Source organism: Lampris incognitus, chromosome 19 (genome assembly GCF_029633865.1).
Source record: "Lampris incognitus isolate fLamInc1 chromosome 19, fLamInc1.hap2, whole genome shotgun sequence".
NCBI classification, from domain to species: domain Eukaryota; kingdom Metazoa; phylum Chordata; class Actinopteri; order Lampriformes; family Lampridae; genus Lampris; species Lampris incognitus.
The window spans coordinates 22,865,571-22,987,223 of NC_079229.1; the positions used below are offsets into that span (position 1 = coordinate 22,865,571).

At 42.5% G+C, this 121,653-nt stretch overlaps 4 protein-coding genes across 8 annotated transcripts; 3 read left to right on the top strand and 1 right to left on the bottom strand.

Annotated features, from left to right (window-relative positions):
- Positions 1 to 16,239: 16,239 nt before the first annotated feature.
- LOC130129539 (NEDD4-like E3 ubiquitin-protein ligase WWP1) lies at positions 16,240 to 73,956 on the top strand. Its single transcript, XM_056299106.1, has 25 exons — positions 16,240 to 16,342; positions 38,705 to 38,761; positions 39,868 to 39,958; positions 42,606 to 42,744; positions 49,291 to 49,415; positions 49,886 to 50,038; positions 50,222 to 50,297; positions 53,688 to 53,857; positions 55,000 to 55,423; positions 56,012 to 56,107; positions 56,899 to 57,073; positions 58,353 to 58,407; positions 58,710 to 58,794; positions 59,640 to 59,768; positions 62,326 to 62,398; positions 62,483 to 62,554; positions 62,830 to 62,918; positions 63,215 to 63,374; positions 63,728 to 63,861; positions 64,945 to 65,085; positions 69,572 to 69,692; positions 70,151 to 70,255; positions 70,520 to 70,616; positions 70,755 to 70,827; positions 73,758 to 73,956. Exons 3-25 carry the CDS (start codon positions 39,889 to 39,891, stop codon positions 73,855 to 73,857), a joined length of 2,862 nt encoding a protein of 953 aa, XP_056155081.1. The 5' UTR covers positions 16,240 to 16,342; positions 38,705 to 38,761; positions 39,868 to 39,888; the 3' UTR covers positions 73,858 to 73,956.
- LOC130129537 (copine-3-like) lies at positions 73,907 to 97,925 on the top strand. 3 transcript variants are annotated; one of them, XM_056299103.1, is made up of 17 exons: positions 73,907 to 73,964; positions 85,468 to 85,675; positions 87,846 to 88,025; positions 88,177 to 88,251; positions 88,735 to 88,806; positions 88,912 to 88,989; positions 89,934 to 90,023; positions 90,613 to 90,711; positions 91,857 to 91,943; positions 92,231 to 92,290; positions 92,485 to 92,618; positions 93,019 to 93,073; positions 93,383 to 93,434; positions 93,528 to 93,661; positions 95,574 to 95,807; positions 96,851 to 96,971; positions 97,361 to 97,925. In XM_056299103.1, exons 2-16 carry the CDS (start codon positions 85,511 to 85,513, stop codon positions 96,965 to 96,967), a joined length of 1,632 nt encoding a protein of 543 aa, XP_056155078.1. In that variant the 5' UTR covers positions 73,907 to 73,964; positions 85,468 to 85,510; the 3' UTR covers positions 96,968 to 96,971; positions 97,361 to 97,925. The 3 variants fall into 3 exon arrangements, with proteins under 3 accessions (XP_056155078.1, XP_056155077.1, XP_056155079.1); XM_056299102.1 differs by lacking the exon at positions 73,907 to 73,964 and adding an exon at positions 84,868 to 85,158; XM_056299104.1 differs by lacking the exons at positions 73,907 to 73,964; positions 96,851 to 96,971; positions 97,361 to 97,925 and adding exons at positions 84,868 to 85,158; positions 94,295 to 94,383 and having other exon boundaries at positions 95,574 to 95,706.
- Positions 76,414 to 84,597, bottom strand: rmdn1 (regulator of microtubule dynamics 1). Its single transcript, XM_056299105.1, has 10 exons — positions 84,381 to 84,597; positions 83,616 to 83,718; positions 82,635 to 82,719; positions 81,747 to 81,906; positions 81,036 to 81,125; positions 80,896 to 80,951; positions 80,523 to 80,610; positions 80,323 to 80,353; positions 79,678 to 79,811; positions 76,414 to 79,320 (listed from the first exon to the last, which is right to left on the bottom strand). The coding sequence occupies exons 1-10, from the start codon at positions 84,504 to 84,506 to the stop codon at positions 79,279 to 79,281; spliced, it is 915 nt and encodes a 304-aa protein (XP_056155080.1). The 5' UTR covers positions 84,507 to 84,597; the 3' UTR covers positions 76,414 to 79,278.
- On the top strand, positions 97,919 to 118,376 carry LOC130129536 (copine-3-like). 3 transcript variants are annotated; one of them, XM_056299101.1, is made up of 17 exons: positions 97,919 to 98,199; positions 98,747 to 98,921; positions 99,140 to 99,319; positions 101,355 to 101,429; positions 104,462 to 104,533; positions 104,629 to 104,709; positions 105,300 to 105,389; positions 107,050 to 107,148; positions 108,102 to 108,188; positions 108,626 to 108,685; positions 108,866 to 108,999; positions 111,408 to 111,462; positions 111,628 to 111,679; positions 111,879 to 112,012; positions 112,305 to 112,541; positions 114,768 to 114,882; positions 116,227 to 116,349. In XM_056299101.1, exons 2-16 carry the CDS (start codon positions 98,754 to 98,756, stop codon positions 114,876 to 114,878), a joined length of 1,635 nt encoding a protein of 544 aa, XP_056155076.1. In that variant the 5' UTR covers positions 97,919 to 98,199; positions 98,747 to 98,753; the 3' UTR covers positions 114,879 to 114,882; positions 116,227 to 116,349. The 3 variants fall into 3 exon arrangements, with proteins under 3 accessions (XP_056155076.1, XP_056155075.1, XP_056155074.1); XM_056299100.1 differs by lacking the exon at positions 114,768 to 114,882 and having other exon boundaries at positions 98,660 to 98,921; positions 116,227 to 118,376; XM_056299099.1 differs by lacking the exon at positions 114,768 to 114,882 and having other exon boundaries at positions 116,227 to 118,376.
- The last annotated feature ends 3,277 nt before the right edge of the window (positions 118,377 to 121,653 follow it).

The following is a 121,653-nucleotide window of genomic DNA, read 5'->3' on the forward strand; positions in this document are numbered from 1 at the left end:
ACTAATGAGAAATAAAAGATGCTGTTCTCCTCCGCTGTGTTGTCCTTTTCTTTCCCCGGCAGTCTAGATAACGCATCCGTATTTGCATTGTCCGCTGACGTTCTGTACTCTATACTGTAGTCATAAGCCATAAGCCTCAGTGCCCATCTCTGCATACGCAAAGTGGCTAGTGTAGGGATTTCTGACTTGGGTCCTAAGATGGCAAGGAGGGGTTTGTGGTCAGTTATTAAACTGAATTTGCGGCCATAGAGATATTTATGAAATTTGGTCACGCCAAATATTATGGCCAATGCCTCCTTCTCTATCTGACTATATTTACTCTCTGCCTCTGTCAACGTACGTGACGCAAAGGCGATTGGTTTCTCGTCCCCATTTTCCATTATGTGCGACATTACCGCACCTATCCCATAAGGGGATGCGTCACAAGCTAATCTCAGTGGTTTCTGCGTGTCATAGTGTACTACTACTGAGCTTTTCACTAACTGTTCTTTGGCAGCCTTGAATGCTGCTGCACTCTCTGGTGTCCATTTCCATTCGACTTCCTTCTTCAGGAGTTGGTGTAGTGGCTGCAATACGGTCGACAGATCTTTCATGAAACGGCCATAATAGTTTAACAGTCCTAGGAATGATCGTAGCTCTGTGACGTTTGTGGGCTGGGGTGCATTTACGATGGCGGCAACCTTTGTCTCAGTGGGGTGAAGTCCCTCTTTATCTATCAGATGCCCCAGGTACTTTCTCCTGCATGAAGTCACATTTTGCTCTTTTCACTCTTACCCCGTAGCTCTCCAGTCGGCTCAAAACCTCATCTAGGTTCCTCAGGTGCTCCTCTCTTGTTCTGCCTGTGACTAGTATGTCATCGAGGAAGCAGGTCACATGCTCTAAGCCTTGTAGTATCTGGTCCATCACATTCTGGAACATAGAAGGTGCACTCGACACTCCATATGAAAGTCTGTGATAAACATACAGTCCTTTGTGGGTATTTATTGTTAAATACTTCTCTGAGTCCTTCTCTAACTCAAGCTGTTGGTAGGCATGTGAGAGATCTAATTTGCTAAAGAGAGTGCCCCCGGCCAGTGTGGCGAAGAGATCCTCGGCGTTCGGTAGTGAATAGGTCTCCTCTTCCACACTCTGATTAACCGTGACTTTATAGTCTCCACAGATACGAATTGACTTGTCTGATTTGGGTACAACTACTATCGGGGCAGCCCACTGACTATGGTCTATCTTTGAGATAATACCAGCTTTTTCCAGCCTATCTAGCTCTTTTTCAACTGCGTCTTTTAGTGCGTATGGCACTGGTCTTGCCTTTCTGAAGACAGGTTTTGTATCTGGCTTCACTTTGATGTTTGCCTTAAATTCGCGAATAGTGCCAGGCTCCTCAGCAAATACTGCTTTGTGTCTCTGTAACACTGCCTCTACATCTGTGTTATCACTGCCCCTTGCTGGTGTAACTGAGAATATGCTTGCCCAGTCTAGTTTAAAATTGGCCAGCCTGTTACGGCCAAGGAGGGCTGGTCTGTCACCTTTCACAATCACAAGAGGTAAATCTCCACTCTGGTTGTCATATATCGCATTGACAGTCACTTGGCCCATCAAGGGAATGTTCTCACCGGAAAAGGTTGACAGACGCACTTTACTTTCTTTCAGTGGCAGGTGTGAGAGATGTTCCTTGTACACTATCTCAGATACCAGGGTTACGGCAGCTCCTGTGTCAAGCTGCATGTCTACAGGGTTTCCTTCTAACTTAGTATTGACCTTAATGTCCTTTTTTCCATTACCAACTGTATTCGTGGAGTACACTGTATTCATCAGATACGCACCAAACAGTTCATCCTCATTTCCATCTCCTCTCTCACTTGGACTGTGGTCTTCAGCCACATACTGTGTATGTCCCTGTCTATTTTTAGTTTTACACATTCTTGCTATGTGCCCTACCTTGGAACACTTGTGGCATGTCTCGGTTTTATACCTACATACTTGAGCTGCATGGTTGTTACCTCCACATCGGTAACAGGGTTGGTGCGTTTCTGTTCTCTGGTCTAGAGTTATCACTGGTAGGTTGCTTGCTTTTCCACTCGCTGGTGGACGACTTGCTTCTCCACGCACCCTTGCTTGTTCTCTTCTTGTCTATCTTATTCACAGTTGCAGCTCCGCTTGGTTTGCTGGCAAACTCCAGCGTATTCTTTGACGCCATTTCCATAGATAAGGTGAGCTCACATGCTTTTGCAAAAGTCAGATTGTGTTCTGCGAGCAACTTTCTCTGAATAGCCTCCACCTTTAAACCACTAACAAATCGGTCTCGCAGTGCTTCATTTAAATGCTGACTGAATTCACAATGTCTGGACAGGTGCTTTAAAGCAACCACATAATCAGACACTGACTCATTTTCTAGTTGGTTTCTTTTCTGAAATCTAAAACGTTCAGCTATGATTAGTGGCTTGGGTTTATAATGGGATGCTAGTTTCCCGCTCAGTACTGCATACGTAAGGCTACTCGGTTTTTCTGGTATGCAGAGGTTCTTTAGTAGGCCATAGGCTTCTGCGCCTATCACAGACAGGAAAACATTGGTCTTTTTACCGTCCTCCACTTCATTAACGATCATCCATTGCTCCAATCTTTCAAGGTACGACTCGAAGTCCTCTTTATCTTCCTTGTATTCAGCAATATTGCCGATGAAATGCGCCATGCTTGTGCTTGGCTTGGCTAGCTAGTCTTTTCTTGCTAGCTGGCTGTAAGCTAGCTTGTAGCGTCACGTTGCTTCGTCCGCTTTTATTAACTACTGGGATTACCTTCTCACATTAAAGGTATCCCATCCTCGTCGCCACTGTAATATATTATCTATATTATCTGGATGTATCTTATACTGCTAATATATCCATAACAGTGATTGAGCCGGAGACCAATTCCCAACGTCTGGTCCTCTTTATTGTAACTCTCCGACTGGCGCAGCAGTCAACATCCGGGGTATATGAGAGCGTAGCTTAACCACCACTAGGTAGCGCTGTTGGTCTACTAATGATTATCATTCCGCTAAGCATTTAGTATCAGTATACTACAGTAAATAACTTTTTATCTTTAATATTACTGTAGTAGTAGTAGTAGTAGTAGTAGTAGTAGTAGATCTTTAATGTCCCTGGGGGCAATTAGTAAGGCAATAATTGCCTTACTTTAGTACTTTTATCTTCTATTAATGACTTTTTAGGGGTCCAAGTAACGAAGCTGATTGAACCCTATTGTATCTGTTAAGATTATTATTATTATTATTATTATTATTATTATTATTATTCTGCCTTAAAAATATCTGCATCTCAGACACCGTAACAGCTACAGTTCCCAAACTTGGCAGATAGGTTGGAAATCTCACCCACTATTCAAGACAAAAATATATATACTGATTTGCCAGATGGTGGCGCTAGAACAAGAAACTTTACGTTTTGGCTGATCCATTCTGTTTTTTTTTCTTCTCTGGGTGCGGTGGGTCCAGACGAATCCAAAGATTCAAACCATGCCCTTTTGAGCCTGAAAGATTTTCTGCCTTTTTTAATTTTGTCAAAATCTTTTTTTTCTTCCACTACTCCTCCTACAACTTTTGAGGAATAGTCACCAAATTTGGTACAGAGCATCTCTGGACCAAGCCGGGAAAAGTTAATTTTTCAAATGTTTGATATTCCATATGGTTTCGATTATGCAAGCCAATCAATTTGTATCAAAATGGCTAATTTTCAAAAATTTGCAATAACTCATGAACACATTGAGATATCAACCTGAAATTTGAGGCACATCTTCAGGAGTTTTCGCCGAGTTACCAGAAGTGCTCGGACCCTGCACATTGCTTATGGCTATATTTATTCATGTTATTAATAATTTATGCATAAGTCGCTGACCTTACCCCACGTCACAAGCGTTTCATTGTTCAGAATGACAATGTTATTTTGCACACTTGACACATAAAGACTTTGAAGTGAATGGGAACTGACTTGGAAAAAAAACAAAACAGAATATGTTGTTCAAACATAACGCTATAAAAACAACATGAATTCATTGGATTTGTTCTATGAAATGGGAATAATTTTTAGTACAGTAAATCAGAATTTCCACGTTCTCTTCATCAGGGTTCATTTTTTAACTTGAATACAGGTTGCAAACTTGTAAGTGCACTCTGTTGATTACTTGTACACAGGAGTTTTATGAATTTATTTGTTTGTTTTTTTATCTAGGTCTTCATTCATTTATAATATTTAGCAAACAAAGTCTGTTGCGAGAGGCTTTCAGGGATGCTCCTTTTTCTTGCAGACATATAAATGGATGCTGCTGTTCCCAAGTGTGAAGTGACCGCTATTATGGTAGAAAAACGGAAACTATGGCGACCTCTACTGGTTTGAACATGTCTCTGTCTCGTGATCTATCTCTCGCGCTCTCTATCACACGCACGCACAAACACACGCATTTTCAAGAACAGGCCATATTTCGCATATGTGGTCAGTTTTGCAATCACTGTGAATATAAAGACTTCAAGGATATAATAACAAGGATACACCTTGAAGCATTACTGTCATGGAGTCCAAGTAGGTAGGAACTTGCAAGTAAGGTGAATATCAGTAGGCACAGGCTGTGTGTCCGCCAGAGACTTGTAAAAAAGAGGCACCTGTATTGTTGTCTTGTTTTGCTATTGAATGGTTGTACTTTGAGCACTCTTCACCCAAGAGTTTACACTATGGGTACTCCCCCTTTCATCCAAAGATGTAATAATTTCAACTTTTACCAATGTGCACGGCACAGCAAAAAGGTCACTTCTTGTTTCGTTAACCAATGAGGATGAAGGAGAGGAATCAAAGTGGAATCATCTGGCATAAGTATTTTGAGTAATTTTTTTTTTTTTTGGAGCAAGGTTGAAATCTCTTTGGATCAACCAATATGACCTGGCCAGACCCCCATCAGGACCAGACTCAGGGCTACCCAAACCTATGCTATGGCAAGTGAATACCAGGTTATTCACTGTATAATGCCAGTGCTTATGATGTCATTATGTAACAAAACCATTTTATGCATAACATCGCATTTTACGAATGCGCTTGGCTTATTTTCGTTAATATTTCTGGTAGCATGCTGACAAGCTTGTCAATCATGCCACAAGTTGCTTCCTGCGTTTGACTTTGTTGAATTACAGAATCACCAATATCCCTCAGTTCAATCACGTATTTTTGTTGTGGATGGGGTGTTGACGTTAACAGCGCAGCAATTGTGTAATTTGGAATGGATCACTGGGACCTGGTCGACAATGAAAACAACTGCATTGACACAGTGGTGCTGATTTAGTTCTGGTAAAATCTCTGCCAGCTTGTTCACTTTCGCTATCCATACTGTTCATATGATTTTTGTCAAATGGCGATGCTGTCTCAGAAAAAGAAGTTTCAATGTACCAATAGCATGACAGCTAAACATTGCTGTGCGCCTTTGTGCCAAGCCTCCAGTAAGAACAACAAAGTACTTAGTTTTCATACGTTTCCCTCCGATGCGGAAACCAGGCGACAATGGATTGTTGCTATTCAGAGGGACAACTTCACCATTAGCCACCATACCCATGTTTGTAGCTGGCATTTTAAAAAAGAGGATGTTTGTGAGCCAGGGTCTGAGACAGGTCGATGAGTGTTAAAGAAGGGAGCGGTTCCGGCGTTGTTTGAGTGGAACGATTTCTCCATCCCACTTCCAAGACAGGGGGTTTTGGAGAGGAGAGAGCGACTGGTGGTGGAAGATGACACACTGGACGAGGAGGCTGAAACAATCCCCGGGGACCACAACTACGCTTTGGCTCCGGGTCCTGCAGTTGTTGATTAGCTCTCGATGAAAACATGTTTCTCAGAGGAGATCCGCCAGCTGAGGACACAAATCGAGAACCTTACAATGAAGCAGTGGTTTGGCATTTGGCAAGATGCCACCACCTCCATCCCCAAAAAAGTCTAGCAGAGGATGTGTATTGTCTTGAGGACAAAATGTCAATCCTGTAAATAGCAATTATCTGTATATTTACATAAAATCTGTTTTATATTTTTAAAGTTGTTTGATATTGGTTTATTGAAATCATTTCACTTTGTGCAATGATGATGAAATTAGTTGTTTACTATCTTGAGGATGAAAACCCAGCCACTGAGGATGCACAAGCCAGTGCATCCTTAGTGCCGGTCCCAAGTCCGGACAAATGGGGAGGGTTGTGTCAGGAAGGGCATCCGGCGTAAAATCTTTGCCAAATCAAATATGCGGATCATAAATAAGACTTACATACCGGATCAGTCGAGGCCCGGGTTACCAACGACCGCCACCGGTACTGTTAACCAGCAGGGTGTCGGTGGAAACTATGCTACTGTTGGGCGAAGGAGAAGGAGAGGGGGAAAGCATGTCCAGAGGCAGCTAGAGAGGAGGAAGGGTAGGCATGTGGAGGTGAGAGTTGGAACTTTGAATGTTGGCACTATGACTGGTAAAGGGAGAGAGCTGGCTGACATGATGGAAAGAAGAAAGGTAGGCATACTGTGTGTGCAAGAGACTAGGTGGAAGGGGAGTAAGGCCAGGAGTATCGGAGGTGGGTTCAAACTCTTCTACCATGGTGTTAATGGGAGGAGTAATGGGGTAGGGATAATTCTGAAGGAAGAGTATGTCAAGAGCGTGCTGAGGTGAAGAGAGTGTCAGACAGAGTGATGAGTATGAAGCTGGAAATTGAAGGTTTATTGCTGAATGTTATCAGCGCATATGCCCCGCAAGTTGGGTGTGAGATGGATGAAAAAGAAGAATTCTGGAGTGAGTTGGACGACATGGTGGAGAGGGTACCCAAGGAGGAGAGAGTGGTGATTGGAGCGGACTTCAATGGACATGTTGGTGAAGGGAACAGAGGTGATGAGGAGGTGATGGGAAGGTAGGGAGTCAAGAAGAGAAATGTAGAAGGACAGATGGTGGTCGATTTTGCAAAAAGGATGGAAATGGCTGTGGTGAATACATATTTCAAGAAGAGGGAGGAACACAGGGTGACGTACAAGAGTGGAGGAAAGTGCACACAGGTGGACTATATCTTATGTAGAAGGCGCCATCTAAAAGGGATTGGAGACGGCAAGGTGGTGACAGGGGAGAACATAGCTAGGCAGCATCGGATGGTGGTCTGTAGGATGACTTTGGAGACCAAGAAGAGGAAGCGAGTGAAGACACAGCCGAAGATCAAATGGTGGAAGTTGAAGAAGGAAGACTGTTGTGTGGAGTTCAGGCAGGAGTTAAGACAGGCACTGGTTGGTAGTGAAGAGTTGCCAGATGGCTGGACAACCACTGCAGAAATAGTGAGGGAGACAGCTAGGAAAGTACTTGGTGTGTCATCAGGACAGAGGAAGGAAGACAAGGAGACTTGGTGGTGGAATGAGGAAGTACAGCAAATTATACAGAGGAAAAGGTTGGCAAAGAAGAATTGGGATAGTAAGAGAGATGAAGAAAGTAGACAGGAGTGCAAGGAGATGCAGCGTAAAGCAAAGAGAGAGGTGGCAAAGGCAAAGGAAAAGGTGTATGGTGAGTTGTATGACAGGTTAGACACTAAGGAAGGGGAAAAGGACTTGTACCGACTGGCTTGACAGAGGGACCAAGCTGCAAAGGATGTGCAGCAAGTTAGGGTGATCAAGGATAGAGATGGAAATGTGCTGACAAGCGAGGAGAGTGTGCTAAGAAGGTGGAAGGAATACTTTGAGGGGCTGATGAATGAAGAAAATGAGAGAGAGAGAAGGTTGGATGATGTAGGGATAGTGAATCAGGAAGTTCAGTGGATTAACAAGGAGGAAGTGAGGGCAGCTATGAAGAGGATGAAGAGTGGAAAGGCAGTTGGTCCTGATGACATACCTGTGGAGGCATGGAGATGTTTAGGAGAGATGGCAGTGGAGTTTTTAACTAGATTGTTTAACACAATCCTGGAAAGTGAGAGGATGCGTGAGGAGTGGAGAAGAAGCATACTGGTACCGATTTTCAAGAACAAGGGCGATGTGCAGAACTGTAACAACTACAGAGTTATAAAGTTGATCAGCCACAGCATGAAGATTTGGGAAAGAGTAATAGAAGCTAGGTTAAGAGGAGAGGTGATGATCAGCGAGCAGCAGTATGGTTTCATGCCACGAAAGAGCACCACAGATGCGATGTTTGCTTTGAGAATGTTGATTGAGAAGTATAGAGAAGGCCAGAAAGAGTTGCATTGTGTCTTTGTAGATTTAGAGAAAGCTTATGACAGAGTGCCGAGAGAGGAGGTGTGGTATTGTATGAGGAAGTCAGGAGTTGCAGAGAAGTATGTAGGAGTGGTGCAGGATACGTATGAGGGAAGTGTGACAATGGTGAGGTGTGCGGTTGGAATGGCAGATGGGTTCAAGGTGGAGGTGGGATTGCATCAAGGATCGACTCTGAACCCTTTCTTGTTTGCAATGGTGATGGACTGGTTGACGGACAAGATCAGGCAGGAGTCTCCATGGACGATGATGTTCGCGGATGACATTGTGATCTGTAGCGAGAGTAGGGTGCAGGTAGAGGAGAGCCTTGAGAGGTGGAGGTATGCACTGGAGAGAAGAGGAATGAAAGTCAGTAGGAGCAAGACAGAATACCTATGCGTGATTGAGAGGACAGTGGAATGGTCAGGATGCAAGGAGTAGAGGTGACAAAGGCATTTGAGTTTAAATACTTGGGGTCAACTGTCCAAAGTAACGGGGAGTGCAGTAGAGAGGTGAAAAAGAGAGTGCAGGCAGGGTGGAGTGGGTGGAGAAGTGTGTCAGGAGTGATTTGCGACAGAAGGGTACCAGCAAGAGTTAAAGGGAAAGTTTACAAGATGGTTGTGAGACCAGCTATGTTATATGGTTAGGAGACAGTGGCACTTACGAAAAGACAGGAGGCGGAGCTGGAGGTGGCAGAGTTGAAGATGCTCAGATTTTCACTCGGAGTAACGAAGAAGGACAGGATTAGGAACGATTATATTAGAGGGACCGCTCAGGTTGGACGGTTTGGAGACAAAGCAAGAGAGGCTAGATTGAGATGGCTTGAACATGTGTGGAGGAGAGATGCTGAGTATATTGGGAGAAGGATGCTGAATATGGAGCTGCCAGGGAAGAGGAGAAGAGGAGGGCCAAAGAGGATGTTTATGGATGTGGTGAGGGAAGACATGCAGGTGGCTGGTGTGACAGAGGAAGACGCAGAAGACAGGAAGAAATGGAAACGGATGATCCGCTGTGGCGACCCCTAACGGGAGCAGCCGAAAGTAGTAGTAGACTATTTTGAGGATGAAATGTGAATCTTGTAAATAGCAATTATTTGTATATACACTACATGAAATCTGTTATATATTGTTCAAGTTATTGAATATTGGTTTACTGAAATACATTCACTTTGTTCAATTTAACTGGTACTCAGATTTTTTTGGTCATCCACCAGTCAGTTCTGCTCATTTACCTTTCTATAACAAGTGCTGTCGTCAATACAAGACATAAAATTCCAATGCTAATCATTTATCTTTATTACACTGAGTTAAAGCACTCCAAATAACAACAGCCACTGTCAAAACACTCAATACAGAGAGAAAAACGAGACATCCACAGAGTGAAACAGATGAAGGGGCAGAGGGAGTTAACAGATCATTAGAATAGTTAGGATTACAATTAAAATAAGTTCTCTTTCTAATCAAACATCTGAAAATATGATAAAAATATTGTTCTTGCAACTACATTTATAACTTTTTTTTGTTTTAACTCAGACTTAATATAAACATGTTATGTGATCTGCCACTTCAGTACACTTGAGCAACAAATATTAGTGCACTACAGAAAATTACAGATTAACATTTAAACACACAATATTACATTATATACACTACCACTGACTAACCCTGTAACAAACTGAGCTGAGTAAGGTAGCATGCAGAGCAGTTCTCCATTACAAGGAAGCACAGAGGTCAAAATAATAAAATAGTAAATAGTACATTTTTTCTTTGATCATGGCTGTAATTTTTTTGTTTGTCTCAGGGAATCCTCTGAATGAATATGTCTTCCTGTCTGTAGACAACAAAGACACCATTCAAGACCAGGAATTAACAGCTGACCCTGGATCTGCCAAAAGTACGGATGGGATTTCCTTAGTGAGCCCTCACTGATCTTAATGTATGGGCAGTCCACATAACTCGAAACATTTGGGCATTTAATTTCAACAAGTTTTCAATAAACATAAACAAATATCCATAAATAAAATAAAAGTACCATGTTAAGAAAGTTAGTTACCATGGTTCTTGGTTTATGCCACTTCTGTTGAGTTTCTGTGCAGCTGTGTGTTGGGGGAACAGAGGTGAGTGATCTTCAGCTGGGAATAATGTGCAGTCTGGTAAAGAAGTGCTGCCACATGGTTGCATAAAGCTGTACATGCTACACAGATACACTGGCAGCTTTGTAGCTGCACAGGATGGGAATCCCTAAATACAATCTGTGAAAATACACAGATCTGTCACAATACATACTGTACTTGCTGCAAGTGCAGTTAATCATTAAAACAATCCTTTGATAAACAATAGTGAACTTTAGTTATAAAGGAGAATACATGAGTACAGTGAGAAAAATATGAAGGATGTATGAATTGATTATATGAGAAAAAAATGAACCAAAAAACCACAGTTGATATGCACTAATGTGTAAATCAAAACTTTTAGCCAAATCATAACTAATCTCACTTTACTCATTTAAAATAATAGGGAACACAGAACGTGTGTAAAAGAAGTGACAGAACTCAGAACACCATATAGTTTCTGAATCCTGTGAATCCCATTACTTTTACACATTTTTATACACTAGGGTTATGTATGGGGTATCATACCAAATATATATTTAATGTAGCCTTTAACATTATTAGATTCATAGCAGTGATATGATTTACAGAAACTTTATTGATTTGATGAACAGGAACCTGTCTCATGAACCAGTCTACACTGAACCTGCAGGATAACTCTCCCTTATGCTCAAACTGTGAGGCTTTTGGCTTTTCCTCATTGATCTATAGCACGCAGCGCTAATGGATAGTTCTCCTGTTGAATCCTTGTTTGAAACTGAGATTGACAATGGCATTGGGAAAATTGTAGCAGTGATTGACACATGGAAACATAATGTTAGCAGTAACTTATCACTACACTAGCACTGGCTAGTACAAAAACATGCTATAGGTGCTAACATTACACGTCCAGATCTTACCTTCGTAATTGTGGATGTAGCCTGAAACACAAAGTTTAAAGCCCTTCTCCCTTTTGGTAACTGATGTATGGCATGCTTCTTGGATAAAGCAACTAACGTTGTTAACCGTGAGTTTGGGTAGATCTTGAAGAGACCAGGTGAAAAATGTCATTGCTTCACTGTTGCTGTCAGTTGTCTGTATCACCTCCGGTGCTGCCCGGAAATGATCGAGCTGGCCGAGCCGGAATACGGAAGAGAGTGTGCATATAGCCCATTGCCAGTATTGTCATAGACATCAGTAAGGAAACAAAAAACCAAAATCTTCTTCTTATAGCTTTAAGAACAATAAATACAACAAAATGGATGATTGTAGGAACCAAATGAAGGGATTTAGCTTCAAAAAAATGCACATGAATGCCTGTTTTCTTGATGAAATGAAATGACTTTAAAAGAAGGAGTCGGTCATAAATATGTTGTTTAGTGAATCACCCTGAGTCACAGGTCTTAGAGATCATAGCTGTAATCATAAATGCCTTTCAAATTGTATTATACAGTAAGCAACAGTGAAATTTCACTTCAAAAGTCACTCATACATTCTGCAAGTGTTTAAACAATTTCACAGAACCACAGAAAATCATTGTGGTAAGGTCTCCGGTTTATGTTTTGGCAGGGAATTCACTCACAGACTTTATAGTCATCCCCCCCCTTTCCTTTAATTTGAAGAGATGGAAGATGGAAAATAACCCATATTCAAACACCACTATTGGTCTGAGTGGTTTCATTGGTTTTAGTGTAAAAAGGTTGATTAGTCAGATTATCAACATGTATACACCTCATAATGCTCAAATGTTTCTTTGCCAGATGGATTGAAACAAAATGGTATAGGAAAATAGTATTTAGCAAGAAATAAAATGGAATAATGTGTGAATATGCACAAGGTAAGAGTTGCAAAAAGGTTTCTGCGTGTTCACCAAGGCAACATACATTTTTTTGTGGTCACTGAAGGGGCCTTTCCTCGCACTTTTGGCTTTTACAGTAACCTTCCCGATTTAAAAGCCTTCTCAATAGAGAATAATGCCAAGTCAAGCCAAGTTTAATGAGGTAATAAGCTTGTCAAAATTCACAAGGTTAGGTAGAATGAATCAATTTGAGGGATTTAACTTTTCATTTTCTCATTTAAAGCTAGGGATTGAAACTACTCTGTAGTTTTAATGCTATGATAACATATGTTTTGAAACAGCTATTCCTACCCATTTGTTTGATGGACTCTGACATAACTTCAACGCTTATGCAATTGTAGATGGCCTTGTAGCTCCCATGCAGATGCCTGTGCAGCCTATTTGTTGTTGTGGTATTAGTAACAGAAATATATTAACAGTTTACTCATTATTGTGATTATATTTGTGCATTTTTAGAATAGTTCTTGTTCAAAGACAAGGGTTGAAAAAACAACAACATGTGTAATTTGGCATGTGATTGGGTGGACAGTCTGGGATTGGAATAAACCCAAGTTTCATGAGCTTCTTTTGGCCGTTGACAGTTTTTTCATAGCCTGCTGTGGTTGACTTTCACACATCTGTCCTGTCACAACAAAGGGCAATGGAAGGACACAAGCAAACAATTCCAAACATGTGAAAATAGAAAGAACAGAAGCCGAGGAGAGAAAGGGAAAGAAGAGAGAGATACAAAGAGAGCTCTGCTTTTCTTTTCTGAAAGGAAGATGAAAAGGAAGACATTAAATACTTGATGCTGACTGCATTAGAGGAAAGCTCTCCCTTGAATTCAATGTGAAACAGCTGATGAATTGGATTGGCTTTTAATAGAATTTTTTCTGGAGTAGCCCTGAGGGGTATGCAAAGTAGTCAAAGGAAGACAGACAGTTTGGCCAACACACACACACACACACACACACACACACACACACATTGCATTTATTAGTCCCAGTTAAATCCCACTGATATTGACATTACTACTACTTTCAGATGCTGCCGTTAGGGGTCGCCACAGGAGTTCATCTGTTTCCATCTCTTTCTGTTCTCTGCCTCTTCCTCTGTCATGCCAGCCACGTGCTTGTCCTCCGTCACCACATCCAAACCTCCTGTTTCACCTTACTCTTTTCCTCTTGCCTGGCAGCTCCATATTCAGCATCCTTCTCCCAATATACCCAGCATCTCTCCTCCAGACATGTCCAGACCATCTCAATCTTGCCTCTCTTGCTTTGTCTCCAAACGGTCCAACCTGAGCTCTCCCTCTAATATACTTATTCCTAATCCTGTCCTCTGTCACTCCCAGTGAAAATCTTAGCATCTTCAACTCTGTCACCTCCAGCTCTGCGTCCTGTCTTTTCGTCAGTGCCACCGTCTCCAAACCATATAACATAGTTGGTCTCACAACCATCTTGAAAACCTTCCCTTTAACTCTTGCTGGTACCCTTATGTCGCAAATCACTCTTGACACTCTTTCCCGCCCATTCCCCCCTACCTGCACTCTCTTCTTCCTCTCTCCTGCACTCCCCGTTACTTTGGACAGTTGACCCCAAGTATTTAAACTCATACGCCTTCGTCACCTCTACTCCATACATCCTCACCATTCCACTGCCCTCCCTCTCATTCACGGATACGTATTCCATCTTGCTCCTTCTGACTTTCATTCCTCTTCTCTCCAGCGCATACCTCCACATCTCCAGGCTGTCTTCAACCTGCTCCGTACTCTCACTACAAATCACAATGTCAGCCACGAACATCGTAGTCCACGGAGACTCCTGTCTGATCTCGTTCATCAACCTGTCCATCTCCATTACAAACAAAAAAGGGTGCAGCGCTGATCCTTGATGTAATCCCACCTCCGCCACGAACCCATCTGTCATTCCTACCGCACACCTCACTACTGTCACACTTCCCTCATATATATCCTGCACATACTTCCTTACTCCCGCCACCAACCACTCCCCAGAGACCAGGAGGTCCAATACAGGGGAACGCCTGCTGCCCGCTGCCACCGACGTCCCCCTAGCGACCGGGAGGGAGGCTGCGCATAGAACACCAGCCAAGCTGCCCAAGTACAACGGGATGACACAGCTAAAGCTGTACCTCTCACAAGTCCAATTAACGGCATGGCACAGCAGCCGGAGCAACAAAGAAGCTGCCATCCACCTGGCTCTGGTGTTGGAGGGAAAGGCTTTGCAGGTGCTCCTCGGCCTAGCCCCAGCAGAGCAGCGGGACCTCCAGGCCCTGACCATGATGCTGGAGAGGCAATTCAGGCAATGACCCTTCACTGACCAGTGCAGAGAACAGCTAGCCAGCCGCTGCCGCCAAGAGGGAGAGAGCCTGAGCACCTTCGCCACAGATGTGCAGCTCCACACCCGATATGGTTATCTGCGGTTCGGCGCAGCTGCCCGAAATGATCTGGCCCTCCACCCTTTCTTGCAGGAGTTCATACCGGAGTGGTTGCGCTAGCATGTCCGCCATCCAGGGGCGGGGCCAGGGGGGCACTGGCCCCAGCTGAAGTCTGATTGGCCCCTGAAATGCCCCTGTCCTGTCACTTGACTCTTTACAGATGAGTAAACGTCACAATCTGGCACCTCAAACATTTCACGTAAGTATAGTGTGGGAGAGAAGGTAATAATGGGAAAGAGTCACATATTTAGGACTTGGATGGCGCTTGGACGTTAATGAGAATTGTATTTGTAAGTGGGAGCTGGTGATTCCGATGTGACATGAACACGGCAGAGGCGGAAAACTGATAATTCCGATGTGACTTGAACGCGGCATGAAACTACACGGAGAGCTGATACGAACATTGGCGCGCAGCTTCACGTCCACCACAGAAACTTCATGGGAAGTTACTATTCCCCACATTAGTTCGTGTTAACGTGTGGAAGAGCGTTTACTTGCTTCAGTCACTGAACTTAGGTTTGTCCAACATTAGGTAGCTACTCTATTGCTGGAATGCCCTGTAGCTTGCTGGCTAACGTTAGCTCGTTCTCGCTAGCTAACTTTGGTTTCTCTGTTAACCTAATTTACAACCACGAGCTCACCATCTGAAATACACTTCTTATTTGTGAAATAATGTTTTAGTCATGCCACAGTCTTTGCTAAATAAATGAAACGAATGCTGCATCCCAGACTCTTTCAGAAATAGGGAAATATCTGATCTCCCACTTGAAAAAGTATGATGGAAGTGAGTCCCGGCTTGAATTCAGCGTTCAGGCCGGGACTCGTGTGAGCGAAGCTTTTCAGCCCCAAGCCTTATTAAAAACCACCTGAGAACAACAATGGGCGATGACCATTTGAGTCCCCTCGGTGTCTTGAGCATCGAGTCCAGACGGGCAAAGTCATCGGATATGAATGAATTTGTGAGGCGTTTCATCTCCAGTCCCAAAAACCGCAGAATTGTTCTATTTTGAGATGAGCAATATGTACATTGTGTCTGGATTTTGCTTCAGGTAGAAGATGTTTATATTAGCTCTGCAACGATTAGTCGATGAATCGATTATTTGTCAACTGTAAAATTAATTGCAAACTATTTTATGTCTGATAAGTGGAGTATTTTGATTCTGATATACTGTTCTATACATTACCTGTTTTTTTATTTTATGTACCTATTACATATTTGGAAAAAAGGTGTTTCATGTATTGTTTTCTATGCACCCTTGTTTAAAACGAAATATGAAAATTAAGAATGTTTGTTTATTTTCTATGCTTTTTTGAAGTACACGGTGTGCTTGAACAAGGCACAGTTTGCAAAATATATTCAATGGTGTGCCTCTTTGCTCAAAGCTATAAAGCCAACAGCAAACAAGGAACGACCGGTGAAATGTATATACACCTTACTGAATAAGGAATTGTGCATGGACGTTGGACATATTCTTGGCCCCTCTGTGCAAAATGTCGCCCCTTTATGGCCCCTGCTTTCGAAAAATCCTAGATCCGCCCCTGCGCCCGCGTCGCCTGTATGCAGCCTGCCTCCGCCGCGGTGTGAACCGCCGCCTGCCTCTGCCTGTCTGCGGAAGGGAGATGGCAATCGAACCGTAGCAGAACGTCCAGCCTGAGATGCAAAGCGACCGGGCATTTTATACAAACAACCTGAAGGAACCGCAGAGGCGTCGGGAGTCAAAAAATAGTGGAGCAACGGGCACGGTAAAGCACAGCTGGCTCGGCTCCGTAGCCGTCAACGACTCGCAATTGTTGACAAAAAGATATATTTCCCGTCTGTTTTCTACATTCATCCAACTGGCTGGCTAGCTCAGTGATGGCGGACATCTCACTGAGATGCTAGCTAGCTGGCCCGGCTGGTGGCAGTTTGCCAATAGTTAGCAAAGCAAGTTTGCGGATTATTTTAGTTTACCTTGGTATCTTTACCCCACTCAAAGTTTTCAGTTTTACGCACGTGTCTTAATGATGATGGGTAGCTGTACAGACGCCCATGGCTTGGAAATGTTTACGTTACGTAATGTGTTTAGTTAGCTCAGAAGGTGATGTGTGAAGTTAGTTGGATAGCTAACCTAGCCTAGCTGAGCTTCCTTGCATAGATACTAAACTCATCAGCGTTGGTTTCCAATGACCGGCTGGCTAGCTCGCTGCTACCTAGCTTACGTTAGCATACGTTGTAGACGAAACTGCCTATACTTAGCTGACTGCTAACTTTTCCTTATTAGCTAGTGTTAGCTTGCCCCTATTGCTCAATGTGTGTGTGTGTGTGTGTGTGTGTTTTGCTTTGATGCAAGTACAAGTTTAATAAGCATCAATACGATTTTAGGAGCCAGCTCTTGCAGTCATTATCAAATGCACGCAATGTCATTAGATAAAATAAAATGACATTTGCATTATCATCAAATTAAATAGTTGGTGAGCATGAGTCAACCATGGCAGTTTGTGTGTATGCTGATATATCTATTTAACGATAGCAAGGTGTTGCCATCTAATGGCATCTGAGGCGTTCGGTTAAGAATGAGAGGATTGCCTAATGCTTACCTAGCGACCTGATTAGCGCTGTTGTTCATGGATGGCCATTTATCTATATTACTTGAGTGGAAGAAGCCTTTTAATTGACTTTTGACTTGTTTGGTAGTGGGCTGTACGTGAAGTAACTTTTGGATTAATATAGGCCTGATATGGGAACATAGCTATTTGACATGTGGCTCCAACAATTCAGCAATGTCCACTTAAATCAACATGGTTTTAAAAAAATGTGAATAAATAAATGAATAAATGATTATGCTGTATCACTGGACCCAAGTCAGTGAGAGGAATTCGGATTACGTCGTGGTAAAATACAATGAATAGCCCTGTTACTGATTGTGAGGTGCAGTTTTCTTTTAGTCCTAGATTTCCAGAGAAGCCTGACATGACAATTCAAGGTCCATATTCAACTTTATTAATTTCACTTGCTGATTAAGCTCTTCCATACAAATTGGGCTGTTGTGTTTTGAAGACCCTGAGAGCAAGTGACCATTTTGCCTTCTCACTCGGCCTTTAACAGTCTGGTTCCAGCTGTCACACCATGGATGTATTTGTGCCACACTGGGAGGGAATTACTTACAGGAAGCTGTCACTTGAGTAGAAGCTTTGGCTGGCTGGCCCTCAAATATACTTGTGTGTGCTTTCTCTCTCTCACATTGACCTTTGAAAGCAAGAGTTGTAGCCTACTTTTAATGTGCGAAGCAAGTGGCTCATATCAAAATGAAGGAATGCTGTTTGTGTAAAAGAAAAGCCCATGTTGTTTTGTCAGTAAAGGTGTGAAACGGGTTAACATTAATCATTTGGGGCAATGGCATCAAACCGTATACCACTGACAGCCATGTTTTTGCTGTGTTCATTCTAATCAAAGGCTGCGCAAACTGATTACACAACAGAATTGCCTTCTCTTTTTGAAAGTGTGCTAATCAGTGAAAACAGCTGTTGTAATAATTGGCAGGAGTGAAAACCAGCACATACGGTAAATCTGATAGCGCATAGAGTTGGACACCATTTTCATTACATAGCCTCAAACTGAGGCCTTACACTGGCATACACTAAAATGTGATGTCTTGTGGCGTAAATCCACTGTAATGGTCCTTTAAAATGTCACCTTTCTTGTCAAGGTTTTAGAGCCACATCAGGTATGCACTTGACATACATACAATAACTGCTGCTGGTTATGAAAAAATATGCCAGACGGGAGAAAGGAGTAAACCATGATATTAGTCAGTATGCATTGTACTGTTAGCTTAGGAGAGGTGGCCTATAAGGGTAAAGATATCAGTCAACATGAGTTTTATCAGAAACTTATAAATAGGCTCATAGTTGAATTATAAGTCTTAATCTAGTTCTGCTGCATTTTCTAATAGTAAAAATGCTTGCTATGGGCTTGATGCTGCAACCTCGGAATGTAATTTCAAGTTTTTCATATGCCTTCAAATTTGAGCTCATTTTCCATCTATAGACTGGATACAAAAGACAGAAATGCATCACATTTAATGAGCAAAACCTGTTTTTATAAATGATGTGTACGTCAACTTAGAAAAATGTCCATAAATGCAAAACAACAAAGTCAGAGCGTTTCTTAAATTAAGCCCTTGGAAACATGGGGTGGCTGCTGCAATGCAGCCTAAACTGTCTAGACAGATTGATCACCTGATGGATACATTTAAAGGTCTTTTCTCCTATACTTGTTAGTGAGTCGCATTCAGTTTGGAATTAGTATGTATGCTGTAATGCGGGTCATAATAACAAGAATCAGGGAGACAACAGAGGAACAGGGCTGCTCGTCAAAGCAAGAATGTGTTCTGGCTCGTTGATGTTTTTCTTGATTGTGGTTATGGCTAATTTCTTTTTGTTTTATTTGTTTTGGTTTTGTGGAACAGGTGTGGGCTTTGAAAAAAACTTCAACCCTTATGTAAGGGAACGTAGTACTGAGATCATGATCTCCCCTGATGTTTGTGTTGAGTGCATTTGTCACACTGTGTATACATACATAAATGCTTAAATTGTGGTGCATGAAATAAGTGCCTTGCACTCCTCTTATAAGCCCAGTTGCTTGGGTCTGTCAGCAATCATTTCTTGCAAATAAGTTTTTATATCACATCGACATGCATGGCATTGAGGAGAGTTGTTTTGTAAGCAAATCCACCCACATACACTGTTGGGTTTTTGTTTTTATAAGCTTTGTATCAGAGACAGCATGAGACAGCCTGTCCAAAATGTTCTCCCAGTATATATATTCGTCTTCAGCTGTTTGTGCACCCAATCATCCAGGATTGTACGTCATAAAGCAAATCTTACATGAAAGGTTGAAGTCTTTTTAGTGCCAGATATGTATGACCAATGTGGATTTTTTTTCTTTTAAACGCTTATGTTTGTTTCAGCTGTTTGAGCTTGCTGCCATCCTCCAAGCAGAAAAAATGAAACGGAGATGTGTTTGTGATAATGATCATCATAGCTGGGGGTTGAAGAGATCAATAGTATTCTTGAAGGTTAAGTTGGCATATAATCACCAAGAGGCTCTTTCAACCTCCAGCACCAGTGATGAAAGTTGTGACCAGTGATCAAATGTAAATTCAGTTACTCTTGAATTACATACTCTGTACGATGGCATGCCAGTATGTCTCTGCCTATTAGATTTTTTTTAAATTTTTACTTTTTTCTGAAATAGGGTTCTGGTGAATTTGGAAGACATTCTCCAACTGCAAGGCCTGTATCAATTTGAAATCTATTTATCTTAACTATGAAATTCCTATTTCAGCACGTGTATAGGAACTAAGCATACTAGTGAGTCGATTAATGCTTGCTCAACAGCGGTAGACTCTCTGGTGTTGCTGTTATGATGATTTTTGAAAAGGCTTTACAATGGTAATTGAGTGAGGTCATCCGTAGTTTGCAGAAGTAAACACATTGTTTGTGTGATGAGTTCCCTGTCTTTTTTGTTGTAATTTGTCCTATGAGTCATGACTAATATGCTGATAGTGGTTGAGTGTCTAGAAGTCTTGCATACATTGATTTGTCACATCCTGCACTGCTCTTCTTTCTGAAGAGTGAAAGAAACTTGGGATTTGCTTCTTGTAGTCATCTGCCATTCATCGTCAGAAGCAGGTGTTGAAAATGGATTGAACAAGAGGCAAGCCATGCAGGCGAGTCAAATAATTTTGAAACACACATTCAAGTACTCAGAGTACTCAGTCTGTTGACCTTACGTTTCTTCAGGCCTCTGTACAGGTTAGTTTTTATTCTGATCCCTTTCATGATCCTATAATACATTTTAAGGATGTGGCTTTGTGCTGTCCAGTCTACTGTTGGATGGACTGTGCACTGACAATGAAACTGGCTGTGAATAGTCATTCAGAGACTCTTTATGATTATTGCGCTTGCTTTTTGGAAAGTTGTTTTACTATCTAAAGGCTTTTCTGCTACAGGTAGTTTTTTCAATGGCTCATTACTTTTACCTTAATATTAAAGAAATATTCTTGTGGTTAAGTGAAGGCAATAAGTTTCATTACGAAAAAATTGTATTCTGCCTGTATTGCACCACAAGGTACATACTATAGCAGATACATGCACCCTATACCCATGTACGTATTTTAGTCTAGAATCCTCTCCCACCATCACTGCTCACATACAAGAATTATGAGGTTATTTTGTTGAGCTTCAGGGCATTCACTTCTTGGTTTGCTGGAGTGGAAAGACAATTATTAGTGTGCACTGTAGAGGAGGGGTAGCTGCATCAATTGGTAAAGGGAGGAGGTGGCACTGCAGTCTATGCTGTTTTCAGTGTACCCCACCCCCGTACACACATCCATATCAACTTATTCCCTCATATGCATTGACATGCAATATTTGATAATTGTAGAGAAGGAATGGAGAGCTAAGCTATTTAACCTACAGCAGACATGGCAGCCAGAACACCACCATGTCTAAATAGTATTCTGGCTTGCAGTAGGATGCCTAGGATGTCAGCCGCAGGCTGTGGTTGAAAATATACAGCACATATACACCTAGTAGGGCGGCACAACAGCACAGTGGTTAGCACTGTCGCCTCACAGCAAGAAGGTCCTGGGTTCAAACCCCCAAGAGCTCATCCCAGGCCGTCCTCTGTGTGGAGTTTGCATGTTCACCCCGTGTCTGCGTGGGTTTCCTCCGGTTTCCTCCCACAGTCCAAAGACATGTAGGTCAGGTGAATCGGCCATACTAAATTGTCCCTAAGTGTGAATGTGTCGGCCCTGTTGTGGACTGGCGGCCTGTCCAGGGTGTCTTCCTGCCTGCTGCCCAATGACTGCTGCTGAGATAGGCTCCAGCATCCCCGTGACCCGACTTTGGATATGTAGCTTGGATAATGGATGGATGGAATGGAGAGTGAGGGATGGAAGTGGCTTGGCTAATGGATGGATGAAATGGCACGTGAGGGATGGAGGAGTAATAGAGCGAAGGAGTAAGAGTGGTGGTTACCAGTCTACAGAGTATGCATTGACTTCATTCTTATTGAAAGAAATACATAAAGAAGTTTTGACACTGAATATTTAAACTGGAAATTTGTTAAACTGGATGGCTTAATCATTTATGCAACAGCTTAAATATCTGTCAAAACTTCTATGTAAATATTTAAAGACCTTGGCACATCCTTAAACCTGGATGTCATACCATGTCAGAAGCCAGACCTCACCTCTTGCCCCCATTGTCAGTCAACCCATATCTGCAGTTCCAACAGGATTAGGGGGTCTATTGCCTGGCTAATATCCCTTTTCATTAGTCATTAGTCAGGACCTTGGAGAGTGGTGGCAGAAGAGAGCTGGATCCTGTCCCAGTCTTGCATAATTTGTCATCCTGCTCAGTAGCTGTAGCCCTACCTGCTGTGTAGGGAGAGTAGCAAAGAGGAGGGAGGCTTTTTCCCATTTTAAAAACGGTCTATGGGTCAGGAGGGTTTTGTTTTGTTTTGCTCTGTGATTGATTCATTGTTTGTTTGCAAGCCTCTGGTTCGTCGCCCCCCCCCCCCCCCCGCTATTCTGAGGATGTAAGTAATTGAACTTTCAAGGTGGTCCCTTTTTGTCCCAATGACTCATTGAAATCTGTGTCAGTTACTGATTACCACCCATCAGTTCTTTTGTTGGTCTTTCCATCCATTCATCATTTGAGACATTTTGTTCTATTGTTTTTTTTTGTTTTTTTTTACGATAATGCTGTTTGGCCTAAGGGGAGCATCAAATCCCCCCCCCCCCCATGTACCTGGTGTGTATGCCCACACAGCCTGCACCCAACATTGGATTGACAGCTGCTGTGCGCTATTTCTTGGTCAGGTGCAGTGAAATGTGGGCATTCTCTGGATTGTTATGTGACCACAGAAAAACAAAACAAAAACAAATGTACTCCTTAGTAGCTACTATTTGTTAATATTCTGTCTCTGTTTTCATGAAGACTTTAAGATGTAAAATATCGGATGATTTGAAACCTGCAACACTAGGCTGGTGTTCCATTTTTGTTTCCTGCTTGGACCATGGAGCACTGCACTGTTTTAGCTACTTTGTGTATGTAATACGGGAGATTATTTCGGAGGCACGCCAATGCACATGACCTGGGCTGTGCTTTCTCTGGCTGTTAGGTTTTAGGCAAGTAGTTTGTTGTCTTCATGACAACCAGGTTGGTTGTTTAACAGGTGACTCAGCCCTGCTTGAGAAACTTCATAAGTCACTTCATAATCACTGAGTTCATTTTTCTCATTCACAAAAACCTCTTCTGAATGCACCAGTCCTCCATACTCTGTCCAGTCATGAAACCATGGAGAGGAGGTCCCTGTGCACATAGAGGCGTGGATAATATTGCTAAAAGTGGAATGGGTTATTGTGCCAGTGGGTCATTAAAACTGGAATAGACACTCTATCTTTCCTATTCTCAGTGGTCATTCTAGTCCCACTCCGAACATTTTGTAGTTCATGTTTTGCTCCCTTGCCTTGGCTATATGTCCCATGGTTGCTACATGGTACAGTAACAGCTGTCACGGTGCAGCCCGCAAGCATTTGTTCTCACTAGAGCAGTTGTTTTGCCTTGAAGAGGCGCAATTGACATTTAAAGAAAAAGATTATTCTGGAGGCTATGTAACATGACAGATGAAATACTGTAGCCTGCCCATGTATGCATGTTTTGTGAGACACACCATCAAACTGCCATGCAGCAGCATCATGTACATACATGAACAGTAACAGCCTCCCTATGGTGATATGAATGCAGTATAGATGTTCAACATTTCCAATCATATGTTTGCTGTCACCTGCTGGAACTGTTTTATGTGTACAATAACTGCTTATAAGACAGGGGACCTGTGTCATACCTTTCTGACTTCTTTCATTTTCCAGTAGTTATACTTCACAAATGAGTGCTCTCCACTGGAACAAGAAGGGCATGTTCTTGTGTTCAGTGGTGTCCTACTCCCATCTTGTAGGATAATGTTAGCTATAACATGTTTGCACGGTGGCCCAGTGGTTAGCACTGTTGCCTCACAGCAAAAAGGTCCGGAGTTCGAACCCCAGGCCGTCCCAGGTCCTTTCTGTGTGGAGTTTGCATGTTCTCCCCGTGTCTGCGTGGGTTTCCTCCGGGTGCTCCGGTTTCCTCCCACCTTCAAAAAGACATGCATGTCAGGGTTAATACTCCTGTCTGTGACCCTGAGCAATGCAATGGAAAAAAGAACAGGAGTTGGTCCGCGGGTGCTGCAGCTGCCCACTGCTCCTATACACTAGGATGGGTTAAATGCAGAGAACAAATTCGTTGCAATACAATGACAAAACAAAGTGGCTTTCTTATAAGTTCGCTAAACTTGCTTCAAATACTGTAATAGGCTTTTGTTGTCTTTTTGCTCATCCTTGCCCCTCTCTGTTTTTCTCATTCCTGTGTCCTTGTTATTTTACAAGGTGGGAACTGGACATTGGTGAATATAAGTAAATGCACAGAAAACATATAATGGGTTTCTTGTTCCGGTGGACAGCACTCCCATCTGAGCTATAACTAATGAAAAGATTTCCAAAACTTAGACAAGAATAAGAGAGAAGAAGGTGGCTTGAGTAACTAATGACAAATTGACAATGGAAATGCTAATCAATAACTTTGTGTTATTGCCATTGTTGTTGACATTTTACAAAGCTGAGGTTAAGAGTCATCTGTAAAGTATAAACCATGTTTACTTTGGAGCAACATTTTCAGTAAAGACAATTATATGTTGAGAATGATCATTTTAATGATCACCTCCCCACCCAGAAAGACAGAAAAATCAAATCATTCCTAATTTCCAAGGGATTTCCTGAACCTCTTATAGACCTCTGGGTATCCCCCAATCCTCTGGGTGTCCCCCAATCCTTCTCCTAGAGACACTGAGACCAAGTGTACTGAAGCAGCAGTCCCATTTAGTGAGTTTTTATTTTAGTGTAGGATTCCCTAACTTTGATATTGAGAGTAGTGGCTTTTATCCTGGCGGGGGGGGGGGTCTCTTCAGTCGTGTTTTTACAGATGAAGTATGTTGTTGGAGGAGGGAGAGAGAGAATCAGAGAGGAAGGGGCAGAGAAAGGAGACAATGGCATCATTCTTCTGGAGAATAACTCTCCAGCCTCAGTCAGCTGGTGGCCCTTAGGCTGTGCTATGCTCACTGACACAAGCTCGAGACATTGGAGAGTCGTGTGTGTGTGTGTGTGTGTGTGTGGGCGGGCGGGCGGGCGGGCGGGCGTGTGTGTGTGTGTGTGTGTGTGTGTGTGTGTGTGTGTGTGTGTGTGTGTGTGTGTGTGTGTGTGTGTGTGTGTGCGTGCACATGTCAACACGTAGTTAGTGACTGACCTTTCTACAAGGTTTATTTTTCAGTGACACTCAACCTTATAGCTGCCTCTCTAAGTAGAGGTGAAACCTATGCTACCTATGCTTGTATGGGCTCATAATGTCTCCTCTTCTTCCATTTATTTGCACTTTTTTGCATAATGGTGAGACTTGAGAGGAGTGAACAGGTTTTTTTTTAGCTGGTTGTTCAGTGAGTAGCGGACCATTTGGAACTATGTAGTATCTGTTGTCCCAGTTAACACCTTACCAGAGTTGTGACCAAGTCACTGTTATGCAAGTCATAAGTAAGTCTCAAGTCTTAACCTTCGAGTCTCAAGTCAAGTCCCAAGTCACTGAGCTCAGGTCAAGTCAAGTCACAAGTCCCTAATTTCAGTTGTCAAGTCATCAAGTCTCAAATGTAGGGTGTTTTGTACCAATTTAACACTTTTTTTTTAATTCAGGTAATATTAAATTGTTTCATTACAATAGTACATAAATAAACCACAGATAATGTTAGAAATAATTGTTATTTTATTGTGTTCAAATTTGGACAACAGTTGGATTTTGTTTTACATTTAAGAAATAATAAAAGGCACACTCTAAATCACAAATGAGCGCACAACTCTTAATAACAATACAAAACATATTGATCATTCCAATACACAATAAACAAACACTCTCTCTGCTTGTCTAGTTCGACCTACAATTCATTGCACTTGCAAAATATCAAGTTGGCTAGGACTTTATCGCCTCCCTCCAAAGCCACTCCTCCAAAACACGCAAACAAGCACTGCCTGACTAGCCTACTGCTGGAGGTGGATAGGTTGACAGGCAGGTAGGCCATCCAATCATTTTAACCGGACACCTTAAAATGATTGGGTGGGTTTATAACGGTCCTGCGACTTCCACAGATTACTCTTTATTTTTTTAATTTAGTGTCAGAGCATTTTATTTATTGATTGCTGTCGGGATGTAAAGAGAATTGCAAAAAATATAACAAAAAGTGCTTCTGAAAAAAATCGCCTTCCCTACCTTTAATTGTTTGACTTCCTAGATTAGTGGAATCAGGGGTGCTGTTGGTGTAATTCAATAAATACGGGCTGTGTGTGACGAAAGGCGCACCCTACTAATGTACGCTTATTAAGTACCGATGTACATGACGATGTGTACTTAATAAGCGTACATTAAAATATATAGGGGTGCATTTTTGGTCACAGCCATGGAGGTTTTAGAACTGGACTAGACACAAGGGAGTATTTCACAAAGCTGGCTAACTGAGTATGCCTGATATCTGCGTAAAGTAAGCCCTGGAAACCTTTCAGATCTGGAACATGGATTGAAGTAAAAAGAGCTGTTCCGGGGTTCACTTTGCGCAGAACTGAGGCTTACCTAGTTAGCCAGCTTTGTGAAATAACCTACTACCCCATGGCTCTAATCTAAGCCTATGCTTAGTAGGCTATGTTTCATATTGGGTGCAGTGCACTGTGTGTCATGCTCTGAGCATTATTTCAATTGCCATTGTGCCATACAAAAAGTGTTGTAATATAGGAAATTATAGGTATTAATTTTGGTTTCATGAAACAAGTAAATGTATTTATAAATATTTATAATTCAATGGAGAAAAATCTTTCCAAAGACATTATATAACTAGATTAATTTGAATCATGGAGATACTTTAATATTTTTTATTTATTTGACAGGGACAATGCACAATAAATATATTGCACCAGAATTAGCTATAAGCTAATTTGCATCTGTAGTCCCTCGGCAGGAGTCGTCGGTAGCACATAATTCGGAGCATCAAGTCTAAATGCTCAATTAAAAACAGTGTAAACATAATCACGATTGAATACCACTAGTTCAGTGCCCGTTCAGAATGGGCTGATTTTCTCAAGAACCGCATTATATTACGCATATTTAAAACTATATCATATTATATTATAGTATGATACGTGAAACCATGCACTGAAACAGTGTTTGATTAGCTAATTATCAGGGGGCAACAGGGGGTATGCTAATTCATTCCGGTGACTGCTACATCGCCCAGACATCGTTTGCCCACTGGGCCAACATAATTGAATATTCGCTGTTAGGTGTTCTGAAACAGAACAGTACGTTCAATTGTATTTTTGAGATGAGATTGGGACGATGTTTGGGTGATATAGCCTGGCGTATTCCAAACGGGCAGATTGCGTCTGTGTGTGTGTCTGACCACTCACACGCTACTGTACCTGTAGCCTAGCAAACAAACTTACTTCTCTTTGTGGCTTTTCAGATGACGCACAAAGTTTGACGTTGTTGAAATCCCATCTGATAATTTTGCTGCACATGTTTTACAAACGGCAGTCCTTTTCTTCCCAACAACTTCGAAGTTCTTATAGCCGTAAATAATTATTTTTGGAATCATTCCAGCAGCTGCACTTGCCATGATTGCAAACTCTCCGCGCTCGTGTTGAGTAGAGCTGACGTTAGTTTTTGAGTAGCATGATGGTACCTCCAATTAGATTTGAGTATTTTTGTTTTCCCGCCCATCTAAACGTTTGATTGGCCCTACGCGATGCCTGTGCGTAGGTAATTGTGTGCGCACTGGAAATGAAGAATGATTACGAAATAAAATAAATAAAATACGAGAGAGGTGCATCCTGCATAAACATTGAGAAAATACTCAAACAATTCTCTCAAGTCATCCAACTCAAGTCCAAGTCATAGATGTCAAGTCTCAAGTAATTTTCATTTTGGCAAGTCAAGTCGCAAGTCATCAAATTTGTGACTCGAGTCGCACTCGAGTCCAAGTCATGTGACTCGAGTCCACAACTCTGCACCTTACCATATTCAGGATGTCTCTTTGTGCCTCTCTCAACTATGGAAGGAGTGGTGCGCAATGACAGTGATAACTCATCAGTAAAGTAATGAGCCAGTGCCGGGCCCCAATGCAGGGTGGTCAAAGCGGGCCCAACCTGCCCATCACAATCAGACATAACATAACATCATGTCAGTAGCGAATGAAAGAAGTGAAAGCATTCAGCTTTAAAACGGCCAGCAATAGCGAAATGCATTGCGCAGTTGACACTTAAATGAAATGATTACTAGGAAAACAGACACCCATGCTATAGAACAGGAGTCATAATAGCATAGCCAAGATAGTGATAGACTAGTCTACATGGCAAAATCTGATGTCGGAGATCCATAGCAGATGAAACCATTATTGGTGACAGTGCACTCACACATTGACAACATTATTCATGTGCGCATGGCCTTATAAAATAAGTGTGTAGATTAATTATTAGTCAAATGAATAATGAATAAGTTCTACTTACATCATAGGCACACTCTCTGGGCTTTTCGCTGTATGAAGTCATCTATTCTACTGTGTAGTATACATTGGTACGCATGTCCATAATTACATGTGGGCACACTTTTAAACGTGCTGTGTACCATAGACTCAGTGCTCGAGATCTTGGATACGACAGTGGCGAGATAAAGAGGGGCCCGTGCATGTGGGCCCTAAACTATTGTGGGGCCCCAATGCAGCTGGTTTACCTGCATATATGGTAGTTTTCGCCACTGTAACTCATAGTGAGAAATAAGGTTGAGGTTAAACTTGAGAATTGTTTGGAATGGTTAGCTGACTAGACTAGACTTGACAAACCAGGATGTTTTAAAACATTTTGGGATGTAAACTTGAGACCCAAGTTCAATTTAGCTATGAAAGTACTCCAGGAATTCAAAGTGAATTGGCCTTATATCAAAAGTTTCAGCAAATAAAACACAAGGTTTTTTTCCCTCACAGTATTGCATTGTCATTGCCTGACAAAGGGATTAACACTCATATCCTAAAGCTATTTTCGTCTTCAATAATTCCTGTGTAAAAACACAGTAGGAGGTTGCTGCCAGCCATCGTGTCAATTATGGCCAAGATTTTTAGTGTGGTAAAGTGGTGAAAATTGCTAATAGGAGTTGAGTGTTTTTAAAACCAAGTGTCACCTTAGCTTGGTGAATGTTAAAGGTGCATGATCATTCTGTCCACCAGTCTTTAAAGAAAAACTGACATGCCCTTTCTGAACACATTTTTTAACATTGGGAGTTTGAATTACAAGGAAGGAGAAAAGGACTTATACTGATTGGCTAGACAGAGGGGCCGAGCTGCGAAGGATGTGCAGCAAGTTAGGGCGATCAAGGATAGAGATGGAAATGTGCTGACAAGCGAGGAGAGTGTGCTGAGAAGGTGGAAGGAGTACTTTGAGGGGCTGATGAATGAAGAAAATGAGAGAGAGAGAGAGAGAAGGTTGGATGATGTAGGGATAGTGAATCAGGAAGTTCAGTGGATTAGCAAGGAGGAAGTGAGGGCAGCTATGAAGAGTGGAAAGGCAGTTGGTCCAGATGACATACCCGTGGAGGCATGGAGATGTTTAGGAGAGATGGCAGTGGGTTTTTTAACTAGATTGTTTAACACAATCTTGGAAAGTGAAAGGATGCCTGAGGAGTGGAGAAGAAGCATACTGGTACTGATTTTCAAGAACAAGGGTGATATGCAGAGCTGTAGCAACTACGAGGTATAAAGTAGATCAGCCACAGCATGAAGATATGGGAAAGAGTAATAGAAGCTAGGTTAAGAGGAGAGGTGACAATTAGCGAGCAGCAGTATGGTTTCATGCCACGAAAGAGCACCACAGTAGCAATGTTTGCTTTGAGAATGTTGATTGAGAAGTATAGAGAAGGTCAGAAGGAGTTACAATGTGTCTTTGTAGATTTAGAGAAAGCATACGACAGGGTGCCGAGAGAGGAGGTGTGGTATTGTATGAGGAAGTCGGGAGTTGCAGAGAAGTATGTAGGAGTGGTGCAGGATACGTATGAGGGAAGTGTGACAGTGGTGAGGTATGCGGTTGGAATGACAGATGGGTTCAAGCAGGAGGTGGGATTACATCAAGGATTGGCTCTAAGCCCTTTCTTGTTTGCAATGGTGTTTGACAGGTTGACGGACAAGATCAGGCAGGAGTCTCCATGGACGATGATGTTCGCGGATGACATTGTGATCTGTAGCAAGAGTAGGGTGCAGGTTGAGGACAGCCTGGAGAGGTGGAGGTATACACTGGAGAGAAGCAGAATGAAAGTCAGTACGAGCAAGACGGAATACCTATGCGTGAATGAGGCGGAGGACAGTGGAATGGTCAGGATGCAAGGAGTGGAGGTGACGAAGGCATATGAGATTAAATACTTGGGGTCAACTGTCCAAAGCAACAGGGCGTGCATTAGAGAGGTGAAGAAGGGAGTGCAGGCAGGGTGGAGTGAGTGGAGAAGAGTGTCAGGAGTGATTTGTGACAGAGGGGTACCAGCAAGAGTTAAAGGGAAGGTTTACAGGATGGTTGTGAGACCAGCTATGTTATATGGTTTGGAGACAGTGGCACTGACAAAAAGACAGGAGGCGGAGCTGGAGGTGGCAGAGTTGAAGATGCTAAGATTTTCACTGGGAGTGACAAATAAGGACAGGATTAGGAATTATTATATTAGAGGGACAGCTCAAGTTGGACGGTTTGGAGACAAAGCAAGAGAGGCAAGATTGAGATGGCTTGGACATGTGTGGAGGAGAGATGCTGGGTATATTGGGAGAAGGATGCTGAATATGGAGCTGCCATGAAAGAGGAAAAGAGGAGGGCCAAAGAGGATGTTTATGGATGTGGTGAGGGAGGACATGCAGGTGGCTGGTGTGACAGGAAGACGCAGAAGACAGGACAAAATGGAAACGGATGATCCGCTGTGGCCACCCCTAACGGGAGCAGCCAAAAGTATTAGTAGTAGTAGTTTGAATCACAACTGAAAATAGATGTGGTTTTAAGAATTCAAAGATATTGGCTACTGTTTTTGTGGGTGGGTGGGGCTCGGTACCGCTCGTCACTTGTTATTTACAAAAAAATGTCGGATAGCGGGAGCGAGAGGGAAATCCTCTGCGAGGATTACAGTTTCGAGTAGGAGGATTTGGTGATACAAATAACTTTTAGATAGATGAAAGATATTTAGATAAATTGATAGATAGAAATAGATAGATAGATAGATATACTATAGATAGATAGCAATACGTCGTAGCAAGATCAATAATAGTCTCAGCAAAATAGCACAAACTCGAGCCAAATAGCTAGCAGAAGGGGGTGAAAGAATGGCTTCTCCGTGGTTTTATAGCGTCTCACTACGGACACGCCCTATATGCAAATTGACTGGTGTCTACGTATCCACCGGCACAATTTGACATTGGACACCATCTACAGTCAATCACAGATCTCTCTCGAGTGGCCGCAGATGCGCTGTTTTGGCCACTGAATTTCTCCGTGGTCACATTCCAGCTCGGAACACAGCCTATCAATAAGAATTTTCAGATTTTGATGTCAGTATCACTTTAAGCATCTGCAGTTCTTTATTTGGCACCCATTCACAGTTTCATGCAGTTGTAGGGATGTACATTATACATCCATATAAGTACGCATCCTACTATATTGGTGTGCATAATGATTCTTAAAACATTGAGATAATGTTCAACTTATTAATCTGTGTTCATGCACTGTGTTTGCAGCTGGTGTGTGACAAATTAAATTCTGCTTCTCTAACTAGTTCTGTCCAAATACTTAAGTCTTTGAGTAATTTCACTGACTGCTTGAATTGCAGTGCGATGCATTCTCAGCTGCACCTGCTCTACAAAACACTCCATAAGAGTCCACTACAATCTACATAGTCATTATTTTATTCAAACGTCATTTACACAGATGAAGTAATCCTGTGTCTCGTTTAGGGTGAGTATTTAAAAAGCTGGTTTAGATGTCAGCAAAAGGTTGGTGAGGATATGTATATGTCACGCATGGGGTATTAAGTGGATGGTCTTTGGATGAATTAGGCCCACAACACCCTAAGTAGGCGTAATAATGAATTCTGCCATCCTGAACCTACCCCCACCAAATGTTTCACTGTAGCTGTTACGGTGTAATGCAGAAACAATTGGCATGTGGTTAGAATTTCCCCTATTTCAGAAAAGTTTAGGCAGTAATTGCCAATTGAGCTGGGTTTTCCCTGGCTCATAGGCTCTGGGTCCATGAAAAATTCATACGGAATGGTTCAGAGGTCAAGGTTAGGCCACTTGAACAATACTTTTTTCGATGACTCTGGCAGAGTTCCTATAATGTACAACATGCAGATAAATCATAATAGGACAGCAAATCACATAACTGCAGCACTATACTCCCTGAGCTATTTTAACTAATGAGTAGCCAATGTTTGGTAGTGCATCTGGTTGGTCCTCATGAAACTTTCCAACAATGAGCCCACTGGCAAAGCACTACTTGGGCACCCCCAACACTAGTTCACCCTTCTGAAAAAAAAAAAAACGAAAAATTGAGGCGTTCTTAGATTTTCAGGTGTATTAGATTAGGGATAATTTGATCCTAAGCATAGACTCGCAAATCAAAGTGACTTCCCGCTACACCCGACAGGAATCATTTTGTGCCTGAAACAACTCAATTCTGTGCTTATTCAATAATGTTAAAAGACTGCTACCATCATTTAATTCCACTAGCAGAGCTCCTATAGTAAACCTGACAATTAGACTGGAGTTATAAATCCCCACAGAAACTATAAATGCACGATTATTTATTTAGATAGTTGGTCATCAGCAGAGAAGCATAGTTTGCGCTATGATTGGATCTGAAAGTTTCTACAAGAATCATTATAGCCATAATTGATATATTTGAGAACAAGGACATCCGAGATCTTGGTTACCAGAGAAATGTCTCCAGTACTAAGACATGGTCAGGGGTTTACCCTGAGGAGCTGTATGTTGGCAAAAGAATCATTGCTTGACACTGCATTGCTGTCAGAGGTAATTGTCTCTCTTCCTATTTGACCCCGTCAGCCTACTAGTGATGTGCGGGTCAGGGGTTTTTAATACCCGCACCCACCGACCTGTTATGAGAGCCAGTCTGCACCACCCGACCTGCTAAAATATGCATTAATTAACCACCCGAATCCAACCCGACCCGCAAACTTCCAAATGTAGCCTAGGCTACAGCAAAGTGAGCAATGTTGCACTATTTTGTTTTTGGGCTGTTTGCCCAGCATAATACACTGATTGCAAGGCATAACCTATTGTGTCTTAGCCTACTAGTGTCTGGGTCTAGGCTGCTAAATAAACAAATTGTTCCAGATGGTGTTCTTTATTGTTGAATAGCAGCAAAACAAGTAACCCTTTGTTTGAGACACGATCTCTGTCTCTCTATCTATCTATCTCGCACTCACCACACGCACACAAGAAAGCTTCTTTCTTCCCAAAATAAGAGTTTTGGCAGCATAAACAAGCTACGGATACCACTTAGGGAAAAAAACTCGTAGGTGAAGCCTCAACACTCTAAAACACATGTTGACCAAAACCACAATCACAAATTCACAAATTGTTGATAAAGCTGCTTGCGTGCATGCAGGACATGGAAGTGGGGCAGGCTAAGCTAACTGCTAGCCCATGCAGACTGGCAGTTCCGACAGTCGTCTTGGCTTGCGTTCGTTCTCCTGGACAGTGATTTTTTTTTTGTTTTTAGATATATGTGTTAATTTTGATATATGTGTTTGGATATGTGTTTTTGTCTTAGTGTTGCACTGCTGTGGGCTGGGGGAAATGATGTTTCGTTTCATGTGCATGAAATGAAATGACAAAGTGTTTCTGATTCTAATTCTATTGGTACAGTGTCTTATCTTATCGACTCAAGTGACCATTTCACGCTAATGTTATCAGCCATAAGTCTTACCTCTTAAAATAAAGGAGACAAAATGGTTTTTCGATTAATCTTCTTCTTTTAGCTGCTCCTGTTAGGGGTCGCTACAGTGGATCATCTGCTTCCATCTCTTCCTGTCCTCTGCATCTTCCTCTGTCACACCAGCCACCTGCATGTCCTCCCTCACCACATCCATAAACCTCCTCTTTGGCCTTCCTCTTTTCCTCTTGCCTTGCAGCTCCATATTCAGCATCCTTCTCCCAATATACCCAGCATTGCTGGAGCTGTCTCATGTCTGAAAAGGCGTTCACCTGTTCCCATGTGAACCATATATTGTGTGGTCTTTACCGACAACAGCCAGTGGCTTCACTTTGTATATTAATAGTTACAAGAAGTTAGATCATAAATTATAAAATATGTTGTGGCAGGATGAGGAAAAACACAGCAGACGAAGGCAAGTTTGATGTTTATTCCTCAACTCCAAAAACCAACTGCAGCAGGAACAACCCTGCACTGGCGAGCCCGGGAACCTAAACCACGCCCCCAGCTCACAGTCCTGCTGGGTGAGAGGCATAGCCCCTAGTGTCTGCCACACAGCCCCCCCCCCGAACACCCAGAAGGTACTCCTGGAAAGAAAATTAGTGTCTCACTGGAGCTTAAGCAGCCTGCCATAACGCCTGCGCCGTCCCTCAACCGAAACAGTTGGTGAAACATAGTCCAAAGCCGGCTGAGAAGCAGAACGCTGAACCCGTGAAGACACTACCGGGGTCCTGGAAGGAGGACGACCCCGACGGGGAACCTGGGCCGGAAACACAACTTCGCCTGCCACCCTGTGCGCCGGTTTAAGCCTATCAAGCGTGACACGCTCCCTACGCCCACCCATATCCAGCACAAAACCCTTAGGACCCGTCTCAAGAACCCGAAATGGGCCATCGTATGGGGGTTGGAGGGGCGAGCGGTGAGCATCATGCTGTACAAAAACAAAACGAGCCGACATGAGCTCCGCAGGCACGAACGACCGCGGAAAACAGTGGTGAACGGGGCCTGGAACCCGAGTGCTGTCGGACAAAAAAGGATAAACGGCCGGACGGGGTCGAGGAGCGGAACTCCCAGGCAAAAATTCTCCAGGGACGCGGAGCAGCTGACCGAGCACCAGCTCAGCGGGCGAAGCGTCAAGGTCCTCCTTAGGAGCTGAACGCAACCCGAGCATAACCCAAGGTAAATGATCCACCCAGTTACCATCCGAGAGCGCAGCACGCAGCGCTGCCTTGAGCGACCGGTGAAAACGTTCACACAAGCCGTTAGCCTGAGGGTGATACGCGGTACTGCGGTGTACCTGCACACCCAAGGATCGCGCAAGTGCCAACCAGAGCTCTGACACGAACTGGGGGCCCCTGTCTGAGGTGATATCTGATGGAGTGCTGAAACGGGCGACCCAGGAGGACAGAAAAGCGCATGCAACATCCAAGGATGTTGCGGAGGACAGAGAGACAGCCTCTGGCCACCTGGTGGTCCGATCTACCATTGTGAGCAGGTGCATAAAACCCTGTAAAGAAGGTAGAGGGCCCACCAGGTCCACATGCACGTGGTCGAAACGTCTGGCCGGGATCGGAAACGGTTCGAGGGGCGATTTAGTGTGCTGGTGGACCTTAGCGTGTTGGCACGCTACACATGCAGCTGCCCACCCCTTGACGTCCTTGCGGAGGCCAGGCCAAACGAACTTGGAACCGACCAACTTCACCGACGCCCGAACTCCAGGGTACGAGAGGGAGTGAATCGAATCGAAAACTCGACGGCGCCAGGCCACTGGAACAACGGGGCGGGGACGGCCGGTGGAGACATTGCAGAGGAGGGCAGGACTGCCTTCCTGCATCACAGCGTCCTCTAGCTTGAGGCCGGTACGCATTGACCTAAGGGCAAGGACGTCCGGGTCGCTGGGCTGGTCGGCAGCCATAGCGGAGAAATCCACATCGAGGTGCACAGGACACACAAGCACACGTGACAGACAATCAGCAACAGGGTTGGACTTCCCGGCCACATGCTGAATGTCCATTGTGAACTCGGAGATTGCCGCTAGGTGGCGCTGTTGACGAGCAGACCACGGCTCAGTCACCTTGGACATGGCGAAAGTCAGCAGTTTATGATCCACATAAGCCGTGAATGGGCGACCCTCCAGCAGGAAGCGGAAATGCCGGGTTGCAAGGTGCAGTGCCAGCAACTCCCGGTCAAAAACGCTGTACTTGCGCTCGCTATCTCGCAGTTTGTGGCTAAAAAATGCGAGTGGCTGCCACGCATTCGCCACACGCTGTTCAACCACTGCCCCCATGGCTATGTCAGACGCATCGATTGTTAAAGCTATGGACGCCGTGGGTGTGGGATGGGCTAGGAGGGCAGCGTTAGCCAGGGCGCACTTAGCTCCGTCAAAGGCCTGGACCTGTTCGGGAGTTCAGTCGACAGGGTCGTTAGCCTTCTTAAGCCGCAGGGCTTCGTAAAGTGGCTGAAGGAGGTGGGCAGCGCGAGGGAGGAAACCGTTATAGAAATTCACCATGCCTAAGAATTCCTGCAATGCCTTAACAGAGACTGGGCGGGGAAATTCCGCCACCGCTTGCACCTTAGAAGGCAACGGGACCGCGCCTTGCGGCGAAATGCGGTGACCCAAGAAGTCAATCACCGGCAGTCCAAACTGACACTTGGCCGGGTTGACTATCGGGCCGTGTTCATCCAGACGACGGAAAACCTGTTTCAGGTGCGCCAGGTGCTCTTCAGCTGACGGACTGGCCACTAATATGTCATCGAGATAAACGAACACGAAAGCAAGGTCACGCAACACCGAGTTCATCAGCCTCTGAAAGGTTTGCGCTACCCCCTTCAAGCCAAAAGGCATGCGCATGAACTCAAAAAGCCCAAATGGGGTGATCACTGCAGTCTTGGGCACGTTCTCTGCGCGCACGGGAACCTGAGGTCCACCTTAGAGAAAATAGTGGTACCTGCCAGGCGTATGGATAAGTCCTGTATGTGTGGGATGGGATAGCCGTCATTGGCGGTGACGTTGTTCAGGCGGCGAAAGTCGCCGCAAGGCCGCCACGCCCCATCCGCCTTGGGCACCATGTGAAGCGGCGAGGCCCACGGGCTGTTGGAATGCCTCACTATACCCCTACGCTCCATGATGGCCAACTCCTCCTTAGCTATAGCCAATTTTACCGTGTCAAGGCGCTGCGCAAAAAACTGGCGGTCCCACAGTGGGAATGAAATGTTCTACCCCGTGTTTAGTAACCGCAGTGGAAAAGGCAGGTGTAGTTACCGATGGAAAATCCACCAGCAAACGCTGAAAAACATCCCCTAATGCTAAAAAGTTAGCGTGTGTTAACGGCCCGGCTCCCCCTGTCTCGCACAGAAAAGTGGCGAAAGACACAGCATCAATTAAACGGCGGTTTGCAACATCAACAAGCAGACCATTAGCACACAGAAAATCCGCGCCGATAATAGGAACAGTAATGGCGGCGACTACAAAGTCCCACTCAAAATGGCGCCCTTGGAAGCAAACAGTCACCAACCTTGTGCCAAACGTCACAATGGACGAACCGTTAGCTGCACTTAAATGTGGGCCGCCGCCTTCGGCTGACCTGTCTGTCTTAGCAGGAGGGAGTAGGCTCTTTTGCGAGCCTGAGTCCACCAGAAACCGTCTTCCTGACATCGTGTCCTTAATGAAGAGCAGCTCACTATGTCCGCCAGCGCCCACAGCTGCTACTTAGCACTGGCCCTGGAGTTTCCCGGCGCCTCAAACGTGCACGGAGGGACGCAGCGCCTCGCCTTGCCGCCGAACCGCTGGTGGAAGAAACAGAGGCCGTCCCGCGCCGTCTCCGGGCAGTCACTCCAGCCACCACTGCCGGGTCCACGTCCTCCGACGCCGGCTGCAGAGGCTCCGATGCCACACTCTGCACAGAGAACCGTCTGGTAGCCAGCAGGACCCGATCGGCCTCCTCAGCCAAACCTTGGCAGTCACCAGCGGCCAGACACGGGGAGTTAGCCAAGGCCGCGCGCACAGGAGACGGAAGGTGGCGCAGGAAAACGTGCGGGAAAAGGAATCCACCTTCGTCCGAGCCTAGCAGCGACAGCATATGGTCCATGAGATCCATAGCCATCCCGTCGCCCAAACCGGATAGGGAAAGGATTCTATCTGCCCTCTCTGCGGCAGATAGGCTGTACCTCCGGAGCAGAAGATGTTTGATGGCGACGTATTTATCGTGTTGCGGAGGGGCGCACAACAGCTGCTTGGCCCGGCGTGTAGACTGCTGGTCCAGCACAGCGACGACCAAATAGTATCTGGAGTCGTCCGCGGAGATTCCACGCAGGTGGAACAGCGCCTCGACATGCTGGAACCACGAAGCCGGGTCGCTCTGCCAGAACTCTGAGAGCTTCACAGCCGCGGCGAGAACAGCCGGCTGTGAGAGTTGGGGCGGCGTGGCCTAAGTGGATTCACACTCCTCTTCTGCTCCAAACATGATCACGTCGGGGTCACCAATGTGGCAGGATGAGGAAAAACACAGCAGACGAAGGCGAGTTTGATGTTTATTCCTCAACTCCAAAAACCAACTGCAGCAGGAACAACCCTGCACCGGTGAGCCCGGGAACCTAAACCACACCCCCAGCTCACAGTCCTGCTGGGTGAGAGGCATAACCCCTAGTGTCCGCCACAATGTACCATTAAGTGGCCTTATGGTATAGTGTTTTCCTTAAATAGAGCGACTAGAAAACAGCTTTTTTTCAAAGGGAGAAGCAAGCTTTTGAACAGCACTTTTGGTGAAAATGCAGCTGGTTTTTCACCCAACTGTGGATTGAACCTTGGATCTCTTTTATGGTCCTTGCGCTACAGTGAACCCAAAGTAATAGAAAGCCAGTGAAGAAGGAAGCAGGCTCAAGTGGCAACCAGACATTGAACCATTAAAGTTTGTACCGACTGAGCTGACACCCGTTAACATTTTGCAATTTATTGTTGCAGGGGAACCATGGGACACGGAGTAGGCTGAACCAGAGTGCCTAGCAACACACACCAATTGTGAGTATACATGATATTAACAATGTAAAAATGGCTCTGGACTGATTTTCATTAAGGCCAACTGTATATTTTGCTCTGTCCAAGGGGACATGCCATCAGTAATCATCTCCTAGCCAAGAGCTTTCCAGTAGAGATCACATATAACTAAGGGAATGGTTGCGGATAGGGTGTGTAACAGGCAGGCCATCACTGATTCAAATGTACTCTCTCACCTCATGTCTTCATTCCAGAATATCTGCCACAGTTCAGCACAATTTGTCTCGCACTAACACATGTGAAGTTTTCCAGCCTTATCCACATACAGTGGTACATTGCAGTAGCAAGAAACATTGTGACACTCCACAATGTACCCATTTCAGACTAGGTGTGAATTTCCCTTCTCTTGCGTGGGATTTTTCCCTTCTGTCAATATGTGACAGTGTAGCTTTTTACACTGGCTAGGCCCGCCAAGCAGGCCAGCAGCAACATTGTACACATGAAGCAGTTTTATTCTTCAAGTCTGTTCATTCCACAAATCATGTGACCAGTGCCAGCAGTTTTCATTATAAAAGGGCATAAAACACACCTTTTGTGCCATTTTGTGCAATGAGTAATCAAAACTGCAAATGCATTTGAACAGATAAAATGCAGTTTCCTCCCTTATCTTCAGTAACATTGTTGTAGGCTGGAACAGTATTTTTTAGAGCTGCTCCAACCTAATTTGTAATGATGATTACAGCTGTAAGCATTTGTGCAGTACCACTACTGCAAGGAAAATAGGCAATGATGTTGTGTCAGGTCTGGATGCAAGAACTTTGATACGAAAGCTACAAAAGAACTTCAGCTTATGCTTTCATTTTGTGACACACTTGATGTGGAATTTGGGTTAGATCATATCAGGCATGCCTGCTAAAGGTGAAAGTGGAACTTAGATTTAATCATCAACTTTAATCATCTCTCCAGTCTTACTTCATTATAATATCAGATTAGATTCCAGAAGCTAATTCTGCAGAAGTTTTTTCCCAGTGCATGGCGCTGTATCACTGTGTTTAATCTGTGTTTTATATAGTTGTGTGTGTGTGTGTGTGTGTGTGTGTGTGTGTGTGTGTGTGTGTCTCCCCCCTTAGGCTTCCACTGTGGTGTATGACATGGCCACGGCCTCATCTAGAGCAGAGTCTAGCCATAACCACGGAGGAACGTCTCAGCTCCATGCCGTTGGTAAGTCCAAATGTAATTAGGAAGAATGTCTGGGATGTCAGTATGGCCTTGGGCTTAAATTGACCATTCTTCTACCAGAAAATTTTGGTTAAGCACCGTTGATTGGCCGGTGACCGGGATCTGCCGATTTTCAGCTTGATTGGCCATGACTGGTGACTAGCCGGTCAGTTTCCGATTTTATGCTGGTCAAATTTACATGCATGCACTGCATGATTGCTCACTTCGCATACACAGCGGCACAGACAGTAACTTCACAGCCACACACACACACACACACACACACACGCTAAAACATCATCGAATACTGTTGAATAGTTTGGGAAAGTAAAACATGTTAAATAAAGTGGGATACACTGTAATTTTTCTTCAATTGGGTTTTATTTGTACGAAAAAGCTCGCTCCAGTAACCTGGAGCACTTTTTTACTTTTTTTATTTTTAGATATTGAGTGAAACAAGGTCCTGTATTTTAGAGAAAATGTAAGTAATTTAATAGTCAACGCTTTATTATGAACATACAACTGAAATTTTCATTAAAGAAACATTACAAAAATGTTTGTGTGTGCTGTATATTATAGTTCTTAGAAAAAAATTTGGGGGGGGGGGGCGGCGTCCGGGTAGCGTAGCGGTCTATTCTGTTGCCCACCAACACAGGGATCGTCTGTTCAAATCCCCGTGTTACCTCCGGCTTGGTCGGGCGTCCCTACAGACACATCTGGCCGTGTCTGCAGGTGGGAAGCCAGATGTGGGTACGTGTCCAGGTCACTGCACTAGCGCCTCCTCTGGTCAGTTGGGGCACCTGTTCAAGAGGGAACTGGGGGGAAATAGCGTGATCCTACATCCCCCTGGCGAAACTCCTCACTGTCAGGTGAAAAGAAGTGGCTGGCGACTCCACATGCATCGGAGCAGGCCTGTGGTAGTCTGCAGCCCTCCCCGGATTGGCAGAGGGGGTGGAGCAGTGACCGGGACGGCTTGGAGAGCGGGGTAATTGGCCAAGTACAATTGGGGAGAAAAGGGGAGAGAGAAAAAAATTGGAATCAGAGGGTCAGACTTTTAAAAAATCCAAAATTGGAATCAGCCAAGAAAATTGCAATCAATGCATCTCTAGTTAAGCCCCTTGTATCAGGCAAGCATCTGCACTGCTGAAGCATCCTTGAGCTGGAAATTGAATCTACTACCAATGGCAATGATCTGTTTCTTACCTTGTACTCTTACCTCAATTGAGAGGGGCGAGCAAAAATTCTTTGAGGGAAAATCCAACTTTGTAGGCTAACTACAAAGTTGGAGATGTAATGGTTCAACAAGTGGAAGAAGAAAAGGACATTGGTGTCGTGGTCGATAGTTCAATTGAATTTCACATGCACATTTCTGAAAATATTAAAAAACGCAAACTCTATGCTGGTGATAACTAGAAGAACTTTTCTAAATTTGTGTAAGGAAATAGTTTTACCATTATATAAATCCTTGGTGCGATCTCATCTTGAATTTGCAAGCTGGGTCTGGTGGCCTTATAATTGAGAAGGTTCAGAGAAGAGCTACTAAACTAATCCCAGGTCTGAAAGAGTTGTCATACGATGAGAGGTTAAGAAATTTACAACTACCGACTCTAGTATACAGGAGACATAGAGGAGACATGATTGAAGTCTATAAACTTGTACACAAAATACACGATTTCACAGCTGAACCTGTTGTCTGTTTGTGGAATAATAGGTATGAGTTAAGAGAGAACTCCTTAAAACTATTCCTGTTAAAGTGTCACTCTGAAAAGAGAAAAAAACTTCTTTACAGTTTGTGCTGTAAGAGCATGGAATGAACTTCCAGAGGATGTGGTGCAGGCTCCCTCAGTTAATTCTTTTAAAATAGATTTTGGTCAACAAAGGACTTTTTATACGATTATAAAGCTGAGTTGTGATTATTGTGAGTATTGTGTGGCTATGATTATTTGTGAGACTAATGTATTTGAGAGACTATTGTATTTATGTAATTTGTGATCATTTGTGAGATTATTGTTATTTTAGTAACTATATTGTGGTTCTTTTTTGTATGGTTGTTTGTTTTAATTTTTCGAGTCTGGTGTAGAGGATTTGTATCCTGTGCCAGAAAAATTTTCATTAAATTTAATTTACAAATACCAGAGATTTTTGAAGGGGGTAAATTAAGTGTTAACTTATTCAACCCAAATATGCACATTAAACTGGATACACTTGCCTGAAAATACATATAATGTTGTATGTAATTGTGAGTCACCCTCCTCTGGCCATTTCTTAAATATTTTTTTTAACCCTGTTTATTAAGAAAAAGCTTTACTTTCTGTCTTCCTATGTTTGGATTGGATTGCCTAACTGTGCCATGGCCAATTTAAGCAAGATAATAACTACTTGTAGTTTTAGCACCTGATTAGCTGTCAGTAAGGTACTGAAATAGTTTATTTCACAAGCTGTCATCTTTTTTTTTCTGGGTGGTTTGTCTTTGCACCTATTTCAGACGTACATAGAGTGAGAAGAGTATTGAGGGTAGTGTCGCTTGTGATGTGGACAAGTTTTGTCTCGCACAATGGCTGTGTGGTGACAATGCAATAATGTGATAAAGAGACATGGATTTGTGAATGGTAATGTTTCACTGATTTCTTTTCCTTCTATCTGTGATTAGTTTCCTGTGCCAAACTCAAGAGGAAGAAGAGCCTGTTTGGGACTGCCATCTATGTGGAGGTGACAGCCGAGGGGGAGTCGCGTCGCACGACAAAATCGCACAGCTCCTCCAATCCCAAGTGGGACGAAAGACTCACTCTGTAAGGAGCAACTAATACTGTCTGTCTTACTGACTGTTTGTGTGCATTTTATTGCCTCTGTTACCAGATATGTTTATCTCTTATCGGCTCTATTTTAATGATCTAAGCGCACAGTCTATAGCACATGGTGCAAGTTCATTTAGGGCATGTCCAAATCCAATTTTGCTAGTTTAACAATGGATAATCTGCACGCAAAGTATGGCGCATAGTTCAAAGGGGTTGTACTTAGTTTCTTAGTTAATCATAGTTGTGTTTTGGGCATAACCTAAAATAAACCAATAAGAGTGTCTTCTCCCATTCCCTTTAAAAGCAAGGTGTGCTTGCACCTGGTGGATTGTTATTATAATGGCGGATTTGCCAAGTAGTAGGAAAGAACCATTTATGATAGGATATTACACTTCGCTTGTCATAAACGCTTAACATGTTAAAAGTTATTCCATTTTCCGAACCGCTTATCCTGCTCTCAGGGTCACAGGGATTAATAATTAAATATTATTATTATTATTTCAGTTATCCAATGGAGTTTTGTATAAGCTATGGCAATAGCGTATGCAATAGCATCTCCATTGAATACATAGGGGCAAATGGTTAGACAGGCCAACTCTATCGAGTGACTGTTGGAGCCAGCAGTTGTTAACTGAGAAGACTTTTATACCTCTCTAGCTTCATAATAGCTTGGCCAAATGCCAGAGAGATGTCGTAGTGGAAGCTAATTGTTGATTGAGTAATTACCTCTGGGAAAACAGTGCTGCTGTGTCGTGATCATGTGTTTGCACTACTGTAGCTTTGGTGTTGGTAGCGGTTACGGCTCTAACACAGGCTGTTAGGCCATAATCCTTGGTTGCTGATGGGCTCGGTGTGGAATACAAGAACTGTACTATACTGATCCTGCATTTTGTGTTCGTGGACAAAAAGACAAGGAAACAACACTATACAGCATTCATGAGATAACGAACAATCATACATGACAAAATACTAGTACTCCAATTGGAAATTAGCTGTGGAGGATTTGTTGTTACATCCACCATGAGACAACTGAAAAGGGTACGAGTCATAGGCCAAGCACAAAGACAAGCCTTCAAGTCACTTTTTGTGGTAACATCTTGTCCAATATGCATGTAAAAGTGAGAGTCCCAGCCTTTCAGCAAGAGGCGAAGGGTAGTTTTAAACAGTTTTTAAGACCCCCACGCCCCCAACACTTAAAAAAAAAAATTGGGGGGTGAGTTTGTTGCATTCTATTTGTCACCTTCCCATTGCTTTACGTTAACCAGCTTAATTTTGTCCACTGGCTTCCCCTGACCATTTAATACAGGGTGTCTTGTGCTGGCCGTCACAGCTAAAAAATGTTCAAGTTTTGTTTAAATGATGTGTTCTTTGTAAGTTGCTTAATTTCTCCTTCAGTGTCTCTCTCTCTCGAAAACCTTAATATTTGCCTCTCGGCACATGTACACATACTCTGTGTGTGTACACACAGGTTCTGCAGTCTAAAGCAGTGTTCTCCAAAAGGACTGTCCTAGTCACTAAGGGAGCAAATACAGAGAAAATGGTTTAGAAATGATAGAGTGGAGGAGTACAGCTCCAGTGCCTCTGCAGCGTCTTGACACTCCCCAACACTCCTCCTCACTGTGTTGTGTGAGGAATACTAAGCAGAAACCACCATAGTATGTGGGTAGAAAGAAAGTTTTTTTTTTCTTCCTTTGGCATAAATAAATTCTAATACAGATTAGGCCACCCAACCTTTGACAGAATTCTGGCTGAATGAATGCAACCAAAAGGCATGCTCTAATCGCCAGTAAGCTGTCACTAGATGAGGAAGATGACAAACATTTACCATGCCTCTTTGATAGGGTTGGGTATAGTTTGGGTTTTTTCCGATACTGGTGCTTAAATGATACTTTTAAAACGGTACTGGTGCCTAAATGGTGCCTGAACCAATGCTTAAAAAAAAAGAAGCACAAAAGGATGGTCGACAAAATTACAGAACGGCAGTTTTTCAATACAAAACACTTAACAAATTTACCTAACACTACTATAGTAATTTAACACAAAATAACATAACTTTTGTCAAATTAGCCTTCTTTGCCAAGGTGAATGGCAAAGAAGGCTAATTTGCCTCTCCAGCTGATGTAGCTGGAGATACAAAAATATAAACATAAGTAATGTTAAATTATTTGTTCGTACCTTATAAATGCAATGCAAATGCATAGGTCTATATGATCTTAGACCGAGGAGCTTTGACTACTGCCTTTTACACATACTCACTCACGCATCCCAGCCATTGGTAATAATTTTCCCATTCCCATATGTATTTTTGTAATCTTTTTTTTTTTTTTCCTTTTTCTCCCCAATTGTACCTGGCCAATTACCCCACTTTTCCGAGCTGTCCCAGTTGCTGCTCAACCCCCTCTGCTGATCCGGGGAGGGCTGCAGACTACCACGTCTCCTCTGGTATATGTGGAGTCACCAGTCACTTCTTTTTACCTGACAGTGAGGAGTTTCACCAGGGGAACGTAACACATGGGAGGATCACGCTATTCCCCCCAGTTCCCTCTCCCCCCTAAACAGGCACCCCAACTGACCAGAGGAGGCGCTAGTGGAGCGACCAGGACACATACCCACATCCGGTTTCGCAGACACGGCCAATTGTGTCTGTAGGGACGCCCGACCAAGCTGGAGGTAACACAGGGATTTAAACCGGTGATCCTTGTGTTGGTAGGCAACGGAATAGACAACTACGCTACCCGGACGCCCAATCGCGTCTTTCTTTTTTTTAGCTGGTGGACTATGCTAACAAGTTGACATTTTTTAAAAATCTCGCATCACTGTCACTCACGCATTTTTCATTGGCCATGAAGCCTGACCAGTGAAAAGCGCGTTCTCTGTGCAGTGGAACATAACATGACAGACAGGTTGAGGGATAACAGAGGGGGAGGGTTTCCTTCTGTCGCATACAAATTGCACTATCTTACTAGTCTAACCTTTATTGTTTCTCACCCATAGAGTTGCATTGAATTGATTCTTAAAAATACGGAACAAAGCATGTCCCCTATCAGTTCAATATGGAACATGTCTTTTAGTTTCCATTACGGGATGATTCTATATTTTACAGGAGAGTTGACAACCCTACCTATAACATCCATTTCGGAGCACCAGATATTTGAATATTTCAATCGATGGCTCAGGCATATAAGTGGCACCAAAATCTGGGTTGGGATTCGATCCGTTAGATACTGGTCATATAGGAACCGGTGCTATATTGGCTAGGGCTGGGCGGGACATCAACTTTTTACCTTATATCGATATATTTTCAAACAAGATACAGGATGAGACAGTAGCGTTTATATCGATATAGTTTTATGCTGCATTAAAATACATAACCCATTTCTTAACACTAGAATGACCGGGATTTCACTCCTACCTAAAATGACCATGGGCGGTCAAATTGACAGCCAGTTTTTAAACTCTATATTCTGTCAAGATAAATACCCAATTGAGATGTTAATGCATTAAATGTGTTAGTATGTCTTTTCGGAAACAATTGACCCCAAAATTAACATTTTAACAGCTATAATAATACAATTTTTTAACAATTTAAACTTCAGAGAGACATGGTCGAACTTGAATAGCAAAATTGAAAAAGTGAAAATATTACATGAAAAACAAAACGGAAAACATATTGCTAATCTAACAAATGTAACAAGGCCTATAAAATGTGAAATGTAAAAAAAAGAACTGAAAATAACCATTGAAACAGTCCCAAACAACGACTGGAACTTAAAAATTACTAGAGTGGCCATGGTTTTTAAACTCTATATTCTGTCAAGATCAATAGCCAATTGAGATATTAATGCATTGCATATGTTAGTATGTCTTTTAAGAAACTAGCTGACACCAAAATTAACATTTTAACAACAACTTTTAATACTATTTTTCAACCAATTTAAAAGGTTGCTGTCCCAATGCATGTAAATACTGCAACACACCGGTCGGTGGTTGTCATGGTGCGTTTTTAACCAGATATGTTGGCAACAATCAAAAAATCAAATTTTGACTATTTCTCTGCACTGGAGCACGCTAGTTTTTCCTAGGACAGCAATGAACTTCACGAAGGAAATGATGCAACCAAAACATGTCATAAATAGACGCGCACGATCATGTGCAAATTACGAGCGGCTATTTTGACCGCTCATGGTCGTTTTAGGTAGATCTTATCGTAACTTTTTTTCTGTAATTGATCTAAAACTCATTTTAAATTCAACTATATGCAATTTTAGGAGAATTCAGGGAGCGGCAGGTCCAACTTTTTTTCACAAAATTATTAAACTTTGAAAATCCAAAAAGTGCGGTTTGCATTCTCAGAGATAGGCCTATTTTTAGTTAATATAGGCTATTTATTTGAGATAATTTTTTATTTTCATGTTGATATATTGTGCAGTTGTATATTTTAAAACAGGGATGGAAACCCTGTCTTTGCATTTTATTTTGATCTGTTTTAATAAAAGTGTCTCACATGTGGCTTTGACTTACAACTGAACATTAAGCCTGCTTCGTAGAAAATACTGAGGTATAGATCATGTATCGCCATTCAGCCAAAAAATACCGAGATATAATTTTTGGTCCATATCGCCCAGCCCTAATATTGGCACAGGGCTTCAGTACCCAACCCTACTCTTGAATGTGTTGATGTGACAAGTTTCTCAAAATAAGCATACAGTGCCAAGAACCATTTCCAAGAGCGTTTTCCCACAACAGTTTCCATGCAGGTTGTAGATAACAATGGTGAACCCTACTTGAGGGTAACCAAATACATCTCCACATTTTTCTTTGTGTCAGGTTGGCAGCTGAGCTCCTTTTTAATCAGTTGTTTAAAGCCTCTCCCCAGTTTTTGCTCTATCTGAACATTTTACTGACCTTAGCTAGTCAGTAAATCAGTGTATTTATTGTAAGTTGTGAGTTACCATTGTGAGTTGTGCATAGTAGAAGTGGTTCAGGGCAAATTCAGTCCGACAAGTCCACATTGTAGTTTCAAAACACTATCAGAAACACTCTGCCAGTATTGATCCACCTAGATAGTGGCTCTGTACAGAACAATTCAAAAAAACACACACTGATAGATTTAATGCCTTTTGATTTCGAATAGCTTTCAATTATAGCTGCAGTTAAAGCCAGAATCCCTGATTTGACTTTCAAATTCAAAACTGAATAGAAGGGGCATTATGATCATTATTACTGGTGATGGATTACATTCAGTAGTGAAAGATATACAGTTGGTTAACTTTTTTCATTAGTTCAGTTAACCACTTCTACTATGCACAACCATCTATGTTAAACATACTGCGCTGTCGGTGGCTGTTTTTGGGAGGAGGCTAGATCCCAGGCCATGTGAAATTGTGCTCATTTTAGCCGTGGCTCTTCCTGTGTTTAATGTTTATATTTGAGGCTCTGTCATAACTGTTAATCATTTTCTGCTTGAAGCTCCATCAAATAAATAATTTTGGTCATGGTGAAAGTAAATTTAATTGCTTTCAGATTAATTTGTCCTGGAGGCAGATAACTCAGATAACTCGAGGGATAAAAAGACAATATTACCAATGGCTGAGTAAAAACCTTGAGTAAATAAACATGAAAAGTGCTTCTACACAAGAACAGTGTTTGAGAGCTAGATGCCCAAAAGCTATATTTTATATTTCATCGGGAAAGCTGAAGCTATAAAGATGCTTTTTAATGTTTCGTTTTTTTTTTACCTCAAGGCACAAAACCACCAGCCAGAGGGAATTAACTGAAATTTGTGATGTAGTGAATGAATGAGAACAATCCTTAAGAGTAGAGTTTGCCTTCTGTCGAAGCTATCAGGAATGAGAAACGTATCAGCTCAGATGGGGCTTACCTGCAAGCTTATTACCCCATTTAACAATTTTGGAGGGGCATCCAGGTAGCATAGTGGTCTGTTCCATTGCCTACCAACACGGGACTCACCAGATCGAATCCCCGCGTTACCTCCAGCTTGGTCGGGCATCCCTACAGACACAATTGGCCGTGTCTGTGGGTGGGAAGCTGGATGTGGGCATGTATCCTGGTCGCTGCACTAACGTCTCCTCTGGTCAGTCGGGGTACCTGTTCAGAGGGGAGGGGGAACCGGGGGGAATACTGTGGCCCTCCCATGTGCTATGTCCCCCTGGTGAAACTCCTCACTGTCGGGGGAAAAGAAGTGGCTGGCGACTCCACATGTATCGGAGGAGGCATGTGGTAGTCTGCAGCCCTCCCCGGATCAGCAGAGGGGATGGAACAGCGACTGGGACCGCTCAGAGAGCAGAGTGATTGGCCAGGTACAATTGAGGAAAAAAAAGGGGGGGAAATCCAAAAAAAAAAAAAACCCCAAAAAAAATTTTTTGGATAACCTTATGAATGTCTCTTCAATTATATTACTGGCTGTGTTGCTGTCTTTGTTGGATAATGTAGCAAGTTTTTCTGTTTTGCTGGCTCAAGGTGCATATTTTGCAACAAGGTTGCACTCAAAGCTTAATAAATGTGTTTATCTCCGTCCAGGAATGTAACGCCACACACACAGGTGGACTTCAAGGTATGGAGCCACCACACCCTGAAGGCAGATGCTCTGCTGGGCAAAGCCACGCTGGATATCCCACAAGCCTTGGAGCAGCATGACAGAAAATGTATGAGCAAGCTACATTGTACAGACACATACACACATAATCCAGACCCAACATAGGGGGTACATGGTCACTCCTGTTCATTCATTTCACAAATGTATCTCTGGTCATGTTGCTGCTGAAGGTGTGATTTATTTTAGCCAAGTTCACAAATGTTTCTCTCCCTGTCTTCACCTTACATTTTGCTTTCTCTTCATCGTCCCCTCTCTTACTTTCTTCTCCCCCCTCCACCACGCAAGCGCACGCATGCACACACACAAAAAATTATTTGCCTCTTTTTCCATATAACATTTGCACCTACAAATGCCTGATCCTTCATGGAGAGGTATGCACATTAGTATGTATGTATAAAAATATATGTGGATATTTGCTTGGAATGATTGCGTAGTCAGCCATAAATTGTTGATTGGCTTTAGTTCCCCTCATATTCTGTCCTAACACCTCACTTCACTCTCTCTTCTCTGTCCTCCTAGTGGAGAACGTGAAGGAGGTGCTGAAGTTGAGTATGGAGCAGAAGGGGGCACCGATGGCCACAGGGGAGCTGACAGTCTACCTGGACGGATTGACAGTCACTGACCGAGAAGCATTCACACCACTGACCAACGGCAATGCAACAAACGCCACCAGTGAGACAGATATACATCCACACATTTGTGCATGTTAGGTCAAACCCGAAATGTTTACTTTAAAAAATTACATGTTTGAAGTCACTTAATGCACACAAACAGTTACCTATCACCTGTTAATCTTTTTTTTGTTTTTCTTCTGGATAGTTTTAGGCTAAATTTGTTCTCTTCTTCCCTGCCTAGAAGTCCAACAGAACGGAGATGCCGTCCATGAAAACGGAGGAGACACGTCATCCTCCTCCTCGAGGGCTGCCAACAGGTAATCCAACATAACAGGACTTTCTCTATCTGGTAAAGGGGCTAATTAAGTATTTTGTTACTTTGGGGCATTTTCCTTGCTGCCAACATTTTGGGATTAAGTTAGTAAATTTAACATTCCAAATTGAAAACAGAAATCTAGTTGATAATCCACATTGTCCTATTTGTGGTGAGAGCTAAATGGGGGTTCCCCACAGAGAACCAGAAAGGCAGTGGAAACCTCCTTAATGGATGTTGGAGGAAATGTGATCATGAGGTCCAGTTGATCCATTAGTTGTGTCAAAGGAGGGCTGTGGAAAGTGAGAAGATTCATGTCTGATGCTTCTGTCTCTACCATAAACACACACACTCGTGTCCTTGCCACATCCTGTCTCCTTTCCCAAATCCTGGTCAAGAGACTATATTTGTCTCAGTTCACTCAGTCGAGACAGAGGCCATTGGACCTTTCACCTTGTTTGTCTTTCTTCATTTCTGTCTTTTACCTTCTCCTACACTCAGCCGCTCACTCAAGGTGTGCCTATCTCTCTCTTTTCAGTTCTCTTCTGTCTGCAGCTCTCCCAACTGTCATTCCACTGCTTTTATTTATATTTTCTCTTTCTCATCTGTCTGTATTTCTCTTTTCACTGGTCCCTTCTTCTTCCTCCCATCTATCGCATTTGTGGTTCTAGCAACACCCCACTGGTGCCGGTTTTTTATTATCTGTCTCACTATGTAAAAGTGCCCTTCAACAAGGCTAAGAGGCCTTTAATTGGAAAGTCAGGGAGAGAAACTGTCTGCAGACCTCACCAGATGGGTGATGGTGGGGGGTGGGGGTTAAGAGGATAGCAGCTGGCCAGCTCCCATCTGCATTGCAGTTGCTGGCTGCTGTGTTTTTGGAGGAATATAAAACACACACACACATGGGCACCCTTATATTTTGTAGTAAGCTTAAATCTATCTGCATCTCTTTATCTCCCGTTGTTCATTCCCATTTGTGGTGTTCTCTCACCAGTATTTTCTGGTCTGTCTCATTCTTTCGGTCTCCCACTCTTCCTCCCTGCGTTTCACACTCTAATATGTTTTCATCCCTTCCTTTAACTCCCTCGCTTTTTCTCACCATTTTCTTGCGTGCTTCCCTTCTTTCAACACTGCCTCCGGTTAGCCTCTCTTCCCCCTCTTTCCATGCAGCTCTCTCCCACAGCCGGTGTACTCACAGTTTATGCACAAAGAGCAAGGGAGGGAGACCTTTCCTGCAGAGTCAGTGGCCCTGGGTCCCACAGCCTGACAAAACATTCCCTGCCGGCCACCACCATGGCAGTAACTGCATTGTGTTTCTGTCTATGTGGGTGTCTTTGCTTGTGGGTTTTTTGTTTTGTTTTGTTTTTTTTTGTGTTTTTTTTCCCCTCTTTTCTGCTGTCCTGCTTCAAGTCTTGATGGCTTGTCTCTGTCACTGGTATGATCAGGCCAACACAAAGTAGCAGGAATTAATAGGTATAAAAACACAGAACAGAAATCTTCTCACTTAGAAATAGGAGTTATGTGTCCTCTCTGTATAATAATAAATAAAACTTTATTTATATAGCACTTTTCTTAACAATATTTCAAAGTTCTTACAAAGGAAATAAAACAGACAAGGCAAAAAATGAGAATAAAACCAAAGGACATGAGCACAGAGGAGGTAAAGACATTAAATGAATTAGACCAAATAAATAGGAATAAAAACAGTTTAGATAAATACAACATATATCAAACATTTCCAAAGGCTTTCACCAAGAGAAAAGTTTAAAGAAGAGATTTAAAAGATGCTAGAGGCTTAGTGTGTCTGAGTTCAGTACGAAGAGAGTTCCATAGTGTGGGGGCGCTAGCAGCAAAAGCCCGATCACCCTTTGTCATGAACCGTGGAATAACCAGAAAGGCTCAATTTGTGGATCTTAATGGTCGAGAGGGCGCATACCAGGTCATTGAATCAGAGATGTATTTAGAAGCAACACCGTTTAAGGCCTTAAAAGTGAGCAATAACATTTTAAAATCAATTCAAAAACTAAGAGGGAGCCAGTGTAGAGAGGCAAGCACAGGGGTGATGTGGTCATGCCTCTTTCTCTTGGTAATGAGTCAAGCAGCAGCGTTTTGTATCAACTGCAGACAGTGGAGGGAGCCCTGGCTGGTACCCGAGTAAAGTGCATTGCACTAATCAAGCCAAGAATAGATAAAAGCATGTACAGATTTTGATAAAAATTACCTAATTTTAGAGATTATCTTGAGCTGAAAGAAACATGAATGAACAACGTTTTTGACTTGATTATCAAAACAGGGGTTAGCATCGAATATTGCCCCTAGATTATATGGCTGCATATATAACCGTCTTCATGCTTGGCCTGCTCTTTAGTTACTGTGAAACACTTACTGGTGGCTGGCTATTCACCCATTGCTAAGACACAGTCCAGGCCTCAAGCCATAGCTGTTTCTTTTTTTCCCCCCAACACTGCAGTAAACAGTGTCTTGGGAATTGGCCTAATCTGTGGTAGTGACAGTATACTGCTGGCAAAAAAAAAAGCAACAACAACAATGGGTTCCCTTCAGCAAGGCCAATTACATCACTATGCCATGTTCCTTTGCACACACACACACACACATACACACACATACACACACACTTATCTACATCTCTTTTCTCTTTTTCCTGTAAGACAATAGTGTCAGTGTCATAATTTGCTTTTCTACTTACAACCGCTGTGCACACACACTCACTCTGGGGCATGTTGTTAGACTATCTAGCAGCTCGGTGTCTGGCCACGTAAACAAAGAGGTTTAGAAGGTTGCTAGGTAATAAAGTGGCAACCAGAGCAACATTGGTCTCCTAGGTGCTTGCCTCTTCATTGTGTATCATGAGCTACTGAGAGGTGCCATATTGAATGTGTTGTGTAGTCTGCCCTGTTTGCCTGTGTAGCCACCTGTAACGCTACACATAATTTGAAGCACACTTCTCAAGCAATCGCTATCTGCCTGTTTCTATCTGTTTTTCTCCCTCTCTGTCAGCCACCCAGCTGCTCCTGTCAATCTGTCAGAGAATTTGACCAAGTGGCAGTAATTATCTGACAGTTTTTCAGATTATCTAAAAATCCAGGGACACTTTAAATGACAGGCCATTCATTACGAAGAAATTAACCAAGTAATATAGGCATAAAATAGATGTGATTTAACTATAATAAGTGGCAATTACTAGATAATATGAGTAAGGTAAGGGCTTTTCTGTATGTCTGGTTTGCTTCCTTGTCATTATAATCTGTTGGTGAGTATAATCTACATCAGGCACTGTTTGGAATAAATTCACAAATCACATCAGCAATCGTTTTAATTTACACATTTTCATTCTATTCAATGTCTGATGGACCTCTATATTTGTCCCGTGAAGCACAGTGAATGGTACTGACATCCCGGACTCGGGCTCCTGTTTGGCCCCAAATGGTGTGGACAGCCAGGTCCCTTCAGATCTCTCCTGCCCTCCCCTTGTTGTCAACGGAGACTCCACAGCCAACTCCACCCCAGCCCATCAACCCCTAGACAGTGACGCGAGTGGCACCGGTGAGCTGGATCGTGAGATATACTTTACTGTTACTGAACAGTCCAGGATGGTTATCTTAGAAGGAGTTTTAAAAGGCATCTCTTGATTTCTTGCATCCTATTGCATCCTCTTACATGATATTGCATTCTTGAAATCAATTTGGTAAATGGATGTGAGCAGGAAGTGAATTCAGTTGGACCTATTACAATTGTTGTGTGACCTCAAGTGAAAGTATTATTAAATCATTGTTTATTTCTTCATTTGCCATTTCCTGCTCATTATTTCTAGATGTATTAATTGATGGCAGTGTTAGTATTCACTTTTCACCCAAGGACTCCACATTAAAGAGCAGTCTGTTTTTTAGAGAGGGTGCTATCACTGTCTTACCCTAGCATGGGATATTGCTTTAAAGAAAGGCAAGGTCAAGATATATCTGGATAGATTTCAATTGAATACCAGACATGGACTACATCTACCGAATGCTAAAGCACTGGGCCCTGATCAAAGCTGTAATTACCCTCGTGAGTATCTTGATTATATATATGTGAGTTCATACTTTCTTCCCAGTAGGAATTCACATTGCAGAGCAGCCTTCCACTGTGCTCCTGCTTTATCTTCCAGGCTGCTCATGGTTGACTTGGTCCAAGGAGCAGCAGAGCAGAAACAGGCAATTCATTTTCATTAATAGAGGCTTATAATCTCTGCTGCTGTCAGCACCTGTGTTGAAAACCACCTGAAGAAGGAAAAAGAGAGAGAATGCTGAACACAGTGTGCATGGCAGGGTAAAGGGGGCAGTGATAAGCGCATGGACTAGACAAACTGAATCTGACTGGAGAACATTCTCCACGTGTACACCAAAGTACTGGCTCAGGGAAACGGCAATCTGCTGCAGTAAGTTTGGGTGTACAGTGTTTTTTTCCACACCAGCATTTGGAGCTGAGGGACTCGACTGTTTTATGCTCCCTTTCTACATGTGGTTTATTCTCTCTCTCTCTCTCTCTCTCTCTCTCTCTCTCTCTCTCTCTCTCTCTCTCTCTCTCTCTCTCTCTCTCTCTCTCTCTCTCTCTCTCTCTCTCTCTCTCTCTCTCTCTCTCTCTCTCTCTCTCTCTCTCTCTCTCTCTCTCTCTCTCTCTCTCTCTCTCACCCCCCCTCTTGCTTGCAGTCAATGGAGAGACCAGTGCTGCTGCTCTTGGCGCCTCCCCCTTCATTGCAGATGATGTGCTGCCCCCTGCAGATGACCACGAGGAATGTAGCCAAGATGCTGCCCCACTGGACTCTGAGATGGTGACGGAAAGCACAACCCCAGCCCTCACAACCTCCTCCACTTTGGCCTCCACTTCTGCTGCTAAGCCTAATGATGGTGCTACTGCTCTTCCTCCTCCTTCCACTTCCAACTCCCCAGCACAAGCAGCCACCACTGTCTCGGCCTCCTCATCCTCCTCCTCTCCAGCACCTGGAGAGGCTGCGGCATCAGGAGGTGGACCTTGCAGTGGAAGTGGTAGTAGTTCTGGAGCAACAACCACAGATGGGGCCAAGCCCAGGCAGCAGGCCCCCAGCGCTACATCCTCAGACCCCCTGCCACCAGGGTAAAATGTCACTGGGATCGATTGGGGGGGGGGGGGGTTAAAAAAAAGGCAAGGCAAAGTTGTAACTAGGGAAAGAGAACTAGAGAATTTGTCTAGTCACTAAAAAGTAATACATCTGGTTCTATAACCTAAGAACAAGATTTGGCCAAACTTTTCACATTGCTTCTGGCAATCATATGTTAAATTTATAATTTGCTGAGACTAGGAATTCTTACTCAAAATAAGACAGATACAGCAAAATTAATGTGAGAGACTTCAATCAAAACAGGACACTGTAAATTGTATTCATTAGATTGTCAAGTTTTGGTGGTGTTCTAATAGACCGTTATCTAGATATTGTAATAGCTGCACAAGTAGAAAATAAGAAATTGAACTGACTTTCTGATTGGTCAGCTGCCAAGTATCTGGCAGACTATCAGACAAACCAGCCTCCACCAGATCTATCTGTATTTGCCTTTTTTTGTGTTAAAATTCCTTTAAGATCATGTCAGCGCTACTATAACGTTGGGTTGTTTGGTTAACCAATGACTTCACCACTTTTCGTACGTGTACGTGTGCGTGTGCGTGCGTGCATGTTACATCTTGCAGGTGGGAACAGAGAAAAGACCCCCATGGAAGAACATACTATGTTGACCACAACACCAGGACTACCACCTGGGAGAGACCACAACCACTACCACCAGGGTCAGCCCCATTCACTCACTCACTCATACACACACACAAAGAATACTGCTTTATTTGCCATTTTAAATAAAATTTATTCTTTCCTATTTTGATGTTATGTAATTCGAAATGGAGTTAATCTAGTTTGTCAGTAAAGGTTCATACTAACCATTGCTTTGGCAACCAGCTCCCTTGTCAAGGTCTAACATGATACATGATTGGTCGCGATGCTTTTTGAGAAGATGTCGCTTCTCATTTTCATTTCATTGCCCTTGTTTGCTTCTCCTTGCTACTATCGCATAGCCAGTTTTTCAAAATTAATCATTTCAAGACTTGGCTTGCAGAGAATCTACTTCCAAGTCCTTTTACTCCCTCCATGTCTTTCACTCATTTACAAAGCAGCCATTGCTTTTTGGTTTTCTATGATTTGGAGATGCACATCAACTGTGATGTGCATTTCACCACCAAATGTTATTTTGGGGAAAAGTGTCTCCAAATCTCTTATATCAACAAAAGACATTCCCCTTTTTAGGTTGAGTTAAAGTATCCAGTTCTTATCTTTTGTTTCCAGTGGACAAGTCTGGCCACCCACCCAAGCAGTCGATATGAATTGTAGAGTGATTGTAGTATGATCCGGTGCCTTGCTTTGCTGCCTCATCCATTTGCCTACCAACTTGTATTTTATTTTTCTAATTGCTTGTACTTCCTACCTCACTCCACTTGGCATTCTCTCTTGCTCTCTCTCTCTCGCTCTCTTTTTCATCCCTTCTATCTTTCTCATTCTGTGTCCCCGTCTTTCTGTCTCTGTCCAGTTGGGAGCGTCGTGTGGATGACCGGGGCAGGATCTACTATGTTGACCACAATACCCGCACCACCACATGGCAGCGGCCCACTATGGAGTCTGTTCGCAATTTTGAGCAGTGGCAGAGCCAGCGCAGCCAGTTGCAAGGAGCTATGCACCAGTTCAACCAGAGATACCTCTACTCTGTAAGGAACGGACCCCTTTTTGTATCCCTTTCAAAATCATTCTTGTTTGACTTGGTGCTTCTTTCCAAGGCATGACAGACTTTTAAAGTTTGACCTTACTTTAATCAGTTTCAGGTTGTTGTCCCTTTATGGTTCATTTGATTTAAAAGCCACCTTTTGACTTATAAACCATCTTTATAAAAAATACCTTTGTGGGTATTTCTTTGATTTTAGACAGTGTTTATTTTTCTGAAACCGTAGCCTTTTCCAGGGGCTCACTAATGATAATTTCCTCTGACTCCAACTGGACTGATGAAGTCTATAGTGTCATATCTGTCTTTGAGGGATATGCCAATAAGCAATTGCTTTTCCACTATTTTACAGCAGTCCTTTAAAATCCTTATGCTATTAATTACTGGCTGTCTGAAGTTTGACCAGAAGAGCAACATGAACACTCTACCACATTTAATCACCTGATCCCACCGCCTTTAACCAGCTGTAGTAAAAGTATACAGTTTCCTTCAAAGCCCTCTATTTTTTCGTGACCTTCCTCAGTTGCATTGTCTTTAACGGAATCTGAAAGCAGGTTTTGATGTTCTCTTCCAGACAGGAAGGTCTTGGTCAATATTATCACTCTGATTAGCTTTAAAATTATATGCCCCTGCTCTGTGGTGCCAAACAACTGTGGAGCCTAGACATTATGAAAGCCAAAGCTTATGTCCCTTTCACCCCACATGCTAAATCTATGTGTACAGCTTTTTCACAAATATAGCCACCCTAATGGACTAGACTTTCTCATCTAGCTCTGCTCAGTTGGCACAATGGTGAGATTCCTGCCAAGTCAAAACACAAATCATGCACGTGCCAGTTTTTACCTGTTCACTTCCTTCCTCCCAGGGCACTCCCCTAATCTGGTGGTCTTTGTGAGGGCCCCTCTTTAGTTTTTGATCTGAGCTGTGATGTCATTTTCCTTGATGATTAGCTTACAACACAAGTCAAAAGACGGAAACAAAAGTTGAACTGTATTCAGCACAAGCCAACCAGTGAGGCAGGCTGTCTGCCTCTTAGTCAGCAACAAAGCCAGTGTATTTTAATTATTATTTTTCCATTTATGGCATTTACCACATTCTGTTTTTTTTAAATCTGTTTTCAACTCATCTTAGTTTAGGAATCTGCTCTCTGTTTCCTTTATTTCACTTTTCCTTTTTGTACAAATTGGTAATACCGCTGACCAGAATTTGTGACTGTCCGTCCCTGGTAAACCTGAATGGATGTCCACATGTGCATCCCTCTTTTTCAGGCTTCCATGATGTCTGCTGAGAATGATCCTCTGGGCCCACTGCCACCTGGTTGGGGTAAGTTCAACTCTTCCACTTGACTTGCTCATTTAATACAATAAGCATTTAGCTAGGTTTTCTTTTTTCCATGTGTCTAAATAATATCGATAGGCACCTGTTTTGTTACCTAACTGTTGTATAGGACTTCTGTTTAATGTGCTGCCGCTACCTGCTGTGCACAAAGACCAGCAATAACTTTGAAATAGCCCTGTGTTTGAATCAGCACTGAAAATTTTCTTACTTGGACTGCCCCACAGTACGTCTAGGTGTCTACTTGAGTGTTAAGCCACTGCTTTCTTTCTGTGTGTATATGCTTCCAGAGAGGCGCGTAGACTCCAATGATCGAGTGTACTTTGTAAACCACAACACTAAGACAACGCAGTGGGAAGACCCTCGAACACAAGGGTGAGCTCAGCTGTACAGACACCTCAGTAAGAGGTTCATGGCTGTTATTGAAGGACCACATGAAAGATATTTAGAGCATTTCGAGCTTCTGCGATATGACACATTTCCAAAAGAAACAGGCCATTGGGTTGAGATTTAATGAGGGACAGGCGGTCAGTTTGACTGATGTTCTACTGTTACTCCATGTACACCGATTGGGACTGCTGTTTCCTTCAGGGAAAAAAATCTAATGAACACCCATCATGACCAGTACATAGTTGGTAAAGAGAATTTTCAAAAATGCCTCCCTCCTTGAAGTGAATGAACTCCAACCATTGTTTTTTTAGCCATGGAGTTTGGGCAAAGGAAAGGTTTTTTTTTGTTGGTGTGAATAGCCGAAGATGCAACTGCAAGAGTACAAATGAACACATTTTGATTTTTATAAGGTTGGGGAGGGGTGGAGGGATTCAGATCATATTACTACCAGACATTTTTATTGATGCCCACCCACACTTGCAAAGAGATCTAACTATGAATTTGATGCATTTTCCAGTAAGAGAAAACTGGATTCTTTACAAGCAAATGATTTTTTTTGTGAATTTTTTAGCACATAATGTTAGACAGATGAGAACTCGGTGCAGATGAAAGGGGTAAAATGGAGGAAAAGACATTTTTCATTTCTTGTGGTGTTAAACTTTAGGCAGTGCCATGCTTATGCAGGAGAATCTGATGTTTACTGAATGTGAAAAGCTTCACGGCAGGGCTATTATCATCCTAAAGTCCTTCTTCGTATTTCTTCTTTTGTCCTTTGTGTGGGTGTGGGTGTGTGTGTGTGTGTGTGTGTGTGTGTGTCCCTCTCTCTCTAGGCTACAGAACGAGGACCCTCTGCCTGAGGGCTGGGAAATACGGTACACAAGGGAAGGGGTCCGGTACTTTGTGGATCACAACACTCGAACCACCACCTTCAGTGATCCACGCACTGGAAAGTCCTCAGTGTAAGAACACATACAAAAAAGAAAAGAACGGTTTTCTATATCTTTTTGCTTATTAACTTACAGTGAATGTAAAAAGTCTACAGACCCCTGTTTAAAATGGCAGGTTTTTGTGATGTAAAAAAATGAAACCATGATAAATCATGTCAGAACTTTTTCCACCCTTAATGTGAAATTGCAACCTATAAAAGTAAAGCGAAAAACAATTACACAGTTTAGGGGAAAAAAGGAAAATACAAAACTTTACAATAACCTGGTTGCATAAGTGTGCATACCCTTTTTAATTGGGGATGTGGCTGTGTTCAGAATTAACCAATTATATTGAAACTCATGTTAAATATTTAGTTATACACCTACCTTCAATTAAAGTGACTGTGATTAACCCCAAATAAGTTCAGCTGTTCCTGTAGGATTTTCCTGACATCTTCTTGGTTGCGTCCAACTGCAAAAGCCATGGGTCCACAAAGAGCTTACCAAGCATGAACAAGATCTCATTGTTGAGAGGTATCAATCAGGAGATGGGTACAGAAGAATTTCAAAGGCATTTGATATAGTATGTACCATGGAACACAGTAAAGACAATCATCGACGAATAGAAAAAATATGGCACAAAAGGGACATTACCAAGAACAGGACATCCCTCCAAAATTGATGAGAAGACTAGGAGAAAACTGGGAAAGGAGGCTGCCAAGAGACCTACGGCAACATTAAAGGAGTTGCAGGAATTACTGGCAAGTACTGGTTGCTCCCTACATGTGACAACAATCTCCTTTATTCTTCATGTCTAGGCCATGGAGTAGGGTGACAAGATGGAAGCCTTTTCTCATGAAAAAACAAAAACATCCAAGCCTGGCTGAATTTTGCAAAAAGATGCAGACAGTCTCCCAAAACCATGTAAGAAAAAAATGTGTTGTGGTCTGATGAGATCAAGGTTGAACTGTTTAGCCATAATTCCAAAAAATATGTTTGGTGCAAAAACAACACAGCACATCACTAAAAGAACACCATACCCATGGTGAACCATGGTGGTGGTGGCAGCATCATGCTTTGGGGTGCTTTTCTTCAGCTGGAACTGGGGCTTTTGACAAGGTGGAGGGAATGATAAATGGCTCTCAATACCCATCGATTTTGGCACAAAATCTTATGGCGTCTGCTAGAAAGATGAAGAGAAATTTCACCTTTCAGCACGAGAACAACCCAAAGCATACATCTGAACCAACAAAGGAATGCCTTCACCAAAAGAAGACCTGAATCCAGTTGAAAATCTGTGGGGTGACCTGAAGAGGGCTGTGCACAGGAGATGACTTCGCATTTGATGGCTGTAGAACGTTTTTTCAAAGAAGAGTGGGAAAATATTGCCTAGCTGATACTCTTGCCCAAAAAGACTGAATGATGTAATAAAATCAAAAGGTGCTTCAACAAAGTATTAGTTTAGAGGTGTGCACACTTACGCAACCATGTCTTTATGCATGCTCAATAATCCAGGTAAGGAAACACAGAAAGTTGAATCAGATCACCTGGACACAACGTTTATTGAGAGAAACATTTCATCACTCATCTAAGTGACCTCTTCAGTCTCAACCGACTGCAGGTATCCCCACCCTTATAAACAATACAGTGGCATAACGACCGAAACCAACAATCAGTTTCATATGTACTTACGCAACCAGGTTATATTAAATTTATTTATTTTTCCCCCTAAAATATTTCATTGTTTTTCACTTGAATTTTATTGGTTGCTATTTCACATTAAAGGTGGAAAAAGTTCTGACATGATTTATCTTGCTTTTCTTTCTTTTTTTACATCACAAAAACCTACCATTTTAACAGGGATGTCCACTGTATTTGACAGTTTTTGGTAGATCAGCAGGGCTCGGGTTTTACCGTAGTCTGGTTATCTCTGACAACTGGAATTTTTATGGGACAATCAAGAAGGAACACTAGGACTTTAGATGATTAAAAACAAAGCTATTGACACACAATAGTAGGAGCACAGTTAGCTATATTCATCATCAGATCATGACATATTTGCACTCTCTTAAAAAGTAGTAGCTGTTACTACGTGTTTGTTCAGCTTTTAGGGGCGAGTAGTTTTATGTGAGACAATGTCAACTCTTGAGGGACGACCCTAAAATCACCTCTCGGTTGCCCCATGTACAACTAGAAATTTTCCTTAAAATCGACCCCTGAACAGTCATAAGAGACGGGGGATAGTGCCTAACCCCACACGATACATGTTTAACTAGCCACAATAGCACTTGTGTATGTTTGATTTTTCCTTTGTCAGTCATTTTACGCTTATATCTAGAGCTTGTTTTATTTGTAAAACCCATATGGAAAGCTTAAAACAAAAATTTTGTGGGGAATGGTTGGAACTGGTTTTTGCCAGCACTTTTGACGCTAAAGGTGTATTAGATGTTGTCATGTAAGCATATTTCAGCTGAGGTTGAATAAAAACTTGTGATTTGCAGTTACAGAGACGGTGAAGGAGAGTTTTCACAAAATGAAGTTTTTCTTCTGAGCTGCTGTTTTAAACTTCGAACTCCATTTCCCTCCTCAGCACCAAGGGGCCTCAGATTGCGTACGAGCGCAGCTTCAGATGGAAGCTTGCCCATTTCCGTTACTTGTGCCAGGTAACATTTTTTTCTATTCGTATTTAAAGGATTTCAGTGGTTTTTCCAATTTTATTGATATGTGTTCTGCCTTTATGTCTCTAGTCCAACGCTCTTCCCAGCCATGTGAAGATCACTGTTTCCAGACAGACGTTGTTTGAAGACTCTTTCCAGCAAGTAAGAGAACCGCTCGGTCTCTGTGCTGTGCCCATGTACAGTGCATATAGGCATCAGACTGTCCTACTCCTACTCATAGTACATGCAGTAACATACAGCCCTGTATGCTTTGTGTGCAACCTGCATCTACAGGCATGCACACCCCACAGTAATGCGCCGCAATGAAACTTAGACCAGCAAGTGTTTATTTCATGTGCACAAGGGAAATGTTTGTTCTACAATATTGCTGTATCTAACTGCTCAATAATCCATTTTTGTTATGCCTCTGTGTTCAGATTATGGCCCTGAAACCCTATGACTTGAGGAGGAGACTCTATGTCATCTTCAGAGGCGAAGAGGGGCTAGATTATGGCGGTTTAGCTCGGTAAGACACATACACACACATGCGTGGAGATGCTGCACAATGTACTTACAATATGTGTGTACTAGTGCATTATTATGTCCATTCTGTCTCCTTCCTTTTGGCCTTCTTCACGATCTTTATCTATTCATCCTTGTCTCTTCACATTTCACATATTTTGTCCCCCCCCCCCCCCATCTCACTCACACTCTCGCTCACACACACACACACACACACACACTTTGCCCTGTTTGTTTAATTTCATTTTTTTTTGCCTTCTTTCCTCTCCTATTTTTCTGTCCTCACCCCTCGCTATCCAGGGAGTGGTTCTTCCTGCTGTCCCACGAAGTGCTGAATCCCATGTATTGTCTATTTGAGTACGCTGGCAAGAGCAACTACTGCCTACAGATTAACCCGGCCTCCACCATCAACCCTGACCACCTCTCCTACTTCTGCTTCATAGGACGCTTCATCGCCATGGCAAGTCCACATGCTGCATGCATCCCACTCCAAATCACCCCCACCCCCTCTCGCCCAACACACACTCACACACATAAACATCTGCTCATCATTAATGTTTATACAAATAGGTTAGTTTTGTGTCAGGGAGAGCAACATGCTGACTAAGACATAATGACACCCCCCCCCCACACACACACACAAAGATGCATATGTTGACATCGACAACATTGGTGCAAAAAGTGGCGTTCCACTGTCAGAGTTGGTTGACCTACCTCTGACGCACTTCCCCTCTCCCCTCATCCTCTCTCTTGCACTCTCTCAGATTGATCACCACACTGGAATGATATTTCTGTCCACCTCTCTGACTGTAGGCGCTGTTCCACGGAAAGTTCATCGACACAGGCTTTTCCCTCCCTTTCTACAAGCGCATGCTAAACAAGAAGCTCATCCTCAAAGATCTGGAGTCCATAGACCCCGAGTTCTACAACTCCCTGATCTGGATCAGGTAAAGCAGTCACTGCTGTGGGCTAAAACCGTTTGGTAGCTTTGCTCAGGACAATGGGGGACATCACACTTAAACCTCGCTGAAACGCATTGGCACTAATCACAAAATGACAACAAAAGATGAGGCTTATATCCAGAACCACATACAATGAATGTGCAGATAGGGTATAGTGTTTTTGCTTAAGGACACTTCAGAAAGATAGGTGGATGTTTTGAGAATAATAATAATATTTTTATTTATATAGCACTTTTCTAAAACATTGTTATAAAGTGCTTTATGGAGAAATAAAACCAAACAAGGCAAAAATAAAAGTAAGAATAAGAATAAAAACACTATGAATAATGTCAAACTATTGTAAAATCTCGTAAAAAAAAAGGCTCGAGATTTAAAAGAAGCTAGAGACTTGGTTTGTCTTAGTTCAACAGCAAGAGAGGTCCATTGTGTGGGGGCTCGAACAGCAGAAGTCCAGTCATCATTTGTAACAAACTGAGACCTGGGAATAACCAGCAGGGCTCCATCTGCTGCTCTTAATCGTCGAGGGGGCATATACCAGGTCAATAAATCAGAAATGTATGTAGGAGCAAGACCATTTAAAGCCTTAAAAGTGAGCAATAAAATTGTAAAATCAATTTGAAATCCATACAGGGACCTCTCAATTACAGGATAGTCTCATACATCCACCAGGCCACCCTATCGTCCATACAAGGTGCAGAAATAATTCATATTGTGGGTGTTTTGGTCAGTTGGATAACCATTTCTGTTACTAAACAGATCGTTGGTTTCGGTCATTATGCAACTGTATTGTTTATAAGGGTGGGGATACCTGCAGTCAGTTTAGCCTGAAGAGGTCCCTTAGATGAGTGATGAAACGTATCTGTTAATAAACGTTACATATCCAGATGAACTGAATCAACTTTCTTGGACATTTTTATTACATTTTTGACACTGCTGTTTTTAACACTGCTAACTGTTAAACTGTCCATCTGTCAGACTGTCATAAAAACTGAAACATTAAATTTTAGTGGTGTACTATCCCCTTTCCATTTTGATACCATTATAACACTGATTTTCTCCTCTCCTCAGGGATAATAACATCGAAGAGTGCGGTTTGGAAATGTACTTCTCTGTGGACATGGAGATACTGGGGAAGATCACATCCCATGACCTGAAACCCGATGGTGCCAATGTCCTAGTCACTGAGGAGAACAAGGAAGAGTATATCAGGTACAGGTCTTTCCCAGAAGCATGGAAACTACTCAAATAGGAACGGGGAACTGCCACAATCTGAAAGCTTTTAGCTTTAGTTTTGAAACTACGCAAGAATGGTTTTACAGTTGTTTCAGAGGTTCTGTTGTTCAAAAGTTTTGCATATTACATGTGTGGGGGGGGGGAATTCTGTAATTGTAATTGGATTTTTACTCATAACTACAGTGTATCTGGAAAGTATTCACACCCCTTCACTTTCCCCACATTTTGTTATGTTACAGCCTTATTCCAAAATGGATTAAATTCCTTTTTTTTTCTCATCAATCTATATACAATACCCCATACTGACAAAGCGAAAAAGGTTTTGTAGAAATTTTTGCAAATTTATTAAAAATAAAAAACTGAAATATTGCATGTACGTAAGTATTCACACCCTTTACTCAGTACTTGGTTGAGGCACCCTTGGCTGCAATTACAGCCTCAAGTCTTCTTGGGTATGAAGCTACAAGCTTGGCACACCTATATTTGGGGTATTTCTCCCATTCTGCTCTGCAGATCCTCTCAAGCTCTGTAAGGTTAGATGGGGAGCGTCGCTGCACAGCTATTTTCAGGACTTTCCAGAGATGTTCAATGGGGTTCAAGTCTGGGCTCTGGCTGGGCCACTCAAGGACATTCACAGACTTGTCGCGAAGCCACTCCTTCGTTGTCTTGGCTGTATGCTTAGGGTCGTTGTCATATTGAAAGGTACACCTTCGCCCCAGTCTGAGGTCCTGAGCGCTCTGGAGCAGGTTTTCATCAAGGATCTCTCTGTACTTTGCTCCATTCATCTTTCCCTTGATCTTGACTAGTCTCCCAGTTCCTGCCGCTGAAAAACATCCCCACAGCATGACGCTGCCACCACCATGCTTCACTGTAGGGATGGTATTAGTAAGCTGATGAGAGGTGCCTGGTTTCCTCCAGACGTGACGTTTGGCATTCAGGCCAAAGAGTTCAATCTTGGTTTCATCAGACCAGAGAATCTTGTTTCGCATGGTCTGAGAGTCCTTTAGGTGCTTTCTGGCAAACTCCAAGCGAGCTGTCATGTGCCTTCTACTGAGCAGAGGCTTCCGTCTGGCCACTCTACCATAAAGGCCTGATTGGTGGAGTGCTGCAGAGATGGTTGTCCTTCTGGAAGGTTCTCTCATCTCCACAGAGGAACGCTGGAGCTCTGTCAGAGTGACCATCAGGTTCTTGGTCACCTCCCTGACCAAGGCCCTTCTCCCCCGATTGCTCAGTTTGGCTGGGCGGCCAGCTCTAGGAAGAGTCCTGGTGGATCCAAACTTCTTCCATTTACGAATGATGGAGACCACTGTGCTCTTCGGGACCTTCAAAGCTGTAGAAATTTTTTTGTACCCTTCCCCAGATCTGTGCCTCGATACAATCCTGTCTCGGAGGTCCACAGACAATTCCTTTGACTTCATGGCTTGGTTTCTGCTCTGACATGCACTGTCAACAGTGGGACCTTATATAAACAGGTGTGTGCCTTTGCAAATCATGTCCAATCAATTGAATTTACTACAAGTGGACTCCAATCAAGATGTAGAAACATCTCAAGGATGATCAGTGGAAACAGGATGAACCTGAGCTCAATTTTGAGTGTCATAGCAAAGGGTGTGAATCTACTCCCGTATTTTCACAGTGTGTCTGGTGTGTGGTGTGTGTCTGTGTGAGAGTCTATAAACGGCCAAACTAAAGCACTTGGGGCCTTGATTCTTTTTGGAGGTTATTGGGGATGATCAGGGGCACCTATAAAAAATAGCAGAAAATTAAAATTATGCATAAATATGCATAAATATGCAAAATATGCATTTTTCGAAAAATGGCTAAAAACCACTTTTCACGGCATTTCAGATGATTCTGAGCATCTTTGATTTTTTTCACCTATATAAAAAAAATTTCTGAGATGTTTTGGCATTATGCAAAATATATGCATTTTTGCAAAAATGCACTTATGATCCTAATTTTTTGGGGAGGTGGTAGGTTTTGTTCCAGAGAGAACCAGAAAAATAGCAGAAAATTAAAATAATTATAATAATTATGCATAATTATGCAAAATATACATTTTCTAAAAATGGCTAAAAACCACTTTTCTCGGCATTTCAGATGATTCTGAGCATTTGGGGGAGGGAGTTGGAGTGGGGGGGGATTAGGGGCAGGGGGAAGGCGGTTAGCTGGCAGGATGAAGAGGAGGGAGATTTAGACGGGTGGATAACCAAACCGCTACATTGTAGCGGGGTTCTTCTAGTACTTATATACATGCAATATTTTAGTTTTTTATTTTTAATAAATTTGCAAACATTTCTACAAAACCTTTTTCACTTTGTCATTATGGGGTATTGTGTGTAGATTGATGAGAAAAAAATGAATTTAATCCATTTTGGAATAAGGCTGTAACATAACAAAATGTGGGGAAAGTGAAAGGGTGTGAATACTTTCCGGATGCACTGTACATTGCACAAAGCTATGACACACTCACTGACAGGCTTGTTCTCTCAGAGCAAACATTATTTTTGTAGCATCTTTATCTCAAAACTAAGCTAGTTTTTTTTGTTTGTGGCCGGTTTCCTCACTTCATATACTCAAAGTGAGGACTTCACCTGGGGGGGTGTAATGTCATATATCTATAACTATATGTCTGATCAATTAGATATGTCCCTAGATTTTCTGAAATCCGCTTGGGAGGAGAACTTGGGCATTGGCTCAACGGAACAATAGATAAGTCAAGTCAATTTTGTTTGTATAGCTCAATATCACAAATTACAAATTTGCCACAAGGGGCTTTACAACAACACAACATCCTGTCCTTAAGACCCCTCATATCGGATAAAGTACACCCCCCCCAAAAAAAAAACCTTTAACAGGAAGGAAAAATTAGGAAGAAACCTCAAGGAGAGCAACAGGAGGGATCGTTCTCCCAAGACGGACAACGTGCAATTGATGTTGTGTTTACACAATTTACAGAATACAACATTGAAAGAGGATAACAGAATTATAATGGAATTATAAAGCATATTAAGAGTATGATGAGGAGGATGCCAAGCAGTGTCCAGATGCCACCGGAACAGCCCAGGACCCGAGCTGCGTGACCAGCATCACCATGTTAAAAAAAAAAAAATTAGTCCCACATCTTGGTGAGAGACGGATATAACATAAAAACGGGGTAACAAAATTATATCGATTTATAAGATAAGGGCACAGGAGGGTGTGCACTCAACAGCTATATGTACCATGCATGGTCTTATACAGTTGAGGGTGTTGCATCGTCTCTATCTTTCAAAGGTCAAGCTTTCTAAAATGTATTCTAGTATAGCTCCTTTGTGCCTCATGAACATGTACTTCATTGGGGCACATGTTCTGCTATGCCCAAAATTATCCTTTTGGAACACTGTATTTAAAGCTTTATCTGATATCATGGGACAGACACATGGTAGAACCTGACCCAGTGTTGGCTGTATTTGGGGTACTGGGAGAGGACAGTCCTCTTAGAGGACTCATATCCACTGCAGCAAGGTTCATAACCCTTTTAGCACACAAATTCTATTGAACGTGGAAACAGGCATAGCCTCCCACTTACACTACGTTGATCAAAGATGTTATGCAGAACCTTAAGCTGGAAAAACTCATTCACTTTACGAGGTTCCATTGAGAAATTCCGTAAGACTTGGCAACCCTTCATGGATTATCTAAAGGCTAGGCAATAAATATCCTCTTAAGTCTTTGCTCCAATAACTAGGTTATACCTAATGTGAGTTGTTAATAATCACCATGTAAAGCAGCTTTGTTCCTACCTTAATATTTTTACTGTATTGCACACATTCTATTGTTTTTTACGTGTCTATATATGTATATCCTGTACTGTTTTTGTAATCTGTAATTTGTGTACAGGGTTTACTGTTTTGTTTAACTAAAATACCAATAAACAGATGTAAAAAAAAATTTTTTTTTTAAAGTGAGTGGTTATCAGCTTGCCAAGATGCATGCAGAGCAAAAGTTTTCTGACATTTATTTGGTAATAAAATGGTGAATTGGATTGCTGCAGGAATGTTTTTTATTTTTTGCATATTTATTGAGGGGCTTTAGCATCCAAGTTGATTGTTAAATATGGTGTATAATATGTTATGTGTCTAGGAGAAACATTGACCTCATGTAAATGTTGAACTCATCCTTTGAAGACTGCTGCATTCCCATAATGGAGAGCTTTTTATAGTGCATCTTCACAGATCATTTTTGCAGGTGCCCTCCAGCTATACTTAAAAAAAATGATTACAATCAACTTTACTGCCAAGGTTGTTGAAAGTTATTCTGGGGAAAATGCCTCTTTTATACAGACACAAGCATTTACTGTTTAAAAAATTAAAAACAGTTATGGTCAGTGGAAAGGGTGAACATTTAGGACAAAAAAAGAATACCAGTCAGAATGATTTCATCTAGCAGAGCTGACAGTTTGCGCTTTCTGGTCTTGCAGTCTAATGGCAGAATGGAGGTTCTCCCGTGGGGTTGAAGGTCAGACCAAGGCTTTCCTGGATGGATTCAATGAAGTGGTTCCTCTACAATGGCTCCAATACTTTGATGAGAAGGAACTGGAGGTGAGTAGCATGCCTTTAGTTGGGGCACCTCATGTTTGTGTGTGTGTGTGTGTGTGTGTGTGTGTGTGCGTGCGCGCGCACGTGCACACACGCATGTGTGTCTGTTTTTGTGGTGTGGGTCTGTCACTGACCTTTGTATACTTTGTCATGGCTCTGTTATGTTTATTTTAATCTTTTCTACCACTCCAGAGACCATTTTATTCTTTAGTAGACCATCATCATAGAATTTTCTCCTAACTGACCTTCCTGGAAAACCCCATCACTTGGAAAAAAGTAAATGTACATGAGTGTTTGCAGAATGGCAGTTTATAGTTTTAATCTTCTCTACCTTTGTGTGAGAATTCCTCATGCAGGTGTAGTAACATAATGTAAGTGCTCAGTTGCTTTTGTGTTTGTTTGTTCAATGTGTGTTTGCTGTGCCGATGACCCCACTTTGTGCATATGCTCCTGGTTTTCAGGTGATGTTATGCGGCATGCAGGAGGTGGACTTGCAGGACTGGCAGAGGAACACAGTCTACCGCCACTACACAAGGAACAGCAAACAGATCATCTGGTTCTGGCAGGTACAGAGCTAACACACAAACATAAACACACAGTCTGTGTGATCATAAACCCCATCTGTTTGCCTTACCAAGAGAGGGACCGATAAAAACAGAAGGCAGTAGGCAGGGAACAGAATGTCTTGACAGAACCTCCTGTGTATTACTGTATGCTTGATATTGATGCAGTGTTAGGTTTGTAGCCTCTGTTGATGATAATGGAAAATTTGCGATAGCCGCATTAAATGGGAACTGATGAGTCTGTGTTGTCTCTGTCTCCCCCTGCAGCTGGTGAAGGAGGTAGACAATGAGGTGCGCCTGCGGCTCATGCAGTTTGTCACGGGGACCTGCAGGCTACCCTTGGGTGGCTTTGCCGAGCTCATGGGTAGGTGCTAAAGACCCTGAATAACGAACACAGTGTTTTCATACAAGGCACAGAGCATACTGCCGAAACAGGGACATATAAAGACAAACTGCACATGGTACCTACATACTGTTCTATTCCTCCTCCTTTTCTGTGAAGGGAGTAATGGGCCCCAGAAGTTCTGCATTGAGAAGGTGGGGAAGGATACCTGGCTTCCCCGGAGCCATACATGGTGAGACAACTGCTCACATATGTAATGTAAAACTAGTTCTGTTTCATATGTATTTATAAAGCGATTGTACTGTCTGTTAGTATTATGCACCTACATAGGTTTAAAATAATTTGATAGAATTTTGTAAAAAATTAAGACATTTTATGATTGTCTACACCCATTACATGAGTTGTAAATTATTCCAAATCATTTAGAGAGCTGTAAGTGGTTCCAGGGATTATTAGGAAATTCTAGATTATACCCTGGCATGGTGGCGCAGTGGTTAGCGCGGTTGCCTCACAGTAAGAAGGTCCTGGGTTTGAGCCCCGGGGTAGTCCAACCTTGGGGGTCGTCCTGTGTGTGGAGTTTGCATGTTCTCCCTGCGTCTGCGTGGATTTCCTCCAGGTGCTCCGATTTCTTCCCACTGTCCAAAGACATGTAGGTCAGGTGAATCGGCCATACTAAATTGTCCCTGGGGGGTGTGTGTGTGTGTGCGTATGGCCTGTGATGGCCTGTCCAGGGTGTCTCTTTGCCTGCCGCCTAATGACTGCTGGGATAGGCTCCAGCATCCCCGCAACTCTGAGCAGGATAAGTGGTTTGGATAATGGATAGATTATACCCTAATGCTCTAGAAACTCCCCAGAATTCTCTGGGGTTATCTATAAATCGATGGGTAACGAGTGAGAGCCGTTAGATAACCACTTGGAGATAGAGGTGAGTTGTGCAATGTTGACAAGGGATCATACCTTAATTATGGCAAGAAAAAAAAATTCTTTAAAACAGAAGTGCTATTGTCACTCTATAAAGAAGGCCATGAGAGTCATTGCAAAAAAGGTCAAGGTTTCATACAAGAAAATGCAAAGCACCATTCAAAGGTTCAAGCAGACTGGCAGTATAAAGGGCAGGCCAAGAGTAGGAAGACATCAGGAAACAAAATCAGAAGATAAGAGATTGACACTCACTAGTAAGAAGAATTGAAGGCTTACAGCACCTACAACCTGTGCAGATTTCAACATAAACAGAGAAATTCCTGTCAGTGGCAACTGTAAAATGCCACAAGCTGGATTACATGGGCATGTGGCTTCCAGAAAACTATTATTAAATTTCAAAATAAAAAGAAAAGGTTGGCCCGAGCTCGGAGGCATAGACATTGGACACCAGAAAACTGATAAAAAGTACTCTGGACTGATGAATCGAAGTTTGAAATCTTTGGATCCAACCGTTGACTTTTTGTGATTAGAACTGAAGAAAAGATGATGCCAGCATGTGTAGTGTCCACTGTCAAGTATGGTGGTGGTTCAGTCATGATCTGGGGTTGCTTTAGCTTTGCTGGAATGGGAGACCTCTTCAAAATTGGTGGGATTTATTTATTTTTTATTTGGATTTTCTCCCCAATTGCATTTGGCCAATTACTGCACTCTTCCGAGCCGTCCCGGTCACTGCTCAACCTCCTCTGCCGATCCGGAGCGGGCTGCATACTACCACACGCCTCCTCCTATACACGTGGAATCACCAGCCACTCTTTTCACCTGACAATGAGGAGTTTCACCAGGGGGACGTAGCGCATGGGAGGATCATGCTATTCCCCCCAGTTCCCCCTCCCCCTTGAACAGGCACCCCGACCGACCAGGGGAGGCGCTAGTGCAGCGACCAGGACACACACCCACATCCGGCTTCCCACCCGCAGACACAGCCAATTGTGTCTGTAGGGACGCCCGACCAAGCCGGAGGTAACATGGGGATTCGACCCGGTGATCCCCGTGTTGGTAGGCAACGGAATAGACCGCTATGCTACTTGAACGCCAAAATTGATGGGATTTTGAAAAAAGATTCCGTCCAAACACGCAATACCCTCAGGACGAAGATTAAATGGCATAAACTTTGTGTTACAGAAAGACATCGACCCAAAACATAGATCCAAACTCTGCAGGGACTTTCTGGAAAGGAAAGAACATGAGGGGCAAATGCAAAATATGGAGTGGCCAGCTCAATCACCTGACGTAAACCTCATAAAGTCGTTGTGGGATCATCTGGGTCGTAAAGATCGTGAAGTGTGCCCATCTTCAAAGACACACCTATGGGAAATATTGCAGTCCACATGCAAATCCATTGGCAACACCTTAACAAAATTAATATCCCAAATGCCAAATTTGCAAAGCAGTGATTAAGTCTCAGTGGATACTTTGATGAGAAATCACTCAAATAAATAACTGCGTTTTTCATTTGGAAACTTTTTTTGACCCCAAATACTGAAATACAAAATAAAAACTTCTTAAAATATATGTTAATGGCGTATGGGTAGTGTAGCGGTCTCTTCCGTTGCCTACCAACATGGGGATCGCTGGTTTGAATCCCCGTGTTACCTCCGGTTTGGTCGGACGTCACTGCAGACACAATTGGCCGTGTTTGCGGGTGGGAAGCCCGATGTGGGTATGGGTCTTGGTTGTTCCACTAGTGCCTCCTCTGGTCGGTCAGTTGAGGCGCCTGTTCGGGGGGGGGGGCTGGGGGGAATAGTATGATCCTCCCACGCGCTACATCCCCCTGGTGAAACTCCGCACTGTCAGGTGAAAAGAAGCAGCTTGTGACTCCACATGTATCAGAGGAGGCATGTGGTAGTCTGCAGCCCTCCCCGGATTGGCAGAGGGGGTGGAGCAACGACCGGATGCCTCAGAAGAGTGGCGTAATTGGCTGGATACAATTGGGGAGAAAAGGGGGGGAATAAAATGAATTTTAGTGCTTGTTTCATATAATTTAAAAACACTATTATTGAATAAAATAGCAAGAACTACTTAAATGACATGTGATTCCAAACTTATGAGCTGTACACACACACACACACTTGTTTGGCCTAGATATTGTTCAAAAATGTTTCCACTTAATAGTGTCTAAAAAAAGAACAGTTTCCCGATGTCTAACCATTACACTATCTCTTCCCTCCTGTTTGTCTCTAGCTTCAACCGGCTTGACTTGCCTCCTTACAAAAGCTTTGAACAGCTGAAGGAGAAGCTGCTTTTTGCCATCGAGGAAACGGAAGGGTTCGGCCAAGAGTAGCAAGGCGGAGAGAAGGGGATCTCTTTCTCGCTCTTTGCCCCTGCATACTGCTGTTTATCCAGCCAAGTAAAACAAACTAAGGAAGAATTGCACAGATAACTACCAATGTATATAAGCTATTTTGTCATTTTAAACCAAATCTTAATTCACACTATCATTTCTTCAGCGTCTCTCTAGTTCTCCCAACCCTTCATTCTATTCTAGTTTACCCCATCATGAAATATGCAAGCATTTCAGTTTTTCCCCCCCTCTTTAAGAAACGGAAATCAGGAATGATGCGTTTTAAACCCCCACACCTACACACCGTCTGGCTGGGTTTTTGAGAAGAGAACGAAAGGAAAATGTTGTAGAGATTTTATAATCAAAATCGATAAGTTCTTTTATAGCTCTAGTTCTATAGAGCTTACAAAGGGTGATTGTAGTGTCGGGGTCCGGTGCCTAAGATTTTTTTTTCCTTTCTTTTTCCCCATTTGGACCCTTAGTAATTGTTAAAATTGTTGTTGCGCGCTTGCACTGCTGCCTCCCATAAAGAGAAGCCTGACCGCTGTGCCCACATCCCACCACCAGTACATGCACATACACACATGCTACACACATAAGCGTGGGCTGCTAGCCCTATGATAGTATTGCAGTTTTGCAGCTTTTATCGACAACACCGCAGTGAAGACCAGAATTCTGTACGGACTCCTCTTCAGCCTCTGTAGTGACCACAGAAACATTAGAAATGGACAAGGCTCTCCTCATTGTGATACCCCGTTCTGGCCTTAACTAAAAAGGGACATCATCTGACCCTATTCAGATAAGAACATCAAGCATAACTTGGGCCGCCCTCACGGCCCCCCTCTTCCCTTTCTCCAAGTTCTTGGAGGCGGCCTGCCATCAACAGAACTTAAGGAGTCAATGAAATTGTTCTGAGTCCGCCCAGGATGTGAGACTTTGAGATGGAGAGTGGTGTGTGTGTGTGTGTGTGTGTGTGTATAGAGGGTAAGGGGGCGGTAAATGTGGTGTCGATAGGAAGCTTAAGCAACAGGCGGTCTATCCCAGAGATTGGGCACGTTCCAGACCTCCTAGACTGTAGCCAGCTGCCAGATCTCACAACAACAGTATAGGTGATGGGGCTCCAGATACCATGTAAAGTGCACACCATGGTGACTAAAAAAACAACCGGATGGCAAATGTTTATTTTGAATAAGTTGCGAGGGGCTCATTTCTCTTTAAACGTTGTGCTGTGAAGAGGAATGACAACAGGACATTTAAACTGGTTCTGTGGCAAAGGAATTGGATTGCTGCTTTGCATTTACTCCGTTCATTTCCAGTCGTTACTAGAAACTCGATCCATTACTGTCAGTGTTTTCCCTTCAAGTCCAAAGCCATTTTTGGACAAATAGGGTTGGAAGGATATAAGGACATTTAGCTGTTAAATTATTACTTGTACATAGGTGTATATCAGCAACAATTACAGTTAAAAAAAACAAAAACAAAAAAAAACCTCAGCAATATCTTTATTAACTTAGCCATCAGTAAAATACCATATTGTCATTGCTGAGGAGCGAAGACATGGACTGACCCTGTGATTTTGATTTTGCTATATGACAAAGGCAACTGGGGCCTTTTTGTATGCATGCATGCATGCATGCATCTTCTAAGGCGGCTTTATAAATTTTAAATTTATTCCAACACAGGAATAAAATAAATATATTAATAAATGTAAAGGTACAGGGTAATTCATTCACACAAAGATGCTCAGCTCACACTATACCGGTTAATCCCAACGTAACAGGCTACTTAAAACATACAAATGAGATTTCAGGTTGTCTGGAGATACAAGGCACTGTGTACTACTTTAAAGTCCCATTGAATGATAAAGCATTTGAGAATTTTGTGCATTGTAAGTCATCGTTTCAGTGAAACATTTCCCAAGATTGACTCAGTTTTCATAAGAAATATTGTTTTACAGTGTTTACCATGTCTGTATAGCACTTGTATTAACTCTTTCGTCTGTCTATATGTAACGACCACAGATGACTAGACTCGCTAGCCCTTCGCAAACATGTCGGACCCTTTAGTTGACCGGTTAATGTAGCCGCCCCTGGTGCGGGAGACCCGGGTTTGTGTCCCGGCTGCAGTGGTTCCCACCTGCCCTGAATTCTCTACATTGGTGTCAGAAGTGGGATGGTGAGGCCATCGGAAGCGCGTGCGCCCAGAGGCATGAGGGAGCAGATATGCTGAAGCGCGGGGACACGCTTCCCAAAGGAGGGGGGTAGTGTAACAACCACAGATGACTAGACTCGCGATCACAGATGACTAGACTCACTAGCCCTTGGCTAACGGGTCCGACCCTTTAGTCAACTGGTTAATGTAGTCACCTGTGGTGCAGGAGACCCGGGTTCGCGTCCCGGCTGTGGCAGTTCCTGGCTGTCCCCCAAATTCGCTACATATATAATATAAAAAGGGGAGCATCTATCTCAGCCGTGTATAAGGCTTGTCATGGTTGGAGATTTCGGGTATACAGTTGTGTGATGGGTCACATTTTTGAAACAAGCATTGAGATGCAAGTAAAGTTGTATAGATAAATCACTTAATTGCTATGCAAGTTCAGTTGCCTAACTAACTAATGTTAGACATCCTGAGATTGTTTGACTTGAAGTGCTTTATCCAAGTTCTCGTGAACATTTTGCAGAGTCGTATGGGTGAAGGTCGCTTTGCCTTCGTTAACCAGACGCCCTTTGCATTGAGTTAACAAAGTGATCTGCTCTGAGCCTTTCACAGTCGTGGGATGGTCCTGTTGGATATCATCAACATCACCCAAAATTCTCCCGCTGAAAACAAATCTTAACTTTAAAATCTTCACCCACTGTTTACACATGTGCCCTTATCCGTCATGGTGGTAGGCTAACTATGAATTAGGAAGCAGTTACTGTGACGTGTATGTTGATGCATATCTTGCAGCAAAATATGATTACCACCTAAGCAGAGCGTTAATGTGCAGTGGTCATTTGGTCACTGTTATGAACCAATATCAGAGGCACTAAATTATTCATTAAAAAGAAAATGTAATTTGGCCATGAGTGACATATTAGCAAAGTCAAGACAGGGTTTTCATAGTAAAGTAGATTTTTTTGGGGGGGGGGGTAGCAGGGAAGGAACCTTTGTCCCCTTGATGTGTGAAATCACCCTTAAACTTTGCAGTATGGAGCCTGGAGGTAGTCAGCCAGACATGATGGTGTATTTTTTGTCTAGTTATCTGGCATCTGGTTGCTCGGCCCTAGCTGCTCAGGAACATGCCTGTCGTCAAGCCATAGTGCCGCACCTTGCTCCTCTATCTCCCCAGTGATACTTGTCCTGTTTAATTTATTGAGCCCATGCTCTTGTCTTTTTTTCTTTTCTTTTTTTTTAAGAAAGAGGGAGATGATAGCCTTAGTTTCATTAGATCTCGTTTGTCAGTGAAGTGGTGCCTATTGAAAAAAATAATCTTATCAAACACAAAGGGTTGAGGGTTGTGTGGGACAGGCCAAACGAAATAATCTACGGAAACTCAGCGCACGGCCTTTAGGCGCTGACAAAGCAGCGAACTTTGTCCGTGCATCGCTTTTGCCGTTTCTCGACCCTCTCTCCCCTCGTTATTCGCCTATTTTTCATTGACGCGTAAAGCGTCACACTCCCTGTTTTCAAATTGTGAAATCAGCAGCCATTTTATTTTCCAGCCAACCACTCTGGTGCTTATTCTTTAAGCCACTTGTCAAAAGGTGGGAAAAAAAGTAAAGAGGAAAAATAAATGAATAAAAAGAAACGAGCCATGGCTGCAGCAGATGACTCTCGCTTTGTTTTCCTCTGGCAGTCCACTGCAAATGAGGTCCTGTCCGACAGTTTATAAAGAGGAGTCCAGGTAGTCGGTCAAGGCTACCAGTCATGTATATAAAACCCATTCAGCTGTTCCTGTGGATGAGGTGAATAATGGAGGGACTGCAGAGAAACGAGGGATGAGGAACATTCACTGTGGCAGAAGAGGCCAACTCAAAATTACATTATGCCGTGCTTCCTTTCCACAAAAAAAAAGTTTGTAATCAAAGAAAAATCAACTATGTGCATATTCATGTATAAAGAAAAAAGTAAATAAAAGTACTTAGTTATAATTAATTACGCAGAGCTGCAGCTCCATTGATAGAAATCTGTGATGCCTTTGTTCTTATCAGAAATGGAGGGTACGTTTCAGGTTACAAACGATACCCGGATACGTGTACACCGCAAAACCCCGAGCCCGTTCATGGTACTGTATATTGATTATATACAGTATCAGTACCGTATATCAGAGAGATGTCCAATGACAAACCATGAGCCTGTTGGCTGAGTGACTCCTGTGCTGACTGTGATCTGGGCAAACCGAAATGTACCTAAACTAACATATCGCGTGTAGATACACACTGTAAACACCAACTACACTGTACAGAATGCCCCTTTACTGGAGACGATGTGTATAGAAGATTCATTTTTAATCTTTGACCCATCTTGATGAAGAGATGGATTTATGAGATAAAAGAAATAAAATAAATGAATACGTGAAAATACCCCCCACTGCTCCCTCCTCATGACCGGCTCTTCTGTTTTGAGTATCATGGGGTTTGAAAGGCCTTCTGCTCAGGAATCACAAAATAAAATAACTGTTGGCCATGTTTCTGTTCTTTTAGAAAAAATACATTTTATTTCCTCTTGGTTCATTTTTTTTTTTAAAGATCTTGCCTGTGGAAAGAACCATATTTAATAAATGTATCTGACCATCTTTACAACTACTTTGAATTCATTTTTTATTTTAATCCTTGATGTTCACGAATGACTAAGGTGATGATAGCCGCAACACCGTTGATGTAATTCAGTGTGGAGGCTAAGCTTTGACTAGCAATTTGTTACGGAGGAAATCAGTTAGTCACGTAATTTTCCCTCTGACTTCTCTGTCCACAGAAGACAAATTCCCCAAAGAATGCTAAAAATGCATTTCGTGCCAGACTTTTCAAGTGCCATGTGTTGATCTCTAGCAAGATTAACGTTGGAAGCAAATGTTGGAATGGAAAGAAACGTGTCTAGTTTTCATCGGAATGAAGACTTGAGCATAAAATTTCAAGCATGAAATGTTTGAATTGGAAGTACTTGTTCACATATCAGATTGAAATCTTGCATAGAAAACAGAAGAAATAGGCCTGTGTTAATACAACACTGTCAGTGGATGTTGCAAGCTGTATGCTTCATCTGTACGTTGCTACACAGTAGCTCAGAGGCATGAGTTAGTAGTGTAAGGCCATGAGAGTTGCATCCACTCTTGTAATTAGAATAAATTAGAAATGAGACATTATAATGGGACTACTTATTAACACCATAACGATTTTGACATGACCATCAGACTATAAAATGAAAGTGATGTGACCGTCTTCATCCCAGCTTCTTTAGAAGTTCAGCAGCTTCTTTGTGGACCTGCAAAAGAGCCAAAGGGGGAAAAAAACATTCAAAATATGCACCTTGTCCACTCAAGACTTCCCGATGCTTTGGTTTTCTTCTGTTCTAAAAGTTCTCCGGCCCTGAATCTAGCATGTCTTATACCATTGGTAGAGTTATATCATTAGGTTTTGTGTGATAAGAAATTATTCTTGGTGGCGGAAAAATGTTTGGCCTCTCAGACTGGCCTTGGATATTACCGTCATATGGTATAGTACTGCTTTGCAAATGGTTTGAAAGCAGAAATGGCGTGTTACTGTGCATCTGCACACACATCCTACAGTGACATCCTCCTGAGACATGGGTCAAAGGCAGGTAGGTCTCTGTGTATCGTACCTCTTTGTCTTCCTGTGTGTGCGGAGGGTAGTCTTTTGCTTTGGTCAGCCAGTGCAGAGCTTGCTCCTTGTTTTTCATGGCCATGTAGGTCTTACCCAGCATAAGAAGGTTTTTACTGTAGAAATTGGGATCAACTGAGAACAGAAAACAGAAATCGGTCATGGATTCATATTTTGATGGTTAAAAGGAAGAATGAGATTACCCCCCTCTACCGAGATGAGCTGGTTGCCCCCCTCCAATGATCCGGGGAGGGCTTCAGACCAACAAGTCTCCTCCGATACATGTGGAGTCGCCAGAAGACCGACCAGAAGAGGCGCTAGTGCAGCGACCAGGACACATAACCACATTCGGTCTCACCCGCAGACACAGCCAATTGTGTCTGTAGGGATGCCTGACCAAGCTGGAGATAACACGGGGGTTCAAACCGGCGATCCCCGTGTTGGTAGACAACGGAATAGACCGCTACGCTACCCGGACACCCAAAAGGAAGAATGAAATGCATGGAGCTGTTTTCATTGTGGCCTGGGATGATTAAAATCAAAATTATAGGTTGTTATATTAGAAAATAAAAAAAGCTTTGATAACTGATTATATTTTAAAGTGTCCAAACACAAGTATCCCCAGTGAAAGCATTCAGTGTCTTACCTTCTTCAGCTTTCAGGAAGAATGCCAAAGCCTGAAAAGGGGCAAAGGACCAACACTCAAGTGACAATATACAGAGAGTTGTGTATCGCATGGGTTATTTGCTTGCTTTCTGGAAAGTGGGAGTGTTATTACATCCTGAAGCTACTCTATTGAGTGCATTTGGCAAAAACGGAATGAGAAGTTTAAAGAGCGGTCATAACCTCCTCGTATGTGGCTGTAGGCGGCGATGCAAAGATTACAGCTGCCACTTTGCGCTGGTACCAAGGCAGCTCGGCAAAAGCAAAGCACCTGTGGGAGAAAAGACCAGTAATGTAACTTCAGGATTTCCCTGTAAATTTAATTAGAAAGTTTGCATTCATTTGAGTACACGATGAAAAATTGGAATCAAACAATTTATTCCTTCAAATCATATAAATGACAACTACCCAGGAGTCTCGGCTTTAAAATAGCTGACGACTCTGACAATCAAAGCTTAATTGATTTTTTTTTATCAATTAAAAGTAAACACTGAAGTTGCATTCCAAGCCCACCACATTTCCATTATGGTTCAAATAAACAGATTCAACGACTCACCAGTAGCCCAGGATGTATATCGAGGTGGCGTCTTTGGGATTTAGCTCAATGGCCCTCTAAGGAAAGTCAGTGCATTTTGTTTCAGAATAATAACAAATGCCATGCTTTGACTATGTGGCCTTGACTTGGTTGTACTTTACCTCTAGATGATCCCTGATGATGAAGGAATTTCCAATTTTCACCTTGACTCCTTCATAATCCCCAACGTCGCTAAGGCACACTGCATACCACTGAGTGTGTGAAAGACAATTAAGATGGCGATGATGTAAGAAACAAACCTAATTATTGTTGTTGTTTTTGGAGTTTTCCCCCTTTTTCTCCCCAATTGTACCTGACCAATTACCCCACTCTTCCGAGCCGTCCTGGTCACTGCTCCACCCCCTCTGCCGATCCGGGGAGGGCTGCAGAGACTACCACATGATTCCTCTGATACATGTGGAGTCGCCAGCCACTTCTTTTCACCTGACAGTGAGGAGTTTCACCAGGGGGGATGTAGCATGTGGGAGGATCATGCTATTCCCCCTCCCCCCGAACAGGGGCCCCGACCGACCAGAGGAGGCACTAGTATTGTGACCAGGACACATGCCCACATCCGGCTCCCCACCTGTAGACACGGTCAGTTGTGTCTGTAGGGACACCCGACCATGCCGGAGGTAACAGGAATTCGAACCGGCGATCCCCGTGTTGGTAGGCAATGGAATAGACTGCTATGCTACCCAGATGCCCATGTTAAGGTTTTTATGATCCATCCATTATCCAAACCGCTTATAATTTTGCATATATTCCTCAGAGCAGTATAAATAAAATGACTCGGTGGTGGTTTCACAGTGAGCATATAGAGTCGGTCTTACCTTGTGTGCTGCAAAACAGCCTTCATCCCTCTCCAAGGCCTTCTTGGCGTATTCGAAGGCCTCATAGGTCAGCGTCTTTTTCTGATCAGCAGCGATGTTCGGCATGAGAGACAAGTCATGTGACGCCCGTGCCAGCCTCCACAAGAACTCTGCATCATTGCTGAAAGCACGCAAATGCACAAAAGCCAAATCTCATTGATCTGTCATGTAGTGACACAGTATTATAGGAAGGCCTTTACCCATAATATCCCATCCCTGGCAATACCTCATATTGGAGAACGTGTGAGCATAGCAATGTCTACTATGGATACATCTAACGACAGTATCAGAATTCAAGTATAACCAAGTGCTTCAGTGAGGTAATATTAAACAGGCATGTTGCTAAACCATATGACCTGACTGCTTCATCTGGGTTGTGACTACTAGCTTTGTTAAGTTTCTGAATGAGCCATCCATCCGTTCATCCATTATCCAAGCCGCTTATCCCATCCGGTTGTATCCCTATCCCAGCAGTCACTGGGCAGCAGCTCTAAAGAGCTGTCATAACATACTCTAAAACATTAACAAAGCTGAAATTAAGACAGCAAAACAAATGTATTGTTTTAGCGTGTGTATTAACATAGTGACAGCTTGGTCAGTGTTGGGGCTTGTGCAAAATGCCAGATAGGATGAATGTTCAACATTTTTTCCCCTATCCCAACACTGAACAGTGGGTTGCAAAGGAATGCATTGGACAACTCGACATGCCAAATGTCTGGTGCAAAGGCATTTGACCATTTAACTGAATGCACTGAAATATGGAAATTAACTGGCAAAATAAACACCGGTCGAAATAAGAAGCAAAGGAAAATTGGACAGATCTGTACTGTGACAAAGTGGTATCCTTACATGTCCTTATACTGCAGTAGAAGCTGATAGAGTTTTTCAGTCTCTGCAGCGCTGTACAGGTAGTCTGCCTGCTCCAAAACCTCCTCTGGCAAGATGCAGAACAAAACAACAGATTCAAATGGCATTTCTTTTTAATGATGTGGATTCCTTCAAATGGAAGAACGTGTGTTGTCATATTCACTAAGGGTTAAAGGACACTGTAATTATCTTATTGAACTGGATGCTCACTGTATCGACTCAAGTATTTTTGCGAAATTATACTGATCAACTGAAGTCTTTCATAGTAAGTGCTGCAGGTCAGACCCAGAAAATCTGCCTGGATATTTTCATGCCGTTAAATTTAATCACATTTCAAGTCAGTTCAATTCTTCATTTGATCTGTAAGGGAAATTTGGTTTGCAGAAAATAAAAATAATTTAAAAAAAATAATAAGCTAAGGTAAATTGCAACATTATGCCACACATTAGAGCAAGATATAAAGTCATTACACAGGCATGACAGGCTACATTACACATTTCAGGTGCAAATAAAGCGCTCTAATAATAGCGGGGAAATGTGAACGTTTAGTTCTTTTTTTCTGTTGTTTATGTTTTGGTTTATTTACCTAAGATAATGTTGCGAAATCAGGCTTTTTGTATGAAATATAATGACATAATTGAAATGAGACTTGACTGTTTTGATTATAATTTTGGTTGGGACTTCTTGATATTCATAGATCTATGTCTTGATGCACGCTCAATAATCCAGATACGAAAATCAAAGAAGGTTGAATCAGTTCATCTGGATACAACGTTTATTGACATATGTTTCATCACTCATCTAAGTGAGCCCTTCGGTCTAAACTGACTGCAGGTATCCCCCGACCCTTACAGTCAGTGTCTGTCAATAAACGTTGTATCCAGATGAACTGATTCAACCTTCTTTGAGGTTCATAGCATATCATTGCATGATAACTCAAAAGGCAAAGTGTCAGTTACCTACCTCTTTCTAAAGCATGGACAACAGCTGTACTATGAACTCTTTGGTAAGCTTCAAATCCCAGATAAAGTGTAGGCAGGCCCAACAGCAATGCAGCCCGTCCACCCTGCATGTCAGAGCAAGAAACGCAGAAGTCACACACGTTAAATTATTTAGGGTTGATAAAGTGAACATCAATATTATCATGTACATTACGTTAGTTAGACCTTCCAGTGAACCCTGGGAGTAGTTTATTGTCCATATTAAATCTAATCCGCTTAAAATTTTCAGAAATGTTTCCGCTTCAGCACAAAATAAAACAGACTAGTCCTCTTAACTAGACGGGCCTAGTACTGAAAGAATGTTATACACATAAAATTCGCACACATTGCAGTTAGAATACAAATGTTACCTAAAGTTTAAGGAAAGTTTATGTACACAGGTGTCCTCTAGTGAGCATCACGTCATCGTCTTCATTATCAGCGTCAACGCATGAAGTCCATAGATACAAAACTGGTTCCATCCTGGGGTGACGTCAACTAATTAACTGACTTGAACAGGCTTCCCTGATTGCACGAATACCTGACCTTTGACCTACATAACCCACAGAGGCGTAAATATAATAGATTAAACAGCGTATATTCTTTCAACCAATATAACGCTACGAGTCAATTTTGCTTGTTTTTTGCACTTGGCCAATAATGAAATCACCAGTTAGTGAACCTAGTATTGACTTCTAGGGATATAATCATTGGGGAAGACATTAGAAATAAACGCATTGGTATTTACGTTTAGAGCAGCAGTCTTCGATGTTGTCCAACACTGCCAATTTGCCCTCCTTATCCTTGCGGGTTTGAGACCGGGCACTGATATCCAAGTCCTGGAAACACATCGTGCGAAAAGTCTTCCAGCCATTTTTATCAACAGTCTTGACAGCTCAATAATCGGCAGCCCATAGCGGAGTGAGTAGGAAAGAGTTAAAAACGGAGTATTCAAAGACAATGTTGTGACGAAAACGTTGCAAAACTACGATAATGGGAGGCTGTGGAAGTCCTCAAGGCAATATAGTTTAAATTTATCTCTCGACTACCTTTCATTGAGAGTGTAATATAATGTAAGTATTTTACTTAATCAATTTTAACCAAAAGAAAAACAGAAAGAAACCCTGCTTATCTTAGATAAAAATTCCGCAACACTAGTTGTAGTTCTTGAATGCGCCAAGATGTGTTGCGTGCCGCTGATAAAGCTAGCCGGTGGGAAACACGCGCAAAAAAAAACAAAAAACCGGCTCATGAAGTTCTGACATCCTTTTCGTATCGGCGATTTTAGCTCGTTATAGAAATTTGTATCTACATTTGTACAACTGAAAATATTTCAAATAAAAATGATCACGCTACCATTATAAGGCAATTTAAAGGGATATCAACGGCATATTTGACAGCTAAAGTGAAGCGTAGGCGAGGGCGTCGCCCGCAACCTGCAGTCGCTCCAGCCAGTTGTTGAGAGATTGCGTGCACGCGAGTGGGCGACAGCCAGAGAAACCCCGCAGGCAAGCGCGCACGTTTGGGTGAGCTTAACCGTAAAATAGACCCGCTTGTCGGTGGGAACTTAATCGACTGACTTAGTTTTGGGTGGACCGCACATAGTTATTTGTACTCCGAGCCTGATCAGCTGCTCTGCAACAAATGGTTTTTGCTTTTCGCGTGCTTGCATGAAACGTATGCGTGCGTGTGAGAGGGAGCGAGAGAGAGAGAGGGGGAGAGAGCGATATGGCCATACAGACGAGGAGAGACAGAGAGAAACTGAATGTCTTGGTCGATCAAAGTGTCGTGGACCAACTTTTCATTTACGGCTCTCCATACTGTTCTATTCCCAGTGGGCCGATATCTGTGGCGGTGTCGGCGTTTCAGTAAGCTGCCATGGCCACAGGCGGGCCTCATGTGCCCGGGATGGTTGGTGCTCACTGTGTGACGAAGGTGCAGCTGACAATCTCCTGTGAGAACCTCTTGGACATGGATGTCTTCTCCAAATCGGACCCTCTCTGTGTCTTGTATATGAGCACCTCGGGCTCTGACTGGTTGGAGGTTTGTATAGCCATCGTTTGCCAGGTTTCCGGAGAGTTTTTTTTTTTACACACACACAATGGCTCATGGCACATTTAGAGTAACAATTATGCAGCTTTGCATCATGACTGCCAGTAAATAATTTGAAATTGTGTTGACAAACGCAGTTGATTTAACCGAACACCAATGGCTTAGGTGTAGCCTACGCATGGCTATCCTCCACAACATAATCATATTGATAATATTGTTCGCTTGTTAAGCTTAGACATTTAAAAGGAGGTGTTTATAGATCCAAGCCAAAATTAAAAAAAAACGCATCCCAAATCATGAAATTTTACTGTTCACCTTGATTCATGTGTTAATATATCAAATGTGAATGATTTGCAGCACCTAAAGATGCTCCTTGGTTTTGTGAGAAAGTTTTGGCACCCTTAATCAAACCGTATGTTTTAAAGAATTTTCTAAGAGAAAAGAAATTAACACAGCCCTTGCTGGGTGCAAAGTTAATTGGACATTTCTTCACATTTTAGAACGCAATATCCAGGTATATATTGAATTTAACAGATTAAAAATGGTAAATGTTAAATGGCATGCACAAGAGTTTGGGCATGATGTCACACCCAGTAACACCCCCTAGTCACCAAATTACCTTAAAAAACACCAAAAAACAAAACAACACCTTTGGCAGAAATCCCTGCTTCCAAATGTTTCTAATCTTGCTTCAGGATTTTTTCCCTACTCCTCCCTGACCAGTCCCAAGAGTTACATCAGATATTTTTCAGGGTTTTACAGACCTTGTCTTGACGATAACAGTTCCCCTTAACTTGCATTCTTTAATGGTGTTTCTGGCAAAGAGACATTAAAAGCTTGAAGCATTTAGATTTCATTTTTATAACCTTTCCCTGCTTAGTAGAGGGAAGTTATCTTCATTTTGAAGTCCTCAGTCAGCGGCAATAAGGGGCCCATGGTGTTTGAGAGAAAGCACAACACCTTGAGAGGACAGCAGGCTCCAAATTTTTATTGAACTCTGTAGTTTTCGTCACCTGTCTTAAGAAAGACGTTTAGTTGGCTGCGGGAAACGCATTTACACTGTGATTTAATTCACCCGTTAATTTCCTCCCGTCTAGATTACTGTAACTCCTTCCACTGTGGACTCAACAAAGCTACTTTAAATCGTCTATAGTTGGTTCAGAATGCAGCTGCTGGACTACTAACTAGAACTACCTGTAGGTCCCATGTTACCCCTATTCTTGCATCCCTCCATTGGCTTCCTGTAAAATTCAGAATAATCTATAAAATCTTTTTGATTACATTTAAAGCACTGCATGATCTTGCCCCCAGTTATATTTCTGATCTTCTCATTCTTCATTCCACTTCCCGACCACTCCGATCCTCAAACCTCGGTCTTTTATCCATCCCTCACACCAACTGCAAAACAAAAGGTGACCGCGCCTTTGCAGTTTTAGCCCCAAGCCTCTGGAATAATCTGCCCCGATCCATTAGATTTGCTGAATCTTTGGACTGTTTTAAGCAGCTTCTAAAAACCCATCTTTTCAGGCGAGCCTTTTTTTTATAGATTCCCCACCCCTGCCTTCTGTTTTGCTTCGTTTTTAGCTTGGTCTGTTATTCCCTATGCCATGTTTTTATATTTCATCCATCCATCCATTATCCAAACCGCTTATCCTGCTCTCAGGGTCGCGGGGGATGCTGAAGCCTATCCCAGCAGTCATTGGGCGGCAGGTGGGGAGACACCCCTGGACAGGCCGCCAGGCCATCGTTCAATTTATTTTATGTATCAATTCGTATTTTGGTATTGAGTGTAAAGCACTTTGTATGTTTTTAAAAGTGCTATATAAATACAATTTTGCTTGCTTGCTTGGTTTCTGCCAAAGGTGGTGTTACTAGGTACTGAGTGACTGGGGTGGCCAAACTTTTGCACATGGCACATTTATTGTTTTATTTTTGTATTAATCTGTTAAATTTGGCAAATAATTAGGAACTGTACATCATCTTGTTCCGAAATATGTCATGCTTAAGTTTCTTTTCACCAAGACTTTCAACAAGTCTTGTAATTTGATCAGCGGTGCCCAAACATTTGCATAAAACTGTATATATTTCCTCATGTAAGAATATAAGAAGTGTGCTTTAACCTAAATCCTCTCACATCAAATATCAATCTTTTGTGTCCTAGTTTGGCCGCACTGAGATGATCCTGAATTGCCTCAATCCAAAGTTTGCCAAAAAGTTTGTCATGGACTATTATTTTGAAATGGTGCAGAAGCTGAAGTTTTGCGTGCATGACATTGACAATGACACCTATGACCTGGACGATGATGATTTCCTGGGGCAGCTGGAGTGTACCTTGGGTCAGGTTAGCTTTGCTTTCATCTTTTCATGCAAATTGAACGTTCAGACTGTGCATTTCCACAAACACATGGTCTACCGGGCTCCATCTTCTGGATCACTGTGACCCATGTGAGTTTTGCTGTTCCTTCATTGCCTTTTTTTTTTCTTATGTCCAGATTGTGTCCTGCGGGAGGCTGGTTCGACCTCTGCTGCTGAAGAATGGGAGGCACGCGGGAAACGGGACTATCACTGTGGGTGAAAGTGGCAGTGGCGTTGCTAACCCACGGGCACGAACGATGACGAAATGCATGAATTTTGTTTCGAGGAGTTATAAAGAGTGACATTTGTTTTCAGAAAATAATATACCAATAGTACAGAAACACCAGTGTCGTTAAGAATAAAAATCCCCGGCACAAATGGAGAAAGTGTCATTTATCAAGCAGGGTACGACACACTTTTAGTGCGTGTGTGTGTGGGATGCTTCATGCACAGACAAGAAAGAGGAAACTGCCTCTCATCAGTGGGGGCGGTAATATTACAACCATACCGACACAACCAATTCAATACTTATTTTTTCTTGAAAAGCGTGAAGAGCGACTCTGACAAGGACCTTAGTGTTGTCTGCATTTAGCTGAAAGACCGTGCCTGTAATACAATCAGCTCTCCAGAATGTTTTGTTTTAACTGGGAGAGGGAGTGACAAATTAACCCTGGCATTATTTTCTTCTTTTGTAGATCTTTGCTGAAGAGCTCACGGAGAACAGGGTGGCAAATTTCGAGATATTTGCACGGAAACTGGACAAAAAGGTTCTGGCAGTTCATTTGAAACGGCTGTTGCTCACGACGGGTTCTTGGCAATCTATGTATTGTGTAAGATACCTGAGCCGATATTAATCAGATGTCATTTTTCAGTATTTGTGGTGGTCTGACCCTTTCCTGGAAGTCTACAGACAGACGGAATATGGATGGCAGCTGGCCCACAGGACAGAGGTATCAAAACACAACTAGAAACTATAGAACCAGGGGGGCGTCCAGGTAGCGTGGCGGTCTATTCCGTTGCATACCAACACAGGGCTTGCCGGTTCAAATCCTCGTGTTACCTCCTGCTTGGTCGGACGTCCCTACAGACACAATTGGCCGTGTCTGCGGGTGGGAAGCCAGATGTGAGTATGTGTCCTGGTCGCTGCAGTAGAGCCTCCTCTGATCGGTCGGGGTGCCTGTTCGGGGGGGAGGGGGAACTGGGGGGGGGGGGGGACTAGTGTGATCCTCCCACACGCTACGTCCCCCTAGTGAAACTCCTCGCTGTCAGGTGGAAAGAAGCAGCTGGTTATGTATATCAGGAGGCATGTGGTAGTCTGCAGCCCTCCCTGGATTGGCAGAGGGGGTGGAGCAGCAACCAGGACAGCTCAGAAGAGTGGCAGAAGTACAATTCGGGAGGAAAAAGGCTGTAAAATAAAAAAATAAAAAATTATAGAACCACACAACTGTGGTGTGCAACTGATGCAGTCTACCCCCACAGGACGAAACCTCTTTCACACCAGACAACTGACCCAGGAAAGACATGGGTCTGCTGTCTGAGAGCCAACCCGAGTAAGTCAGGCTGGTGTAGTTACCACCTCTCAAGATCGAGACCCGGTCTGGTCTGAGGCCTCTGTTCGACTTGACGATTGAACTTGGAGCTTAACGGGTATCAGTTTGTCATATGAACTCCATGTGAGACCACAGACCATAAAATGCATTTGGTTTGGATGACTTAATAGGATGATGTCATGTTGCAGGCTATGTGACATTCTCGTGAACGCTCCTTGTGAATTGTCTGTATGGGCCGGACCTGGTTCAGCCTATGTAATATTCCCTGGTTTATGTTTTTGTGTGTGTGCGTTTGTCAAAGGGGTATTTTTGTGAATCTTTTCTTCTGCATGTGTATCATGTAGGTGGTGAAGAACAACCTCAACCCAATATGGAGACCCATCCGTATCCCCCTGCAGGGTCTTTGTGGAGGAGACATGGAGAAGCCCATCAAGGTGCACAATGCATGCATACACACACACACACACACACACAGTACTTTTATCTTTTTAGTATTATTTATTTATCAGTTTATTTATTCCAGTTAACTTGTTTTGTGAATTGCATTTTAATAACACATTCCCTCGTGCATGCACCTTATTTTTTTGACACCCTAGATGTTTCAGATCAGCTTGGCTTGCTTGATTAATCCTGCGATAATCCTCTAACATACTAATAAGTGAATTCGTTCTGATATTTGCATTTTACTTACTTAACAACACTTTCAAGTTCGAGGCAAGCTCGGGAAGGGGCAGCTTGCACCACAGATGGATGAGTGAATTACCCTTCTTGATGTGTGTGTATAGCCCGATTCATGGCGTCATCACGGGAAGGTGCGCATTTTTCTTTGCCTTCCTGCTTTCTTTCCTTTAAGTAACTCAGTTTGTGTTTTGTACTATTTGATTTACTGTAATTTTTTTTTTTTTTACTAATAGTGTACGTTGACATTCAGTTTGCTCTGTCCGAACTTAGTGGGATTGTTATTTTTGGAAGGGGGCTTCTGTTTTGTCACCAGTTCTATGAAAGCTTTGTGTTTGGTACCAGGTGGAGTGTTATGACTATCATGTCAGCGGCTCTCATGACCTTATCGGGACCTTTGTGACCACACTATCCCAGATGCAAACGGCAACGTACACTGCCCCGGTGAGAGCGAGAGAGACTGTATCTGTGTCTTTATATACACCAGGCAGCCAAAACATTAAAACCACCTGCTTAATATTGTCTAGATTCCTCATGTGCCACCAAAACAGCTCTGACCTGTTGGGGTATGGACTCCACATGACCTCTGAAGGTGTCCTCTGGTATCTGGCATCAAGATGTTGGCAGCAGATCCTTTAAGTCCTGTAAGTTGCGAGGTGGAGCCTCCGTGGGTCGGACCTGTTTTTCCAGCACATCCCACAGATGCTTGATTGGATTGAGATCCGGGGGATTTGGAGGTCAAGGCAACACCTTGAACTCTTTGTCCTGTTCCTCAAACCATTCCTGAACAATTTTTGCAATGTGGCAGGGCGCATTATCCTGCTGCTGCATCAGGGAATGCCATTGCCATGAAGGATTGTGCTTGGTCTGCAGTGATGTTTAGATAGGTGGTACTTGTCAAAGAAGCATTCACATTAATGCCAGGACCCAAGGTTTCCCAGCAGAATATTGCCCAGAGAATCACACTGCCTCCCCTGGCTTGCCTTCTGCCCATAGTGCATCCTGGTGCCATCTCTTCCCCAGGTAAATGACACACATGCACCTGGTCATCCACGTGATGTAAAAGAAAACGTAATTCATCAGACCAGGCCACCTTCCATTGCTCCATGGTCCAGTTCTGATGCTCATGTGCCCATTGTAGGTCCTTTCGGCAGTGGACAGGGGTCACCATGGGCACTCTGACCGGTCTGCTGCTACACAGCCCCATACACAGCAAGCTGCGATGCACTGTGTGGTCTGACACCTTTCTATCATAGCCAGCATTAACTTTTTCAACAATTTGAGCTACAGTAGCTCTTCGTTGGGATCAAAGTCACTTAGATCCTTACGCTTGCCCATTTTTTCCTGCTTCAAACTCATCAACTTCAAGAACTGACCATCCACTTGCTGCTTAATATGTCCCAGCCCTTGACCGGTGCCACTGTAATGAGATAATCAATTTTAATGTTTTGACTGATCTGTGTGTGTGTGTGTGTGTGTGTGTGTGTGTGTTTATGGTTTTATCCACCTCTGCCAAAATGTGATGTTTTTGGACTCTGTCCCTACTCCCTCTTAACTGACAAAAATATGAGCCCCGTTCTTCTTCTCAGGCTGAATTTGAATGCATCAATAGGAAAAAAATGCAGAGGAAGAAAGGCTATAAAAACTCCGGGGTCATTTTCATCAGGCATTGCCAGGTATGGTTCTTCGTTGTAACATCATTGTGTCAGGAAATTTAACATTTTCTTTCTTCAGTCTTATCCCATACTCTTTCCATATATTTATTTAATACATTGCTGTACTGACAAATGTTTTGCAGTATGATTTTAAGTAATCGAAATATTTCAAATGATCTGTAGATACTATCATCCTCATATCAGTTCTTACAAAAGTGACTCCTAACAGAGATATTCGATTCATTTTATACTTAACTTAATCTTTGTTTTTTTTCTTTATTTTGGTATCATTTTTAAAACTCCTGCAGGTGGTGAAGGAGTATACCTTCCTTGACTACATCATAGGGGGGTGTCAGCTCAACTTCACTGTGAGTTTGGAAACGGCAGACGTGCCATCGTAGAAAACTAATTTCCAAAACACAATCCACATCTTCTCTGTATTCATGGTGGATGATGTACCACTGCATTTGCTTAGGTCTTCCATGTCTCCCATACCGAACTGATAACGTTCCACCTTCCCATGTCCATATCTGTCCCATGTCCGACTCTGTTCTCTGGGCAGGTAGCCATAGATTTTACTGGTTCTAATGGAGACCCCAGGTACCCCCAGTCCCTCCACTACATCAACCCTGATGGTTACAATGAGTACCTGGCAGCAATCTGGGCAGTGGGTGCGGTCATCCAGGACTATGACAGGTAAACCTCAAGACAAGCTATTCAACATTATGGTGTGCGACCACACTATACATGACAACCTGTCAACCTTTGACACTGTCGAAAGTTTGCAATTGTAAGTCAGCTGGATAAACCTTTTTCAGCAACAGAAACGCTGAGTTCTATCAGTTTTTATAGCCCCAATTGGCAAGACTTGGAGACCCCCCCCCAAAAAAAAGGGTATGCTCGAGACTGGGTTTGTTTTAAGGACGCAAACCGAGTTCCAATTTTTCGACTTCACTCATACGGCTTACAGCTTAGGCCAGTTTAACCACAGTCTACACTACTGACAGACATACGAGCATCTTCCAAGTAACTGTAATTTTTAGTGCAATAACAGTTTTACTTAATACCTTTTATGTTATTTGCTCTTTCTGTACAGTAACAAGCTGTTTCCTGCTTTTGGCTTTGGAGCCCAGGTCCCTCCCAACTGGCAGGTATGGGATGCTGGTATAACTCAACCTGTTTCACTGAATTCACTTATATGATCTTGTTGTTTTGCCCATTAACTAAGTATATTGTTTCTCAGTGGAGCAGCTTGGTTATTGTTCTTTCAATAATTTTATTCAACCATAAAATTGTATGTGCATTTGCAGTAGAAAACTCTACTGTATGTTTAAGAAGCACACTAGAGTATTACAAACAGATGAAAGTATTACCTTACCTGTTCACATTCAGAATTCAGAAATAAGGATCACAGGCAGTTAGAAAAAGCTTTTATTCCATAAAACATGTTTTTTTAACAGGTTTCCCATGAGTTTCCTATCAATTTCAATCCAGCAAATCCATTCTGTGCAGGTAAGTTAAAGCTATGCACACACTGGTGTTCTTTCATTAAATCTTGTCCAGTATTAATGTGTGGACTCTGAGTGTCTGTGTTTTGTGTTTTAGGTATCGAGGGGGTGGTTAACGCATACCAGAAGTGTCTCCCCGAAGTGAAGCTTTACGGTCCCACCAACTTTGCCCCTATGATCAACCATGTGGCCTGCTTCGCCAGGCAAGCAGTCCAACAGAACACTGCCTCGGTAAGTAGTAGTTACTTCTCATTAAACAATGCTATTTTTTTTTAAATTTTGAGATACTTTATTGACCCCCATAGGGAAATTATGCTTTGCATTTAACCCATCCTAGCTGTGTAGCTAGGAGCAGTGGGCAGCTGCCATGCAGCACCCGGGGACCAACTCCAGTTTGTCTTACCATGTCTTGGTCAAGGGGGCACAGACAGGAGTATTAACCCTAACATAGTACATGTCTTTTTGATGGTGGGGGAAACCGGAGTACCCACAGAAAATCCACCGCAGACACAGAGAGAACATGCAAACGCCACACAGAGGATGACCTGGGATGACTCCCACAGTTGGACAACCCCGGGGTTCGAACCCAGGACCTTCTTGCTGTGAAGCGACAGCGCCAACCACTGCGCCACCGTGCCACCCAATTATCCTATATCCTATAAATACTGAATGCTCAATGGGCATTATTAGGACAGTCTGTTTTGCATAACATATTTCTTAGTCTACTATGAAAGTGAAACTAGTTAAAAAATTAAACATTAGACTTAAACTGCTCTAGTACATCTTGAAAAGAAAAATACCTATGTCTGAATGTTGTTTATTGATTACAGTTCTGCTTTTAATACAACTGTACCATTCAAACAGGTGTTGAAACTCAGAGGTCTTGGTCTGGGCAACTCTATCTGTAATTGAATATTTGATTTCCTGACAGGCAGGCCCCAGACTGAGAAAAGGTAAAAAAAAACATATACTCATCTACATTAGTTCTTAGGACTGGGGTACCTCAGGGCTGCTGTCTCAGTCCCCTGTTGAACAGTTTGTTTACACATGACTGTGTTGCCAAATATGACAACAGCATCATTAAATTCACGGATGACACCAAAGTGATAGACTAACAAGCGACAGTGATGAGAGGGCCTATAGGAGGGAAGTGGAAGATTTAACCATATGGTGCCATGATAAAAACCTCTCTCTAAATGTCAATAAGACAGAAGAAATTGTTGACTCTAGAAAAAACCTGTCATCTGTTGAAATTGTGGACAGTTTTAGATTTCTCGGTTTACACATCCGACACCTTCACATGGTCTCAATACCGACACTATTTTTTTTTAGCATCTCAAGAGTTTTGGTATGAGAACCAAAACTCTTATGAACTTTTATTGCAGTACTATGGAGAGTGTCTTGACAGGCTGTATCACAGTGTGGTTTGGCAACCTGACTGCTCAGGACTGCAGACTGCTTCAAAGGACTGTAAAGACAGCAGCAAAACTCATTGGTATGAAACTACCACAACTTCATAATATTTACACCACTCACTCCAAAAGGAAAGCTTAAAACATCATTAAGGACACCAGCCACCCCGCTCATGTTCTGTTGTCACTCCTTCCATCTAAAAAACATTACCGGAGCATCAAATCACACACCACCCGTCTCAGTAATAGTGTCTTTCCACAGGCAGTCAGGTTGCTGAACAGCTGACGCACCCATATCCACCTTACATTGTTGTGTTATCGTGTTCTGTATATTGTGTATATAATGTATGAATTCATTGTGTACATAGCGTATGTAGGTCTGTAGTGTTGTCTTTACTTTTTCTTTTTTTTTAGGAATGGTGTGTCCTTGTGTCCTTTGACCTTGTGTCCTTTGTGTTAAGGCAGAGAGCGCCAGAGCACAAGAATTTTACTGTATTCTAATAGACATGACAATAAAGTTGAACTAACGTGAACATTCTCACACAAAATTCAGATATTATCTTACAATGTTAGGCTGCTGAAATGTGTTGGTGCTTCAAATCTTCAACACATAATGATGGATCAAATAGAGGATGGATGATACTTGGCTTTCACTTCTGGCTATAATGCGGACATTATCCATTTTGCCCCCACCACCCTTGATATTTTCCTCTTTCTCCCCTCACACACAGCAATACTTTATCCTGCTCATCATAACGGATGGCGTGATTACAGACATGGACCAGACACGCACTGCAATCGTGGCGGCGTCCCGGCTGCCCATGTCAATCATCATAGTCGGTGTAGGCAAGGCGGACTTCAGCGCCATGGAGTTTCTTGACAGTGATGACAAGATTCTTCGTTCACCAAGGGGCGATGTTGCCTTGCGTGACATTGTGCAGTTTGTGCCCTTCAGAAAGTTCGAAGTGAGCAACAGCCTAACACTACAATCACATTCACATTACAAGCAACACATGGCCCAAATCTGATTTATTTGCCACATGTGACACAGATCCGATCTTTTTCAGAGCAGTGTGGATGCAAAAGTCAGATTTTTTTCCAGTCAGATATGGGCCACTTTCATATGCGGTAGTAGAATCCAACAGATTCTGTTGATTGTGTCAAAGCGACCTGAATCTAGATTTATGCGACTCTCGTCACTCAAACTTGTACATGATTACCAGTCATATCTGCTAATGCAGATACAGCTATGGCTTTGGCCCTTTTTCACCTTCTCATCCTCAAGAGCTGACTAACTGTCATCGGACTACCAGAGCAAATCATCTTGGCAATGAATGCTTGCACCACTGCTTCATTCATGTCATTCATTTATGTTTTGTTTTGTCAGTCTCACAATTATGTTTTTTGTTTTGTTTTGTTTTGTTTTTTGTTATTGATACACGCAGTTGGACTACATTAATTGTTGTAAATGCACTTAGGGTTTCAGGGCTGCAGTCTGTTCACACTAATGTCAGATATGGGTCACTTTGCAAAATTGAATGTGAATGACCAAGTGAAAAGATTGCATCAGGGCAAAAAAAATCAGAATTGAGCTTTAAGTCCCATAATGTAAATGTAGTCCAAACTTTATACCAATATACTTTTTGTAATGTAATGATATTGCATATACATGAATTACTGTCCCTAAAATTAATTGCCAACCATTCTGAAAATGCCGAGTACTACATGTAATTTTTTTTAATTTAGTTAATATCTTAATCTAACTTAATATTTTATTCAAAAAGTTTTTCTTTCGCCATTTTTACAAAAGTAGTAGTTGTGAATATCTAATTTTGAATTCTCAAAGTATTTTTGCATTGTAATCAAATATTTCTTTTATAGAGTTGGCATTCCAGTTGTGTTTTGAATTTTAGTTTGTTCTACGGACACTGTCTATTTTAGTTCTATCCAGCTACCCCACATCCCCTCAGGTTCACTTACTTTATCTATACCTCATCTTTCTGTACAGGCAAACAGCGTGGCTCTCGCCCAGAGTGTATTGGCAGAGTTACCGGATCAAGTGGCCTCCTTCTTCAATCTGTACAAACTGAAGCCCCCCAGCGAATCCACTTTTTCCAGCCCCTGAACCGGTAGGCCAAATCACCCTCAGATGGCTCAGATTCAGTTTGCCCCTGGATGCTTCCCGCCTGCACCTTCCCTTCCCCAACAAGCGTCTCAACTTGACATGTGGCAAAGCCATTTACAGCCTGCCTTGGTGTACATAGTGATGATGAATTTGAATTGTGTACACATGAACAACCCAGCAAAGTGCTGAATCATGGTAAAACAACTTAATTCTCACGACTCTTAATGAACACATCAAAAGTATGCACATATTCTCCACCTCATTGAATTGGGCTATCATTGTTGCCTATTTACACATTGCTTTCGTTGTATCAATGTGGAAAACAAAATCAGTTTCACTTTTTTTTTTCTCTGATCGGTTTATTTATTGTTTTCACTCTTCCGTCTTTTACAGGCAGTGTGCTTCTGAAGGCTTCCAGGCCAGATGTTTTAAGAAATTGTCGAATCTACTGGAAACTGGTCTGAAGCTATTCCTCCTCTTAACGAACCTGTGGATACCCAAGGACTTGGATGTGACTCCAGAGCCAAGCTGCAGTCCTGTTATAAAAACAAAACAAAAGACTCGTGGACTATGGCAGGTCACCAGCAGCGTGTCTGGAACAGTTTGTTCAGTATTGCATGACCGCTCAGCTAAACGCCAGATTTGTCTAAAAAAAATAAAATAATGAAAAATAAATAAATACAAAAGACAATCGGACGAAGAATTTAGTGGTTTGGTAGCTCGAGTGGAAAATTTAAATAAGTGGATGTTTACAGCCAAATAACAAGGCCACACTGGACTGAAACAAATGTATGTTTTGGGGTTTTTTGCTATCCAAGTATTCTCCTTGCGAACGCATTGCTCGTCTAAACGGAGCAAATGAGCGGGGGGGGGGGGGGACGCTCGTTTTCCTCGCCTGTCATTGTGCATTGAGGTGTTGCGTTGCTGTGTGTTAAATGTCGCCTAATAAAAAGTTGTTCGCCAAACGGTCCTGGTTCTATGTTGTCGTTCGAGTCCACCGGGAGACCCGCCAACGAAGAAACGGGACGGAGCTCGGCCGTTCAAAGGCCACCGCCCATTGCAACCGCCTGTGTGATGTTAGTCTTCATTCCCGACGCAAGAGGCGAGATTACGAGGCTCCCAATAGGACGGCGAGTGCGGTCTTTCTTCTTCTGCTTCTTCTTCTGCTGCTTCTTCTTTTGGACATTTTGACAATCCTCACTACGAGTATTTCTCCACGGTTGCGTGTGTGGGTACGTGGCTGACATTGTGTTTCCACCCTTACTTTATGTGAATTTAACGCTAGTTTTTACATGCTAGGTCATTTAGCATGGGCGGATAAGAGTAACGTTCACCGTTACCTATCGTTTAACGGTGTGTTTGAGAGAGAGTTTATTACAATGAATAATGTCAATCTCAACTCCAAGCATTATTTTAATTGAGCGTAGCACGGTTGTTTTTAATAAATGCTGTTTTCAAATGTGTTTCATTAGATTAAATCTTTAAATGCAGCTGGCATAGATACTATGTCGTAATGCATGTAAACGCTATTACACTGAGGGTTGCTTAATGTTACTCCAAGGAAGGCGTGTTCGCTAAAGACACGCATAATAAGAATGCCGATGTCATAATTCTTTATTGACCGTAATTGCTCAAAACATGTCTGACTGCTTTGATGTGTACCTATGTAAGTGGCTTCCTTTGGCTCTGCAGGTATGCTGTAGCTGTGTGTCTGTGTGCGTCCTGTTGTTGTACGTGTACATTTGTGTGTGTGTGTGTGTGTGTGTGAGCGTTTTACAGGTTGTCAATGGCAGCAGGGGGGTCCCCGATGGCAGCAGGCTCCAGGGCCGCTCAGTGTGTGTCCAAAGTGGTGCTGAGTGTCTCCTGTGAGAATCTGCTGGACATGGATGTCTTCTCCAAGTCTGACCCCATGTGTGTTTTGCTCATGAACACCACCGGCTCCCACTGGCAAGAGGTCAGTAGGTTAAAAGGTCACTCTTCTGCAAATCGGCTATCTGGCTGTATCACATGAACCCAACAGCTTTCACGTTCTCCTTATAGGCCAGTCTATTTATTTGGGTTGCACTTGTATGTAAAAAAAAAAAGCATCTTATATGAGCTTGACAAATAATGCACAAAATACACTATTTATCGCCAAGTAAACTTTAACTATTGTACTTGTGTTTGCCATAGGTTGGCCGCACAGAAACAATCCAGAATTGCCTCAACCCAAAGTTTGCCAAAACCTTTACCATCGACTACTACTTTGAGATGGTGCAAAGGCTGAAATTTGCTCTATATGACATTGACAACAACACCTATGATCTAGGAGATGATGACTTCCTGGGAGAACTGGAATGTACCTTAGGCCAGGTGAGCCCCTCTGCTTCACTCTGATCCTTTTTATTAGCCATGAAGCTTTCTCCTCATTGTGGCATTGTATTGTGGGAAGAAAAACAAACACTTATAGTTAGTGTTCTCATTATATTAGTGGTCTTACCGATCTCATAGTTTCAAAAGATGAATAAAAAATGGTTTAAAGATACAAAGTAATTACTTTTTACAAGATTCTTACAACTAGTATTTTATCAAGGAAGTTAATGTCAGACCTGCTGGTATTTATTTGGAAATGCAAATAGGGGGGGTGTCCAGGTAGCGTAGTGATCTATTCCGTTGCCTACTAACAAGGGGATCGCCGGTTCGAATCCCCGCGTTACCTCTGGCTTGGTCGGGTGTCCATGAGCTTATTTTTAGCCCTTCCCGAGCGGAAGCGGAAGCTTTGCAGCAAACGGAAGTCAGACATCAGATGCACTAGACTACATTAGAAGTAAGCAGTTTGTGGTAATTGTCTTTGTTTTTTGTGTGTAATTTTTTGTCATTTTCACCTATTTTTTCTAGTGTGCCATGGTGTAATCTAAACCAATATACAGTGTCTTCCCTAATGTCTGGTACAAAGGAGAATTTTCTCTTCATTTGGCTATATACTACAGAAGTTCAGATTTTAAATAAAACAATTTCATATTTGGTTAAAGTATAGATTTTCAGCTTTTATTAGAGGGTGTATAAATATCGGATTCACATCCGTGGATGAATTACATGGAATCTATTTAATTTTTTAATTTACTAATTATTTTACGTATTTTCATTTTTATCTTATCATCATTCTCTTTCTCTGTATCAATATTTCAGGGTGTGGGAGTCATGCTAAAATTCCTATAAGTGGGAGAGTGTAGTGGTGTGTGTGTGTACAGTGAATGATAAATGTAAGATGTAAATCTTATTGTGGCACTGGGTGTGAGTTGTTATGTTTGTCTCTCTTGTTTTACTGTAAACATGGAAAATTAATAAACAGAATTTTCAAAAATAAATAAATATCAGATTCACCATTTAGAAACTAACACTTTTTTTTAATATAGTCCCAGCATTTCAGACCACTTAAATTATTGGGACAAGTTAACATTATAAAATAAAATATTAAAAAGTGAATAAACGCTTATAAAGCAAGTCCACTAATTTAACTGTAATCAAGTGTTCATAAAACCATGAGTGGGGGGTGGGGTGCAATCGGTACTTTGTCCCGGTGCTCCCTGGCCAGTCCGCTACTGACAGGGTCAATAATAGAAGCTAAACGCTGAAAAGCTGTACTTTAACCTCATATGAAATTGTTTGATTTCAAATCTGAATGTATGTAGTAGCCTACATAGCCAAATCAAGAGAAAATGGGAAACCTTATGCTGTGTGACAGCTGACCCACCCCCTCAACTAACCCGTCAATCAACCCCTGTTTTTTTCCCCATCCTCGGCAGTCCACAACACTGCAACCATCTTTTTAGTTGCAGGTTACTTACTGTGCACCCCAATCTCCGATGGAAACTTTGCACCGGGAACATCATTCGGGGTTAATATTATCGGATTTATGGCAGCGTATACGTGAGTTAGTGTTGTAAACACAGCCATGCTGTACTGTCTAACGTGCTCCGCATGTCTGACTTTCTGTGACACGTCCATAGCGACAGCGATGCTGTGACATCACTCGGACGCTGCCCCATTGGCCGTGTCTGCGGGTGGGAAGCCGGATGTGGGTGTGTGTCCTGATCGCTGCACTAGCGCCTCCTCTGGTCGGTCGGGGCGCCTGTTCAGGGGGAGGGGGAACTGGGGGAAATAGCGTAATCCTCCCACGCGCTAAGTCTCTCTGGTGAAATGCCCCACTGTCAGGTGAAAAGAAGCGGCTGGCGAAAAAAAAAATACAAATAGAAACTGCTGACATTGCACATAGAATGAGGAAATGCTCTTTCACCCACAAAGAGGTTTAAAAACAGGATCATGTCAGAATCAGTCATGGAATTGGCATTAGTGTTGATAGTGTTTCCAACAATGGCCTAGCGTAACCCAGTGTCTCTGTACCCAGATTGTGTCTTCTAGTAAGCTGACTCGACCTCTGGTTAAAAAGAACAAGAGGCCTGCTGGAAACGGGACCATCACTGTGAGTAGCTTTCTAAATCATAATCTGTTTAAGTGACTGTTCAACAGTTTTCACAGTACCATTAATTTTACCCTAGTGCGTTGCTCATTTATACCTTTAAGCATAACAGCCTAATAGCAACATAACCTCTCCTTGCTATTTGTTTTACTGGCTTTATGATTCATGGCTTGTTACCAGACTCAATGTTGTCTGTACTGTATATATACATATACTGTACTGTACTGTCTGTACTATATATATTTTTTTTTAAATGTTTTTTAATCTGTTTAAGTGGGAGAGTACTGCTGGCGTTGTGTGTGGCTGCCCCTTCTCCCTCTCGTAGCCCCCCCCTTCCCATCCACCCCTGTATGTGTGTGTTATGTTTATCTGTTGTCTTGTTTCACCCCGTTTATTGTAAAGCGACTTTGAGTGTTAGAAAAGCGCTATATAAGATTGATTTATTATGATTATGATTATTATTATTATTATTATTATATGACTTAAAGAAAATTATTAACAAATATAGAGACCAAAACTCATCGGTTCGTATGTGTTTTATTGATGCTTCTAAAGCTTTTGATCGTGTTAATCATAGAAAGTTGTTTGTTAAATTGAGACAGAGGGGTGCCTAAATACATTGTGAGAATTCTGGCTTATTGTTATGCCCACCAGACTATGCAAGTGAAATGGGGTAATAGCGTTTCAGCCCCATTTGGGTTTAGCAATGGTGTCAGACAAGAGGGAATTCTGCCTCCAGTTCTCTACAATTTATACATTGATGATTTGTCCAAGTAGCTGAAAGCCTGTAACACTGGGTGCATGATGGGTAATACCTTGGTGAACCACATTATGTATGCAGATGACCTTGTCATCCTTAGTCCCTGTAGCGCCGGTCTCCAGCAGCTCCTCAATATATGTTCTGTGTACGATGTGGAGCATGATATCAAATACAATGCCAGTAAGAGTGTAATGATCTGCAGAACCAAAGAGGTCAATTATCTAAAATTTCCTGATTTGAATTGTCTGATATATCTTGTCTGATGATGTATATGTTACGGGTAATGTGAAAAAACTGTTAATGTGCAAACTACCCGGTTAATGTGCAGATAACCTGTCTGCACATTACCCGCTTGGGCGGTTAATGTGGATAGAACGAACCACATTATCCACATTAACTGGGTAGTCTGCACACTACCCGTTTGGATGGTTAATTTGGATGGAACAAACCTGCAACTCATCTTTTTACGATATTTTGATATTGAAATCAGCAATAGGCCTTTAGCCTAATGACTCATGAAGTGAGGCCATCTGAGTAATCACAAGTTGTGGTAAATGAAAGAACAGACGTTGGCGATATCATTCTGTCTTTAGATCAAAGTTTTCCCCCACTTGTATAACTAGGCTATTAGCATCAAAGAACACAAAAATCTGTTTGCTCCCTCCCATATTCTCGGTTAGATTAGGATATGATCGATGACATATGTAGGCTACTAGTAGGATATTAGCCAGGTGAGGGAGGGGATCGGGCACATTTTTGTCTTTTTTGGTGGTTGTGTAAAGGTGCATCTGAAAGGTATCGCCTGTTCATTAATTTTTCTTGCCTGATTGGCAGACAGGAATTGCATTTTGACATATTTTTTCACTGCTTCTGCTCCTACATACTGGGCTTATAAAACGAATTTCGTTCTGTTTTCATATCATCTAGTCTTAGTATTTTTTCCCCGCCAGTACCCCTCTTCCATAAAGTTTTATTTACCAGTCTGTCCACGGAGTGATTGCCATTTCGGATTGGTTGAATGATGCATGTTTCCAGTGAGAGTAGGCTATAGCAGCCTGTTGGGAGATGGCCGAAACTGATATTTCTTTTCACCCTTGTCAAATTTGTAGGCTATTCATTCATATCAGGGATCAGATAGCGAGCGAGGAGGAGGGCTCATTTTTGTGTTCTTTGATGCTAATAGCCTAGTTATACAAGTGGGGGAAAACGTTGATCTAAAGACAGAATGATATCGCCAACGTCTGTTCTTTCATTTACCACAACTTGTGATTCCTCAGATGGCCTCACTTCATGAGTCATTAGGCTAAAGGCCTATTGCTGATTTAAATATCAAAATATCGTAAAAAGATGAGTTGCATGTTCGTTCCATCCACATTAACCATCCAAACGGGTAGTGTGCTGACTACCTGGTTAATGTGGATAACGTGGTTCATTCTATCCACATTAACTGCCCAAGCGGGTAGTGTACAGACTACCCGGTTAATGTGCAGATAACCCGTTTTGGCGGGTAATCTGCACATTACCCGCCCCGTTGGGTAATCTGCACATTAACCGGGTAGTTTGCACATTAACAGTTTTTTCACATTACCCGTAACATATACACAAGTAAACACTCTCTCACACAAGTTTGGTACGTGTTCAGTTAGTGAGAAGATGTCTCCGTTCAGAGCATATTGTACAACACTTTTTACTGCATACCTGTGGTCAAACTACAAAAAAGCGAGCTTACAGAGGCTTCGAGTAGCTTATAATGATGCTATGAGAATGCTACTAAAAAGACCTAGATGGTGTAGTGAAAGTGAAATGTTTGTGGCTGCAGGAGTGAAGACCTTTCAGGCTCTTCTAAGAAATCTCATGTATACATTTATTTGCTGGCTCAATGACTCTGACAATGTAAGCATTGAGTTTAACTAATATAAGATTCAGTGCCGCATGTTACTCATCCCAGCAGTGGGACCACTGGTATAGCTGTCTTCTTATACAATGATTTGTTCCTTTTATGTTATTTTATTGTGTCTATGTATTGTCTAGGGTTTATCTTTTACCTATGGTTCTTATATTTTATGGCTTTATTCTTTCTTTTCTTGTTTTGTTTTTTTAACCTTGTCTTTGTTTGTTATGGATCCCGAGTCTGCAATAAAGTTTTGAATTGAATTGAATTAGACTTCTATGAATACTGAAGCACTGAGTCCCCGACTACACAAAGGATTTGTGGTTGTAAATATTTATTTCCATTGCATCGTTTTATGATGTTCTTCTTTTTAATGATGTGCAGATCTGTGCCGAAGAGAAAACAGACAACAGAGTGGTGAAATTTGAAGTGGCAGCAAGGAAACTGGATAAAAAGGTAATGTTTTCTACATTTGAATTCTCTTATGTGCCTTAAAATGTTTGAGTTTTCTAGGAATTCCTCCTTTTGATATGTTGGGTTTTTTTTTTCAGGATTTCTTTGGGAAGTCTGACCCTTTCCTGGAATTCTACAAATGGGCGGAAACTGAATGGCAATTGGTCCACAGGACAGAGGTAGAGAAAAACCCACCAACCATTTGCACACCCTGCTTCAGTTCTGTTGGGTCTTAAAATTACTAATTAGTGGGCGTCCAGGTAGTGCAGCGGTCATTTCCATTGCCTACCAACACAGGGATCGCAGGTTCGAATCCCCGTGTTACCTCCGGCTTGGTCGGGTGTCCCTGTAGATACAGTTGGCTGTGTCTGCGGGTGGGAAGCTGGATGTGGGTGTGTCCTGGTCGCTGCATTAGCGCCTCTTCTGGTCGGTCGGAGTGCCTGTTCGCGGGGAAGGGAGAGCTGGGGGGAGTGGCGTGATCCTCCCATGCACTATGTCCCCCTGGTGAAACTCCTCGCTGTCAGGTGAAAAGCGGCTGGCGACTCCACATGTATCAGAGGAGGCATGTGGTAGTCTGCAGCCCTCCTTGGATTGGCAGAGGGGGTGGCGCACCAACCGGGACAGCTCGGAAGAGTGGGGTAATTGGCTGGATACAATTGGGGGGAAAAAAGGGGGGGAAATTTCCCCCCTCCCAAAAAAAAATGACTAATTAGTTTGACAATACACTAATTGCTGCCATTAGCTCATAGCAACCACTTTTGCGGTACAGGTGGTGATGTACAACCTGAATCCAACATGGAGACCCTTTCGAATCCCCCTGCAGTCTCTCTGTGGGGGAGACATGGAGAGACAAATAAAGGTATGGCAAATGTGGCTGTGTGCTCGCTCTCGTGAGCACACACACACACACCAACACACAGTCTTGTCAAAGATTCAGAGCAGAGTTTGTAATTTTTTATTTGTTGTATTACAGCGTTATGTTTTGAATTTGCTCTTATCATTTCCCCCTCTGTGATGTCTTTGAATAAATTTTGTTTTATAAGATTTTCTGTAACGTGATCTTTTGACTCGAAATGATATTGTTTGTCTGGATTGTGCTGCTTTTCAAATAATGCTGCAAAGAAGGGCTCTTTCCACTGTTTCTTCTGTGACTTGTATTGATTTAAATTAGCTTGTTCTTGTGTAATGCCTTATTTGGCTTGTGATTTTTGTTTTCATCCTCAACACTTTTAAAGCAAGCTTGTCAGGAAGTGATGCTTCCATAACAACAGCGTGAGTTAACCATCCCCAATGTGTGTGTCCTTCATGTGAAGGGTGTAAAAGTAGAGGTTTGAAGTCTTAGACACATCTGCATTTGCACCAGTTTTTAGATGGGTCAGTGTCAGTCATTTGTGAGCTTGATTGTTGATTCAGCATGTCAACTTACCACAATGACTGCTTAGTCAACAAGTCTTTTATGTCCAAGCGCCTTGGCCAATTTTCCCTATACCTGTTCCCAACACCAAAGATGCTCTGTCCAAGCCCATCCCATTTTTGACCATTTAGTGAGAGGTACATGGTGTATAGGATTACACATACATGCCATCCAGGTTCAAACTCCACCTGTCTTCTCTGACACAGATGGCTCAGTGGGCTGAGAATTCAGGTGATATTGAAAGTAATGCAGTAGGTTGCATATGAACATTTGTTGACAATTGTCTGAATGTTTCTTTGCACCTCCTATTCCAATTAGATCTAATGAGACCTTTCCCATCCCTATTTGCTCATTAGAAGGCTTCATAGTGCAGTTTGTTGTGTGTCTATTGCATTTGTGGGGAGATGCTTATTAAAGTTTGAAGCTTTGTTTCCATAGCATGCTTTTCTGCTTTCGGATTTTTTTCCCCCACTCCAGTGATGAGCGGTTCATCGTCTCGTTTTAATTTGAAATCATTTCAAATTTTGATACAAATGAGTCTAATGAAAATGAAATGTGTGGGGCATCTGGGTAGCATGGTGGTCTATCCTGTTGCCTACCAACATGGGGATCCCTGGTTCGAATCCCCGTGTCACCTCCGGCTTGGTCGGCCGTCCCTACAGACACAATTGGCCGTGTCTGAGGGTGGGAAGCAGGATGTGGGTATGTGTCCTGGTCACTGCACTAGCGCCTCCTCTGGTCGGTCGGGGCGCCTGTTTGGAGGGGGGGCTGGGGGGATAGTGTGATCCTCCCACACGCTATGTCCCCCTGGCGAAACTCCTCACGGTTAGGTGAAAAGAAGCAGCTGGCGACACAACATGTATCGGAGGAGGCATGTGGTAGTCTGCAGCCCTCCCCGGATCGGCAGAGGAGGTGGAGCAGGGATCGGGACGGTTCAGAATAATGGGCTAATTGGCCAGATACAACTGGGGATAAAGAGGGGGGGGGAATCCCCCCCCCAAAAAATAATGTGTTATGGGGTTGTTTTTTTCTGGGGGGGGGGGGTTTCTCGTTGTTTTTGATGGCCTTTTTGTCTTGTGGTAACTAACTCTCGGTGTGTCCCCAGGTGGAGTGTTATGACTATAACAGCAGTGGATCTCATGACTACATAGGAGCTTTTGAGACCACATTCTGCCAGATACAGGAGGCTTCAAAGACAAATGCAGTGAGCTCTATATTTCTATATGTGTGAGTGAGTGAGAGAGAGAGAGACTGCTAACGTCTGTCTGTGTGTATGCATTCATGAATCATGTAAGTTAGCAGTGAAAGCCATTAAAAGATCTCTCAAGCAGTGTTTATCTGCCACCAAGGTCATAAATAGCAATAATATTTATGATGGTCATAATGATAACATTAATGACGATGATATTACTACTCGTGTTATTAAAACGGTGATTTATTGGGGCGTTTGGGTAGCGTAGCGGTCTATTCCATTGCCTACCAACACGGGGATCCCGGTTCGAATTCCCGTGTTGCCTCCAGCTTGGTCGGGCGTCCCTACAAACACAAATGGCCGTGTCTGCGGGTGGGTAGCCGGATGTGGGTGTGTGTCCTGGTCACTGCACTAGCGCCTCCTCTGGTCGGTTGGGGCACCTGTTCGGGGGGAGGGGGAACTGGGGGGAATAGCATGATCCTCCCACGTGCTACGTCCCCCTGGTGAAACTCCTCACTGTCAGGTGAAAAGAAGCAGCTGGCGAATCCACATGTATCGGAGGAGGCATGTGGTAGTCTGCAGCCCTCCCCAGATCAACAGAAGGGGTGGAGCAGCGACCGGGAAAGCTCGGAAGAGTGGGGTAATTGGCCAAGTACAATTGGGGAGAAAAGGAGGGAACCCCCCCCCCCCAAAAGAAAGAGTGATTTGTTGAGCTCTGTAAATAAGTTCGCTCTCCCCTTTAGCCCCAACCATAGAGCTTTAACACGAGGGGTCAGCTCTAGATGAGCACTCTTGGTGCTTGTAGCAGTTCAGTGCCTTGTTTGAAGACACTTGTATGCAGAGAAAATTTACCTTCATGGGGGCTCAAAGCAAGACTCCCTGGTTGACGGACAGACTGCCTTCTGTGGTACGACCCCAAATACGTTTTTGCATAACACAACCATTTCTATCCCTTACCATGACAGGCAGAATTTGAATGCATCAACATCAACAAGAAACGGAAGAAGAAAAGCTACAAAAACTCTGGTGTTGTGATTGTAAAACATTGCGAGGTAGGTACCATCAATTTGACATTTCTTTCTCTTAGAAACTACCCACATTCCAGCTGAGACGCATGTTGTAATATATCCATATCCCACAAGAGGACAATTGAGAAATTTATATTTTCAGATAAATGAAATGCTTCGATTAGACTTGCTTTTTCAAAATATGAAATGCATGTTTTTTTAGACTGATTCTGTTATTATTTAATTGATATACATTTTTATTCAATCAATTTAGATTTTGATTTTAACCAGTAATTTCATTGCTGTTTTTCTATGTAGGGAGGCTAGTCGGTTTGGATAAACAAGGCCCTAGTATAGTTTATCCATTAATGGTCTAACGTTATGAGATGGATTTTATCGATTGTGGTTGAATATATCTTGTTTGGCGTTTTAACTGATTAAAAAAAAAATGAAGGCTTCTTGTCACCAATTCTCATCCACAGGTAGTGAGGGAGTATTCGTTCCTGGATTACATCATGGGTGGCTGTCAGATCAATTTCACAGTGAGTTGTGGCTTCACACATAACTTGTTTTTTTGGCAATAAGTCGTCACCTTGGAAATTAGTCGTTATTTTGTCAGTAAGTCATTATTTTTGTCATTAAGTTGTTACCTTGTATTTTCATCGTCATAAACCAGTTTTTCATATTTCATGTTTGTCTGTCTGACCCTGGTCTCTTGGCAGATAGCCATAGATTTTACTGGTTCTAATGGGGACCCTAAGTCCCCCCAGTCCCTCCACTACATCAGCCCTGCAGGCTATAATGAGTACCTCGCAGCCATCTGGGCAGTTGGTACGGTTATCCAAGACTATGACAGGTAAATGCAATTGTGATAGTAATAACACAATACAAAGTATGTTTAACAAAATATGTAATGGATCATTCCAGATTTTTACAACCTTGGTCTTCTTTTCATAGTTTTTGCGATTGCGCAAATCAATTATGATATAATTTTACTCATTATGATTTACAATTTCATTTAGCAGACACTTTTATCCAACACGACATACATCTGAGAGTTAATACAACACAAGCAAGGATCTAGTCAGAGGGCAACAACGCTAGTAAGTGTAAAAAAAAAAAAACGAGGTTCAAGTCCAGTAGGATGTGGGTGTCAACAGGCAGTGCACAAAGACAATGCATAGGGTGCATAGAATTGATGTTTTTTTTTTGGTTGTTTTTTTTTTTAATACCGTTAGGTGTGGAGGTGTTTGAGAAAGAGCTGGGTCTTTAGCTTCTTCTTAAAGATGGAGAGGGACTCAGCAGATCAAATGGAGTTTGGTAACTCGTTCCACCACCGGGGAACTACAGAAGAGACGAGTCTGGCTAGTGACTTAGGGCCCCGTTGTGATGGAAGTGCCAGATGCCTTTCATTAGCAGAACGTAGTGAGCAGGACTAAGTGTAGACCTGAATGAGGGAGTTCAGATAGGCGGAAGCCGTTTTAGTTGCAGTTTTGTAAGCGAGCATTAAGGTTTTGAATTTGATGTGGGCAGCAACTGGGAGCCAGTGGAGGAATATGAAAAGCGGAGTGACGTGCTGTTGAAATTGGGTTGGTTGAAGACCAGACGTGCCGCCACGTTCTGGATCATTTGCAGAGGTTTGAAAGTGCATCAGGGAGACCTGCCAGTAAGGAGTTGCAGTAGTCAATGCATGGTATTACAAGAGCCTGTACCAGGAGTTGTGCTGCCTGGTCAGACCTGTAGGGTCTAATTTTCCTGGCGTTGTTTAGGGCAAATCGGCACGACCGAGCAGTCGAGGCCACGTGAACCTTAAAGGTTAGTTGGTCATCAGTCATGACACCCAGGTTTCGGGCAGATTTGTGGGCATGAGTTGAGTTGATCCGAGCTGGATAGTGATCTGTTGTTCTAAGGATGGACTGGCTGGGATGACAAGGAGCTCAGTCTTAGATAGGTTAAGCTGAAGGTGGCGTTCTTTCATCTATGCAGAGATAATCATCAGCTTTATAGTGGAGATCTTGGACGCGGGACTGCCGCTGGACACAGCTTCATGGAATTTTAACAGGGCTGAGGAATATGATCCTTAAACCTGTCATTCAAAAAAACAAAAAACAAAAAAAAACAAGGCTAGTACCTCTGTTAGACTGTACATGATGTGCCATTGGCTATGACTTCTCAGTTGCACTGGACAGGTAGTCAGTCAATGATTACTACTTCCTTTGGTAAGTAAGATGCTCATTCCTGCAAGTTGAATTAGGAGGTAGCTCAGCAATGCAGTTGACCATTGTTAATAATAGTGGCAATCTGAAGTAATGACTTTTAACTTTCATTTTTGTTTATTTGTCAAAGACTATGAAGATAAGAGCCAGGGTGTAAAAAAGTGGAATAATTCTTTAATACTTTGTTTGATGCACTATTAACAGACTATTTGTTTACAAACAAAAATATAAAGCAATGATGCTTAACAAAGATTCAAGATTCAAAGCATCATTTGTCACGTACTTCATGTGTACAAGTATAATAAGCAGTGAAATTATTTTTTGGCAACTCCAAAAACTGTGCAACAAGAGAAATGAAGAGTGCAATCAGTAGAGTGCAGATCCCCACCAGGCACATCTCCCCTTCTCTGGTGCTCAGACTTGGCAACAAACCACCCCTTTTTTGCCTACCAGGAGAAGGGAAAATACGGAGGCACTGCCTGCGTATCTTCCCTTCTGCGGGTTTTGGACTTAGGTGGAAAACCAGCTGAGGAGTTAACAGTCAATTGCGGTATAAAACAGGTTTTTCAAAGGTTTTGAGTCACCACAACCTTGATCAAACAGTCATAACTGTGCACAGAAATTATTAGGCTGACAGGCCCGGTAGTATTCGAGATTAGCAATGGACAGATTCATGCACAAATGGGCGGAAAAACCAATGTTTTTCCTGCCACTGTAAGACTTGTGCAGTGCCCAAGTCGACCGAACAGGAAGCATTGGGAAAAAAGTTTTTAATATATAGCGCTCAAGCTAAAAAAAATCTACCTAATAAAAATGTTTTGCCTGTCAGTCTGAGGATGTGCAGCCGCCTAGGCAGACCCTTGCACGAATTGGAGTCATTCCTATGTTCCCAGGGTCCTATGACCCTAGAGGCACATGGTTGAGTGTCATTGAGTCAAAGATACTTCACTGTTGCATATTATGTTTCTTTGCAGTGGTTGGTTTGCTTTACAAATAGTAAGTAGTTGGGTTGTGCCAAGCTTTATCTTCCCTGCCTTTCCCTGTGTAGTGACCAGCTGTTCCCTGCCTTTGGTTTTGGAGCCCAGATCCCACCTATGTGGCAGGTAATCTATGCTCTATTAATACTCTCATATTTGAATAGACCTTTCTATTATTTCATTTTAATTACTAAAATTAAAAAAAAATGGTTTTACTCATGTTCTTGAATTACTTAAGCTCATTTCATAATCTTTTGACCTAAAACAGAATTCTAATGAATTCTTTTACAGGTTTCGCACGAGTTTCCTATCAACTTCGACCCATCAAATCCATTTTGTGCAGGTCGGCTATGGTTGAACTCATTCAACTTCAAATCTGTGGTTGTGTGTGCAGTGTGCACACATCTATACATTGTTATTTTTGTGTGGGATTCAGCATGAGGTATGCCTGCACACATCTATGCTGTGAACACTTTCCTCTCTCTGTCCACTCTTTTAATACATTCTTCATCCTCTCTCTCTACCCTCCTCCGTATATGTAGGTATAGAGGGGGTAGTGTCAGCCTATCAGCAGTGTCTACCTCAAGTGAAGCTATATGGCCCCACCAACTTTGCCCCTATCATCAACCACGTGGCCTGTTTTGGCAGGCAAGCTATGCAACAGGACAGTGCTTCTGTGAGTAGATGGCAACCTAAACCCCATGTAGTCTGTTGTGTTTGTTTGTTTGTATTGCCACTTTTTAACTAAGCATTGGACTGTTATTCTTAGGCAATGAGTAAGCTTAAATAATGTATAAGCTGTGCTGTACTAGTCTAAGTTCATCACATTTTTCCTCCTTTCACACCTCATCTTACACTCAACTACGTTGCCGTCTACATGCCATTCCATGTTTCCCATCCTGTTTTCTTGTATTCTCCGAATACCAATAATTTTGCCACAACATTTAATTATTTATTTCTGTATGCAGCAATACTTTGTCCTGCTCATTATCACGGATGGAGTGATCACAGACATGGACCAGACACGGAGCGCTATTGTCAAAGCCTCCCGTTTGCCCATGTCAATCATCATCATTGGGGTGGGCGGGGCAGACTTCAGTGCCATGGAGTTCCTGGATGGAGATAACAGTATTCTGCGCGCACCTACAGGCGAAACAGCCATGCGGGACATCGTCCAGTTTGTGCCCTTCAGACAGTTCCAGAATGTAAGCAGCAGTGTAAAACTTTATTGGCTTTATTGATTAGATTGTAAAAGTCTATGATTGCTTCTATTTATCTCCGGCTTCCTGCTTTTATTTGCCACGGCGGTTAGTTGCACTTACCATTAAAACTGTTCTCCAGGCCAAAACATCAAACACTTTGCTGAAGATTTAACTTACTGATTTTATTTTGATATAAATTACATTTAACATGCAAAATGCATATGGTACCAACCATACTGTGTTGTTCTGAGTTGCAAGGCCTTGTTCACACTTAGATCACACTTTTGCATGTTATGGCTCCAACAAATTACGCTTTTACTCATCTGATTAGGAAAAGGCATCAAATAATATACAGCTGCACTGCTTTGTCTGCGTGTAGTCATTTTCTCATCTGAATCAAGTTCACCATTTTGCTTAACCATTTTTTTAATAACGTGTTTTTGAAACTCTGAACATTTCTGCTCTCCTTGCCTGTCATTCTGCTCTACTGTTAGAAGCCTTCCTTCTCCCCCTTTTATATACGGACATTTATGGGCATCACTTTCAAAATAGGTTCACTTTTTGAGAACCGAGACCTCATTAAAATGTAGTCAGGCATCAAAAACTTCATTGTTTTCTCCAGTATTGAGGAACAACAATAGTGAGGCAATTGTTTAAGCCCTGAAAAACCATGATACATCTCCTTTTTGAAAACGGGAAGCTCACTGTATAGCCAGGCGTGTCTTAAAATGGTCTTTTCCAAAAAGGAACATTTCAAGCTTTTCTGTCAAGTTATAATGACTTCATTTGGCACGTTTGCTAAAAATTTTCCTTGCTACATATGCGCCAGATTTTTTTTCTTTTCTTTTTACTGGACTGCCAGGCTACAGGACGTCATGCTCCCATAAGTCAGAATGTTTACAGATGGTTTGGATGTGCTGTCAAAGCATGGTTTTCGAATGCCTAAATGATTGCCTTATCGAACGGTGTTGAAGAGCTGTGAAAAGATTCAGCGAAGTGTTAAGTTTATCAACACTTAAGCAATCAATGACATTTTCATCTGTTTGACTCCAAATCACGCCCAACAATGTTTTAATAAGTTCTTGGTTATCAAAAAAAAAAAAAAGGTCATCCTATCCTCGGAAAGTAATCAGTTGTGCCATTAACATGCTTTGCGGTTACAGACGGGTGACAAATTGAAGGAAAACCTGAAAGTTACAGTGAGGGGGTCCAGAGGCTCTGTTATGCTGTAGAATCGCTGTGCTGCACAAAGAATTGTTTTATTCTGATTTGTTTTGCACAGTGTTAACATACAGACAGGTGACAAAGGAAAAACCTAAATGCTACAGTGAGGGGATCTGGGGGATCTGTTACACTGTGGGGGCCATTTTACTGGCATGGTACGAGTCCACTTGGCCCCCCTAACCTATGATGAAACATTTCTATCCTGATGGGAGTGGTCTCTTCCAGGATGACAATGCCCCCATCCACAGAGCACAAATGGTTTGATGAGGATGAATGGATGGATGGATTGCATTTATATAGCACTTTTCTAGCTGCAACAGCCACTCAAAGCGCTTAGATAAAATAATAAGTCATAATAAAAATAAAAAAGAAAAGAAAAAATAAATAAATAAAATAAAAATAAGTTTGTATGCCAGCCTATATGGATCAACATATAAAAAAAGAAAACAAAGAAAAACAATGTGTACATACGTGTATGTAACAATAGGACAAGTCAAAACAAAAATAAATATACGTAATGAAAATGATGTAAATCATATGCTATGGCCTTCATAGTCACCAGATCTCAACCCAGTTGAACACCTATGGGAGATTTTGGACCGACGCATTAGACAGCGCTCTCCGCCACCATCATCAAAACACCAAATGAGGGACTATCTTTTGGGAGAATGGTGTCCATCCCTCCAGTAGAGTTCAGAGACATGTATAATCTACGATGAGGAGCATTTAAGCTGTTCTGGAGGCTCGTTGTAGCCCAACTTCTTACTAAGACACTTTATATTGGTTTTTCTTTAATTTTTCATGTCATTCTGTGTGAGGATTTGTATATATCAACTATTGTGAATGTGAATGAAATCAGTGTTCCCGCATGTTTGTAAGCTCAGCAAGAAAATTTAGTTCAGATAGATGTGTGAGAAAATGTATACAATTTTATGATTGGATTGAGAAATGGTGCCCATTGTTTGTAAAGCTCAAGCATCTGAAAGTTTACACATGTAATTTCAGGCAGGTACTGCAGCCCTTTCCCAGAGTGTACTGGCAGAGTTACCTGACCAAGTGGCTTCCTTCTTCAATTTATTTGAATTGAAGCCTCCTAATGAACCCTCTCCTACCTAGAAATGTAAGAGCACCCAAATTGTCTAACCTATATTTGTCTGTTCAACTGGTCTATGCACAAGGCTGCATGTCATGGCTGCTTGTCTTTGTTTGTTTATTTTTTCTTCTGAGGTGGCATGACTCAGGAGATAGATTGGGTCATTTAGTAATTGGAAGGTCGCTGGTTCGATCCCCGGCTCCTCCAGAGAGCATGTTGAATAATAATAACAATCATTACATTTATATAGCGCTTTTCTAGACACCCAAAGTGCTTCACATTGAAGGGGGTAACTCACTTCAACCACCACCAATGTGTAGCATCCACCTGGGTGATGCATGGCAGCCATTTTGCACCAGAACACTCACCACACATCAGCTCGAGGTGGAGAGGGAGGAATCATTGTGCGAATTACACGAGGGGATGATTAGGTGGCCAGATGGAGAGAGCCAGGTTGGGAATTTTACCATGACACAAGGGAAACCCCTACTCTTTGCGATAAGTGTAATGGGATCTTTAATGACCACAGTGAGTCAGGACCTCGGTTTAACGTCTCATCCAAAGGACGGCATCTCCTACAGCACAGTGTCCTCGTCACTGCACTGAGGCATTGGGATTTGATATTTGTTATTTTTGCTTGGATCAGAGGGAAGACTACTCCCTACTGGCCCACGAACACCATTTCCAGCAGCAACTCAGTTTTCCCGGGAGGTCTGCGATCCAAGTACTAGCCAAGCCCATACCTGCTTAGCTTCTGTCATTTGGCAGAGCCAGGGTACATGTTGGTATGGCTGCTAGCAAAGTGTCCTTGAGCAAGACACTGAACCCGTAACTGCTCCTGATGAGCAGGTTGGCGCCTTGCAGGGCAGCCTCTGCCAACAGTGTATGAATGGGTCTGTGAATGAGTGAATGTGAGGCATACACTGTAACGCGCTTTGAATGGTCAGTAGATTAGAAAAGTGCTATATAAATGCAGTCCATTTACCATTTATTTATTTACCATTTCAGTGCAAAATCCCACTTTCTGCATGTCCCCATTGTTTATCCAATGGCCAAGGCTCAGCTATTTTGCCGTGTTTTTGTATGGTGCTGTGATTTTCACTGATAATATAGCCCTGTAGCCTCCCATCACAACTTGTCAATTTCTTCTCATTTCCCCTGGTTGTTGCATCTGCATCCTCCTTAATCCACTGATTTTGGTGCATTGCACAATCCTCATTTCTCTCGTTTTCATTTCCTGTCCCCTCCCATCACAACTTGTCAATTTCTTCTCATTTCCTCTGGTTGTTGCATCTGCATCCTTCTTAATCCACTGATTTTGGTGCATTGCACAATCCTCATTTCTCTCATTCTCATTCCCTCTCCCCGTAGGCTCCAAGAGAAGTGCTGGCTCAGAATGTCTTGGCAGAGGTCCCAAGTCAGGTGGTGGGATTTTTCAATACCTTCGAGCTGAAGCCACCCAACAGAAACCAAGCCCTTCCAGACCACTCAGTCTAAGAGCCATCTTTACATCTTTAATGTAACATACAAGGATTCCAGCTTTCCTGTCAGATAACCAACTTGAAATAAACTGGACTTCAAAGCTTATCTGGACAGTCCTATCCAAGGCAAGCCCCCCCCCCCACACACACACACATGCATAGTTAAAGAATTAAGATTAGTATCATTACAGTTAATCACAAGAGACCTCTTTTTCCCCAAATTCCAGGTTTTGCTCAGTCCAAGCCTTTTCATGATTTTGTAGGAACCTTAGGATCCCCCAACATTATCACTATAAAGTGTGAAAATAGTGAATATTCAGCAAAAGCTATGTACTATGGCACAGTGGCCCAGTGGTTAGCACTGGTGCCTCACAGCAAAAAGGTCCTGGGTTCGAACCCCAGGCCCTCCCTGTGGGGAGTTTGCATATTCTCCCCGTGTCTGTGTGGGTTTCCTCCAGGTGCTCTGGTTTCCTCCCACTATCATAAAGACATACATGTTAGGATTAATACTCCTGTCTGTGTCCCTGAGCAAGGCAATGGAAAGAAGAACTGGAGTTGGTCCCCGGGTGCTGCAGCTGCCCACTGCTGCTATACAATAGAATAGGTTAAATGCAGAGAACACATTCGTTGTAAGAATACAATTAGTTGTAAGAACACAATGACAAAATAAAGTGGTTTTCTTCTTTCTTCTACTAGTGCCTAATTTTAGTGACTAGTGAGTGCACTTTGGGGAAAAAGTGATAAAACGGCCTGCCATACAACTTAACATAGCCTCAACTCTGCGCACAGCATGTATACCATGAGCAGACACCCATGCCTATTACTCCCTCTCACTCCTCATTAACTCTGCTCATCTGCTGTTTACATTTTTGTAATAAATTATGCCTAAAATTGCCTTGCAGACTGTATAAGCCCTCTACAAAGATATCTATGATAGTAGTTTGATAGTAGTAGTTTCAGATACAAACTGTCTCGAAACTCAGTTTATAGACATTGCCCCCCGAGAGAGCTAACACTAACACATGAAGACTTGATTACAGATTAATTTGAATGTGGCCCAACATTGGTCACATGCATTTGTCACTATTTTACATATTTGTTTTTATGTGCCAGAAATGGGTTTTGGAAAAAAAAAAGCATGTGTTAAATTGCACTACATGATGACTAAATTGTAATAACCACACATTTGGGTGATGAAACTGAACTGGATTGAATACACAAGACCTTAATGATTTTTACAGTGATTATTTGAACAAGTGTACATGTGTAGTTTTTGGTTTAAAAACGTTGACTTACATTTCATTTTTTCATTTTTAGATTTTATATCTGGAGCTGCTTGTATGTTGTATCATCTGTTTCTTGCTGTTTTGTACTCCTGCTGCAAAAAAATGTTTTAAATGTTTGTAATCCAATCCTTGGTTTGGGGCACTATTTTGGTGCTTATATCAACAGTAAACTGGTTAGGAATTTCAGGAGAATCAGTTCTTATATCAACAGTAAACTGGTTAGGAATTTCAGGAGAATCTCCAAGAGCTCTATAATTGTGATCAGTAGACAGTTTAAGCATGCATGAAGCTTTTAAGCTAAGCCTAATAACGGAAAATACTGAAACCTCACGAGAATAATGAATGCAATGAACGTTAACTCTTGACTGTTAAGCTGTTTAGTTCTCAGCATAAAGAAAGCACTAATATATTTCACAGTAGTGAATAAAATAGGATGTATTGATGATCGCACTTATGAAATATGTATTATCACTGTGCCAATTAGTGTTTTAATGCCAAACTATGCCAGTTATGTTTTAGCCGGTTGACAATTCTCGTATTTAAAAAATACTCCTGTTTATTTGGATTTTTAGTCAGTCATTACTTCATGTATGTGTGTAGACTTCATCTGTTTCAAATCTGGTCAGTAAATCAACGGCCAATTTTTTTATTATCCCTTTTGGGTCTCTAGTTTCAGACATGCTTCATTTAGCCATTTTTTACGGATTTTTATTTAAAAAAATTTTTTTCAAGCAAGCTTCTCAAATAAACTGGTCAAGTTATAGAACTGCGTAAGTTGTACTTTATGTGTGTGTGTGTGTTTGTTTGTTTGTTGGCACTAGTCATTCATCCCATGCGATATTTTTTGTTTTGTCATTATTGAATAATACTCTGTACAGTTTCAGGATTGTGAGATACAACATTCATTCATTCAAACTTCATTTCAGAACCCAGGATCCAGATAAAAGACAGGAAATTACATCGACTATATTGCATACAAAGGCACCATAAAAGATCATGTTTTAAGAAAGAAGAAATATATGTTAATGTCTTACAAGGAGACAACTGTACCAATGCCTCCACAGCTGGGATTGGAAGTGTGTAGTACTAAACCTTCCATCCATCCATTATCCAAGCTGCTTATCCCAACTGGGGTCGTGGGGATGCTGGAGTCTATCCCAACAGTCATTGGGCGACAGGCGGGGAGACACCCCGGACAGGCCACCAATCCATCACAGGGCCAACATACACACACACATTCACACCAAGGGACAATTTAGTACGGCCGAGTCACCTGACCTACATGTCTTTGGACTGTGGGAGGAAACCGGAGCACCCGGAGGAAACCCATGCAGACATGGGGAGAACATGCAAACTCCACACAGAGGACGACCTCCAAGGTTTGACTACCCCGGGGTTCAAACTTAGGACCTTGTTGCTGTGAGGTGACTGCGCTAACCACTGCGCCACCATGCCGCCCGTACTAAACCTTATTTTTGATAAAACCAAGATGATTTAATTTACAGCGACATTAAGCCGGCAAATAAACTTGTTCATAAGATTTCTTAAAACAGTTTGGAAAGTATTGACGCCTGCAGCCACAAGCATTACACTTGCACTACACCATGTAGGTGTATAATAATAATATCCTTATGGCATTATTATAAGCTACTGGAAGTCTCTCTAAGCTTGCTTTTTTTTCTCTGTAGTTTGACCACAAGTGTGCAGTACAGAGTGGTGTACAACATGCCCTGAACAGAGACATCTTCACTCCATCTGTACACATGCTAAACTTGCGTGAGAGAATGTTTGCCTCTGCATACATCATGCAGCATTGCCTATAAATATCATCATTTGTTCCGTAACAAAATGTCCAAGATAGTTTACCTTATTGCAGACTATTATTATCAGACAATTTGAAGTCAGGAAATTTTAGACATTTGTCCCCTTCTACAGATCAAGACAACTCTCTTACTGGCATTGTATTTGATATCATGTTCCATACCGTACACAGAACATAGTAAGGAGCTAGTGGAGACCAATGCTGCATGGACTAAAGACCACAAGATCATCTGCATACATAATATGATTCACTAGACTAAAGAATTACCAGTCACACACCCAGTGTTACAGTCTTTCAATTGCTTGGATGGATCATCGATTAAAGAGGACCGGGGACCAAATTCCCCCTTGTCTGACACCACTGATAACTCCAGATGGGGCTGAGACACTATTGCCCCATTTTGCTTGCATAGACTGGTGGGCATACCAGTAAACCAGAATTCTCACAATCTATTTGGGTACCCCTGTTTGACTCAATTTACCAAACAACTTTTTATGACTAACACGACCAAACGTTTCGGAGGTATCAATAAAACATAAAAACGGATGAGTTTTAACGTCTATATTTGTTTACAATTTCGTTTAAATTACACTACCCCCTCCTTCGATCAATTCCCTCACGCCTCTGGGCGCACGTGCTTCCGATGGCCTCACGGTCTCACCATCCCACTTCTGACACCTGCTACTACTACTACTTTCGGCTGCTCCCGTTAGGGGTCGCCACAGCGGATCATCCGTTTCCATTTCTTCCTGTCTTCTGCGTCTTCCTCTGTCACACCAGCCACCTGCATGTCCTCCCTCACCACATCCATAAACCTCCTCTTTGGCCTTCCTCTTTTCTCCTTCATGGCAGCTCCATATTCAGTGTCCTTCTCCCAATATACCCAGCATCTCTCCTCCACCCATGTCCAAGCCATCTCAATCTTGCCTCTCTTGCTTTGTCTCCAAACCGTCCAACCTGGGCGGTCTCTCTAATATAATCGTTCCTAATCCTGTCCTTCTTCGTTACTCCCAGTGAAAATCTTAGCATCTTCAACTCTGCCACCTCCAGCTCCGCCTCCTGTCTTTTCATCATTGCCACTGTCTCCAAACCATAAAACATAGCTGGTCTCACAACCATCTTGTAGACCTTCCCTTTAGCTCTTGCTGGTACCCTTCTGTCGCAAATCACTCCTGACACTCTTCTCCACCCACTCCACCCTGCCTGCACTCTCTTCTTCACCTCTCTTCTGCACTCCCCGTTACTTTGGACAGTTGACCCCAAGTATTTAAACTCAAATGCCTTTGTCACCTCCACTCCTTGCATCCTGACCATTCCACTGTCCTCCCTCTCATTCACATATAGGTATTTCGTCTTGCTCCTACTGACTTTCATTCCTCTTCTCTCCAGTACATACCTCCACCTCTCCAGGCTCTTCTCAACCTGCACCCTACTCCCACTACAGATCACAATGTCATCCTCGAACATCATTGTCCCCAGAGACTTCTGCCTGATCTTGTCCGTCAACCTGTCCATCACCATTGCAAACAAGAAAGGGCTCAGAGCCGATCCTTGATGTAATCCCACATCCACCTTGAACCCATCTGTCATTCCAACCGCACACCACACCATTGTCAGACTTCCCTCATACATACACTACCGTTCAAAAGTTTGGGATCACCCAAACAATTTTGTGTTTTCCATGAAAAGTCACACTTATTCACCACCATATGTTGTGAAATGAATAGAAAATAGAGTCAAGACATTGACAAGGTTAGAAATAATGATTTGTATTTGAAATAAGATTTTTTTTACATCAAACTTTGCTTTCGTCAAAGAATCCTCCATTTGCAGCAATTACAGCATTGCAGACCTTTGGCATTCTAGCTGTTAATTTGTTGAGGTAATCTGGAGAAATTGCACCCCACGCTTCCAGAAGCAGCTCCCACAAGTTGGATTGGTTGGATGGGCACTTCTTTGAGCAGATTGAGTTTCTGGAGCATCACATTTGTGGGGTCAATTAAACGCTCAAAATGGCCAGAAAAAGAGAACTTTCATCTGAAACTCGACAGTCTATTCTTGTTCTTAGAAATGAAGGCTATTCCATGCGAGAAATTGCTAAGAAATTGAAGATTTCCTACACCGGTGTGTACTACTCCCTTCAGAGGACAGCACAAACAGGCTCTAACAGGTACTATTTAATGAAGATGCCAGTTGGGGACCTGTGAGG

Coding starts and splice junctions, on each gene's coding strand:
- LOC130129536 (XM_056299100.1), top strand. CDS start 98,754: ATGGCAGCAGGGGGGTCCCCGATGGCAGCAGGCTCCAGGGCCGCTCAG. Junction 99,320..101,354: donor TGGAATGTACCTTAGGCCAG/GTGAGCCCCTCT, acceptor CTCTGTACCCAG/ATTGTGTCTTCTAGTAAGCT. Junction 112,013..112,304: donor TGCAACAGGACAGTGCTTCT/GTGAGTAGATGG, acceptor TTCTGTATGCAG/CAATACTTTGTCCTGCTCAT.
- LOC130129539 (XM_056299106.1), top strand. CDS start 39,889: ATGGCCACGGCCTCATCTAGAGCAGAGTCTAGCCATAACCACGGAGGA. Junction 42,745..49,290: donor TGGGACGAAAGACTCACTCT/GTAAGGAGCAAC, acceptor ATCTCCGTCCAG/GAATGTAACGCCACACACAC. Junction 70,828..73,757: donor CTTCCCCGGAGCCATACATG/GTGAGACAACTG, acceptor GTTTGTCTCTAG/CTTCAACCGGCTTGACTTGC.
- LOC130129537 (XM_056299103.1), top strand. CDS start 85,511: ATGGCCACAGGCGGGCCTCATGTGCCCGGGATGGTTGGTGCTCACTGT. Junction 92,291..92,484: donor GGTGTCAGCTCAACTTCACT/GTGAGTTTGGAA, acceptor TTCTCTGGGCAG/GTAGCCATAGATTTTACTGG. Junction 95,808..96,850: donor TGCCCTTCAGAAAGTTCGAA/GTGAGCAACAGC, acceptor CTTTCTGTACAG/GCAAACAGCGTGGCTCTCGC.
- rmdn1 (XM_056299105.1), bottom strand. CDS start 84,506: ATGGCTGGAAGACTTTTCGCACGATGTGTTTCCAGGACTTGGATATCA. Junction 83,719..84,380: donor CGAAGACTGCTGCTCTAAAC/GTAAATACCAAT, acceptor TCTGACATGCAG/GGTGGACGGGCTGCATTGCT. Junction 80,611..80,895: donor ATATACATCCTGGGCTACTG/GTGAGTCGTTGA, acceptor TTTCTCCCACAG/GTGCTTTGCTTTTGCCGAGC.